The 144179-nt window shown below is 41.0% G+C and overlaps 3 protein-coding genes and 1 pseudogene across 4 annotated transcripts in view; 1 reads left to right on the top strand and 3 right to left on the bottom strand.

Moving 5' to 3' along the window:
- Positions 1–27845, bottom strand: part of CDK14 (cyclin dependent kinase 14) — a 511537-nt gene extending 483692 nt beyond the window's left edge. The window contains exons 1-2 of the mRNA XM_080936223.1: positions 27731–27845; positions 21290–21321 (exon numbers count right to left, since the gene is read on the bottom strand). Of these exons, the coding sequence (XP_080792349.1) occupies positions 21290–21321; positions 27731–27821 (123 nt within the window). The 5' untranslated portion in view covers positions 27822–27845. The remainder of the gene's footprint in view (positions 1–21289; positions 21322–27730) is intronic.
- Positions 27846–48027: 20182 nt separating this feature from the next.
- Positions 48028–111404, bottom strand: PTTG1IP2 (PTTG1IP family member 2; the record flags this gene model as incomplete). Its single annotated transcript, XM_080936503.1, has 5 exons — positions 48028–48144; positions 90178–90311; positions 91621–91714; positions 102279–102325; positions 111257–111404. 5 exons carry the CDS (start codon positions 111402–111404, stop codon positions 48028–48030), a joined length of 540 nt encoding a protein of 179 aa, XP_080792629.1.
- Positions 111405–119829: 8425 nt separating this feature from the next.
- On the top strand, positions 119830–135045 carry LOC308435751 (high mobility group protein B1-like; annotated as a pseudogene). The gene is made up of 2 exons: positions 119830–120333; positions 134743–135045. The product of its transcript is annotated as a high mobility group protein B1-like (transcript).
- Positions 135046–137614: 2569 nt separating this feature from the next.
- The window catches only part of CLDN12 (claudin 12), a 9563-nt gene continuing 2998 nt past the window's right edge, over positions 137615–144179 (bottom strand). The window contains exons 3-4 of the mRNA XM_080936063.1: positions 143340–143392; positions 137615–140955 (exon numbers count right to left, since the gene is read on the bottom strand). Of these exons, the coding sequence (XP_080792189.1) occupies positions 140192–140926 (735 nt within the window). The 5' untranslated portion in view covers positions 140927–140955; positions 143340–143392 and the 3' untranslated portion in view covers positions 137615–140191. The remainder of the gene's footprint in view (positions 140956–143339; positions 143393–144179) is intronic.

Below are 144179 nucleotides of genomic sequence, written 5' to 3'. Positions count from 1 at the left end.
GTTAAGTTTAACTGGCACCAAAACCAAAATTCCCCAGGATTCCTCCTAGGTCAGATGTAACAGTAGTACAGTGACTTTTCTGGGGGACATCAAGAGACCCGATCCCTCACATGTCCTAAACCAATCTCTGACCCCCAAGATACAATGGAGAACTACTTCCCCAAAGAAATGACCACCTCTATAGTTTCTCTTAACCCGATGCTCTCTGCTTTTTTGTCTTCTGGCCTATGACTGCTTTCTGTGATGCTAAGAGAACCCAGCAAGTTTCCTTCCCTAGGATCTTCTGAAGAAGGGCTGACTTCTATCATTTCTAAGGTAAAAAGAGATAAACTTAAACTCCTTATGGTCTCACCTTATACGACATTGAAAACAAAAAAAAAGAGCTATTATGTTAATTTGTATCTTTATAGCTTACACTAAATAGAACTATTTCTGATCTAGGGATGCCCAGAGGGAAAAGTATCCACCTGAAGAGGAGTGCTGAACACATGCTGAGTAAATGGGCTATCTGGAAGAGACCTACTATGCATAAGAGAGAGCCAGCATTGCCAAATCCTGGAAGGGAACAATATTCCAGATTAACAATGAGCCAACAGATGATGCCTGATCCAAATATTCTAGACTTTTTTCTTTCTTTGCATATTCTTTTAGATACAAAAGCAAGCGTGAGAAATATAACTTAGTCTCATTATAAATGAAAAATGGTTTTTAAAAAGAACACTTTGGCCTAAGGTAAAATTGAGAAGAACATTTACTCATCAAAGGTATAATCTGTTCAGATATTTAGCTCTTTAAACGAGACAAGGAGTTACGTGAACTCTACGTGACAAACTTCACTATTTGGTCTTTTATGCTTCCAGGTTTTGTTGTTGTTTTGTTGGTTACGGTTTGGATTTTTGTTTGTTTATTCTGTTTTGTCATACCCCCATGGCTCCCTATGAAAAGAAAAAAAATGGTTTTGCAACAATGTTGTATGGTAAGATGATTGTTACAAAATAAAAATGGCTGAGAATAATGTTATAAGAATGAAGTACATTAACTGCAGAAAAATTGTGAAAATAGAAGTTAAGGAAAGTAAATATAGCTAGAGCTTAGTTGATTTTAATATAAGAATTACTAAATTTTTACTTTCAAAATTCAGTAATAAATGTAAATATTCTGGCATAAGTGTAAACGTTTTCTGTTCACAATAGTAAGATTTTAAGCATTGCTCTCTTGTTCTGTGGTATTTACAAAAACTGACTTAGACAAACAAAAGCTTAGATGTGATCATAAAAAGTTAGAATTAATTATAGGGTCTTTCTCAAGAGATGAAGAAATCTAAATGATTTCACCAACTGAAAAATATAGGAAAGAATATCATATCCAAGATTCCATTCTGACTAGAGGAAAAGGGCTATCTTTGGGTAGCTCCAACCTCTGCTATACCTCAGAACTCAAAGATGAATGTTTAATTTCAAATTTCTCACATCAAACATGTGCTGACTTCATCAGAGATCATATCCACTCGAACTTCAAAAATACTGGAAACTCATCTCTAACTACACTGAAATCAAGTGCCCCAAGTCGCTGAATATCTCTACCATTTTTTATTTCTTAAATCCTCTTACAATTAATTTTTAAATTGCCTATGGTATTGAATGACTATTTCAGTTAGTGTACTCCTAATTAATAAACTAATGCTAATCTTAGTTTCAGTGAAGTTTAAAGTGAAGATTTTATCTCGTTTCCTTCATTAGGCCATTGTAGCTATTCATATAATTTGGATAAAGAAAATCTATTTTTTTAACTAGCAAAAACCGACCTTAAGTATTTCCGAAGGAAACTCATTTTGGGGGTACCTACGTTTTAAATCCAAGTCCAAAGCTTTTTTAAAGATTTATGCCTGCTAATTTTATGTGTGAATGTTTTGCATGCATGCATCTCCATAGGCCACTTGCATGCCTGATACCTGCAGAGGACAGAAGAGGGGGTGGAATCCCCCTGGAACTGGAGTTGTGAGGCACCATGTTGGTTCTGGGAACTAAACCATGGCCCATAGCAAGTGCTCTAAATCACTGGGCCATCTCTCCAGTCCTAAAATTCAATTCTTCAAAAACAAAAAACAAACAAACAAACAAAAAAACCCCAAAGTTTTCCTATTAAGAAAATAAATGGGATCTCCTTCCTGCACTGCCTAGTTAAGGAGAGGATGTGCCTAGACCAGCTGGGACTAGATGCCCCACCAGTAGGGTGGTACCCAAGGGGAGCTTCCCTTCTCTGAGGAGGAGAGGAAGTAATGGGAGGAGAGAAGGGAGGGAGAGGGGGCTGCAATTGGGATGTAAAGGGAATAAAAAATAAATTATGGGAAGAGAAAAGAAGAAAATAAATTGTGTGTGTGTGTGTGTGTGTGTGTGTGTGTGTGTAACCAATTATATTACTGTTTCTACTCATGCTGAAATGTTAAGATATTATGACAAATTAAATACGAGAAGCCCCATAACATATTCAGATATTTAACTAAATGAGCAAAAAAAAAAAACCTTAGCTCTATTTGCTCAAGCTATAGACATAAAGATTTAAGTTAACTCTTCTTATCCAATTTATACAAGGACATCTATATCACAGTATTCATGATGGCTTATTCCTTAAATGCTCTTGTTTCCTAATTAGATGAGCATTTAAGGTATTCTACATTACAACTAGCTATTAGTAAAAAAAAAAAAAAAAAAAAAAAAAAAAAAAAGATGAATTTAAGTTATTTGTATTCTGCTAATAAAAATAAAATGGATCACACTATACCTAACTGCTCTAGAGACTCATTTCCATTTCTGACCATGAAAATGGTCAGTCAAAAACCCACAAAGAGGACAAAAACCTGGTGCGTATGCACAGTGCTCACCACCTTCGGAGTGCAGTGTCTTCTAGAAAATGCAGGGGACCATGAGTCAAACACATTACAGGGTTGTTTCGAGAATTCATTGGAAACAAACAACATGAAATGACTTTGTGAATTCTGAGGGCCTATAAAATCTGTTGTGAATACACAGTGACAATTTGCCTGTGATTAGACAGCTGTCTGCCACTCTAGTCCTGAACACTCAGCAACTCCACTTCCCAGATAAAACCTCCACTGGATTTGATGGTGTGGGAGCTGTTTCTAAAGGACCCCAGAGATAAAAAGCCCTGATTTAAGTAAAAGGACTGAAGGCTCCAGGAGGCATTACCACCAACTGGCAACTGCCTTCCTAATCTAGTCTTCCCAGGAGGCTGAAGGAAGCGCTAATTGCTAGACTCTGATCAAGTGTAAAAAGAAAACAGTACCAGAAAGGACTTCAAGAAAATGGCAGGCCCAAGGATAGAGTCTTCTACTTCTTCAAAGCTGACGGGGACATCATTATCCTAAAAATTCTACACTGAATTGGATGTTCAGATCATTGCCATTCCAATATCTCACTCTGTGGTCCACCCTGCTTGAGCCATGCATATGTGGAGAAAAATCATCAAAGGCCGCCAACTTTGGCCACAGAAAGCGCTGTGGGGTTCTACTTATTGAAATTTGTGCAGTTGAGTTATAGATGCCTTTAGTAGGGTTAGGACCACTCTGAATTCACAGCAGAAATCTCTGAAAAACCACTTGATATACCGTCCTGAGTCTTAAGACTACACAAATAATTGTTAGAAAAAATGCAACTCGGGAAAGAAAAAAAAAACATTGACAATATTTTTAAAACATCAACATTAATTTAAAAATTAAGATGTAGAAACACAAATTGAGCTTATTTGCGGCATATGATTACATCAAGAATGGAAATTATGACCACTCCTTACTCTGAGCCATAAAGAAGATAAACACCAGAGAGCTTAGTCAGGTCAAAAACTCAGAAAGGTTTTCAAAACAAAAGAAAGGAGGGCATCGTTCACTGGTAAACAGCTTGCTTGACATGCCCAAACCCTAAACTCAACCCCTACAACTACAAAATAACCATCACCACTAAAACAAATTAGAAAGAACTTTGTAGAAAAAAAATAGAACATGCAGCCTCGGATAATACTGTTTAAATAAGGGCCCTGGGTAGAAACTTTGATCAAAGATAAGATGGAGTGGTAAAGAAGGAATTTCCTTACACCCTGTAAATAAACAAACAGCATTAACTACTCGGTTTCAGTCAAAGCGGCCAGAGCAATGTTAGAAATAGTGACTTCTCAAGTCACTAATAAGGTCCCTAGGTATTCTTCCCCACCCCCACCCCTTCCCACTCCCCACCTAAGACAAGTGACAAGTCTGGACAAAAATCCAATACACTAGAAAACTATGTCTGGGGCCCAGATTTTACACATCTTGGGACCAAAAGTAGAAAACCAAGTAGAATTAGTCATAATACGTGTGTTTAGAGAGCATGAGTATTTAATCCAGTTACAAGCAGGGGGGTGGGGGGGAGCTTTGGGGAAAGGTAATCAGATTGTAATATCAAATTCTCTACAAGTTTCAAGATTGGTAAAAAAAAACTCAAAATAATCTCTCCCTCCTCCCCCATCCACACACACACTCTCTCCCTCCTTCTCCCTCTACACACACACACACACACACACACACACACACACACACACACACACACACCTTTAAAAAGAACTAGTTCACTGTGCACAGTCTCCTTCTCCTGTTTGTTTCCAAACAAACAGGAACAAAGAAGCCACAGGTACTGGATTCCTGGCATGAATATCCAACCTGTTCTTTTTTACTTAGATAAGAGGGTCTCCTTAAGGCAAAAGCCACAGAATGTAGTAAGTACTCCAAGTGGGAAAATCAATTTAAATGCAACACTTTTGTTTTGTACTTTCTTTCTCAATCAGTCCTACCGCCAAGCCACTCTCAGCATTAATTATCAACTTGAAAGTTACAACCGGAGAGAAAATGTAACCTCTATCAACACTCAGAGCGAGGAACTGCCAATGCAGTTTTAAAGGCCAACCTAGAAAGCCTCCCAGACACTACAGAGTCTACAGCCAAGGCCTGCCTAGACTGTGTTTCTTCTTCCATTCATGATCACGTTGCCTGGGACAATTTTTCTATGTGACCCTGTGTATGTGCATATATACAATAGGTATACAAGTCAGACATGTGCTGCTAACAAATCATGATGAGTTTCCTTCTGAAACACTTCTGGGGCTAGAGAAACAGCTCACCTGAGAGATGTTGCAAGAACATGGGCGGTGCCCTCTTCTGGCCTCTGCAGGCACCGGCACACGTGGTATGTGATATAATACAAGCAGGCATGGGCATATGCACATCAAATAAATCTTTTGTAAAAATAATAATCAATAAAATCTTAGCAAATTTTCATATATATAAAGTATGTAGGATTTGAGCATTCATTAAGGAGGAAAGCAAATGTGCATTCTAGAGAGATATGTGCACTTATAAAACTGGACTAAATATGTCACACCACAAGACACACAGCATCTTCCACATTTTTGTGATGTATATTTCTATTTTTTAACTGTCAGTGCTGAGTACGCCAGGTCATGTACATATGGATTGGCAGACTGGCAGAATTCTGTGGAGAGCCATCTCAACAGTGTTGGAAAATCCATCTTAATCCCAAGCCAAAGTTCCTCCAATGGCTTTTTTCATGAAACCCGCCTCAGAGATCTCTTAAATCAAAAGTCCTAATGTCATACAATCCATTGTGATACATATCTGATACGTAGATGAGCAACGATGACCTGAAAAATGGTAAGCCCTGGTTTTCTGTAACCAATCCATTGTGTTTATGTGAGAGGAAAAAAGTACGTGTGTGCAGTAAAAGCATTCTTGTTAAAGCGTGCAACAGCCTGGGTTCTGACACAAGGCATCAGCATCATATAGTAGTACAGTAATGCGTGGTACATATGTTATGTGTTCAAAACCAAGGTATAGTAAAGTCTCACTGTGCAACAAGCACGTGCATAGCCAAAAAAATAAAAATAAAAAAATAAAGCTTCATCATGCATTTGATGTAGAATTAAGTTTTGATCATTGCATGTACCAAAACCATTTACTATCATCAAATTGTCCACAGGATCCACACTCAATAACACAGCCTGACAAAGAGCCCCAAAATAACGTTCAAGAAACTGAGGTCTACTTCACCCCTAGTTCAGAAATGTCACTGGCTCTGTGAGAACTGTTTTGTTCTACGACTCAGTTTCTTCCATGTCTATAAAACTTAATTAGTGCAAATGCTGACAGGAAGAAAAACATTTTTTAAGATAAAACTTATTCAACCTCCATAGGCTTACTCCCTTCCCCTGGCGTTCAAAAAGAAGGGGGTGGGGGTAGGGTGAGGTGGGGAGAAGAAAGTACAAACAATACAAACACCCTCCAAAAGATCTCAAAAGTGTTGGCTTTTGAGTCTTTCAGTTTTTGTTTGCTAGTGAAAAGAACTGGGTTGAACAGAGTCTGAAGACAGGAATATCCTGGTCATTCGTTTCAGGGATGCAGGAGCCAAGGAACTTGGGAAAAACAGTTCTCCAGAGGATGGATGTGTTCCGGCGAAAATGTCAACAAACAACACAGAGAACCAAACAGATTCTGGAAGACGCAGGGGAAGCTCCAAACCGGAAGAAGAAACAGAAAAAAATAGGAACGATCTTCCTCCCACTCCATCAAGGATGATCAACGCTATCTCTGTGTAATTCCTGTCACCAGCTGTATACCACAGCCACAGACCAGGTTCTTGTTTCTTTGTAAATATCGGTTAGTAGGGCTCACAAAGGCTCCAGTCTGTTTGGACATAAGCCTTATCCACCAACATCCCCTTGGTACACATCCCCCACTAGATCCAGTTAACTTGACCAACACAAGGCTGTGTGATGTCAGAAGCTGAGGTAGTAGCAAGAGGAAGCCTCAATCTGGATTTTTGCAGTGCGGGTATTCTTGTCTTTCAAATGAGATCACTGGAGCCTGTGAGGAAGCTAGGCAGGCACCGTGTGGCCCTGAGCCTGAACCCCTGGATACGAGGATTCATAAAATCAAACACAGGCCACACCACAAGCAGGAAGTGGCTGCGAAGGCTCTATGCCAAGACCTCTGAAAGGATTTACAAGCTTTAGGTTACTGCTCTTCACAACAACTTCTGGCAGAGATTAGTATCCTTTTAGGACAGATAAGGAAAGGTAGGCTCCCAGAAGGCCTTGTAGAATCTGGAAGAAGATAAAAGGAAGTTTCCCTATCTCCTGCTCTCTACTCTGGCCTCAGCATTGCTCCCAGACACCCGACAGCACCAGAGTTAAAGCTGAGATGTAGGTGCCAAGCCACGCACGGATCGGAGCTGAATCTCCCAGGAAAGTGCCTCTCCCTACTGACTGCTAAATCTGTAATTCCTATAGCTACTTGCTGCCTTGCAGGGTCCCCAAATCATACGTTATGTCCTAATAAAAGTTCATAAAACTTTCTCACACATCCAGCTATACATAAATACCATTCTGGGATTACAAAAAGCTTACAGGGCATGCTGGTGACTTGGAAAACAGATGTATCTGCTGATATACATGTATCAAAGGACAAAGGGTACCATAGAGCATAGAGAGTTTCCTCCTTTGACATAAGTTTTTAAAAAAATCCTCAAAACAGCCTCTAATAATGAGACATAATTGGCAGTTCTCTAACATAGCATGCTTAAAAAAAAAAAAAAAAAACCAAAATGCTACAAATTATATCTGAAGAATTTTTATTATTAAGAATCCAGTGAGGCTAAAATAATCAATGTTTTATGCTCTTTAATAATGTTATATTATATGATACGCATCAGAGACATTAGGAAATTCACAACTTCCAATGAAAAAAACTACATTGAAAATTTCAAAAAATAATTTCATGGGACACTAAAAACAGAAAACATAAAAAAAAAAAAAAACTGGAATCAACAGAGTTAAGAAAATATGCCAAAGTACAAAAAAATTAATAAAAAATTATTTTAACTCTTAATTAACAATAGCATATTAAACCATGTCTTCAAAATAGCACCAAAGACAGACTGAATTGTCACAAGACATTAAGAGAGAGTAACAATCATTTATGATAAGATAGCTTTATTTTTTAAAAGCCTATAAACTAAAAAACAATATTCTGATGAAGTACTGAAGATAAGGAGCTGGAGAGATGGTTTAGCAGAACAGAGCAGGTACCACTCTTGTAGAGGACCTGAGTTTGCCTTCTGAGACCCACATTCCAAAGCTTACAACTGCCTGTAACTGCAGTTCCATGGAGTCTGATGCCCTCTTCTGGCCTCCAAGGGTATCTGCACACACATGCACAGACACATACACATAATTCAAAGGGAGAGAAAAAAACTCAACCTTAAAATACAAAGTAATAAAGTACTGGAGAAATGAGATGTTGCTACACAGAAAACATTCTTCCTAAACTTTTCAGTGCCCCCACGTTGCTGTCTGTGCTGTACATGGTTTTTTATGAATAATCCACTGTGCTTTTATAACGCAAAGATGCCACACTACTAGAATTAGTAACAAAAATATACACAAGTTTCAGATGCGATTGCTAGTTTTTCAAGGTTGGTCTTTAACCAGATGCCTAATCTCTTCCTGCCTCTAAGAAGCATCATGGTCTCACTTCACCATTTGACCAAGAAGGGACTGAACACCAGAGGCAGAGAAATGGGAAAAATGTGACTCAGTTTCATTCCTTCCCCCAAGCCCAAGATACACATCCCTTCAAGAAAAAGGACTCACAACTGGGGTCAAGACTGGTACACAGGTCGCCAGCCCCGGAGGGAAGTGCCCATTGGAAGTGGAACGTAATTTGAGCTTTCAAGTGGATGTTCGATTCTTGCCAAACAAACAGCAGGAAGGGCCGGCAAACACATTCATTTTCAAAGTAAATATTAACCTAATGAGCCTGGTGACCGGAAAACTGGTTTTGCTCTCTTGAGATTTTATTTTTCACTTCCTTACTCCTTCTCATCAAAAAGAGAGGAAATAAATCTATGAATAAGGAATGGATTCTCCTATGTCTGAGCTCCAAAGGGTCAGAAGAAGAATCTAAAAGGGCTCCTCGTGTGGGTACCCTCACCCCACATCTTCTCAACACAACTAAAGTTCTGTCAAAAGCAATAGACAGCTTGGCAGGGGGCAGTACAGCAGGGGGCAGCACTGCGGGGGCAGCACAAGGCCCTGGCCTTGTATTAGAAGCTGAGCATCAGAAAACATCTCCATCGGACAGACACCTCCCTTCTTCTTTCCAGCCAGTACCCATGATGCACTACCCCCCCCCATAAAGAAAACAAACAAATATATCAGCACCCACAGGAAGATGGCGCTAAAAATGCCTACCCCATCACCACCCCAGTGCCCAGCCAATGAGGGCTCAGGACACAGGACACAGCAGCAACCAACTCTACCACCGCCGGCTGTAGAGGAGACAGAGATGTGTGTTCCACCAAAGCCAGGCAGCATTCAGAACGAAAGAGAAGGCCATCCAAGGAAACTGGGGTCAGGGAGGAGAGGAGAAAGAGACAGAGGGGAAAAGATTTTTTAAAAATATTTCTTAATGTCTATTTCTTTCTTCCAATACCCACAGCTACCTAAATAAATAAATAAATAAATAACAGGGAAAAAAACCAATTTGTTGTCTTTTTTTGCCGAGTCAAATCCTTCATTCTTTCTAAATGTAAATGTTACAAATATCTGCTTATTTTCTCTATAGTTATCCTTCCACAAAGATTCCAGCTGCCACAATATGAAATAAATATGAAGGCAAAGTTGTTTCATATGCATGAGCTCAGAATCCATGTATATAGTCAGGACTCAAAGAAAAAAAAAAATATTCAGTACTAACCACTCTGCCTTGTCCACTGAAGTCAATTTACACCCACAGTCAAATGTTCTAAAACTTTCGGAGCCTGCCAGTTAGCACACACGCCGACATCACCCGTCAAGGTCCCAGTGTGATTCGGCCTCTAGACCATGCAGCTGCCAGCCAACGGTGAACTGTCCATAGCCTCCAATGTCTTCAGAGCACTACAGCCCAGAAATGTCATCAAATAAAAATATTACTCAAAGGATCAAGCACGACTCAACATTCTATACAACCCTCATTTAAACCTTGGGGGGGGCATTATGAACATAGTTTGAAATATGTTTACAATCGGAATCTGAAATATAAAGTGTCAATTTCATAATAATTAATCAGTCAGGTTTTTTTCTTCCCGTTATTATTTTTCATTGATGTAATTTCATGTCCTTGGGCCTTGGTTTACTCTCAGTAAGTTGGGTGTAGCTTGACTCAAACGCTGTCCTATGAAGCTAGAGAGATAGCTCAGTTTTTAAGAGCACTGATGCTCTTGTAGAGGACCTGGATTCAGTTCCCAGCACCCACATGTCAGCTCACAACCGCATGTTACTGCAGATCCAGAGGAACAACGCCCTCTTCTGGCCTCCTCGGGCTCCTGCATGCAGGTGGAGCCCCCTATGTTCTTGTAAGCAAGCACACACACATACACAAAGTAGATAACTGAGTGAACCTTTGCTAATGTCCTATTTACTGCACAAATCCACTCTTTTTTAAACTTTTTTACTAATTTTTTTCCTACACCATGGTTTGCTCATGTTCTTCCCTCCAATTCCTACCAGACACTGGCCACACTCCTCTATTTATACTTTATGTTCTTTATTTTTAATCTTTCGCCTTAAAACAAACAACCAAAAAAGGAACCATTTAGACACACACAAACACACAACACACACACACACACACACACACACTTAAGAATCAAAATAATACTTAGCATCATGCCTTGTTAGAAAAAGCTGTTCAGATTCTAAAATTACTACCAAACACATGTAGCTTCTCTAGGAGAACTCTGGGTCCTGTATGGTCTGTATGTCCTAAGTCACATGGTACCCATGCAGCATTTTTCCTGCAGGGCATCCAGGTAAAATGTCCCTCCAGAGGCTGACGCCAGACAATGTCGTCAGAGAAATAGAGAACATTCAGCTGTACACATATTCAAAACGGCTCAGCCAAAAGTGAGATCACACAACGAATGTCAGTCATACAGGTTCTCACATGTTCATCTTCCAGTAACCATCCGGAAGCCCCGCTGGTCCACACTGAGCGATCTGCAGTGTGCTTTACAAAGTGCATGTTTGCTTCTTTCTCCCCATGAGTAAAGCACCTTCAGTGGCACGTATAACACATCATTTAGACAGGGTTATGCAAACCCCCTAGGGAAGCTCCAAACTCAATTAGGGCATCTGGCACAGGCCATATGTTATCAAGCCTTTTGCACACCTGAACCCCAATATCTAATGACCCAAGGATCCTCATTTGTAAGACTTAATGGTCTGCCTGTTAGGGGGGACATGAGCGCTGTGGACATTTTTCATCACATTCACTAGAAGGCCATCTAAGGAGAGCAGGGGAGCCGAAGACTGAAAATAAATGAGCACCTAGGACACAAAGGAACGCGTAATCCATGCCGTGAATGACAATTCAAACAAACAAGTTAACCTCATCAATCTTTTTTTTTTTTCTTCTTCTTCTTTAGCTACAACTCGTTGAGTTTAATAGGGAAAAAAAAGTTTTCAAGAAAACGGACAGAAATCCATTTTTGTCTGCCATGGAATAATTTCCCTTTGTTAAAAAAAAAAAAAATGCATCTTTTCTCTTTTGGTTGAGGTTATCTGGAATAGCAATTTGGTATCAAAACGTAGATACTATAGAACTAAGAAAACCCCGTTTTCTGAGTCAGATTCAGAAATCACATTCCAAAATGGAGCCATTCTAAAGCTTCCAGACGGCACACAATGCAGCCATCCGCGCCTTCAGCCCTGCCACTGTGTCCACGGTGTTCACGTTCATCGTCAGCACGTACTCAAAGGCTAGGAAAAGCCCCACACTGACTCTGGCCTCCCCCAGCAGCAATGCATGCATTGATCAGAGGACGCGGAGAGGCCTACACCCCAATCCTCAGGGAATGTGTTGAAAACTCTCCCCTCTCCTGCCCAGGGCCCACTGATGCTCTACAGCACCGGGGTCTTCGGCTTGCTTGAAAGCAGAATCAGTCCACATACGAGTAAGTTAAGAGTTTGGCCTCAAAGCAAGGAATAAATCCTCATGGCATACTTCAGTGTGTTCCCACCAACACATACACTATGGATGTTAAGATCATAACTGACAGATTATGATTGACATATTCTCATTGGCAAGCCCCAGAATGCCTCAAGTTTGTGGTGTCCCATTTACAACTCTGTCCCTTTCTTTCCCTTCCCAGAGAACCATTAAAATAAAAGATTGGCATCAGTCTGCCGTATTTTTGGAAGGAAATGAGTTCAGCATTTCAAGTGATCAAGACGCAGAACTGCATGGCACATTCGAGGCGCATAGCAGGCAGGGATATTAATTCTTAAACTCTGACTTTGAAGAGACCTTTCAGACATTTCACAGTACAGTCAGCTCACACGGGATATCCTGGGATTAAAAGGGAACAAGAAAGGGTTTAACTAAACATTCCAGTGCTCCCTGAGTTCTCTGCCTCCTTCAGCACCGACATGTCATGTTTATATGTTGTTAAGCTGGACGTGATGTGGGTGCCATGTGGGTGCCAACAAACCTGGTACTCAGAAGGTCAAGGCAGGAAGAATGCTATGAACTCAAGGCCATCGTGAGCTGCACAGGACTATACATCAAGACCTTATCTCAAAACAAAACCAAAGAAAAAGCATTTTTATCACTGAGAAGACAAATATAAATTCTCCTGGAAATATAACAACATGTTGTTAAAATATTTTTCTGTCTTCTATCTGCTCATAAAAACCAGAAAAAGGTTTTTTGGGTACATTCTCTCCTTTTCCCTCTTTCTCCCTGTTCCCCGTGTGTGTGTGTGTGTGTGTGTGTGTGTGTGTGTGTGTGTGTACATATATACATGCATTGATTTAACACTATACAATTTGGAATAAATATTTTAAATTATACAAAGGGCTGGAGAGATGGCTCAGCAGCTAGGAGCACCAGATGTTCTTCCAGTGGGTTTGGGTTTGATTCCCAGCACCCATATGGCTTCTCACAACTGTCTGTAACTCCAGTCCAAGAGGAGCCAACTTCCTTTTCTGACCTCTCTGGGAACCACGCTCACAGGTGATGCTCATGTATAAAGTATAGGCAAACATTTATGCTCACAAAATAAAAAAACAAATTTTAAGCAATTAAAAACATACCAAGAAAACCATCTTTCTATTTTTAAAATACCATGCAATAAATATTACTGTCATGGTTTCACATCATAAAGGAAAAAGTTTTAAGAAGAGTTCCAGGCATATGTGTTTTTAAAAAAGTAGTTAATAAAATAGTCAACTAAACTAAATATTAAGAAAAAACACAATGCTGAATTGAAATAATAAATTGAAATAATAATGATACAGTAAACGTAGAACAAAATAAAGCAGACTTACAAGGGGAGTGAATGTATCACTCTGACTACTGTCATAAATGCTGGAAATGCTCTTTTAAGAAATGTAAAAATATTGCCATAGTCTTAAGAACTTAAGTTTATAAAACAGAGCGACTAAAGGTTCAGATCATTTGTAATTATACCTTTATGAACTGGCACCATAAAAATAAGGAAAGACACATTTGCTTTAGAAATGAATAGTAGACCACAGATTCAAGGCCTCAGCAAACAGACACATCTCAGCCTTGAATGGTAAGTTCCAATCACCATGGCTCCTGGTAAGAAAGGACCTTAGCCAAGGCCAAGCAACCTCAGTACCTCAAACTCTCATGTGTCGAGGAAAAATGTAAGTCCTTGTGCAATACCGAAACTCTTTAAATGTCAAAGGTCATATGCTGGTAGAATAATGCTGCTCTAGGCAGAAACAGGACGGTCCTTGGGCTTCGACTTCTATTAGCTCTCTCGTCTAGTCAAAATGAAGGTGACTAATTCCCCCAAATGTCACACATTCTGCATTTTGTGACATGTACTCTCTGACTCTTACAGCACTGCCCGGATGTACCAGCCACCGGCCTGGGCTAGACATAATTATGGTAATTATGTCCACCATGATTAGGGAGATGGCAAATCTGATCAAACATTTTTAGACTAGAAATCGCAGAAACATGGAAAGTTTTAGACGTGCAAAACTCAAACTAAATTTCCTGCAAGAAAGTTAAGGAGAGGCTTGAGGCTCATTTTCGACTTGTGCAAGACCATGAGCTTGAAACAACAACCACAATGGGCTGGGCCCTCCCACGATAATCACTAATGGAAGAAAATCCCCTACAGGTTTGCCTGCAGTCCAATTTTATAGAGGCATTTTCTCAATAGGGGTTCCCTCCTCTCCCATGAACCTAGTGTGTGTCAGGGGGACATAAAACCAGCCAGCACAGGGCGATCTGCAGCATCTAAGGCAGGCAGAATGACCACGGTGAAAAACAAACAAGAATCAGCAGAATATTTCTGTAAGACAGAATGAGACCAAAAGATGCCCCGGGAGGTCGCCCGGTAAACAAGTCAATATTTATCTCTCTGAGTCCGACTAGATGGAGCATCAAGCTCAGCTCATGACCAGAGACTGACACAAGACAGGCATTCATAAGCTCTTGATTCGTGAGTCTTTAAGTGGGACAGGATCGTGGCTTGAAAGACATTTGGAAAAGGCTGGAGTGATGGAACAATGAAGTCATGAGACCAAAGAGGGGCTGAGGCAAAGCAGGTGACAGTGACAGCACCGAACTGACAGACAGCAGAGGCAACGATAATGAGGCCATGGACAGCGAATGAATGTCCACCAGGCACAGCAAAGTGAAAATGGAATAGACAGAAAGGCCATGGAGGTCAAACCAGGAAGGCAAACTTACACCCCTTGGGGGGAACCAAGGGGACATAAGGAGAAGAGCCAAGCCAGCACTTGCATGGGGGAGTGGGGAGGGGATGGAGAATTTAGGAAGACAGTAGGTTCGTACCCTAGAAACATCACACAGCTAGAAAAGCCAGTTTCTAAGTTAAAGGCAAGGGAAAGTGTAGGTTTGGGCAACACGGGAAGTATTGCTATTCTGTGTGCACCGAAACCAGGACGACGGCAGAGACAAGGGCAAAAGAACACCTAAGTGAGCACGTGGGTACCTCAGTGCAGAGTGTGGGACAGAAAGCTGAGTCGAAGACTCTGCTATGACTATAATAAGAGGGTAGCCCAAAGCAAGGGACAGACGAGACACTCAATGGGAACATGAGACATGATCTCAGAGGGCAGAGGGCTGCTGGGCCCATAGAAAACTCGAGGACAAGCACAGCATGCTCAGAGCCTGTAGCACGCATGCTAGGAAAAGGGATCGCCGGAAATATACAAAGGGGCTCCTTATGGAACCTTCTAGAAGAGGAGAGTGAGAGACGGGGGGTCGGGAAAAGGGAAGAGCAAGTGGCCGGAACAGGAGGAAAGGAACAACTTCCTGAAGTCATGGAGAAGTGGGGAGGGCTAGTGTGCAGTGTGCATGTGTAGGAAGGGAGTAAAAGCTACTATGACTGAGCACTTGAGGAATAAGAAAGGACCTGGTGGTTGATCTGAGTCTACGAAAACTTGCATGTGTACGTTTTAACTCTGATGCTTCCAGGAGTGATCTTATTTAGGGAGGAGGGAAAGGGATTGTTGCAAACATAACTGAATTAACAAGAGGTTTTACAGGAGTGTGGGGAGCTCTTGATTCTATCTGAAAGAAGCCCTGATTAAAAAAGGGGAGGAGAATAGTCCTAGTACTTGCTATGAGGAGGTTGGGGGCTAGTGAATCCAAGGATAGTCTTGGGAAGAAACCAGCAACTACGAGCTAAGGAGAGGTCCTGGGAAGAGGCCCTTCCCTCTCAGCTTGTAGGCCAAACTATGTCAGCATTCTGATTTCCGACTTCTTATCTCCAGAAGTGGGTATCGGTGAAGCCCGTCACTCACACAGTCCTAGGAAAGGAATATGGAGTGAGAGAGCCTTCCACTAGAGACAAGGAGCAGACAGCAGCACGCTGGCCAGTGACAGCCACAGGGAAGAAGGGCTCTTCAGTTGCTTGAGGTAGCAGCAACTTCGGCAGCTGATACATTTATTTGCAGAGGGATTTCCTCAAACAGCTCCTGGCAGCGACTAGGTGACAACATAAGGTGACAGGTCAAAATCCAGGCTGGCAGAGATTACATAAGATGTGCCAAGGAGCACACCACTGAGGGCACCGGCGGGAGAGAGCGATGCCCAGCCTTAGAAGAAAGAAGGGCAACGTACAGGGCCAGGGCAGTGGGACAGGATGACGGGTGGGCAAAGACAGGGGGCCCAGCAGAAACCAGGGAGTGGAAAGGGAAGACTGGTCCACTTCCCTCTAGAAACAGGGAGAGGGGGGAGGGGGGCTGAGGCTCCAAAAGTAAGAAAACCCTGAGGGCAGACTGACTCCAGGGGATCACACACACACACACACACACACACACACACACACACACACAAATACACACATGGATGAAAGTCACAGCGCAGTCACGGTGACTAGAAAACAGGGTCCAGGAACATTGCTGCCCCTAGCCAGGTGTCACTGATGCACTTCCTGCCTCAAGTGTCACATCATCATATGAGTAGCAGGGTCCGAACTCTAGACTGGAAGCTAAAACAGGGGTACACTGTCCCATCTATCTGCAAGTAAATAGACAATGTAAGGTGGCCTCTAAAATAAACTTCTGAGTGCTCCCAGGTAAGATTTATTTTAATGAAGACACATACACATACACACACACACACTTTTTGTTTACATAGTCCTGGGAGCTCCTTGGGACTTACCACTATGACAACAGCAAACATGCCAAGGAAGCTCTTATATTAGAAGGCTTTTGTTTGAAACCATAAAAGTAAGGGCTAAGTCACCTAGATTTGCATACCACACTCAACTGAAACCCTTGACACTTCGAAGATTTACTTCAAACACTACAGGTTTTGTACTTCTCGCCAAAAAGCCAAGAACAGAAAGTGTTTTTGGGGCAAAAAAAAAAAAACAAAAGCTCAAAAACTATACCATTTAAGATCTCGTTTAATCAACAGCATCTCGTGGGTTGCTGAGACATCAGAGGTCTCCAATCTTTTCTAGGAGGTTCCACTCACATTTACTTGGCCTCCCAACATTCACAAGCCCTTGTTTGTGGTAGTTTTACAATGGAGGATTAACTGTTTTCCCATCGTTTGTATATCAGACATCATAGTTACTCAAGAGAAACCAACAGAAAAACTGATATTCATCATAAAGGCATGGTGTAGATCTACTGCTTCAGGAAGAATGTGGCCATAGAGACTTTCAGGAAGTTCTGTGGACTCTTAAACACTAAGTGGAGAGGTCATCACAGTGTTACCTCCCTGCCCAGTAAGAACACTTTTGAAAGAAACCGGTTTCTTTTACCTTCTATCTAGTAGGCTTGCTTTCCCAGAATTTACCTATTTAGTCTCTTCATTTTAGCCAAATATTACACAAGATCCAAGATCCAAACTTCAGTTAGTTGTGGAACTAAGTTTGAAACTGTTGAGAACATTTTTTGGAAATCCTGAAACTGAGTGGTCCACCCAAAACTTAGACTCAATCCACAGATTATAGAGTGGCTATCATTTAAGTCGGGGGTCCTAATAAACACACAATGAATGAAGGGGCTACTGACGGTCCTTAAAATTTCCTGTCTCCAACTATAAGGGGCTTCCGCAACATTTCCTACACATCACTGTAAATATCTGAAGGCGTCAATACTTCCGACTGGTCACATGTCAACACACACACACACACACACACACACACACACACACACACACACACACACACACGAGCTACTTGACATAGTTCCTGAATACGATTTCACTCTGTTTTTAAAATCAGCAGAGCATTATAGTCACAGAGTAAATAACTAATACACCTTTTTTCCCTCTTCTGTTCAAGGTCAAACATTAACACACACCCGAAAGAAACCCTCAAACAAATCACCACGGCGTTGCACCCACGCTCCAGTGCAGCCAGGCTCCAGTGCAGGCATCTCCTGGCAGGTCCCTGTGACAAGAAGCCTGAGGCTCATAAACTAGAGTAAGGAGAGGCTCTCACACTTTGCTGCATAGCTAAGAAGCTGACCCAGCCCTCCAAGCTGCAAGACTGCAGTCTCAAGTGAATTCCAAAAGACTATAGAAACCAGATTCCAACACTAAGAGAGGAAAAGTCAAAAAGAAAGAAGAAAAAACTACACACACACATTCAAGAAAACTTCTAAGACAATCTGAAAATGATCCTCAAAAAGCCGTTACTTCCCATTTATACCGGCACACACCCAGTGCTCCGCTGAGACGCTGGGAAGGTTTTACTCTTACGTGAGTGACCATACTACTCAGAATCCTATGCTAGAGCCCAAAGCATCCGGAAAAACAGTCTAACTGGTTGACTTATAAATGCGAAAACCAAGACTGAATACATTAATAACTTGTCCAAATAGCTAAGACGTGGCAAATGAGGAGCCATGCTGCCTTCTCTCAGCCCCCCACTGCTCCCCACACAGACAGTTGCAAATATTTTACAGACACTAATGGAATGTCAAGCACAGGCACTGTGGCCGAGGGTAACAAGAGCAAATGTGGCCGAGGGTAACAAGAGCAAATGTGGCATCCCCTAGTGGGGGATTTAAAAAAATGTTGGTTTTTTTTTTTTTAGACGATATTTTCACCATCTCAATACAGAAATTATTACAAGAAGCCTTGCGTGAAATGCTAGAGGCATATTTGAAATGGAATCTCCCTATAGATTTATCTTCTGATTGAATCCTTCCATCATCCTTGTAGAGAAGACGGAGCAATGAAGGCAGCGTTGGTGACAGCCATGGAGGGTGATCTGCCACTTCCAGTGTGTGAGATCATATTTTAAAGGCTCTACATAGACTGCAGGTAGATAGATGCCTTAGCATTTAGCCCCAGGCAGGCTGGCTGGGCTCTACTCCCCCAGATTGTAACCTGATGCTTTCCTTAACCAGCTGAAAATTACTCCGGCCCTCTGTATCTTAATGCGCTCAGGTCTGTGAGATGCTGGGATGAAGAAATAATGGCTTCTGCCATCTTTCTAGCTCTGGCATTGTCCGACTTTCCGATCTAAAATATTTACAGAAAAGAAAATCTCTGTGCCATGGAAGAAAGAAAATGCTGTGTTGAGCTGGTGATGGTTCTGTTTCAAATGGCGAACCCCAGATGATTCCACAGAGGCTTTAGAAGGAAGATTAGGAGTAGTCACCAGCTTGTGACATCCTTATATACTCTTTAGCCACTGCTCTGCACCAGCCCTCAGTCATATGGGTTGTTTGCACAAATGTACCTACAGCTCTGAGACAGACCAACACACACACACACACACACACACACACACCCCAATGGTGCACATGTTAGAAAAGAGGTAGGTCTATTGCTTGTTTGGTTGTTTTGCTTTGCTTTATTTTTTTAACTTACAATGACTAGAAGCTCCTGAAGATGTGGAGAAACACACCACACCTTCCAGAAGGAAAGTGGTATAATAATGGGCTATACCTTTAAAACTTGGAGAAAGACGCAAGAATATTGAACAGTACAAATATCTGGATAACACAGTTGAAGAGTTTTATCTTCCTCCCTTTCTTTAAGTCTCTCTTTACGTAGGGTTAAATTACTTCCATAATTATAGGGGAGATTTTTCTTTAAAAGAAAAGCTGCCCGATATTCTCACTCTGATTTCTTCTGGAAAAAAAAATACTCTCTTGAAAACAGATATCTCAGTAATGAAACAGTAGAAATTCCAGAAATGCAGCTTTGGAGGAAATCCCAGTATTACCTACTAAGGATGCGAAAGGACTGGAAGAATTAACCTTAGGAGGATGTTACCAGAATGCTGTCTGAGAAAGTTGCTTCCGAGTCCCAGAGACACAGCTTTACAGAGCTTGGACCAGAAAGTCGGAACAGGTGCTTTGATGAAGCACCAGACCACGAGAGCCAACGGGCACTAGCCCCATCTGAAATCCAGCCTGCAGGCTTGCCCTGAATCCCCCTCCCCTTTAAGACAGGGCAAGCACATTCCATGAGCACATGTGCTCTTTTCCAGGCTGCAGTGGAGGGAGGGGTGGTAGCATCTTTCATGGTCTCTAAGAGCATTAAACAAAACCAACTGCTCTTTGCATTCATTAGGCTATAGTGTAAACACAAGGTACAGAAACATCTCTGTTTACATATAACTTAAGACTCTGTGCACACTGGGCAGGTTCACAGCATACACCCATGACTGACTTTAGATGGTCACAATGAAACACGTCTGTCTGTAACACCCTGAAAACAGTAACAAAATCCCAGGGTAGTACAATGTTTTTTTGTTTTGTTTTGTTTTGTTTTTAACAACTTTATTTTACAAAACAAAGATAAATGTACAGATTTTAAGCATTTTTTGCATAAAATTATACATTTTTGTCAGTACTTTTTTTCAGATTTTAAAATAATTTTTACATAAAACTGTATGAATATTTTTTTTAGTCAGTACTTGATTTTTTTAAAGGTTTGATAGTATGCATTGAAAACTTAATAGTTACAATGAGCATAAAGTACATGTAAAACAAAATGTAACATGGAAATAGTCAAAGTTTTCTTGTTGTATAAAGAATTTTTTGTTTTGTTTTGTTTTGTTTTCTTTATTTCTTGGACTTCATACAGTCTGTGAGTTGTTCCTGGGGCAGTTCGAGCCTCTGGGGTTAGCATCCCATTATCATTTGTTTTGTTTTGTTTTGTTTTACTACTTTGTAGCAGCAAGTAAACAGAGACTTATCTGATCCACAAAGAATAGGGAAACTAGAACAGAAAAAGTCACCTTCTCCTTTGGGAGCCTTGCAGACAACCTGTGACGTCAACACATCACACCTGATTCATCAAGATCTGGAAAGGAGCCTTACAGTCCAACTTATCAACAGCTCTGGACTTGCCCTATACATGCACATCACAGTGGGCTTCTCACATACAGCTGTCAGCAAGAAGACAGCAACACAAAGGGGGGCCTGCGGCTTTTGTTTATTGATTTAAAGACACATTTCAGATGATTGCTACAAAACTCAGTTAAACAACTATTAAGATTGGAGGCTAGCAGGGCATAACTAAGTAAATAAATGTTATTACTTGTTTCTTGGAGTGGGGTGGTTCTTACTTGTTTCTTAAGCTTTGGGGATTTTGTTTTGGTTTTATTGTGTCTGTTTCTAAGCACAAAGTCAGCACCTATAGACTCTACCTAACAGTAAATAAATACGCCTCTGTGTTGGAAGAAGTAACTTAGCCTACCTCATCAAAGGTGGTGTCGTCTTTCTTCAGAGCTAGAAAAGAAAAAGAGAAAGGAAACGGTTACTGTAAAGCATCCCAAAGGGGTGGCATATTTAAGTTCTAGAAAACAGAAAGAGGGAGCACAACAGTGTGTTCATCTCAGAAAGCAAAACTGTACCCCAACCTGAACCATGATGTCATGATACAAAATACAGAAACTGCAAATGAAAGAAGAGCACCGCATGTTTCTCTGTGAGATGCTTTTCATAAATATGTAAATGAAGCATTCTGGAAAACAGAGAAGGAAAGCATACAGGGCTTTCCCATCTCCTTCAGCAGAACATGTTTTAATGGAAGTAGTAAAAGAACCCAAAGTAATGGCAAACGAAATTTCCTTTCAAACACCTGGTGTGTCCTGTGTGGTTTGGGGACCTCCCAAGCCACTTGTTAGGATGGCAAACATTCTGCATAGTGTCTGAGTGATATTTTAGTTCTAACTAATGTTTAACTGTGGTAATAAAGGGCCAAGCATTGTCAAATAACCATTGTGTAGAATAAGAGACTTAACGCAAGCACTTAATGGATTTTATAGTCAAGTGTTTCCAAAGGAAAAAAGAGCACATTCAAAATGTTTCATAGGAACTACTAAATACTTCAGATTTATCTTAAATCCAGCTAACCTTAGAAACTGAATTTTATCTCACTCTAAAGAAAAAGAAAAGAATGTTAACTTATAGTTGTTAAATATCAGCTCATTAAATCCCAGTTACTTACAATGTTTCATACTAAAGAAGAGGCACAAAATGTTCACTAATCTGAAACTACCAGTCATAGAAATATTTCAAATGTACAGAATTGTGCACAGGTGTTTACAGGTCTACTCTAGGTAGACCTAGCCTGGATGAAGGTGTGAATATCTCTCACTTGAAAGGTTTTGCTCTGGCAAAAGCAATGAAAAGCAAATTATTCTGGAAACTGAGTTCCGAGTAACTAATGAGTCTAAGCAGAAACTCCTAAGTAAAAATTTATATACTCTAGCCGTGTGGTGTGGTGTGGTGTGGTAAGGTGTGGTGTGGTAAGGTGTGGTGTGGTAAGGTATGGTGTGGTAAGATGTGGTGTGTTGTGCTGTAGTGAGGTATGGTGTCATATTGAGTGGTGCTGTTTTTGAGATAAGGTCGTACCCTTTAACCCAGTTTGGTCTAGAACTAGCAGTAATCCTCCTGTTTCAGCTTCTCAAATGGTGGGTTTACAGGCTTGAGCCACCATGCCTGGCTTTCTAGCAATCTTGAAAAGGTTTTTCTCTCTTCTTCATATCATAAAGTTGTCATTTTAAAATTACGTAGCTGTGGCGGTGAGCTAACAGAGTGCAGGCTGCCTGAGAAGCTGAAACACTTACCAGTCAGTTACTGTCCTTCCCCTTTCCCCTAAGACACTGATCCAAAAAGGACAGCCCTTGTCCCAGTGTCACCAGCTCCTCAAACCAATCACATGCACCTTCTCACTACACTTCCACTGTTAACTGATGCTAAACCTGAAAGAAGAAGATCCTAGCTGATTCCTACTGAATAACTGTTACTAGAATTTTAACTTCTAATCTAGAAACTCTCAAATCAACAATGGTGTGTCTTTTAGTTAATATGCTTGCCTGGCATGGCCATTATGAAACATTATATATATATATATATATATATATATATATATATATATATAATAGCATTGACTTCAAATACAAAGTAGCATATATATGAGCACATAATTGCAGCTTTATCTGTCAATCACCAAGTATGAATGAAGAGCAGCCATGGCAACCTTGCAAAGCTTGTGCCTCAGAAGAGAAACTTTTAAATCTCTTTTATCTAACGTGGTCATTTACAAAAGTGCTGGAACTTTTAGAGGTGTGCTTTCTTTGGCCAAGTTGTACTACAGCTTAGGCTGACCCTCTGGGGGCTGGAATCATGGAATGACATTGAGAAATGAATGGAGGGGGGTTCGAATATTCACCCTGGCCCACTCTTTCTTGCCTTCTCAGTCCTGACAATCACGTCATCCTAACTCTAAAGGGCGTATCTGAGATTAGTCAGAAAGGGGGTGGAGGGATAAAGAAAAAGAAAGTCTAGTGCATTTGCTAAGCAATACAGGAAGGCAGACGATCTCCACTGCATGGGGGTCACACTCAGACCCAGTATATCACAGGAAGAAAAGATTTGGACCAAAATGCTTATTACTCAATAGATACCTTTCATTGTTAGATTGACGTCTTCTAAATAGTGCACACCTTGCTCTAAAAAGCAGTTGACAGCACAACAAAGACCAATTAAAGGTGTCCTTGCCAGATAGCTATCAGGTCACCAATGAATAAACTCTGACCTACACATACACACAACATCTTGTTATTGATTACGTTCCCTGATTGTCATTAATCATTTATATAAATGTAAAACCACAATTGTCCTCAAGGATGTCGTGGGACAACAACCAGATTGTGCTACTCTGACCTAACAAAGGGATAGATGTTAAGTCGTTGAATATGATCAGATAGTCTATCGGGTCCTCCGCTCAGACACACAGTTCCCAAAAGGAGATCCTGCTGTGTCCTCCAATGGCAGGTTCACTACTAATCTTTATTATGGAGTTTGCCACCTTATGCTGGCATTGCCCACTCACCAGCCTGTGTTCCGGACATATCGCACACTAACTCTTGGTGCCAGGACAACATCTATCACCAGAAGGTGTATGGCAACAAATGCCATTAATGAGCCCTTACTTCAGTGGCAAAGAGAGAGAACCGCATATCTTAATGTACACTAAGGTTTTGGCAAATGAAAACCATACATATATTTTAACGTAAAAACCATAAACACAAGTCCCATTTCCATAGTACATACTCCCTCTTCTTTATCCTCCCCCAGCCCCTCCCTCTTGTTAGGCCTAGAGCTCAGGGCCTCATGCATACTGGGCAAGCTCGCCTCACTGAACTATACCCACAGCTCAAATTAAAAATGCTTGTGGTTGCTTTGGGAAAGAATGTGGCACATCGGTTAGACTGTATACCTGAACGGTTCGCTTTCCAGTTATCGTTCTTCACAGAATGGTTCATCAACAACATTCTAGAAATACACGCCTACAGGCAGAGGGCAAGAAACCCACGAGAATTCACCTTAATCACGGCTTCCTCTTCTCACCAACCACATCCTTTAAAGAAATGGCATACATGGGCTCATCTCAAATATCAAGCAAAACCTTCCTTTCTCTAGGAAGGACTCCCATATGGATGTGAAGGAATGTCAGTCGGGCCTCAGTCACACACCCTTGAGGGTCTCCGTCTGCATAAGCCTGCCTGTAAAGTCAAAAGAGGCATGGGGCGAGGGGGGGTGGGGCAAAAAATGGGCGAACTTATTTATGCTACCTGCCAATTAAGTTCCTGTTTACCTTAGTTAGCCTAGAAGTTTTAAGTTGGGAAGGGAAGGGAACCAGCTATAAAACAAGACCAGAGTCCTAAAGAGGTGACCACACTGAGCTATTGAGCAGGAACCCAGAAATAGTCACTATGTAAATGGATGCCTGACTATAGAATTCAATTAAGCTCATCTTGTAAAACAGCCACAGCTCTATTGTACTCTGTCCCTAGCAGATGGCATAAACCAGAGCCCTGTGGCTTGAAACGAAACGTGTTTCATTTGACCTTCCCTGGCGATCTCAGATCAGTGATGTTTGGGGTTGATGGCAACGAAGTCAGCATGGTCTACGACGTATGACAAAATAAATAGTCCTACTCTTTTACACTCAGAATCACTGTTAAGTACAACCACGGAATGCAGGTCACAATCACGAATGAACTGTCATCTTTATCTAGGTCAATGATCAGTGATTTCTTACAGCTGGACAATGATACCGGGCGTCTCACCATATAACAAAGCCACACCTGAGTAGCGCTAAGAAAAGGGAAAAATAAGAAAAGAAAAAAAGGAGGCCAGTGCGCATATTTCAAAGTCCCTCTTCAGCTAGGCAACTGAATACATGACAATGTTGGATTGTTTGATGGGAATATACCATGTATTCTTTGACCTCTCAGGGAAGAAAAGTGGGTAAGAAGGAACAAACAAGTCAGAAGGACTAACAGGAGCTGGTACTGAACTTCACCATGCGATACAGGTATCGGGTAGTGTTTTTCTGGCTCACTTCATCTCCACAATTATACAGCTGTATGCAGGTGAGGATGCCCAAGACACGCAGGAAAACAGAGGGCCAAGCCCAGAACCGTCCAACTCCAAATCCTACCGTGTTTTCAGGATGCTAAACTGCAGATCTGTAGCCACTTCTTTTCTTGCTTTCTACCTTTAATATGATGCCAATATGATCTAATCCCTAATAATGACAACACCTTAAAAACACGTATGGAGTCTTTATTGCATGCCACACAAGACACTGCATCATCGCTGCACCAAGTGCCAAACATAAAACCGCACAGCACACATTCCTTGCTTATGAACTATATGAACCCATAGAAAATTCTCATTGCATTGTCTCTCGACCCTCAAAAAAAAAAAAAAAAAAAAATCAGTCAACAAAATGAGTTCACTGCCTCTGAGTGTGAAGAAGGAAAGCAGAGAAGATATGTTTTCCACTAGTGCCCTTTCTAATAAATATCCTGGGTTTGGCGCATACACAACAAAAGTCACTTTAAAATGTCAATATTTTCTTTCACAATATACCACAGTAAGAGCCACTCTTCGGAGTCCTCTTTCAATAAGGAAGTGATCATCGGCTTTCATTGCTGAGCTGTACTGTTTCGTAAAGAATGGGTATAAAAGCCACATAATCACACAAGGCATTTGTGAGAAGACATAGGCTCATAAAGGAGCCTTCACCTCACTAAATCTCAATAATCTAGGGAGCCCAATTATCTACAATATCTATCTGCCAATGTTGCAGTTAACCCAAGTATTACTGATTGGCCATCAAACCCTAAAATTATTTAAGCATACAGGATTTTTATATTAATGCTCTTGGTTTCTTAGTGAGACTCAGATGCAATGAATTATTTAACACAAAACTGGAGGGGCTCCAACGAAATCATTAGCATTAGTAAATATCTATCTAATGTGCTTTAGAACAGGCCCTAATGGACTCCAAAACCGCCTGGGCGGTGTTTTGAGTCCAGCCCTGAAACATCCTTGTTAATAATGTACAGACTCCACACCTCACTCTCAACTCCTCTTGGCTTCAAACTTCACTTGAATGTAGGACTCCACACTCACATGCCTAACACAGAAATATGGCTCTGCACATAACTTATTTACAGTGTTCTCGGGAACAGCAGAATTGGTAGCAGTAATAATAATAATTATGATAATCTTGGCTAAACGTTTATCCATGTTTTCCCTTAGACAGTTTGCATGTATGGACAATGAATTGTGCAACAGACTGCTGACACTCACTGGCACGTCAGGCTTTTATTTTAAGGAATTGGCTTATGATTAATTAATTAGCTTTCATTAGCATAACAGGTGAGCCAAAGGCCAGAAGGTATGCTGGGACATTCTGATAGGTTGGTTTGGGGCTCATAGGAATCGTTTGCTTTGCTCAGTTACCTGTATCAAAGAAAGTTAAGGACCAAACTTTAGGTATCAGGTCTGCCTCCAGGTTAACAGGCACTCTCTGCCACCCATTCCCCATGACACAACTGTCATCTTGCTGTAGCCTATAACGTGAATTTATTCTTTAAGTATACTAAACATTCCTTGACCTTTTGTTATTGTCCTTGTTGTTGTTGCTGCTACTGTTTGTTTATTCTCTGTTAAGTTGATTGATTTCTTTTTAAAGAAGACAATAGCCTCTGGGCTACCCTAATGGAGCAAGTTCAGGAGGAGACTTATTCGTAAATGTCCCCAAAACTTCACATCTCACATTTCTCCACAGCAGCTGGAAGGTTTAGAGACCTACAAACTGAACACCCAAATCTCCATTTATAGGACCCGAAGTACGGAACAAAAGGTCCCAAGGTATCTGTCCCACTTCCTTTAGGTTGAGTACGTTAAACATCAGGCGCACGTCAACGTTTCAACAATTCCCGAAGCTACATTATTGGCTAAACACTTAATAACAACGCGCTTTAAAACATAAGTAACCTGGGTGGCCACAGAGCCCCGATGACAGTGGAGACCCGGTGTCCCCTCTCCAGTCCACTGCAGGCGCCAAAGATACTATTGGCGGGGAGAAGGAACTCAAATTGGAGGCTTGAGACAGTCCAGGAATGAAGCCCAGATCCTGGGGTTGAGGAGTGTCCCTCCAGCAGATCCCTGTCCTGCCCGGAGTCCCCAGCGACGTCTTCAGCCCTGTCCGCAGCTCACCCCGAGGTGGCAGCTGCCTGACTGGTGCCCTGAGCACGGAGGGGGCGAGGGGACCGAGGGAGCGAGCCCGGGGATCGCCTGCTGGACACGGGGGCCAGAGGACCACACTCACCGATTCGGCTGAAACTCTCGGACAAAGTTCTCCTCAACTTCTTCATCTTGCCGATCTTCTCGGCCGGTTGCGGTTCAATGAGGTCGCACATCTGGGCGGCGCGGGGCCCGGGCAACTTCACGAAACTGGTCCAGCGCAGCGCAGCGCAGACAACGGCAGGCGAGGGCGCGCGGCGCGGGGAAGGCGGCGCCTCGTCCTGCTCCTCCGCCTCCTCGCGGGCCGCGGGCGACGCGCAGCGCTCACCCGCCTGCGGGGCTCGGGCCTGGGCCGAGGCTGGGCGCGCGGGGGCGTCTTACGTGGTGCCGGGGGCGGCCGCGATCCCCGCCGCCCGGGGGCCCTCGCGCTGCGCCGCCGCCCTCCGCATTTTTCCCTCCTTTGTAAGCGAGAGCCGCGCGGCCGCGGCCGGAGAGCGGGATGGCGCGGCCGAGGAGGCGCTGGCGGCTGCGGGTGAGGCGCGCGGGACAAGTTCCCCGGCCCGAGGGGCGGCGCTGCACGGAGACCCGCGAGTGCCCTCGCCCGAGGCCTGGAGCCCGGGACCCCGGCGCGACCCCGCGCCTCGCTCTGACTCCGACTCCGAGGCCTCCGCCGCCCTCCCGGACCCGCCGCGCCCGGGCGGCGCCCCCTCCCGGCCGCCCGCGCTCTGCCCGCCGTGGCCGCGCTCCTCCCGCGCGCTCCGGGATTGCAGCCCGCGGGCCGACGGACAGACAGACAGACAGACAGACGGATGGCCGCGCTGGGCTCCGGACGGACCCAGTCCACTCTGTGCTGTGCCGTGCGGTCCGTGTTGGCCCCGGCCCGGAAAGGTCGGGGAGTGTCCCGCGCTCAGCGCCAGTGCCTCGGGGGCTCATTCGGGTTTAGTGGGTTTAGTAGTGACTTTCTGGGGTGTGGTGGTCGGTTTTAATTGACAGCGAAAGTGGGTGCTCCAAAGGCCTAGAAAGGCCCCATTTTTATTGGGGTACAGTGCAAAAAGCTGAACCCCCACCCCACTCCCAGAACTTCCAGAAGGCAGGGCTCCTGCGTTGGCCTCAGTCCTGTCGCTGGGTCACTTTAAGTGATTCCTCAGAAGGATACTCTGGTCATCAGTAAACGTACAACCTATTGTCACCTCCTTTCCCCACTTCAGTGAATGAACTTGAAACGGGACTTAAGGGTGGCCTTTTTTTAAAGCCCCGGGACAAACAGTTCCGGCAGAAAACACAGACTTTTTTTTTCTAATAAATGAGGTACTCCAAATGTCAGTCTCCCAGGGGAGGGTGGAGGAAGATGGGGGAAGGCTTGGTGTACTGATTCTGGGCCAGCAAAGTCCTTATGAATAGAAACGTTAGTGATCTTGAGTCATCTGGCTGTGTAAGTAATAGAAGCTTTTGTGGGTGTGACAATGCTGTTTGGTTTAAAGGAAGTTTTGGGGAGTTTGTGTTTTGTCAAAAGATTTTTATCTTAAAACAAAAACTAGCCCCCTGCCTTCCTTAAATTGTGAGGTAGAGCACTGATTTGTTCCGCCCTGTGCTGAGCACATTACAGGTTTTTGGTAGATCGCCACTGATAAAAAGGCAGCTAGCTAGTCAAGCCAGGCCCCCAACAAGGAGAGATCCAGGAATTCAGGAGCAAAGTCATGAGTAAAAGTCAAAGATTGTTTAAACGCGGGATGTTGGGTCCTGACAGCCATATCTCAATAGTTACAGAAAGCACCAAAGTGTGGCCTCATGCAGGAAAAAGGTTTTGGCATTTATCACTTGGTCAGATCGATTAGAAAATTAGCAGTTACAACTGAACAAAGAGAGAGAGAGAGACAGACAGACAGACAGAGAGAGACAGAGACAGAGAGAGACAGAGAGAGAGACAGAGATTCAAACACTGATAGGTTCTTCCAGTTAACAAAGAAGAAAAAAATAGTTAATGATAAGAACTTGGAGCACTATGTAGTGTGGTCAAACTGCTGTCCATTTGGAAATGACCGGTTTATGTAAGGACACAGGCCCAGTGTCATGGATCAATACTGTTTGTCCTCACATGCTTTGTGTATGTGTACATGTACCTGCATGTGTGTGATATCTTTCCTACCTCCCCAATATTTCTAATTTTCTAATATTTAAAAAGCCAATTTATCATCTATGCATGCAAAGCTATTGTTTGTGACCATTTTTTTAAAACTAACATAAACTTTCTGGAAACAAAAGGAGAAATGTAGGAGAATATACTAGATGGGGCACAACTTTGTCCTCACCCTTTATACTTGAAAGTAGAACCTGAGTATTTTACCCCCAAATGCATTAACTTTATATCACAAAAATACTAACTTAAAACAATGGATATCAGCGTCCCTTTCCTGGCCCGACTGCACTCTGTTGGCCTCTCCACCAAAGAACAGACTTGTGTCCCGAGACAGACCAAACGAAGCTTGCCAATTGTGAATATGTGAATAACCAGCTTTCCCCTCCAAGTTTGTCTTTGTCCTTTCTCAGATATATATTACACTGGCAACTTGTGCGATAAGCCTACAAAATAGAGAAGGAAATTAGCTTCATGCTTTTGAGATATGTGTACTTCCACTTAAAGATTCAACAACATCTCTCTCTCTCTCTCTCTCTCTCTCTCTCTCTGTGTGTGTGTGTGTGTGTGTGTGTGTGTGTGTGTGTGCGTGCGCGCGCGCGTACACACATGCATATGAAGGTCATAGAACAACTCTCAAGACTTGGTTCTAGAATGCTATCTTGTGGGATCCAGGGATTGAACTCAGGTTGTCAGGACGGCCTGCAGGTGGTTCTTTCTACTCACTGAGCTATTTCAAGGATCCAACTCTTTGAAATTAATTTCTCACATTCACCTCTATTTTATGAATTCCACAAGGCCTAAGACCCTAACCTGGGGAAAAAAAAAAAAAAAAAAAAACTACGGCACACATTTCACATATTAATTACTTATCAAAGAGAGTAGAATGAGCTGCTGTCACTAAGAAATGACCCCTTGTTTGTTTACAGACACAGAGACGATGCCAGCGTCTACACTGATGTATCTTTGGTGAGAGGATGGATCTGTGCCACCCACCCCTCGGCCTGCATCTCTGCTTCACAAGCTTATCCTTTGGGGTGGCCGAAATAAAAAGTGCAAATACTGGGCCTGGAGAGGGGGCTCAGCAGTTAGGAGCACTGTCTGCTCTTCCAAAGAACCAGGGTTCAATGCCCAGTACCCACCTGGGTAAACTCAGGTGACGTTCTTAGATACAAAAATGTGAAAGTAACATTACTCTCAGTTTACATACTAGAGGACAATTAAATCTTTGATACATGAAGGTTGATATACAAGTACAAAGAATACATGTGGTTTAATGTCCATAATTTCTAGTCACATCAGATATAACTTGTGCATTTGTTAGAAAATATTGTGAGTCTTCCAATCAGGTGGGGTGGGGACTTCCTCTTGGAGACGAGGGGGAGTGGAGAAAGTATGGGATCAGGAACAGAGGGTAGACCGACGGGGAGGGGAGGATAAAGACTAGACTGTAATAAAGGATTAAAGAGTAAAAGGAAGAAAAAAGATAGCATTGTGGTCTTGTTATAGTGTGCTGCCATTTGATGTGAAGGGAAGCAATCCTAATCCGAATAGGCTGGGAATTCAGGGTTTCATTAGGATCCAAGGACCATCAGAAAGAAGCAGTCTCACTGCTGCATAACAGTACACAAAGATGGAGTCTGAGGGAAAGAAACCCATGAAACAAGGAAGCCAAGGACAAAAGTGACGACAACAGAAAAATAGATATATTCACTGACATGAACTTTCAGAAAACAGTCCAAGTTTAGAGTGACATCCAATCAGCCTAATTACCGAAGCGGTGGAAACTGGAATTAAGTATGCTCCAAGCACTCTGAAATATCGACCTTGTTCATGATTCTTGGGTTCAAGCAGCCTTCATTTCTGGACACAGACAGGAAATGAAGGAACACATGCTTGGGTAGCTTGTATAGCTTTTGTATGTGTCATCCCTGAGACTGGTTGACGTAATTCAAAAGGCTTAATGTGGCTGTAGCAGCTGTGTCTTTCGTGTTCCTGCTGATAGAACAGGATCGTCGAAGTTCCTTTCCTTTCTTCTTTTCTTCATTTTGTCTTTCCTTCTTTATCTTTGTCTTTTGTTGTTGCTTGTTTGTCTTACTGTAAAGAGAACCTTGGAAGCCGAGAGGGGAGGACATTGGAGGTTTGCAGAAGCTAGTGTAGCTCCAATCCTATGGAAGGAGGCTTCTCCTCTTTCTCCTTCCTGCCAGCCCCTTTTCAGTGGCCCATTTCTTATCTGGATTCTTTCTGTTTTCAGAAATCCACTCTTTGCTGACACAAACTTCCAAATGCATCCAGAAATAAGAATTGCCTTTGACTAGTTACTTTATAGACAGTCCTGAGGTTTTGTTTTGTTTTGTTTTTTTTTTTTTCATCCTGTATTTGAAGAATCCCAGTGACCAAAGTAAAATGATTGTCTTAGTCAGGGTTTCTATTCCTGCACAAACATCAAGCAAGTTGGGGAGGAAAGGGTTTATTCAGCATATACTTCCATATCGCTGTTCATCACCAGAGGAAGTCAGGACTGGAACTCAAGCAGGTTAGGAATCAGGAGCTGATGCAGAGGCCATAGAGAGATGTTGCTTACTGGCTTGCTTCCCTGGCTTGCTCAGCCTGCTTTCTTATAGAACCCAGGTCTACCAGCCCAGGGATGGTACCACCCACAATGGGCTGCCCACCCCACCCCCTTGATCACTAGTTGAGAAAATGTCTTACAGCTGGATCTCATGGAGGCATTTTCTCAACTGAAGCTCCTTTCTCTGTGATAACTCCAGCTTGTGTCAAGTTGACACAAAACCAGCCAGTACAATGATACTTGCAGATAGCTAGCAGGAGAACAAAGAAGTGGTAGAATTATCTAAGTGACATTATGTATAAATTAGCTCAGAATAGGTTTGAAAGTAATAAATGGCCCAAGTCAAAGCATACATTAACGACTAGGACTATCCCTCTATCCTATTAAAATGTATTTAAAGATTAAAATCTCCCATATTAGTCCCAATTTTTCTTGTTAAAATAATTTATCTTAAAGAAATTTATATGAGAAAATAGCTACCATTATTTCTAACAAAGATACATTGTGTTTAATCATATCCTTTGGTGTTCTGTTTGTGTGGTGTGTGTGTGTGTGTGTGTGTGTGATACAGATTCACCATTAGCTAAGAGTCCTCATTTATGAATGTCACCAGGTTCGGTGTTTCATGTGACATCCATCCAAACGAAGCTTCAGTAGCCAATCTTATAACTGAACTCTGGACATGGAAGTGTTAAGCCTTTAAGCGGTCAAACAAGTCCTCTTAGAAGCAATTAACAGAAACACTGGAGTTCCCCTACCAACTTCATCCTCGGTCGCCTTTCAGGATGCATGGCAGTTTGACCTCACTCATATACCTGTTCCAATCCAGCACTTGCAAGCCAAAGGAGGTATCTACAAAATAATCAGTGATGATGTCATCACCCATGCCACGCCCCCTAACTGTAGTGACTTACTGCTGGTAACTTTAAAGTGTAACTAAATTACTGTATACAGCAATGGTTTGGATGGATGGACTCGTTTTAATCGTAATCTTTCTTTATCCCACTCTAAGAGACTTGATCATCCTTATGTCACACATGGACACGGAACGAAAGATGGCACGAGAAAGTGGCCGAGGTCATCAAATGTGCTCCAGTCTTAGGCTGAGACACTTCTAGTTTCCAGAACGGTCAGCATCTTTGTAGCATGATGCACGCCATTCCCATACCTGATGCAGTTGTACTTTAATAAAGAATGACAGGAGAATTCAAGGAACTAGTCACAGGTTAAAGAATTTAATGAGTAGATCAGAAGCCCTGAGTTCTAACATGGTATGTTGCTCTCCCCACACCTGGGAAATGGAAGAGGCTTCTCCCTACTCAGTCCGTGTTTATAAATGAAATTAATGTTTTTAAGTTGCCATCACTGCATGTTAGATACTCGAAGGCACTGCCTCTATCCCAAGCACTCTGTCAGGTATATTTCATTACTCAGTTCTGCAAGGAAGGAAATGCAGACCCACAGAGATCAAAGTGATCACTTAAAACCTAGTCAGATATTGATAACAGAAGAGTTATAGAAGCATCACGAAAATCTTCATGACGCAGATCTAGAGGTAACAGGTGTCTCAATGGAGACAAAAAAAATCACTAGAAAGGGAGAGATTAGGTAAAACATGCATTGAGTTTCAATCTCTTTGAGCTACATTAAAACTATGACAGAGTATGTCACTTATATAAAATATGAATCTGTTCCTTGCAGTCCTGAAGAACAGGAAATTCAAGCCAACATCAGTGTGCAAACGTATTTAGGGCCTGGTGCAGAATGGCTTTCTCAGAACCCTTCTTCTGCAGGGTTCTCCTGTAGTTGAAAGCACTTGCTAATCATGGAGGATGCATATTCTTTAGTTCTTACTATAACTATCAGACTGTGTCTTAGGGTTTTAATTCCTGCATAAACATCTTGACCAAGAAGCAAGTTGGGGAGGAAAGGGTTTATTCAGCTTACACTTCCATATCGCTGTTCATCACCAGAGGAAGTCAGGACTGGAACTCAAGCAGGTCAGGGATCAGGAGCTGATGCAGAGGCCATGGAGGGATGTCACCTTACTGGCTTGCTTCCCCTGGCTTGCTCAGCTTGCTTTCTTATAGAACCCAAGTCTACCAGCCCAGGGATGGCACCACCCACAATGGGCTGGGCCAGGGATGGCTCCACCCACAATGGGCTGGGCCCTCCCCCCTTGATCACTAGTTGAGAAAATGCCTCACAGCTGGATCTCATTGGGGCATTTCCTCTACTGAGGCACCTTTCTTTGTGATAATTCCAGCTTGTGTTAACTTGACATAAAACCAGCCAGTACATACAGACTGCATGTAAGCTATCATACATTCCTCTTGAAAATTCATTAAAGCTATATAGTGACTAGATTTATTTCATTGTACTTTAAAAGACAAGACATTGTTGTCCAGCCTCCATGGCTTAGAAGGAGCTTGCTATGTAGACCGGGCCAGCCTTGAACTTACAGTGAATCCCTATGACTATGCCTCCCCAGGGCTAAATCACATGCACAAAAGGTAAATCAACAATGATTTTGGAAGCTAAAAGACACAATGACAGCTGCATAGTAACTGAATTCCCAGTTTTAGGGGAATAGAGACTGTGGAAGCCACTGAGAAGGCTGAGGAAGATCCTGTGAGACTTGTAAATGATGACTGAGGACCCTGCCTGTCTTTCTTGCTCATCTCCCATGGTCCTGGTCAATAAGCGGCTCCATCCCGTATTCCGTGGCAGAACCATCTATATCAGTCAGGCATCCTTGCGCCATTTTGTTTCCTCCCTTCTGGATATCGTCAGGCATTTGTGGCTCTTAAGACTTTGGGTGAAGTATCCTAGTAAAGAAGACAGAGGTCAAAGCAAAAAAACTATAGAAAATCAACCAGGAAACAGTAAAGATTATACAGGAGGAAGAAAACAATACTATTATTGCTATCTTCAAAGCTTTAAAGCTTCTGAAAGTATATTATATCAACTAAACAAGACATGGGTACTGTATCTTTTTAAGTTTTGCTATAGATTTTGATGACCAAAAGGTAAAAGCAAACTCTTGAATATTAAACTTATCAGTTTTTTTTTTAAAAAAAAGCAATTCAATTGAAAATTCAAAATATAAGTAGTGTGAAAAAGCCTTCCACAAATGAAAACAAGACTGAGGCGGTAGACCACTGAAGAGAATAAACCGCAATAGGGTTCCATCTAGTCCAGGAAGTTCAGATTCTGAATAATGGGAGTCCCAGAAAGAAAACAAATGGAAAACAGAAGGAGGAAATTATCAAAGAAACAACTCAAGAAAATTTCCTGGAATGGCAGGACATAACTTCACGAAGTGAAAGGGCCTATTGAGTTCTAAGACAATGCGTGAAACTCATCCTACACTGAGACACATCATTATGAAACCACAGAACCACACAGACAAAAGAGATCCCAAAGCTTTCAAAACACAAACAAGATTCTTAGTAGAAGTGGGTACAGTGTGGCCTTAGAGTTCTCAGCTGCAACAGCACAAAATCCAGAAAGGAATACATGGGAATGGTTGTTTATCTCGATGCCCATCTAGACAAACTACTCATCAGAAACAAAGAATAAAACTGTTTCATACACTAAAGGTAACCAAAGTCACCTCTCAGGTCCATTTCTGATGAAGCTGTTAGCAGATTTGTTCAGCCAAGACAAAATAGAATCCTGAAATGGGGTTCTGATAAACCAGAGACGGAAACTAGAGAACCCAGGTCCTTAGCACTGAAGGACACTGGGCAAGGACCACAGCAGTGTAGATGACCTTAGGAGAAAGCTTATCAAGAAAATTTAGTATCGATAGAGTGACTATCGATAGGTTAAAACATGTCTAGGAAGATTTACAAAGTTGGAGGTGAGGACAGTCAGGAGGCATATTAATAAGTACCAGAAAGCTGTTTTGATCCATTCACCCAGAGGTGAGCATAATTACGCACTCAGGACTTTACTTAGCTAACCCAATGGGTTCAGCAGTCAATATAAATGGAGAGTATTTAGGTGTCATACAGGTTCCCAACAGTGAATGCTCTCCAGTTCTAGCATGAAGGTAACTCTTGCGCTGAGGTTTTTACTATGGTCAAGAGGTCAAGGTAGTAGGGATTTCTCTCACCATGGGCTAGAATCCAATTTTATATTCACACTAGTTCTTAGGAGAAAGGCCTGCAGAGCTCTTTTATCTTACTTGCCCAGATGTGTGGGGGTGGGAGGGACAGAGAGTGAAAGCTATCCATATTCAAACAAATCTGGAGCCAGCCTCTACCTCATAAAAGAGAAATTACAAGGAGGGGGGAAGACAGCTACAGAAAAAGAAAATATAAAAGGCAAAAGAGAAGTCATTTTAGGATAGTGAATGCTGTGGCTCAAACAGAAATAAAATGTACAGAGACATAGAATGTGAACAATGATTGCAATATAATTGAGAAACAGTCATTAGGAGGTGGACAAATCAGAGATTATGTAGGTACATAGGTACCAACCACATGATGTAACAAAAATAAGCTAAATCTTAAACTCTAGAATTGACTCCCTGATTTTAAAAAAGTAGCAAAATGAACGTTAGTCATAAAATGAAAATAAACTAAATCTTAAATTCTAGAATTGAGTCTCTGATTTAAAAAAAATGGCAAAATGAACGTTAGTTATGAGTGTGGATAATTGGATAGTTGGAAATTATTGTCTCTAGGGAGTTGAATAAAAAATGGTAGACAGTTGGTATAAGAGGTACATGTCGGAGAACTTCTATTTGTGTGTTTGTATTGTATGTTTACTGCACCCACAACCAATGGGGTGCTGATGGGACTAGGAAGCTACTTGATGTCTCAGAAGCCCAAACACTGATATCATCTGATAGCACAATCTGACTTGCATTTTCTTAAAATGACTTCAGTATATTGTAAAGAGAGGAAAAACTAGATGCTCAAGTGGGAATATAGAAGCACTCAGTTGCCAGGAGCCTGAAGTAGGGGCATGAAGTGATAACTGGCTTGAACTCAGGTGTGGTAGCAGAGTCCCATAAAGGAGACTTGTGAGTATTTAGAGTCTGGGATGGAAGAGTGGGACTCAAGATTTATTCTGTGTGCTCTGCATTGGACAATGAGTAGGTAGGCAATGCCTTTTGTTTAGACCAGAAACTATACTGAAGGGGTATCCTCTGGAGGAAATGATTTCAGTTTAGGTGTCCAAGGCCATCATGAACATGAATCTGGAGTTCCAAAGAGAAAGCAGGGCAAAAGATGTACATTTGGAATTAGCATGAGAAACAGTCACCATAGATTGTCTAACAAAACTCCCAATACCAGGCTCGAGAAACCACCTTTCCAGTTGTTGGTCTTGAAAATGAGTATAACACTCCTAAAACAATATAGGCTGTTGCTGCTGTCCTTGGTTCCCTCCCATTGCTGAAAACGTCTTGCACTTGGACATAGGACCCAGAAACACCGAGCTGGATCCAACTTGAAAGGCTTCTCCTTGAGGACTAGCTTTCAGAGTACTTGAAGGAGCTTTGCAAGCTTCAAAGGGAGGAAAACATCCAATAGTCCTATGCAGCTATAATGCCTATGAGCTACAGTGATGACCAGCATATAACAGTAACTCTGAAGGTGCAATAGTGACATTTATATCTTGGCAGTGACCAGTGGCTCTCTAATTGGACTTAAGACCCCATAACAAGAGGGAAGTTATACCCGGCACTGGAAACCTGGCCAACCACTTAGGACTAGTGAAGTCATGGTTTTCACAAGAAAACCCACTACCACCACTTCACTAAACTAGCACAATGTCTAACTGCCTTCCCAATATTTATCTGTAAAACCACCAATACTTGTAGCTCTCATCACTCAATATAACTTCTCTCTGCAACATGCAGAAAAACATGACTGGTCAAAATGCAGAAAACAAATGACTGGGTGTTACTTAGTTCCCACAGATACATCTGCCATGTAACTTCCATAACTAAGGCCAGGGAGCCTTCCAAAAGGAAAGGTCAAAAGATGGTAAGAGCCAGAGCACCAGAAAATCTGCTGTGAAATTGTATCTTCTAGAAATGGTAGGGAAGTTTCACCCATGATAGCTTAGCAATATGGCTGCCTAAATTAGACTTGAAGTGCAGTATCAATACAAGTTATGTGGAAAGGAGATGTTCATGGGGTTCCACCATAAACACATAGCAGCAGGCAACTAGGGAATGCTGGGAGTGGAAGAAATAGCTTCTTTCCCAGGGATGAGGCCTGTAATTGGTCTGCCAATGCCAAGTTGTCAGCTCACAAATCATATGCATACAAGTAAAACCAAACTGACTGAATAGGTTGTATTTACATATTCAGGCATGTGTATTCGTGAATGCGTGTGTGACTATAACAACAAAAAAAAGTCATGATCTTAAGAGCGAGCAAAGAAAGATACATGGGAGGGAGCAAAGAGAGGGAAGGGATTGGGGAAATTATATTTTACTTTATTTTAATGTTTAGTAGAGAAAAAAACAGCAACTGAAGTTCTCGAGTTCCCTGGGTGAGATTGACCAGGGAGTCATGTAAATAAAAATTAATGTCTGCATATCTATTATCTAGAATTAAAAACAGATGTCCCATGAGATATTCATATACTCAATAATCATAGAAGTACTTTCAACCAAGGGTGGTGGACATACGTAATAAAATATAATCCAGCTAATAAAGGAGGAAAGCAGATATATCCTAAACTGTGCTTCATACTCGATATACTGAATAAAATAAATGTCAGAAAAAGTCAAATCCTGTTTAATTCCACATATGATGTACTTAGAGTAATCAAAATAAAAAGATACAGAACACAATTATGGCCACCAGGGTCTAGGAGGACGAAGCCCTGGAGAAGATGAGTATAGAGTTTAAATTTTACAGAGTAAAGAGTTATGAAAGTAATTAACAATAATGCACATTGTGGTATTTGGTACCATTAAATTCTACACATAAACATGTTAAGTTTGGTTTTATTTACAGAGAGTTAGGCATCCAAGGCCAACCTGGAAGGAACATGAAGGGAAGAGGGAGAGAGCCTGCAAGGGGGACTGAGATGGGGAGAGAAAGACTACCCTGTGGGACACAGGAAAGGAGTCTAGAAGGTACACAGGACTCCCAACAGAGAACCGAGATAGGTATGAGAGGCAAAAAGGAACCTTTAGCTCTGGGGTGACTGAGTACGTTTGCAGTCACTGTAATCGCAGGTAATAACAACACATTTTCTCAAGAACCTCTTGTGAACTAGAGATTATATACTTCATCTCATCTAATCCACTCAGTAACGCCACTTCCATCTGATGGATGATGTTATTAATTGCCACATTTTTAGATAAGCAAACGGAATGTGGAGGGGTTCAGCTCGTAGGAATAAAGCTGGGCACCTGGCATCCGACTCCGGGCGACAAATGCTTGAACCTTGCACCCATCTACCAAATGCTTTGCCCCAAATAACAACTCGCTCACTCATTCAGCAGGGGCCTGATCCAAATGATGGTAACTCAAAGCAAAGCTCTGTACCTCAGGGGTTTCTCACATTGGAATGAGCTCTCCGTGAGCAAATTTTAAAACGCGCATGCGTGCGTGCCATTGTGCGTGACTTGAAAAGATGGAATTCAGGATAAAGGAATAGGAAGCGCTTGACCCATAGGTGAGAATGAACAAGGCTCAGGGGCAAGCCTGGGGCAGGGGCAGGAAGACAGCCCAACTGGTAGGCAGGGAAATCCAGACAGGAAGGCAGGGCTGTGCCACGTTCAGTTTCTGACTTGAGTTGTTTTTCCAGCCATAGTATAGGGCATTTGAAGGACTGGGGGCAGAGTGGTAAACACTGACTCACACTCCACCAGCTACAGTAGACTCCAGACTTTACATTCTGTGACCTTTGCCCTTTGTACAATCATGTGGCTTCTAAGTACTTGAAATTAGAATGATCCAAACTGAAATGTGCTTGAAGTGTATAGAGCACACTAGCTTTCCAAGACAATACAATTAAAAAAAAAAGTGATAGACTTGTAAATAGTTGCTTATATTTCTACTCGCCAGCACTTAGTCTGGACAACTTCCCCTGGGGCTGACGAGCTGTTCTCAACTGTCAAAAGCTATAATGGCAAACAGAATATCATGTGGTGTAAAGTCATACAAGGACATATTGAGCAATAGTGTACATTACTAAGATGATAGTCATCAAAAAATGTACTTGTTCCTTATAAGTCAAAGATCATGTTAAAGTCTGGGCTGTGTTTTGTTGTTGTTGTTTTGCTATAAAGGTGGTGAGGTTGTTGAAAGTCACCCAGTTCCTCTGTGCTCTTTCTTATGTCTCTAGCAGTATAATTTTTAAAACATGGCCCAGGTTAAGAAAATAGATTTCAGGGATGGCTCTGTGTAGGGGCTGGTAATTAAGGCAGATGCTCACAAGGAGCCAAATCAGAAAACTGTTGATGGAGCGCCTAACCAAATGCTTGATCTATAACACGCACACACACACACACACACACACACACACACACAGAGAGAGAGAGAGAGAGAGAGAGAGAGAGAGAGAGAGAGAGAGCTCCCAAGACCTAGCAACCATCGCAGAACTCCAGCAGTTACAGTTTCCTGCACACAATCTGCACAAGAGGAAGCCAGTCAACATTCTAGTGAGGAGGAGAGAGGTACTCACAACACAAGCCCCTAGCTGAGGGCTACAGACACTTGATGGCTTCTGAGGAGGGAGAGTCCCATTTCTCTAAGGCTGCAGACACTGGGTGATCAACTATGTTCCTGGGGATGTCCCTACAACCAGGAAGATGTGGGGGCAGCACAAATTGTATTCTGTGGGTTATAAAAAAAAAAAAAAAACAGGGCACATGGTTGGGTGGCATAAAAGATTTGGAGAGTAGTTAAAGGAGAATATGATCAAATATTGTATCGATGTGCGAGACTCAACTAATGAAAGTGTGAATTTTAAAAGAATGTAAATATCTACCCCTGGAATTTCTTTTATCTCTGCAAATCTCTCTGTATAAGTTTGAATCTCGGATATTTAGTATGATATTACAATTATCTGGTCTACTCAAGCAAGTAGATTGCAGATGTCAGCAATTATATCTGTAATCTTAATTATGTAATCTTAATTTCAGTCAATTAGAATTTAAGACTTGAACACATGTTCTAATAGAATGACATTTGTGAGTGTGGATGTATAGCGTCTCACAATGCTATGACTCAAGAGTATTTTCAATTATTTATAAAAGCTTTTGAAAAGATGTAATTATAGGAGATACCAGGAGTGACCCTGTTTAAGTTCCTAAATTTTTCCTTTCCAGTTTTCCAGTTCTGCTTCACTTTGTTGACTCTATTTCTACTCTCAAGACGTAAACTGTCTTATTCATTGCCTTTTACTGTTCGAGTTTTCATAGATTTCTTGATAGGATTTATTCTTTTCTCTTTAAGGACTTCTATCATACATAAAGGCTATTGTAAGGTCTTCGTCTTGTGCTTCAGCTATTTTGCGATACTCAGGGCCTCCTGTGGTAGGGTTGCTGGGCTCTAGTGGAGACATATTGTGGTGGTTATTGACTGTATTTTTATGCTAGCTAGAGATCAGCACTTTTCAAGCAGGGGAGAGCCAAGAATGAAAACTTACTGAGGCTTAATGGACTGGAATGGCTTCATATAAGCTCCTACAGTCCAGACCATAGTGTCTCCTTTGCTGGGTCTTCTTTACAGCCACCATTTTTATAGCTTAGCAATAGAAAGGCAGCCTACACGTCTTTCTGAGACCTATGAGATGCATGGTCTAAGCTGAGCATGCTCTCATTCTGAGGATGGGACCTGAAAGTAAATTAAAAAAAATAATAGGTGAATTCAACTCTTTCTTTTGTCACAAAAGTAAAGGGCACTTAAGTTCTGAGGGGAGGAGTCACTGAAAACATTCATAATGGGGTTTTAGGCTTGTCTTATATGTGACAAACATTTCCCATTCTGGGTAATATAGTTGAAGAATTCAAAGAACTGAGTTCTGTTTATCCCACACTAAATCAAAAGAAGAGGCACACCCCTTTGATCCCAGTATTTGGGAGGCAGAAGATACACTAAGTTTGAGGCCAGCCTTGTCTACATAAGCCAGTTAAGAACTGGGAAGGACTACACAGACATATCCTGTCTCCAGAAACCAAAACTAAAACCCAAACCAAAAATCGCCATGATTCCCATTAACTTGTTTAATTGAAGGGTTTCAAAGCTGCCATACTCACCTGTCTTAGTCAGGGTTTCTATTCCTGCACAAACATCATGACCAAGAAGCAAGTTGGGGAGGAAAGGGTTTATTCAGCATACACTTCCACATTGCTGTTCATCACCAAAGGAAGTCAGGACTGGAACTCAAGCAGGTCAGGAAGAAGGAGCTGATGCAGAGGCCATGGAGGGATGTCACTTACTGGCTTGCTCCCCTGGCTTGCTCAGCCTGCTTTCTTATATAACCCAGGTCTACCAGCCCAGGGATGGCTCCACCCACAATGGGCTGGGCCCTCCCCCTTGATCACTAGTTGAGAAAATGCCTTCCAGCTGAATCTCATGGAGGCATTTCCTCAACTGGGGTTCCTTTCTCTGTGATAACTCCAGCTTGTGTTAGGTTGACACAAAACCAGCCAGTACACCACCAAATAATAGAATGAATGTGAGTCCTGCTTTTCTCGCCTAGAGTACAGGGGCAGGCAAGACTATACTCATCTCCATAAGAAATTCATTTCAATATAATTTACCATTTATGTTTAGTAATTTATCATCAGCATTTAAGTATATGTTCTAAGTCTTATTTTTAAGCTTGTCATAGGAAGTTTAAAATGATTTCCATTTATCTAGGTCTTGTTGCAGAGAGGCATGGAATACTGTGAAGTATAAAGTACAGAAGGATATAAGATGGGAATATGATACTGAGGGGCAACACAAAATTCCTTCGGATGAAGCAGTAGTTAATCTTTTGTTCTGTCCTGTTTTTTAAAGAAGAAGAAAAAAAAGGGTCTCACAATGAAACTCCAGCTGGCCTTGAACTTACATTGTAGAGCAAGCTGACCTTGAACTCAGAGTAGACAAAGCCTCTCTTGAACTCACTCAGATCTACCTGTTTCTGCCTCCCAAGCGCTGGCATCAAAGGTGCGCATTGCCAGCCCTGGAACTGGCCTACATTCTTAAAATGTGTGATGCACAGCATGAGGAACTATAACTAATAATGCTTAATCACATGTGTGATGGTCATTCATATGATGATAATATGTGTGACATACAGTATGAGGACTATAATTGATAAAGCTAGATAATATGCAGAAAATTTGCGAACAAAGTACATTTTAGGTGATCTTATCACAGTCAATAAAAAGAAATTATAGAAAGTGATATACATGTCACTCTGTTTTCCTGTGGTAATCATTTCACTATATAATATATAATATCATATATAATATTAATAAATGTAATAAAAATAAATGATGAAACACCCAAACTGTTTTACTGTCTAGTTTATATTGTGCAAACACCGACTAAAGCTATGATAATTTAAAGTATTCTTTATAAGTATTAGAGTTTATTTTTTTATAAATGTAGATCATTTTTTACCACATAATAAAATATTGAGGTATATTAAAATACAAGGAGGAATATGTTGCTGTTTGAAACATCCTAGGAACACATATGTAAACACTGTTGGAGACAACAAAGAGAATATTGTGTCAGAAAGGGGAGAGAGCAGGTCCCCTGCTGGGGCTGGCCGTGAGATTCACTATGATGATTGAGAGCATGTCTGCTCACATTTGGGTTTGTATCCTTTAGCAAGACCATCTTCTGACTAAGGATGATTGAATGAATGAAGACAAAGAGTAGCTCAAGACAGAAGAAGAAATTGTAGCGGCCATTTCTCTTGGGAGCCTGAGAGCAGCAGGATTCAGTCAGGGCTGACCCCGAATTGAGCTGTTATCATTGTGTTCAGAGACGAGATGCTAAACTCGGCTCATCTGTATTATGGACATAATGTGATTTGCCTCTCAGAGTTAAATTTAATACTGGAAATCAAGCGCTTACATAGAGTCAGGAACAGCAAAGCATAAATGGTTAGGTACTGCCATTAATGTTACGGTGGGCCCCAGGTCAATTTGTCGTCCACGAGATGCACTTTTCTCCCCTCTAACACTCATGGATTAAGAACAGCTACATCCCAGGATTCTGTGAGCATGAAATTGCTAAAAATATAGTACTTGTGACACAAAGAGTATCTCCAATTGGTATTAGTTCTTTTGCCAATCTCTGTCATATTGATTTTGGGTACTGCTTTGGTACCACGATAGGCCACAGTAAAAAAGAATCCTCTCTGAGAATACATTCTTATAGGATATTACCATTATTGGGTCTAGGATCCACTAGCTAAAATTAAACAGGAAAGATAGTTTTGTCTTGCTGGAATAAAAGAAGTCAGACCAGGGTCTTACATCATAAATGACTCCACCCTTGTGGATTAGACCTTTTGGCTTTGCTGTAAGGTTTCATTAATGACAATGATTTTTATGAAACTGTGGAAGGTAAATACAAGTACAGGTTGTGATATAACCTCATATCAATATTCTCATGGAGCAGATAGCCTGGGAGCCCCTATATGCCCAGGTTACTTGATTCTGTAGGTTTTCTTAGGTCCTTGACCTTTATGGCTCTTTTGATCCTTCCTCCCCATTCTCTGTAAGATCACCAGAGGTTATCCTAATGCTTGGCTGTCTCTGCATCTGCTTTCATACGCTGCTGAGTGAAGCCACTCCACTAATTGTTATGCTAGGATCCTGTTTGCAAATACAGTGCCAGGAGTGAGCTCTTTCTTGTGGCATGGGACTCATGTTGGGCCAGTCATTGGTTGGTCATTTCCTCACTCTCCTCTTCCTCTTGATCCCTGCCCCTTTAAAGGCAGAAAAACTGTGGGGCCAAGTTTGTGGCTGAGTTGGTGTCCTCATCCCTCCATTGGAAGACTTTCCTGGTCACAGGAGGTGACTGTTTCCTGTTACATATCCCCTATTGCTACAAGCCACTTTCATAGCTTCTTGGAAGTTCCCAGTATCTTAAGTCCACGTCACTGCCTATCTGTGGGTTAATTTCATGTTTAGCAGTAGGCTTCCAAGTCCCTGTTGCCTGCTAGAGACAGGAGTGAAGTGATCTTCAATAATTCATCAGTAGGATTAGTCTTGATCTCGGCCATGATCCCAGCAAGAAAGAAACATCATACTCTGAAGGATGACTATTTATTTGTAAAGCTTTGCAATGAGTGCATGGGAATCTGTTAGAAGGTTCTCACCTTCCCTCTGATTTGGACAGTCTATAATAAAACATGAACAGAGAAGAGACAGCTAGGAAGCACATATGCAGGAGACGGGGGGGGGGGAATATAACATGGAAAGAAAGTCTCCTTCTGTTCTCTGCTAACATGCATTCTCCCACCCACTGTTGGCATAGTGTTATTGTGCACTGTGTAAAGATTAGCCTTGTATTATTCAAATGAGGATTTTTTTTTCTACTCCCATATCTGGTTGCAATCCAGACGAGGCATTGTAACACTTATTCTGAGTCTCTCCTGTTTTCATGTTGTATAAACACCTCTCCCTGTTTATTCTGTGCTTTGTCAATAAAAGCACAGTGTCTGAGTGAAGGACAGAATAGGGGTAGAGGGGTGCACTTCCATCAAGGAGAGAGGGGGGGACAGGGGGGGGGGGACAGAGAGAGCGGGGAGCACCATGAGGAAAGGGTCCCAGAGACACTATGGTAAAACATCTGGAGCGGAGAGAGCCAAATCAATACTAAAATGCAGGTATCTCAGGGCTTTGGCTATGAGGTAGCCAGATTCGTTTGGAGGCTTAGAATAGATCAGTGATTGCTCAGGTATTTACGGTGCTCTAAAGCCAATCACATGTGTCTGAAGTCTCTGTCTCATTGATTTGGAAGTTGGCTGGGATATGCAAAAAGCAAGCAGCTTTCTGAATTAAAACTTTCACAACCCACCCCAGCGCTGGTGACAGAAGCAAGTGCTCTCAGGGGGAAGGGGACAGCTGTAGAACACTGGGAGTCCAGAGGGTCTGCACTCAAGGTCTTTGACCTTTGAGGGAGGAATGTAGCCACCATCAACCAAAGCTCACTTCCTACCTTGAGGCTCGGAGAAAAGTAAAAAAAAAAAAAAAAAAAAAAAGAGTGTGGAAAGTGGAGTTAGAGGCCTCGAAAGAGAAAGTATATGCTTTCCTCCTATTCACCCCACCCCCATGTGTGTGTGTGTGTGTGTGTGTGTATCCTGCTGAGATTATTTAGCATTGCTCATATGTATGTATTTAGTGATGGCCACTTGAGATAGGATAACACATCAGTGGGCTTATTCCTAGAGAAGACTGGTTTACTATCTCTTAGCAACCATTCATTGCTATAGCTCTTCTTCTGATGTCTGGCCTAGGGGAATTTCCCCCTTCCATAATGGGCTGTCAACTGGTACTGCCATTGTGTAGATCTTGTTTAGGAGACCACACCTTTGAGATTCCATGCATGCAACTCCATGTCATATATAGATACCTTCTCTCAGGACACTTCCTGGTCCTCTCTTACGAACTCTCAGTCCCTTTTCCAGAATCCCTCTTGAGCTTTGTGTGTAAGGCTGTGTTGTATGGCGTGACCATCCAGAATTGCTTTGAGTATTTTCTTTTTATTTAACTCCAATGCATTATGTATGGGTGCTCAAGAATCCTATTGTTCTAAGAATCTATTCGACTATCCTATTGTCATGGGAATCTATTCAAGTGGACTAAGCTGGATAAAAGGGCGGATAACCTTTTATTCCACTCTAGTGTTGGCTCCCATAGGGCCACCTGGCACTATGGGGTATCGGTATCTTAGTGGCTTCACGCTTCTAAGTACTCACAGACACCAGCTTCTTTTGACCTACTCCACCCGCCCTTGCTGCTTCTGTCCCGTGGCATGTTGGTTTCACACACTGTCCTCCACAGCCCGGTAAAACCATGACTCACAATAACTTACCAAACAGATTTATATGTTAAATTCTCAATCCACAATACATCTAAACAATAAACTCACTGCCAGTTAGTAAAGATATAAACCGCCCGTCTAAACAAGATAAAACCAATCTGAACCATCTTCCTCCATCTTGAATCTCCTATCTCTCTCCTCTTTATCCTTACCAACTTTGTCCCCGCCCCACTCTCTTCTGTCCAATCACGTATCACCTTGACATCAACCTAGATATGTGCTCCATTCTCTCACCGACTTTTAGGAAATAAACCAGGAAGAAGCAGGATCTTTCTTCTGGCCTCCATCTCCTGCGGACAATCACACTAACTAATGCTCCCCACGCTGACTGCAAGGGAGCCAGGAACGTATTCACAGAGAGTAGTCCCCTGAGTTATCAGCAACAGGCAAACTAAAGATCCATCAAAACCTTAAATCTTCTTTCAACCGACTTCATTCCTTTGTAATTCCTTAGCATAAGAAAAGCCAGAGCGGTTACAGAAATGGCTCTTGATTTTTTTTTGTAGGGCCAAGACTTTTAAGCAAGCTGAACTTTCTTAAAAATAAAATGTAGTCAACAAAGCAAATGACAAATACAAAGTAAGTAGATGCAAAGCCAGCCATGATTTAAGAATGACCAAATAACGACAGCACAAAATTCAGTCAGTTTCTGTCTCTTCTGAAAAGGCCACAATCACATACTGGCTTCTCTTCCCGGTACAGTACTCCAGGTTCCAATAATGTCCGCCATTCACAGCGGCTAAAATGAAAGAGCCCTGGAGGTAAAAGCATGTTCATTTCACAGTGCATCCATATATAGACTCCCAAACTAAGAATATAGAATTAAGCAGCCACAGGATTGCTGGCATTTCTTTACAGGCTAAGAGGGTGTGTCCTTGAGCTGCGCTCTGCCAGTGCCCATCACACACGGAGCTGCAATGCTTCCTCCGCGGTTAGAAAAATCCCACTGACCTCCCGGCACACTCTTCGGGGAATCAGGGGAGCCGTGGAGAGTCAGACTGGCTCCTCTGTGCTCTTGAGTTCCGCTCCGTGATTTGCATCGCCTTTTTGCTAGAGTTGCAGAGGTTAGGGAATTTGAGATAAAGGGAGATCTGAGGTGTGGTGTGAGGAGCATCTTCTCTTAGTTTATAGACAACTGTCCTTCACCCGTGTTCTCACTCTGTGGAACCGCGTTACAGAAACACCAATCCCCTCTGCTTATGGGCTCCATTCTGACGACCTAATCACCTCACGCTGTCACTCCCAATCACCTTTGGGGGTTCAGTTTAACCTTATGCACTTGGGAAGAGGAACACAAACAAAGGTATCCTTAACACAAGAGTTTTATCCTAAATAGGATTGCTGACAGCTGTCCTTTGTCACCAGAACACTTACAATATGCACATACATGTACTAACACAAATACACACAAATACATGAATAAAGAGGTAAATAAAATGTAACAGATTTTCTAACACTAGTGCTAAAGCATGTGGTTCCCAATAAGATTATCTGAGCCTTTATAAGAGAATTTTGGTCAAGTAACTCATTCTCTCTACGCTGTTCCCTCATCTACACAACAGAGGTGGTTCCTATATAATTTCATGTTACCCCGTGTCCTGTCACAGAATTTCATGTCGCACTGAGCTCTGTGCATTATTTGTGGAGCTTACCTCATATTGTGGAACTAGTAAGCAAGTCACTACGTATGAACCTTTTAGCATAATTCTTGGGATGCAATTAGTGATCGAAGTGAGAAATTATTGCGAACCAGGCTCGATAGTTCAGCAATCCAATTAAAGCGGCCGCAGTGGATGAAGATGCTAAGCTCGTCCATTTGTTCTTATTATATTTAATTGTACAAAACTCATCATTCTGAATCGATGAATATAAAATTGATGAATATCGTGCTTAATCTCTAGCTAACAATCTGTATTTTCTCACCAGAAAGCAGACGCACTTTAGCTTCTTAGCTCTTACCGAGGAGCTGACCACGAGCAGGCAAGAAAAGATATTTTCCTGTAACCTGCCAGTATTATGAAAGCTCTGTGAATCCTTGTACCGGAGTAAGGGAATCAGACTCCATCAACCACACAGCCAGGGGACTAACAAATAGGAACTTCAGGTTAGATTCAAGTCTGATTAAAGTGTGGGTTAGAAAAGGTGGCACACTTGGTTGTTGCTCGGTTTGGGTTTTAAAAAATAAATTGAAACTCCGCTGGGGCTTTCTCTTTCTCTGCTGGTCTGATTAAGTACATGGCACAAACTCCCTGAGTTCACTGTTCTCGTCTGTAGAAGAAGCCTGAGGGATGCTGAGCCTAACTCCTAGAGAGTAAAGTGTGTGTGTGTGTGTGTGTGTGTGTGTGTGTGTGTTCAGGTATGTACAGCTGAAGTTCCAGAGCTGGGAAGGAATGTGGCTACAAAACCAAAAAGCATTTATTCAAATACTATTTTTCTTAATTTATGCTCTGCCTACTATTCAGCAGCAGGTAGACTGATTCATCTGCCAGAGCAAATGCCCAGAATTAATCCCCTTCACCTACCTGAAGTGCTCTTCCCCATGTCGGTAAGAGAAAGCACACACTTAATTAATCAGCTGGAGCTCTGCGATGCTAGTCATAAACAGAAGGTAATCTGGCACTAGTACACACTCAATAAATGATTGTTGAATGAACTAGGAAGTGCTATAATTTAAAGTGCCTGACAAGATTCCACTTCTGAGGCCGTTAAAAGTCAAAACAATGGACAAACAAGCTCGTTACTAGGGAGGCACAATTTCCATGGAGAGACTTGGATAATAACAAGAGCCAGAGACTAGTGACACATGCTCTTCTGGTAGACCCACTGCAATTTCAGTGCCTGTTCTGCGTAGAACCCACGATAGTTGCAGTGACCATCCTGCGTGGATGCTTGGCTTAATATTCCTATATATTAAAAACTCGAAAAGGCATGAAGATGACATTAATGAACATATTAAGGTGAAACAAAGCTGGGGGGGCATGGACTTCATGAGCTCTGTATGGGCGGAATCTTTGCACCGTATACAAGCACGGAACAGTGGGTCCCTAAGGAGCAGGTGGAGATTGTATAAACCTTAATTAATATGCTAGAGACCTAGAAATGAGCAAGGGAGCTGTCCTCGAGTTAAGACGTTTGGGGGATGCTGGCTACAGCTTTCGAAGACGGTTGGAGAGGAGACTTTTCCCCTTGTGTCTACCAGCAGAGGCTCCTGCCATCTGTCTCTCTTCAACCTTTGTCCCAATATTTTGCAATTATTTGCCAACATTTTTTTTTCAGTGTCTTCCCATATTGTGTAACTTACCCGGACAGGATGTGATGCATTTTCATCACTATGTAGTTTGAGCGTTTTTCTATCACCTATGGCAGGAGCCCATGTCAATAGTCACTTCCGGTCTCCCTTTTTCCCTAGGGATAACCATGTCTGATGCAGACATTTTGCTTAAAGGCAATGACATGATGAGTGCTGCTCTTTCTTGTAGCACATATGTATGTTAATTCTTTTAACGTCTGAGAAATGTTCCACCACAAGTAACACTTCACCATTTCACACTTCGTAAGCATTTGGGCTGTTTTCATTTTGGAGTTATTACAGATAAGGACATATAGGATTTTGTGTGGGTGTATTTTTTCTTTGCTTAAAAAGGTGCGATATAAACACTATACAATATATACATTATACAATATATATATATATATATATATATATATATATATATATATATATATATATATATATATATATATATACTGTAAATTTCACTATTTCAAATTGCACATTTCACCAAGTTCTGATATATCCACAAGGCAGGGCAATTATCACCATCCTTTAACTCCAAGAACTTTTACCACTTTCACTGAGACCCTATGCAGTAGCTTAGAATGAGTCAGCATTTGACCAGGAAGTCTACAGCCCTCCACTGTTCCGCTGTGCTTTGGGAAGTGATTTAAATACCCGTTGTTTTTATTCCAGTTTAAGCATCATGTGTGTGCTTGAAAAGGAAACATATTGACTTCTTAAAAATAATTGGCCTACCAACATATAGTCCACATACCATAACATTTGCACTTTGTAGTGTTTGGTTTGTGGTTTTCAGAGATTGCCAAAGGTATGTGACCATTATCATCCTCTAATCACAGAACTGGTTTGCTGAGCCCAGAACAAAGTCTTTCTGCCTTAGCACTAGCTCCCATTCCTTCCCTGAACCCCCAACCTCGGTGGAGGACTGGTCTACTTCCTGACTCAGTGCATTTGCCTACTCTGAATGATATTCCACTATTTAGGAGTAAAAGGGGATTGAGTTTCAAAGTCATCTGTTTCTCATTTTCTCAAGGATGTATAGTGCTGCAGTTCAACACAGTTAAAATGAATCTGCAAGTACTTCTACAAAGTTAGGATCTGTTACAACTGTTTTACCTAATTAGAAAACAAACAAAAAGTAGCTAGCTGTTCTCTGCGGCCACTGAGGCTTTACTCCTTTACTTGGTGTAAGGGCCAGTGGATCAAAATGGTAACAAAACTCAACTGGCACATTTCAAGATATTCATTAGAAAAAAAGAAAGAAAGAAATGCAGGAATGAGTGAATGGACAGATCACATAGTGAGAAATGCACAGATTTTTAAGGAAACAACTTTGTCATTTTTGAAAAACAAAAAACATGGCATATGCTGTGTGATCTAGTCCCCTATGTGAGATGACAAACAGCCTGTCACAGCAGGGAGGCTCCTTGGGTGCTGGAGCTGGAGTTACAGGTGGTTGAGTCATCTGCCATGGGTGCTAAGAAATGAATTCAGGTCCTTTCCAAGAGCAGTTTGTACTTAATGGTTGAGCCATTTCTCAAGCCCCTGTAGGCATGTTCTAGTAACTCTTGGCTCGCCCCTTTCCCTTTAGTGGCTAGTGTTTTCTGTGTTTTCCTTTGAAAATCCTGACCAACAAAGCTACAGAAAGAGGAAGGTTTCAACTTTCTTCTCCAGATCTATCGCAGATCCTTCGCAAATCACTGCTGTCAACAGTATGAGGTCTGGGCAGAGGTCCATTGTTTTCCTCTGTTTAAATGGGGAATTGTTTCAGCTCTGTCTGATGAAAAGATTTTGTTCTAGTTTCGTTTCAGTAAATTATGTCAAGGGACAGGAAACGTTTGAAACATTACACAGGGAAGCTGGAGGAAAATGAGGACTTGACTCATGCTTGAGTCATTCTTGGTAGTAAGACAAAAAAATGACCAGCGAAACTTCTTCAAAAGCAGTCATCACACATAGGAATTGCTGACAGGAAGATTTACTTTCTGAATGAACAAAGCTATTTGATATGAAAAGGGTGTTCTGTCTACTGTATAATTTGTTTTAGCTTGCAGTATTTTTCTGTTTGACTAAATGCCTTTAAAAATCAAGTAAAATATATTTAAAGGAACATGGCTGTGTGGAAACCTTTTGATTATACAAAGATCATGCACAACTCTCTTGTAGACTGCAGTTTTAAGCACCTAGGGGAATGATGGTGCACACTGGGCCAGCAGAGACTCTACTCAAGACTTTCACGGAGAGAACTCAATGTTTTTCTCTGAAGAGATAGAGTTTGTGTTCTCACTAGGCAGGAGTGGAGAGGGAGATGTGAGCAGGGGAAGGAATGGGGTCAAAGGTGAACAGGTAGGTTGTGTTTTTTTCAACCTATCAAGAAATAAAGACAAAGTTCAGAACACTCTTGGAAAGCATTGGCTTTCAACTCTTTTTTGACTATGTTTCTATTCAATAGAACCCAAGACTTGAGTAAAGGTAGAGTTAGGACATTGTTAATCAAGAGGGCACTGATTGATCGATGCTTCCATTTGTAGTGAAATGGAAGGAATGAAGGAACAACCTTTAAAATGGAACCTTCAACAGCATAAATAATAAAATGGAAAGCTGCAAGCAGATACACGACGGAGAATAGTTATGTGTTTCTAGTACACATCACTATCTGATTCATGGGAAGCATTACATGTTTGTTAGCATTTCTGTTTGCAAGAAGGTTAGGATCAAAGCCATGATTTGAATTAGTTTGAAACACAAAAGCTAAAAAAATATGCAACAGCAGTATTACAGCAAAAAAGTGTATGAGTGAGGTGAAAGTAGGGTTGTCAGACTTCTAAATAATCCCAGTGTTTCTCAGTGTCCACTCAAGTACACTGACAAGTTTGTTGAAATGCTAATTCTCATCTGTTAAAAGGAGGTAGGTCCAAGTGTCTCTGTCTCTTTCTCTCTGTGTCTGTCTGCCTGTCTGCCTGCCCCTGCCCCCCTCTCCTCTCTCTCTCTCTCTCTCTCTCTCTCTCTCTCTCACACACACACACACACACACACGTGGTGTAGTGTGTGAATAACGAATTAACTTGCAGATTCATATGTCTATGGTAGCCACAGCTCTCTACTGTTCATTTGCTTGTTGGCTTGCTTGCTTGTGTTTGATGGAAGGTCCACCATGCAGCCCTGGCCTCTTTGGAACTCAGTATATAGACCAAACTAGGCTTGAACTCAGAGACCACTTGCCTCTGCCTTGAAAGTCTTTGGATTACAGGTGTGTGTCAGCATGCCTGGAACTCGCCTTTCACTTTCGATATTTATTTTAAAAATTCACTGAGTCTGAAGTTCATCCATTTGTCTAGGCTGGCTGTCTGAAGCACTTTAAGGATTCGCTGTCCTTGTCCCCCAGTACTGAGGTCTCAGGCACACTTCACCCATTCCAGCTTTTCACCTGGGTTCTGAAGATCAAACCCAGCCTTCTTGCTAGGGCACTAAGTACTTTCCCAATAGAGCTGTCTCCCTAGTGTATGCTATTAACCAGACCAGAGCAGCTGTTCTAAAAGCGTGTTCTCGAAACAAGCTTCATTACCCCTACTTGGAACATGTTAGAGACAAAATCCTGACTCGAAAAGAACTATATTGAAGAGCTCTTAGGACCTGTCTGGTCATTCTGATCTACTAGGAGAGGCTTTGCTGAAGATCTGCAACAGCCAAGGCCATAACCACAAGCGCCTTTTATTTTTCAACTGTGTGAGATACTAAACTTACAAATCCATTTACTTGATCACCCTAGTCACATTGCTTTCTTTTTAGAAGAATTATTTTATCTATGAGTATACTGTGGCTGTCTTCAGACACACCAGAAGAGAGCATCAGATTCCATTATAGATGGTTGTGAGCCACCATGTGATTGCTGGGGACTGAACTCAGAACCTCTGAAAGAGCAGTCAGTGCTCTTAACCACTGAGCCATCTTTCCAGCTCCACTAGTCATAGTACTCTAATCCTCTCTCTCTCTCTCTCTCTCTCTCTCTCTCTCTCTCTCTCTCTCACACACACACACACACACACACACACACATACACACTGAATGACAGGGAGCGTATTAAAGATTATTTTTCTCTCTTTTTTTAAAGGATTTTGATTTTTAATCGAATAATGTTTTGATGATATAATACGCAGGTAGAGGCTATTGGGGAGGGGCTGGAGAGTTGGCTCAGTGGTTAAGGGCACTGGTTGCTTTTGCATAGGCCCTGAGTCTGATTATCATCACCTGTACATGTAGAAGGAACGGAAAGGTTCCTGCTGCCAGGGCAGTGGCTGCTTCCACATAAACTTTGGTAAACATCAAGTGAGATATGCAGACATGGAGGCAACTTCCACGTGAGGGCCAAACTGAAGCCTGCCTGAGAGCCTAGAGATTGGTGATGCAGACAGTGACAGCCAATCAGAAACTGCCACTTGGAGGACATGCTTGCTTGGGACCAAGGAGTCATGGGTGGAGGGTATAAAGGATGCTCCCTGAGAATTAATAATGAGCTTGCTGCTACATTCTTACTTGCTCCCAGAGTCTGAGCCGTTGATTCTGAGCCATCTTAGCCACTGCCCCTGAAAGGGACTCGAGGCAGGACGGAGGACTCAGACAACACACACGGTGTCTAACAATTATAACTGTATATAGTGCAAGTGGATCTAATGCCCTCTTCTAACACCTCTGGGTACCAGGCATACACATGCTCTATATACGTGTATATACATATATCAGCCAACAAACTCATACACATAAACAAAGGTTATGGCAGGTTAAATGATAATGCCTCCTATAAACTCTTCTATTTGAATACTTGGCCCCAGTTGGTGGAACTGCTTTAGAAGGATTAGGAGGTGTAGCCTTGTTGGGAGAGGTGTGTCATTCTCACCATTCCTTTGTCATAATGTTTTATCACAGCAACACAAAAGTAACTAAGGTAGAAGTCTAAAGCATTTTGGAAAAGAAAAGAAAATTTCTTTTTAAGGAAAATATTTATACTAGGAAGCATTTTCATAAGAGTCCATTGAAATAAAAGTAGAATGTTATATATGCTGATGACTTCTATCAACGTGGACTTGAATAACTGGTCACAAATTTAATTTTGCTAAGAAACACAGGAGGGAGAACTCGGAAGCCTTATGATCATTACAAACTACATCATTCATGTTACCTGCAGTCAAAATAAATATAACTATTTTTAAAAAAATAAATAAAACCTTAAGTTGCATAGGAGCAAATTCTTGTTTCACTGACAGAAATGACAGACCTCTGGGCTTGCTCAGACCCAAAAATACTTTTCAGTTTAATGAGCTAAAGTTTATGAACACATTAGAACAAAAAAAATTTAAAATGTGTGCTTCTGTTCATTTCCACTGAAGACAGCAGAAATCAGATTGAGCCTGACAAAAGGGGACATGCATCATGTGTCATAACGTGTTGAGAAGCTACATGGAATCTGTCTCAGAATCTATGAGTGAGAAGTTGAGAAGTTTGAAAGCATGAGTCAGCAAGCTGTGAGGTGCCTCTTTGCCCCTCAGCTTGTGTACAAGCTTCTTGGAAGCATCTCGGTCTGCCGTCTAGGTGCCCTCTTTGTCCCTCAGCTTGTGTACAAGCTTCTTGGAAGCATCTTGGTCTGCTGTCTAGGTGCCCTCTTTGCCCCTCAGTTTGTGTACTTAGAAGCATCTTGGTCTGCCATCTTTTCCTTTGCTCAACTACATTCCTGCTCCACCCACCTTCCCTCTCAGTTTCTCTTCACAGCCAAAGGGGAGAGGAGTGAAGACCAGCTGTGTTGCAAACACAGAGCAGATGCTCCATCCACGGCACAGGGAACCAGAAAGGAGCAGTGGTTCAGCTAAAATGGTTGTTACATTTACAAAATCCACATATGTTGTACCACTTTGTGTCCTCAAAAAAAAAAAAAAAATCTGGTTGATATGAAAAACCACACCTGTAATTAGGTCATAATTTTGCCACTAACAAATGTATAACATGACCTCAAAAAGGCAGTTTCTGAGTGTGAGGTCCAGGCTAAAGAGCCAGAATTTTGCACTGAATCTTTATTAGTTGTCAGGTCGTTGAGTTTTGGAGCAAGGAACTTTGAACATATAGACACCTCTTCAAGTTTAATGTGCACTCTGTCAATTAACAGAAGCATCAATTTTTGAAATAAAATATTCCCTTCTCGTACAGTTGAACTGGTATTGCTGTAAGAAAATATGACCATGAGGTTTTGTTTCCAAGACGGTAGAATTCACTACGTTTATAAAGTCTTTTTCCCGTGGTTTGTGATATGTTCTCAGCTGGCTCAGTTGTTGGTTGTTATAAATTTAGCAACATTTTCTAGAATGGATTGTTGTCTAGGTGTTGACAGATCCTTTCCTTTGTAAACAAAGGACTGTAACTGTGAGACAAGCTGGTACCTGAGGCTGAGAATAGTTCTGAACATGAAGCATGGGAAGAGAGAGATAGAAAACCACTTGCAGATATTGGTTAAATAAGATGCAATCCCATTGTTAGGAATCAATACATTGAGACTTGAGCCAACTTACCAACGGACTTACCAATCAACCCATTGGCTATGCTTCCTGAAACCTGCAAATGACAGTAACCTTTCCTGAAACTGACTGAGGCCAAAAAGTAAAGCAGCCCATGGAACTGCCAAGTTGAGGAGTAGGGCTGATATTAAATGGGCTTATGTAGAGACCCATGTGATTTAATCACATCTGGTTTCTATCCTCTTCCTGAATGTTGGGTTTGACACAGGACCTATATTCATGATAGTGTGATTAATGCTAAATGTTAGTTTTATTGCTGTGGGGAAAAATGCTTGACCAAAGCAACCTAAAGAAGGGTTTGGCTTTCATTTTGAGAGGCAAGGAATGTAGAACATTGGAATAATATGGCTAATGTCACAGTTGTTTCTGAAGTGAGGAAGCAGAAAGCTCTGAATGGCAGTATTCATCTTGCTCCCTTCTTTTTGTGCAGTTAGAGACCTCAGCCCATGGAACGGTACTACCCACATTCAGGATACAGCATCTCTCTGTATGATTGAAGTTCACACTTGACTATGCAGTGAGCTCCAGCCAATTGTACTACATGAGACCCAGTCCTAAAAAACAAAGAAAAGCCTCAAAAGGACAACCACTTTTTAGAAAAAAAAATATTCTGCTGGGAAAATATTTACTTCTCAGAGACACTCAGGAGTGAAATAAGGGCTTTTGTAAGTATGTGATTTTATGTAGTATAGTGATTTCCTACGGCTTTGGAAATGAATGTCAGCAAACTATTAGGAGAACAAAATACACACACACACACACACACACAGAGAGAGAGAGAGAGAGAGAGAGAGAGAGAGAGAGACACACAACCAACTCCATTCAATTTCCTTTAATCAAAAATTTCAAAATTTTATTAAGAGTACTGTGAGTTACCCCAATTTACAAAATATGTCCATATAAAGATAAAAAGGCTCAAAGAAAATTGGGTGAGGTGAGACTATCTGAACCAACCTTTATATTGTGATCAATATAAGAATAGGAACCTGGTGTCTGGCCTAAACATCATCTTTTACAATTCACTGTGGCTTTTTACCCTGCGTTTCTCACTGTATATTAATACTAGATAGATATGGGCTTGTGGTATTGGAAATATTTCAGACTTTTTAAACTATTTGGTTCTAGGCGATTTTAAAAACACATGTCGTTGGCAGACACACTGAACTGTGTTGTGTGTGACAAGCAGAGCCTACAGATTCTGGTTAGAGAAAGTGACCTTCATTTTAGAGCTGAGAAAACTGAGGCCTGAACTAAGCCTTCAAAGTCGTACGGCTCAGTCAGGAACAGCTTTGATGTTGGGTAATTAATTTATGGGTTCACTAAGGGTCATTTTCTGATTTTCATTCTATTCTTTTTATACACCAACTTTGCCCATAAACACAAGAAAGTACCAAAATCTGCATTAGGAATCACAGCTAAGTAATTTATGGATGAGAAGGGCATCTTCTGTGTAACTCATTTAAGAGAGAAGAATGTTTCTTGAAGGTTCCTAGGAGATAGCTCGTTCCTGACTAGCCAGAAGAAGATTATGTGGGCTTTCTAAAACAATTACTGGCAGGTAGAGAGAGATAAACCAATTACAATTGACTGGGAGTCAGGCCTCTCTCCCTCCTATGCAAGAAGGATGCTTTGAGAACAGAATAGAATCTTTGGCCCTCTGCAAAGGACAAAAGCTCTGGGCAACAGTTAAAGATCACAGGGGCTGACATTTGAGAAACCCACTGGGAATTACCAGTTGTCTACTGCCCTACAATAGATGCAGCCTTCGTTTTCCCAGCATGCCTCACTACATCTCCCTTCTTCACTCTAAGCTGGTCATGAAAGTCTGTAGTGCTTTAAGTGTCTCCTGAATTCAAAGCATCACACGAATGATTCTCTACTTTTGAAGTGTGTCTATCTTAATTATGTAGAATTATTACTTATGTCAGTTTTATTTTATAAATCAGTTTCCAAACAGAACTATATAGTTCCGTATCATGCACTTCTTTTTTTTTTTTTTGCCCTGATAATCAATAATATTGTAAAGAAAAATAAAGGTTCTTCCACTGGGTTGTTAGCAATGAAAATTATTAAATATCTGTGATACATGAGTTTTTCTTAATTTTTTTTGCTTGCTCAAAGTGTTGTTTTTTGTCCTAAAGACCATACCAGTTTTATTGTAGTAACTGAAAAACTCAGTTGTACTGTAGCTCGCAAACTATTGATGTGAGCATTGAGCATCGCTTTGAACGACCCTGATGTTAATCATTGTGGCTTATGCTATGCGTGAGGAAGGAATGTCCCTAGGGAGTCAGGACGATTGTTTTTTTTAATATAGCCTTTATGGGTCAGTCCTTTCACTGACTAGAAAAGTCACAAGAAACTAAAACCCAGCTGTGGCCTGGACTAAAATAGCCACTGCTTTGGCACATTGTTCACAACTCTCATTTTCATGTCTCCAATGTAAAGAGAAAGAGGAAGAAAGAAAACAATGTCTCCCTCTCTTAGCCATGTGGCGGTCTTCGTCTCCGGGAAAGGGAGCTTTTCAGAGTCCGTTTGCTTTTTTATTTGTGGTGGAAATGGGGCTGTTGAGCTGTTCCATATTTATAGAAAAGTTCTTATGTGTGAGTGGACTTTCTCACATTGAGTAGAACTGTGGTGTCCACACCCAGACTAAAAATCTAATCTATGAAAACAGGTTTCAAAGTGAGACAGAGTAGAGCACTGACATTAAGATGGGGGTTGGGGGTTGATGGAGAGTTATTCTCAATAGTCTAATTGGGACACAGTTCACAGACCACGGACTCTCTGCATGGTTGAGTCTACTGATGATGGATTTTAACAAATGCCTATACAACCACTGCCTCATCAGGACGGCAGACATATCAACCATCTTACCAAGGGTCTTCATGTGCAGTTGTAGGCCCTCCTGTGCCCCTTCCTGTTCCCAGAAATCAACCACCTGGCTTTCTTTTTCTTTAGACTTTTACATAGAGTGATATACAATGTTCCTTTTTTATTTAGTTTCACTCACATAATTAAAGGTTCTTGAATGTTTTGTACAAGAATAATTTTTTTATTTCTGAGTGGTATTTCATTGTATGATCATACCATAATGTGTCGGTACCTTTAATGTTATATATATATATATATATATATATATATATATATATATATATATATATATATATATGAATTTCTATTTCAGAGTTTTGTAGGCCTACCTGGTCTTGAACTTGCAGATTCACCTGCGTCTGCACCCCCCCCCCCAAGTACGGGATTAAAGGCATGTGCCACCATATTTGATCATTTCTTATTCTTAGTGGGAGTGTGAAAAGTTATAATTTATCCACATCTTTACCTATAGTTGATATGGTCAGTGTTTTTAATGTTTGTGTTTCTAATGAATATAACAATTTAACTATGAATTTCATTAATGTAACTTTTTTCTCCTGCAGTAATTATTGTCTCTGAGCTTTTTGCTTCTTTGCTAACCTAGGTCTGGTACAGAGACACTTCTAGCCTCCTTCCAATCTTATCTAGGCCTAAAATGTTTCATCCTCTGAGACTCACTGCTGAACAATCTCACCCTTTCTAGTCCCTTATAAACTCAGGCTGACTGGCTTGACTCAGCTCCTCTGGCTCAATTTCCTTCCTTAGCTGACCAATTCAAACTGGCTTCTGCTTGGCTTCTGACTGAATTGTTCTGCTTAGCCTCAGACTCTAACAATCCATTCTAATCTTCTGCCTCCTTCTTATTCTCTGACCCATTCTGTCTTCTCCTGTGTCTAGCTTGTTCTCTTTCCACTCCATCTCTGTAAAACTCTCCTCAGAAAACCTCCTCCTCCTCACTGAACTGCCATCCCTGAAGTAGCTTCCTTTCCCCCTCTCTTCTCTGACTCGTTTTATCCTGAGAAGAAAAATATAGCAAAGGGATCTGAGGGTTGACATTGTTACGAAGGGTACCCGAATACATTAAAAATCAATATATTCAAAATACATTTATCTTTAAAATGCTTTATACCATAAAGCTTCAAAAGTTACAAACTTTTTGTTTATATTAGGTAGTACATATGTGAAATAGCACAACCTAGTTACTATTTAATAGCATTCAATATGACTCAGTTTTTTTAAAAAATTGAAAATGGTTCCACGATCTAAGCAATTCCAGCCTTTATTTTTCTCACACTCCAACGAATGAGAATGTGTAAGGTCATTGACTGCTACGGGCTCTTTTGGAGATGCTCTGCCAGGCAGGAGAAGAATGATGGAGAATGAAACACCCCGTTGAGCGTGATGAACCACAGATGTTTTGTTTTTCTGCTCTATTTTTTTTTAAATTAGATACTCTCTGTATTTACATTTGAAATGTTATCCCCTTTGCCCACCCCACTCCCCCTACCCCCTTCTGCTCTATTTTCATAAAAAGAAAAATTGGCAGTTGGAGATATTTATAAAGAATCCATCAATTCTTTTCTATTATAAATGCCTTTACTTATTTTTAAAATCTTAAGTAAAATAGCATCTGTGTCTCTGCTAGCGTGACCAGTGTCAGAGGATATGGAAATATGCCTTCTGTGAGCTAGTCTCTGTATCCATAGAACATGATGCTGACATCATATTTCATGTGAAATACAGTTGTCGAAATTAAGCTCAACAACACAGCATTTTATACACAGTGTAGCCATTTTGGGGATTAAGCATCAGACACAAAACCTCTTACAAGTGGACCTGGAGTCTCTAGGGCTTTAGTGTCTCAGTGCTGATGGCTGGAAGATAACCTTGAATGTAATCAATTATGCTCACTGGGATTTTCTATGAACAATGAAAACATGTGACCTGGAAACCACTGGAAGGATTCGGAGCCCAAGAAAAGACTAATAAGAAGTACAAGTTGCCTTATTAACTTTGAAACCACGCATGGATTTTTCTGGTTGCCCAGACACGGCCGTGAAATCTTTGCCTCTAGAATTGTTCTGTCTCACTGACATGTGAATCTTTTCTCTCAGGAAAACTTTTAAAGAATGTTTTTCTTTTTGCTTTTTTCAAAACTGCTAGAAAAATGTCAACAGTTATCTCACAAAGCAACAGGAAAATGAACCCTATGTGCTGCACATCCTAGATACTTGTCTTAGCTATATGACCTTGGGCAATTAATTTTGTCTTCACTGGTTTGTGTCTCTAAATTTCTGCATACAACAGAGGCTCTGGCAGTCTCTAACGCACATGATTTATTTATAAAACGAGAAAGCCATCATTCCCTCCCAGTCATTTGTCAGGACCACATGAGCGTCATTGCTGAACCAGAGCAACGTCTAATACGTCAGCCACTTGATTTTCTATTCCAAGAACAGCACGCAGACACTTGAGTTGAGCCACAAAGAAACTTGAACAATTAGTATGCACCTTCGGGTAGCATCTAGAATGAAGTGGTTGGTTTTGATTCCTCGTCAGATTGTATCTTCCTAACATGAAAACTGCTGAGAGTTGTCGTCTGTCTGAAGCTGACCACCATCTTGGTTGAGCTGACCACCATCTTGGTTGAGTGTTACCTACATAGCACAGAAATGATCAGCGGGTCAACAAAGCTTTGCTGCCTGTCTCCCCACCCTTTAGGAAAAAAGGAGGCTAAGTGGGTGGCAGGGTCTTAAGAAGAAGTAATCAGATTCAGTTTTAATTTACTTGTTTACTTACTGGCCTTGAGAATACAAAGGAAAGTCTACAAAAATCTCAGTGTTTCATCGGCTGCCAAGGAGTTACCAAGAACTGCATGGTTTTTGTCAGTGTGGAAATCCTCTACACTTTCTTCTAACAATCTCTGAGGTCGTGTAACTCTCTCCCGTTTCTGCCTTACTTTTTCCATTTTCCTCTCACAAACATGACTCCGATGAAAAATAGATGATTGGAAATAGCCAATTTACCTGTTCATCTTCTATGGTTCTGAATGCCTTTTTACATACTTCAGAAATAAATACTTTGCCCTTGTTCCTCAATCATCCCTGAAGATTGATGGCCACACTGCTGAATATTTATAGACTTTAAATGTTCTTCAGGTTGCTAAGGGCATTTCAAAAGGAGAGATCCAAAGACATTTTAACGATCAGTCACAATGAAATAAGTGGATAATTCCCAATGGCGAATGCTCTCAGGGAAGAAAATTACTTTGGTGTTTCCCCTTAAAACGTTTGTTAACTGTTGAATCAAGTGAGGCTGTAAGTGTACTTCATACTTGCAGATGCCCAATATATGCATTTGGGTGTTTACAATCTCGAGGTCTCTTGGACATATTAAAAGGAAAATAAAAATGAAAGGATAGAAGCAGAGGAAACCAGCATGAAAAGCTATGGAAAGAGAGACTTGCTGGGAAAACACAGGGAACTTTGACAGACTTCCAAACTCAGAAAAACATCAATAAGCAGTTTCAAAAAAAAAAAAAAAAAAAAAAAATGCTGGGTAGAAGCAGTTGTATTTAAATGTTCCTGACACACTTAAATTCGGAACCAGAAGCCAACACACCAGGGACCTGAATACTGTCAAAAGCCTTTTATCTTCTAATTGTAAAATACATTTTTACTCTATTATTTCAGCTTACAGAAAATGTTAGGATTCAGTTTCAACTTTATCAGCTTTAGCTGTTACATCTAAGAGAAATCCTCCTAGAACTGCATTGATATCTCATCTGGATGTCATTTTTCTCTAAGCCACTGGAAAGCCAGAGGGGATCACAAGTGCCCCCAACCTTTTGCTCATTCCGTGTGCGTGCCGGCGCTCTTTAATAATTCAGTAGCTTTCTGTAACAATGACATCATACTGATGAGCTCGTCAGAAAACATTCATAATGCCGAGCAAAACTTAAAGAGACCAGTAGGGTATAATAGAGAAATAAAAATAAACTCTTCACTGCTCAAAATGTTGTACTTTTTCATATGCTCGTGCATATTTCTTAAATTATAGTGACAGCTTCTCCTTTCTTTTGTTGGAATACATGACAGCTAGTCATATTCCGGAGCAGGTGCAAGACAGAAATGCTCTCCTATTCAAATCAAGAGTGTCAGCATTCCATGTGCAGTGACGGGCAGGCCTCCATCACTTAGCACAAGCTATCTCCCGGGACACCTGTCACTATGTTCCTGTTACTACACTATCAATTTATTCTCACCTCAAACAGTTACTCTTCAAAGGCTGTCTGTCAGCTGAAAGGCATGTTCCTCTTCTAGGCTCTCTGATAAGGAATAACAGAAAGCGAAATGTAACCGGAGCAAAGTTATCAATAATTTTAACCTCAAAATAAAACCTAGTGCTTTCCATATGGTATTATGCACTTTTGAACAATGGCGTAGTAGTACTGAATCTGATGATGTAAAATAACTCACTGAAAAGCGAGAAGGTAAAAGGTGATTTTTCATAAATGTGTATGGATGGCAGATTATAAAAGGAATCAAGGCCAGACACAAAAAAAGTTAATTTAAAAATGTTTACTATCATCAAAGTAAAATAAAAGTTCCCACTGGGGTTCACATACTTGATTTCCTTTGGTGTTTTGTTTCTGAGATTGTAATGAGTCAAAGGTCATGTTCAGGGTCTGGAGAGATGGCTCAGTGGTTAAGAGCCCTGGCTGCTCTTCCAGAGGTCCTGAGTTCAATTCCCAGCACCCACGTGGTGCTCTCTGCCGGTATGCAGCAGAGCACTCATACATAAAACAAACATTAGAGAAAAGTCATGTTTAAGTTGCAAAGTTAAAGATTGATTTTGACAGTTTATTGAAGAGGACATGACTTACACCAGAGAGCATAGTTTATTTGAACTAAGATAATTACTTGGAATTCTTTTTATAATGAACAGAAAGAAAATTTTGAATTCCCCAGAAGACATATATTAGTGAGATTTTGAAAGGTATTTGAAAATGACCATATGAAGAGAAATAATTTCAAAAGAATATGCTTTTAACATCCTAAAAAGTTAACATATTTTTTGTGATATGAATTCTTAAAAATATACTTAAGCTTTGCAAGAATAATTTTACAAATGGTCAAAACTGGATATCTTTTTAGTTAGTCTTCATTTTCTACATATCAAAAACCTCACCTTTGCCTAAGATTTTGAAAATCAAGTACTCATTTGTGGCAATCTGAATGAAGCCTTACTTACCTGGCTCTACATCTCCAAGTGAGGACTATGGTGCTTGGCTTATACTGGCACAAACTCCAAGAAACCTATTGGGCCCCTGCACATATGTAGTAGATATTCAGCTTGGTCTTCATGTGGGTCTCCCAACAACTGGAGCACGGCCTGTCTCTGACTCTGTTGCCTGCCTGTGGCTCCTGTTTTCCTAACTGGGCTGCCTTGCCTGGCCTCAGTGAAAGAGGATGCTCCTAGTCCTGCAGTGACTTGATGTACCAGGATGGGTTGGTACCCAGGCAGGGACCTCCTCCTACTCAAAGGAGAAGGAAATGGACAGGAGGAAGGGCTGTGTGAGAGGGGACCGGGGGTAGGGGTGGAGGTGGGCTGTGACCAGAATGAATGAATGAATGAATGAATGAATGAATGAATGAATAGGAAAAACTTGCCCCCCAAAAGCTATAAAGATTAATTGAGAGACAGTGAAGGTTGGGGATTCATTCTGTGACATCAGACACCAGAGTATAATTCTGTAGAGGAACAAGACAACAGAGAGGCTACCTCTACTGACTAGATGGCTTCTTACTCAGTAGGATAGAGCAAGTCCCAGGATTCTGGCTGAACAATTTACTTATTTTCATGTTACTGTTTCAGTCCATCAACCAATATCAAAGTTTCTGCCTGCGTCTGCTGTGATTTGGATCTTTTTTTTTAAGATTTTAATTTATTTTATGTATGTGAGTACACTGTTGCTAGCTATCCTCAGACACACCAGAAGAGGACATCAGACCCCTGCTGATGGTTGTGAGCCACTATGTGGTTGCTGGGAATTGAACTCAGGACCTCTGGAAGAGCAGCCAGTGCTCTTAACTGCTGATCCATCTCTCCAGTCCTATGATTTGGATCTTGAGTATGTAATATGGGATCACCAGACTGTACAACAACTGGAAGTAGACTATGTAGGAGATGGAGTTTCATGTACTGTCCTTGGAGAATGTCTTCTAAGGAAAATGGCACCTCATCCAGGAGTGAACATCTTTCCTCTAGCATATACTTCCCACCATGATGTTCCCAAGGCAACGCAGTCATATAACCATTGGCTAATGACTCTACAACTGTGAGCTAAAATAATCCTTTTCTCCATTTAAGTAGAAATAATAATATGTTTAGGTAATTTGTAACAGCAACAGAAAATCGATGCATAAAAGAGCTGGTAAAAGTACTGTGGAGGCGTTGGGGACAGGACTGAAAAAACTGGAGGAATCAAGGACTCCACAAGATGAACTATAGATCAACTAACCTGGGCCCATGGGGCTCACAGAATCTGAACCACCAACCAAAGAACATGCAGTTGCTGGACCTTTGCTCCCTACACATGTGTAACAGACGTGCAGCTTGGGTTTCATGTGGGTCCAGGGGCTGTCTCTGACTCTGTTGCCTGCCATTGAACCCCCTTCCTTACCTGGACTGTTTAGTTGGACCTTAGTGGGGGAGGATTTGCTTCATCCTGCTGCAACTAAATGTCCCAGGGCAGGCAGGTACTCAAGGGTATCTCCCCATTCTCTGAGGAGAAGAGGAGGACATGCGAGGGTAGGACAGAGAGGAGAGGAGCAAAGGGGCTGAGAGCAGGATGTAAAGTGAATGAATGAATGAATGAATGAATGAATGAATGAATGAATAAACAAATAAATAAGTGAAAAAAGTAGTAGATCCAGGCTGGTGGTACACACCTTTAATCCCAGCCCTCGGAAGGCAGAAGCAAGTGAGATCTCTGTGAGTTCTAGACCAGCCTGGTGTATGCTGTGAGTTACAGAACAGGCAGAGCAATTTAGAGGAACTCTATCTCAAAACAAAAACAAACCATCGAAAACCCAATCAACCAACCAACCAAAAAACAAGACAAATAGAAATTGCTAAAAAATGATGCATAATAAAAAAAAATTAGTCTTTGACCCAGTGCAAGACACATTTTGCTTCACATGCACATAATTAGGTTTTGTTTTTCTGTCTTAAAGAACCTAGCTTCATCATGCTGGCCCAAAACTTTAAACATATTCAGAATCAAGCTTCATTCATCCCTTCATTACAGTGTTTTTTTTTTTTTTTCAGTTTTTAATGTTCTATTCTCTCTACCCTGAAGCTCAGCTGAAGCCTGTCAGTTTAATATTAAAGTACTAACTGTAGAAAGAATTTCAAATTTTGCACAGCTTGCCTAACAAGTGGAAATTAAAAAAAAAGAAAAACAAAACAAACAAACAAACAAAAAAAAAAAAAAACAGTTGTTGCTTTCAGTCACAGATTTGCTCTGATCATAAGCATCCAGTGCCCAAAGGATAACATACCATGAGGGACGTGGGGATTTTGGCAGCAGAACACTGAGTACCAGGGCGTGAGTATATGGGGTGCTGTCAGGACTGGCAGGCACACTCCTCCCAATTATGTCCATGGCATGACTACCTTGGTCAATATGGCCTCTGTCAAGCATCTATCAGCCAAGAGGAAAACCATGGAGAAAAAAGAGAGAGCCTCCCGGAGAAGTTTGTCTAGGCACGAGAGCTCTGTGTGAGCTTCACGTAGATAACAGGGCGGGTGGCTGAGCAGAGGAAGATGATGTGCAGTGTGTTCAGCTACATCTCAGGTTCTCTGTCCAGTGAGGCTTAGGGAAGGAGGAGGAGCAGGAGAAAGAGCTGTTGCCCATTCAACTGCTACTTCACAAAACTCAGTGCATTTACTGGAAGCTGTCATGTCAAATACTCTCAGAGCTGATAAGTGACCAGCTAATATGGTAAAAGTTCATGAAGCAATTGTCAATGGATAAACGGGGCATTATCAAATGTTAAGGAAAAACCTATTTAGTATTGACACTAACCTGCTATGGCATTAGTCCATTAAAAATACTCTAGTATACTAAACTGTGATGAGCTCTCATACCTTATTTATAGAAAAAAGAAATACGTATGTGTTTTAAAGGTTATTATATAATTTAATAAAAATTTCATCAAATTCTAATTATATGAATTATTTAAAAATTACTATTGGAGGGAAACTTTGAATAACAGAGCCCTTTTATAAAAATGAATGCGAACAAAATTAGAAACAGAGTATTTATTGTCACCGTAATGATGGGGAAACAGTATCTAACATGATCATGAGGGACGCCAACAAAGCTGAAGCCATATGGAAATTGATTTGTCAAATAAATGAATAACTAATATCTATAACACTTTCTATCCAAAATCAAGAGTGCAAAGCTTAGCAAACTACTCAAAATTTAAAAACAGAAAAGAAAACCCAAATCTTTTAAATAGAGATAAAATCTTGCTCAACTCAATCTCAAATGAGTAGACAAGTAATAAAATACTCTACAAAAAAGTTCAGTACAATTAAGTTTTTAACGTAAAGGAATTTAGATGTTCAATTATTCTCAAGGGGTTTGTAGACATCATTAAAATCCCAATGGGAGCCTGAAAGAAAAAAGACACAGCAATTACTGGACACATATAATACAATGTTAACTCAAGTTTCATGTTCTGACCAGAAGGCTTAAAAGTTCAAGGAAACACATAAGTTTTCGTAGAACTGTAATATTTTTCAAGTCAGAGTTTATCACTTAAAAAGCTTGCACATGGTCACAACGGTTATGAACTCAAATTAGTCACGCACACTGGAGTAAATTGAGAATGTAAAGGTTCTTCAACTACCCAAGCGAACATGAATGATTTCTTTTCCTTCTGCCAACATGAAAGGGACCAAGTTAAGTGACTGTGAAGGATTTCCCCAGCCCACCCTGAAGTCCGAGTGCACACTCATTGTAAAGACTCCCAGAAAGAAAAAAAAATCAACATGACAAGAGAGAAGCCATCCATTTGAAATGGATGCAATGGGAAAATTCAGGAATGGGCACACAGTAGCAAACATGGTGGCCCCTGAGCAAAATGTCTTCCTTTTCCAAGGCCACTGCCCAGCCTCATTCCCTGATTTCCCGTCTCTCTGAAACAGTTGTAAACCACAACCCCATGGCTTTGCTTTTCCACCTGAAATAGCTGTTTCCAAATAGTAGTAGCTGCAGGTCCAGCTGAAACATCATTCCCCCTATTATCTCTAGGGCAACCTTTACTTCTGAACCACACCGCCTGCTGTGCCCTCCCCCCCACTCTTCTGGTTGCCCCCCATATCATGGTTTGTAGTGTTTTCATTATTGTACACCATTTATGTATAACAATAGTTTTAATTATGAGATTTTTTTCACACACATATACAACAATTTTTGCTCACGTTTACCCCCTTTATTGTAGCCTCTTCTCACCCACAGTTCCCCAAGCAGTCTCATTTCTACTTTGATATCTTTTTGAACATCTAGACTTTTGCCGATGCGAGACAGTACAAGGTGTACAGTATTCTGGGCGTTGATTAAGCCTCGCTCCTTTATAGGGACACCTTCCTGCTGATCTCAAGTATTACCACCTTATCCGGGCCCCTGATTTCTGTCCCTTCTTATCCTCCAGTGCTGCCAGAGCTTTCAGGCATTTTTCTCTGCACCTTACCTTTTTTTAATCTACACTATATGAGATCTGCTCCCTGAGCATAGAGATTTTCTTGTCTTGTCTACGTTCTATTCTTAATGCTTGACATACAGAAACAAAAGAAGTCAATAGCTGTTCAATCAATTCTAGCCTGCTCTGATCTAACCCAGTGCCAGCGTCCTTTATTCTGATCAAATCCACAGCAAAGCAAACTCATTATCTACTCAGTTTTATCACTGATAAATATGCAGAGATCTAGGCCAGGGTCTGGGAGGTGCAGCTGTCAAAGTTATTGTACACACAGAGCCTCTGGGGTAGGACATATTTATTACGCTTTATGTTACCAGACTAGCACCTCAAACATGTGGACATGCAACTGTCTTAATCCCAATTTCATAGGCAAGGAAATGGAGATCTAGAAAGGTTAACAATGTGCCCAAGATATCAGGAACAGTGAAAATTCTATGTTCTACAAGGAAAAATGTAGTATCTATCCTACCATGAGTACCAAGAGAGAGAGGGGGGAGAAACATGAGCTGGTCGTTCAAGAGGAACTATGTAGGAGTCAGGGAGGCCAGGGTCATTTGAATAAAGATGAAAGTTGAGTTGGGCTTCTTGAGAGAGAGAGAAAAAAAAGACTAGGGTTTTAATGAGTGAACACCAGGGAACTGCTTTAAGGGCCCTGATAAGAAAGCAAACAGTGAGAATAAACCTATACAGGAAAAGACACTAAAAGAACATGAAAAATGTAAAACAAGAAAACAGACCAAAAATGAGTTAAGGTTTGAAAATGACTGTGATAACTACAATTGGCCTGTTTCCTAGTAACACCCCTTGCTTCCCATCTCTTTCTGGTCACTACTGCCAGCTATTGTAAACGTTTTTGATGACAGGCACTATCAAATCTCACACTGTCCTAAGCAGGGCAATGAAGGAAAACTCTGACACTGTCGCAGGTGAGAAAAAGGTAAGCCAGGGGGATTCAAGAGAGGCCAGGCTCGGGTCCAATCAATGCCAATGGTACAGAGAGAGCACAACTCTGCCTTTACGGTCCTTATATTCTGATACTGCAGCAGAGTAAATCAAAAGGCAATGGCTCTCAAAGTCTGTAAGACAAAATTATTTAAAACTTCATACTGGGGCTAGGAAGACAGTTTGGCTGGGTATACCGCTTAGCCTGCAAGCATGCTGACCAGTTTAGAATTCCCAGCATCCACAAAAACAGTGGCACACACCTAAGCCCAGGGCTGGTGGGTGGAAGGGGCCAGGAAACAGGAAAATCCTTGAGACTCTAGAGGCCAGTTAGTCTAGCTGAAACAGTGAAGCCCCAGGTTCAGGAGGAGATGCTGTCTCAAAAACCAGTGTGACAAACAAGAGATGAAGACACCTAGCATTGACCTCTGTCCTCTACATACGCACACTCAGGCATGCACACCTGAGCACGCATGCTCTTCCACCATGCACACACACACACACACACACACACACACACACACACACACACACACACACGCATGCAAATAAAAACTAATTCCACAGCTAGAAAGATGGCTAGGCTCACAACCCAAAATGCAAAGACTTAGTTTCAATAGTTATCTAAGTCATATTTTCAAAGGTATTTATGCAAAAATTTTTCTATACTAAAACAAACATTTGCTATGATAAATGAAAATAAAATAGAAAATAAAAGCTGCACATATTTATATAGAGCAGGGAGAAGGGCATTTGAACTTATTAATGTGTCTGGGAGAATCCCCATGGTGAATAATTCAACTCTGTGTTCATTTTTCCTGGTCCCTGCCTGCGGCTTTCTGTAATGAAATTTCTTGAGCTGAAGAAACTTAGCTTTTCCCCTCTTTCAGTAAGTAGAAACCAGTTACCTTAATTCTCCTTACACACCCTACCACCTCTCCTTAAATTATCTCCCTAATTTCCTAAATAAGTAAACACACACCCACAGAGTGGGGGGAGAGAGGGAGAGAGGGAGAGAGAACTCAGTGTGCATAATTCTGTTATGTTTATCCAACCAAAGACAATGATTTTTCACTCCTGTGCTTTAGAAAGCTTGACCTGCTTATGGGAAGGAAACACTGGAGGACTTTGCAGTTGCAAAGTTATAAAGTTATAGAGACTTGGTGCTTTCCCTTTGTCTCCTCTGCCTCTCTCTCTCTCCCTCCTCCTCTCCTTCTCTCTCTTAAACACACACAAGTCAAAAACCTATGAGGGTACTACTAATAATCACACAACTGTGGTACGAAAACAGTACCTCTAGAAGCATCAAAGAGAGGAGGTGTGACTTGGTGGCGTGGTCCCTATTCTACCACCTCTAGGCACATATCTTCCAGAACACACAGACCCTAGGCATGGCTCAGATTCCTTCACTGCCTGATGCTTCAGGCAGCCACAGTGCTTTAAGATAAAACATTCATTGTGTAGGATTGCTGTTCTCTTAGTGCACAGGATGCACCCTGAAACTTGAGGCCCTCTAGGAATCTCTAGTCTATTTTCAGCTGCCATAGAACCTATTGTTTAGCTTGAAACACTGATAGTTTAAAAGCATTACTGCAGTTCATAGAACAGACCATAAAAACAGCTCTTGCCTGTGCTGCGTGCTCTTCAGCCCCATGCTCCGGCGCACACACTCTAGGAGTCCCCTCTCCCAGTTCCCACCTCCTAAGCAGACTCTATCACCTCTTTCTGCACTTAGAGATTAGAGGCCCCAAAGGACACAGTTCCCTCCTTTATTTCTCTGCACAGTCCACAAGCATTCTCACACACATCAGGGACAGCATGCACTATTTTTTTCATGTAGCTCTACAGCCTAAGTGTCTCTAGTTCCAAACCAGTCACCTCAAGTCCTGATTAGAGCTTCAATCTGTACATCTTCCTGTTACCACAAATTCAATGTAAGAATTTCATTCTTTTGTCTTTTTTTACCGGGACCTTCAGCATGGGCCTTGGGAGTGTGTTGGGCCTGTGTCACCATCTAGAAATACAACATGTGGCCAGGAAACGGCTCCACATGCACAAGTGTGAAGAGACAGCGTTATCCCTAGCAAGAAGCTGTCCAAGTTGAACCAGATGCTGGGAAGTCCTATGAATTCCAGTAACTCTATTAACTTACAGAAAACAGAAAGAGGAGAAGTAAGTATGTTCCTGAAGTCTCAGCCCTAGATGAGATTGCCTAGGTAGCTACTGAAACCATGGAAACACTGAAGTTTCTGGACTTTGGCAGTGTCTCTGAGCTGCCTGCTGCTCAGCTTATAGCTGGGATGAATTTCAGAACATCGCATAGAGCCATTTTAATCCATTCTGTAGTATTTTTAAGAACAACTTGGAGACAACTTAAAAAAAAAAATCCATTCTTGAAGTGGAAGTTTCTGGTTGTGTCGTATAATGAAGACTCATGTGATGTTATGTTGAAGCGAGACCCGTGGGGGGGGGGGGTTGTGATGTTTAGAGAGAGTGTAAATAGGACTCAACGGACAGAGACAATGCCCTTGCATAGCCAGCTCTGCAGCTTCTTGTTGGTCACTGATCTTTTTTGAGAAAGAGGCGCAGCAGAGAAATCCTGGCATTCCAGCTGGTCCTGGCCACTCCCACTGACTCATGCGGATTCCGTGGGGGCCTGGTGGCTTCTGCTGGATATGCACTGTTGCTGGTTCATGTTTGGTGACACTTTAGAACTGGACTGTTTGTAATCTGACACTAATGAACTGGGTTGCTGGCATCCTGACAGAGATTAAAATCGCCCCCCTAAGAACGACTTCTAAACAAGTCCATACCTCCTTGTCCTAGTTACCATGTTTTCTCCCCCACTTGGACAGTGGGCTAGAAGGGGGTCAAAGCATTTAAACACTTTTATTACAATAGGCTTTGAAAAATCTAAGCCTACGCATTCTTTTCGTGAAAACTTCTTTATCTTCCCCATCTTTTCTTCATATTAACAGCGTTACCGTCTTCAGTCAGGCAAGCCAGACACTGGGCTTTTCTCTACCGCTCTCTTCTGTCCTTGCTTCTATATGATTGATCACTGGGGCCTTGCCTATTCTAACCCCAAACAGTATTCACATCCTTCCTCATCTCTAAATTTCTAACACCCTTATTTGGGCTTTCTCCTGTGCTCATTTTAATGTCTGGAAGGCTCCTTTTAATTATTCTTCCTTTGCAAATCTCTCCTCTTTACACACAATCTAAAGCTTCTCTGCCTCCCCATACCCTTCCTTCAGTAACAGCATTAAAGTACGTTTTCTTACAAATATGATTATTTTATCCTTTATCCTTTATGTTTCAGATTAAAGATTGGATACCACCATTGCCTTTATAACAATGCCTATGCCCAGGGGTGTAGATTTTGAGATTTACTGCAGATAAAGGACCAAGTGCCTTTCTCAAAGCACAGGGCCATGAATGACAGCACAGGTCGCGGAAGCAGAGTGGCCATCTGTGTGACAATGAGCAGGCCTCTGTGCCATGGATGTTGGCTGAGGTGTCCTATCTGAGACATCAGACATATGAAAGCAGGTCCCTGAGCCATGACTATGCTGTGTTCCTCAGGAGAGCACTGCAGACCCAGAACAAAGTGGCACCATTTTGTCTTTCCTAGAAAGACAACATAGATAAGGGCTTAGTTTCCCTATATGCACAGTAGGGTTAATACTGGGTTTACCTAATGAGACTCTTGTGAGAACTCAATAAATTAATATGCACGTAGCTCTTCGAATAGTGCCCGAAACATGAATCACAAATGGGTGCCAGCCTGTATGTGCCTATAATTTAACTGAGTTGTTGAACTGACTTAGAATTGCTCATGTAATCTGTATCTTTCCACATTTTTTCCAGAGCACATTCTGCTGCTTCTTACAAACTCCCACTCCCATCACAGATGAAATTTCTTCCTGTTAATATGCTGTGCCCTTTCTTGCTTAGCTGGGATACCATGGTTGCCCACCCTAAGCCCTAACTAGTCCCAGGTGTGCACATTCCCTACCCTTTACCTTTTTCTTGGACACCTACAAATCTCAGTAATGGAACCTACCAGAATACAACTGGCACTCTATAAACCTGTCCTTAAGTTTTATTTTCCTTGAAGGATTTTTAAATGCCTTTTGATGTTTGAAAGTTTTCAGAGAATTACAGTGGCATAACAGGCTCAGAGAGCTGAAATGGGGTCATCTGTAAAGTTCCTGCTATAAAACTCAGTTACTAAGACAGACAACTTTTTCAACATTTTCTCCTTTCATTCAGGGAGAATTCAGTGGCTTAAGTAATTCTATTAAATAGCAAACAAAACAGACAAAAAAAAAAAAAAACAAAAAACAACAACAAAAAAACCAAAACACACACACACACACACACACACAAAAAAAAAAAAAAAACAATGGATGAAAAGCCATCTGAGATCTTCCTGGCTCAGACAGAGTTCTTCCTATTTCATGGTAGTTAGTACCATGCCTGGTTCTCCCCCTGCCCTTGTACCATGCTTGGCTCTTCCCCAGTCTAGAGCTGCCCTTTACTAATCATGTGTTATATTCCAGGGGATTTTCTTACATTACTCCTCACTTTGCTAGCTAGTTCTTATTGGGCCTCCATTGAGGATAAGAAATCACAGCCTGGAGATGTTGAACTTCAGATGTCTCAGAATTCATAACTTCCACGTGTAACTTTTAAACCTACAGTTCTCCTTTATTAATAGGATTAAAACTGATTATATAAATATTTTAATACATAAACAATTGATCAAGAATATGAGAGATAGGGCTGGAGAGATGGCTCAGCCATTAAAGGCTAGGCTCACAACCAAAAATATAAGAATATGAGAGATTTATAATTATTTATTGTTATCAACTTCACTGAACCGTTGTTTTATTTTATACTTAATTGTATTCAAGTGACTTGGAGAAGTCAGGATAAAATGCAACTCACAGGAATAAGTAGGTGACAGTTTGCACCCCCAAAGGAATAATAAACTAAACATATTCACAGAGAGCAAAGGGGAAAGATGTAGAATCAGAAGTAACCACCAGGTTTTAATTTAGTATAAGAATATAATTTCAGAAAAACATTGGGGAGAGGCTTAATGGAAATTAGTATGGCTGACTGCTGAGAAAGACCGTGTTCTGACATATAAGAAACTAAGAAGGCGATGAAAATGTCCTTGTAATAGACGCATCATGTAGCCTGACATGATTTCAACATTACTGTTCAATTTTGTCAATGACCATTAACTTCATTAGAAAATCCCTATTGATTTTAAAGATTACATATATAATATATATAATATGTAATATATATTATATACATAAATATACAGTATACATACATACATGTATACAAATAAAAAATGAATGAATTATTTCCAAATAAATGACTCTAAAACTGTACTGCTGGTTATGACAGGGTTAGCTTCTAGAGCTCCCGGAGTAAGTAGAGCTAGCCTGCAATGCATTATAAATGGGTAATTAACATTCACATGGAGGAAGGATGCTGGTGAGTGAAGTAAGGGAAAATCATTTTATTACAGCTAACCATAAAGCTAGCATTTCAGACAATAACAATCTAATTTACAGAGCCCCATTAACAAGGCTATTGTTATTCTGCTGCGCACCCCATGTCTTTAACTGGCACCATCTACCAGAGAAAACAATAGGTTAGGTCCTTCTTCATGACTGTCAATCACAATCTGCTCATTAGGCTCTGGCATGCTTAGCATATAATTTTATAGGATTTGTTTATCAAAAGACAGCCAAGGAATGGAAAGGTTTCTCTATAATTCTACTTCGAAGTAAAAATACTAAGTTTTAGGATCACATTTAAATGATCATCTAAACATTTTTGATCATCTAAACAAGGTGTCCACAGATTATGGCTCATACACCAAAAACATGTACCTTGCATGTATTTGTTAAAAAAAAAAACCCAAAAACAAACAAACAAACAGAAAGCAAGCGAGCAAACAAAACTCTTGATTGGCACACAGACACAAATCCATTTGTTGAACTGTGTATGGGTGTCTTCTCACTACATCAGCAATGTGGTTTTATCAGGGATTAGAAATCTCCCCAAACCTACTTATTGGCCCTTTTATATAAACAGTCAGCCTGATTCACCCTTGTTTTTCTAGGTGGAACACCATGCCTTCTGGAGATGCTCTTCTGTTCCCCATTCTCATTCATTAGTCTTTTTTAATCTACTTTACCCAAAGCATTCCATTTACATGTTTTGATTTCCTGGTAAACCTCCCATCTCAAACAGTAACTAGCACAATTAGCTCTACTCTAAAACGTATTAAACTTGAATACTATCAAGGTTGAATGTGGAAGACATTTAAAGTTTTACTTAGTGCCCTATCTAAGGTTTCTGTGCTCTGAAGAAATGCTATGGGCAAAGCAACTTAGGAGGAAAGGGCTTACTTGGCTTACATTTCCATGGCATTGTTCATCATCAAAGAAAGTGTGGACAGGAACTCAAGCAGGGCAGAAACCTGGAGGCAGGAGCTGAAGTAGACGTCATGGAGGAGGAAAGTTTACTCTCTCGCTCCCTCTGACTTCCTCAGTCTACATACTAGTAGAACCCAGAACCACATAGGGTTGGCCCACACACAATGGGCTGGGTCCTTCCCTATCAACCACTAATTAAGATAATACTCTAGAGCTGGAGAGATGACTCTGCAGTTAAGAGCACCAACTGCTCTTCCAGAGCTCATGAGTTCAATTCCCAGCACCTACATGGTGGCTCACAACCATCTGTAATTGGATCTGATGCCTTCTTCTGGTGGCTCATATACATAAAATAGGTAAATAGATCTTTTAAAAGAAAGAAAGGAAAGAAGGAAGTAAAGAAGAAAAAGGAAGGAAGGAAGGAAGAAAGGAAGGAAGGAAGGAAGAAAAGAATCTACAAGTTTGCCTCTAGTTAAGTTTTATGGAGGCATTTTCCCAGTTGAGGCTTCCTCCTCTCCAGTGCCTCTAGCTTATACCAAAATGGCATAAAACTAGGCAGCACACTTTGACTTTAAGGAAAATACTAAAGAGGGTAAGGAAACACTACCATCACATTCCTCAAGAGAATGGTTTTCAACCTAATGCAGCTACCCTTCAATAAAATTTTCATGTTGTGGTGATCTCCAACCATAAAGTTATTTTCATTGCTACTTCAGAACTGTAATTGTGCTCTTGAGTCATTATGTAAAGATCTGTGTTTTCCAATGGTCTTATGTAATTTCTGTGGCTCTCCCAAGGGGTCCAGACCCACAGGTTGAGAACTGTTGCCTGTTGTGGGGACTATGTCAAATTGTTCTTATCTATCCTTTAAGGACAAGACGTTCATTCCTCTAGATGCCAGGACCTTTTTGGAAACTGACCTCACATATAATGTACCCCACATCTAATGATTTACATTGCTGCCTCTGTGTGGTTCAGCCCCAAGGCCTTACTGACTCCAGAACTACTCCTATGATTTGCTGTTCTTTCTCTCTCTCTCTCTCTCTCTCTCTCTCTCTCTCTCTCTCTCTCTCTCTCTCTCTCTCTCTCTCGCTCTCTCGCTCTCTCGCTCTCTCCTTTCTTGCTGTCTATATGGCAGTTCAACTTTTCCCTCTGCCCAAGTCTGTTTCTGTCTGTGTTCCTCCTGACGGCACCTTTACTAGAATCTTGCAGGCCTCTGACCTCCTTGAGGAGGGCAGCACTTAACATGGCCATCTTCCTCCAGCTCTGTTCCTCTCTTCCTGTTCTCTCCACCCCAACACTTTGTCTTTCTACCTCTTTACCCCCCACCCTCCTTCTAGCCCTGCTCCCTACATGACTAGATCAATACAGTTTTTCCTCAACAGAGTTTATTATCTTGCCTTTAAATTTACCAAAAAATATAAAAGACAATACATGGTTAGCTCTGAATTTGTACTAGTACATCTCAATGGCCTAGTCTAAGTTTTGAAAATATTCCTTTTAAGTATTTCCAGAGTTTGTAAATACCGGGTATAATTTTTACAAACTTTTTATTGACTGTTTGTGAGTTTCACAGCATACACCCCAATCCCACTCATCCCTTAATATCTGCCCTCTGCCCTTGCAACCTCCCCTACCCTGCAAAAGAAAAAAACAGAAAAAAAGAAATCTGGCCATGGAAGCTGTATACCCTTTTGTTCACACATCTTTACTTGCAAACGAGTCCAGTTCAAGGCTGCTGGCTTCTGCTACACTATCAATACTGGATCCTCACCAGGACTCCTCTTGGATATCCTTGTTGTTCTTCGTCATGGGCATCCTGCAGCTTTGGTTCTGTAGGACCGGCCCTTTTACATGCTCCAGCAGTTCACAGATGGAGTAGATTTGGGGGAGGGCCAACTCACAGCCCTGGATCTGGGCCTGGGTGGTACCTGAGTTGGCCAGCCCACCAGCTCTCTTGCATCGACACCACCAGGGCGAGCTCTCTAGCATTGTCCCAGCTAGCTTACTAGTTCTGCAACCAGCAAGAGGCAAGACCAGCTTTCTCGCTCTCATGAGCTCTGAGCCAGTGCCTCAGTGGGGAAAGGGAAAAGGCATCTCCCCTGTGCCCAATGCCACCCCATGCAGGCAAGTGATCCAATAGCCAACTCACCTGCACCCTCGCCACCATGGCCAGCTCCAAACACGGTGTGAAGCCTGTTCTCTGGAGTGCTGCAGATGGTGACAGGAGGGGCCAGCTCTTCAGAATGTCCAGCCAATGACTACGGGACCAGCTCGGCACCCTTGGCTATGTATGTGGTCCCAGGCGGCAGCCCAGACCAGGGATGTCCCCATGTTCTTTGGTGGTAACAGACAACGCAGAGCCATGGCTACAGACAGAGACATGGTCCTCGGTGGAGCGCAGGCCTCTACAGTTCCTTCTCTCTCCGTAATGCTCAAACTGTTCGGCTTCTCTTTCCCATCCATCCACGCTTACCCATTATAGTGACTTCCGCTGTGGGCGGGCCACACTGCTGACAGGCCGCTGGGTGTCTTCCTTTGCTCACAACGTGTGGTGTAGCCCCGGGTGTAATTTTTAACAGCGATTTAATATTTCAACAAAATATCTATCAAAAGTACTTAAATTATGCCTTTTATAGTATACATTTAAGAGTCTTTCCGGGGTGGTTTAGTGGAACTGTAGAGTGAGAACTTCTCTGCCTCAGCTTTGTTCTCCTGCAATGGCATTTTAAGTTTATTTCTTTTTATTGGTAATATGCTTCGTGAGGATAACTTGAAGGATATCCTGTAATTTCACATATTCATCTTTCTCCACATTTTTCCCCCTTCCTTTCCTCCTTTATGGTCCCTTCCCCCCAACCTCCTACCTTTATCCTACCTTGATTGTGTATGAATAGATTTAATGTGTATGTATACAATCCAGGATCCACAAATATGAGAAAACATGTAGTAATGGTTGTCTTGTTGAATCTTCCTTATTTTTATTAACAGGAAAAGTTTTCAGTTCCACCCACTTTCCATTAAAATCATCTAATTTTGTTGCATATGGCTGAATACAACTCCATTTTACCTGTATTCCACAGTTTCACTTTTGAAATATTTCATACATATACAGAACACACTTTGATGATATCCACCCCTCCCCCAGACTTCCCCGGACCTCCACAATATACTTCCCTCCAACCTTCATCTATAAATATGATCCAAGTCGTGCTGTGCATATGCACACAGATGCATCCACTAGTGTATGAGCAACCTACCAGTGGCCGGCCCCTCAAAGGAAAAGCATTCCCCCTTCCTGGAGAGTCATTAATTGCTCATAGACTCTTAGATAGGAATGGGATGCTGGGTACCCTTTCATGCTGAAATTTTAAACTGGCTTGATCTTGTTCGGGTCTTGTATAGGTAACCACAGCTACTTTAGGCTCTTGTCTGCAAGAGTTATGTCATGTCCAGAAGATAGTGCTTCACAGCACTCATTCCTGTCCTAGCACACACACACACACACACACACACACACACACACAAACACACACACACACACACACACACAAAGCAGATTGATAGGCTTCCTAGTTCATGATGTTCCCCAAGCCAGGGTTTGGTATAGGTGCCTCATCTACAGCTGCGCATTTGAAGTCACTTATACTCAGGAGTTTGAAGTTTTGTCTCTGCCATAACTGCTGCCTTCTGCACTAAGAAGTTTTTGTCTGACCTAGGTTGGGAGGCGCACATGTCTACTGGTAACAGGAGATAAGGGGACCGATTCCACATTTTCTTCATGCATTTGTTGAGGGAGGGAGTAGAAAGTGCAGATGACCAAGATACATTTGGATATATTTTCAGAAAGGGACAGCTGGGTCTTAGAGTAATCCTATTTTTAGTTTCTTAGAGAGCACCATCCTGGTTTCCATAATGGTTGGATCAGTTTATAATCCCACAGTGACCCTCTGAGCATCTACTGTTGTTGGTTTTTTAATCATTTCCAGCCTCTCTGATTCAGTCTTGTTCATTTTAATTTGTATTTTCTTGATGGCTATTAGGATGACCACTTTTTCCATTAGTTTGCTGGACATTTGTAGTTCATTGTCTGAGAAATGCCTATTTTATAAGTGCATGCATTAGAGTGGGTGGGTGTTTGGATTATTTAGTTAGTTATATTTTAGTTATACATATATAACTATATATATATATAAATAAATATAGTTAGTATAATTACCAGTCTTCTGTCATCTAATACCATTTGACTCAAAACAAAATGCTTCGTACGAACAGAAAAGATGAGAGATGCATATTAAACTCTTAAAACTAAGTTTGTAAAACTAAGATAAAATAAAGTTTGTTAAGCAAATTTTTGGGGAGTATATGGTGGAAAGGCAAGGGGGCTGAAAGAAAATGGGCATGCAAAAAGAAAATGGGAAACTGAAAAGAATGAAAGTGAAAAAGAAACCAAAGTGAAACAAATCTAAAAAAAAATACCGTTAATTCATGATTTGCTTTGCATATAGTATCTCTGAGTGTAAGATGATGTCTTCAGCACGACAGTAGGGACAAGATAAAACGAGGCCTGTCATTGGGCTAGAAGGAAGGATGGGCGGGAACAAAGTTTTAGAAAGGGAGGGAGGAGCCAGAGCAAAGAGAACTGGGAGCAACATGGCGGCAGATGTGAAGCTTCTTTTCTGTGCATAGATACGGGTTGTTACGACTATTTTATAAGGGAGGGGTGTGTACAGGATTTCATGCTGTCTAGATGGGAAAATTAAATCATACCAATTGAATTAGAGGTTATTGTGTGGTGTTTTCCTTCATGTGGCGACTTAATTGAGTTCAAGAGAAGGTGCAGTGGCAGGACGCACCAAGCCCGCCTGTGTGGGATGTGAGGGCCTGGCGTGGTAACAACCCGGCAAGGGGATTGTGAGTGAAAGCGTCGTGGCAAGGTGTCCTGCTGGAACAGCTCACAGACCGCCTGAATCAGAGAGGGCCCGGAGGTTAGCATGGAGCCGCTGAGATAAATTAATGCGAGTTCCATATGACCCAACGGAGCTGAAACTACTCATGCTTTAATATATATATATTTACCTCAACATCTGAGAGCTACTGAATGGTGATTTCCGGAAACTATATATTTCATTTTGTGAAATAACATTGGAAGAATGTAAATCTTTATTATACTTAGAATTAAAGTTAATAAAAAATAGAAACAAGGAGAATAATGTAACGTATGGGAGAGTTTAATTCCATCAATTAAATTATTCATGGGACTTCGCAGTGTGATTATCATGGACCTAGGAAATGATCAAACAGATAAATGAATGGCAGTGAATAGGAGTGCAAAGACATGCTAAAGGATGTGGAGATGGCTCAGTAGGAACATGCTGGCTGCACGAGCACCCGCTGTCTTCATGTGGGTCTCCAGCATCACATAAGAGCCAGGTGAGCCAATGCTCAGCTGTAACTCCCAGAGTGAGAAGGACACAGGGCTGGCAGAGACAGGTTGATCCTCGGGACCACGGGTTCCTTATTAAGTGAGAGACCTTGCATTGAATGATAAAATGGAAATTATGGTGGAAAACACTATTGTTCACCTCTGGCTTTTTCAGGGAGTGCACAGGAACACACACACACACACACACACACACTATACATAAACACTACATAGGTTTGTGTATGTGTGATTTTAGTAAAATGTGAATAGAAATTATACTATGAAAAAGACTCCATCTCATATTACTGATGTAAACATAGACTTTTGAAATAAAGCATGTTAACATCTTTATCATTACACAAAGAGAATCTTTGTCTCTTCTTGCAGTGCTTTATTTTGATGGGTTTGGGGGTCTCTGCATTCTCTATTGGTCTTAAACTCACTATACAGCTAGGGATAAACTTCTGATGCTACCTCTATTTTCCAAAAACTGGAATTCAGACATATGTCCTGCATCCAGTTTGTTCAATGCTAGAACTAACTTCAGGGGTTTGTGCATGCTAATCAAGAATGTGGCCAAAGGAGCGTCAATACCAATTTTAGAGTTTTTTTTTTTAAAGTAAATTCTATTTTGTATGGTTTAAGTATAATTAGCCTTGTTGTCTTTTCATTTGCATAGAATGACTTTCACCACATGTTCTTATATCTCTTAAAGAGGAAATGGGTTTCTTGTGGACAGCATATAGCTGGGGTTGTTTTTAAATTTATTTAATGCCTTTTGATTGTAGAATCTGTTATATTCACTTTGTGATAGTTGATGTTATCTTTATTAGTGTTATTTTATGGCAACTATCTAGTAACAAAAGAGTTGATTCACCAGGAAAACATAAGAACTATAAATACATGCACATTCATCATTGGCACATCTGAAAACACAAACAAATATTAACTAAATATGAACTGAATGAAAATAAGAGGGAATTTTAATATTCCAGTTTCAACAGTATACAGATCATGTATACAGAAAATCAATAAGAAAATGTGGAGTTTGAATAACATTTGAGACTATGCAGACATACAGAGAACAGTAGCAACAGAACAGACATGGCCAAGAACCCATGAAACATTTGTCAGGATAATTATGTTTGGGAACTTAAAAAAATTTAGCAAATTAAAAAAAAGGTCATGTCAATTATCTTTTCTGATGACAATACTATGAAACTAAAAATCAGGGGGGAAAAACCCTCAAAAGTATGAGAAAATTAAGCAACGTGTTTCTGAACAATAGCAGATCGATGAAATCAAAGGGAATCAAAAAAATGTATTGAGAGAGAAAACTGCAGAAATGTGCAGGTTCAGCAAAGAGAAAAGTTAATAGCTACAAGTGAGCACTGCTATAAACAGGAGGCATCCTCAGAGGCTCTGCCAGAGTCACAGACACAGATCCGGACGCTTGCAGCTAACCACTGGACTGAGCACAGGGACCCCAATGAAAAAGCTAGAGAGAGGACTGAAGGAGCTGAAAGGGTTTTCAATCCCATGGGAAGAACAACACTATCAACCAGCCAAACCCTCCAGAGCTCCCAGGGACTAAAACACCAACCACTGAGCACACATGGAGAGACCCATGGCTCCAGTTGCATATGTAGCAGAGGATGGCATTGTCTGTCATCACTGAGAGAAGAGGCCTTTGGTTCAGTGAAGGCTCATTTTCCCAGTATAGGGGAATGCCAAGGTGCTGAGGTGGGAGAGGGTGGTTGGGAGTGAGAGCATCTTCATGGAAACAAGGTGGGGGGAGGAAGGGAGTGAGGGAAAAGGTAAATACAGAGAATTTCTAGTAAAAAATGGTAAGAAAAGAGGAGGCATCAAGAATAAGCCACTGAGGTCACATACAGGGAACTTGAAAAGAATGAACTAATGGAGTTGGTGGGACAAAATAAAGACAGAGGCAGAAGTTAGTAAAGGTCTCGTGAATAAAACCACCTTTACCAGCAGCCCTTTAGCTAGTCTGGGTTCAGATTAAAACAGAAGCCTGACTCAGAAACGTCTACATCTCCATCTTTTGAGGCAGTCTGTGTTCAGAGATTGAGATTTGTCCTTTGAATATACAGATTCTGTTTCTTTCTCAATAATTCTAATTGTATATCCCTGAAAAGCCATCTTATACAAACTTCAAGTACAGAAATTTCCTGCAGTGCTACTGAGAACCTTACCATGGAAAAACATTCTCCTTCTCCCTCTGGAAGATCTGTCTTGTCAACTATTTATCAGTAGTATGCTATGGAAAAAGAAAACAAGATCACCTTTTAAAAAACTTTTTTCACAAAATTCAATAAAGGCATTAAAGTTTTAATCTTTAAAACATTAACCATAAAATGTACACAAATGTCATAAATATACTAAAGATTTGTGTGCTGTGATTTTACTACTGAGGAAAAGCTTGAAGAACCCAGAGATTTGGGCACTGGGTCATCTAGACTTGTCAGTGAGATGAAGAGAAATGACTACAAGAATTCCTTAAGACAAACGTCTCCAAAGAAAAGAAGAGAGAAAAAAAAAAAAAAAACTGAACCTCAGAACCAGTAAGCCAGCCAGTTAAATTTTGTTCTTAATAAAAAAAAAAAAAAAAAAAAAAAAAAGAAAGAAAGAAAAAAAGAAAAGTGAAATACTAAAAACTTTATATAGAAGTAATTGATCAAATGCATAGTCTAGTCTTGAATCCTTTATATGTACATTTGTGGCTGATGCAAGATACAAAACAAACTGTCTTAAGTTACAACCTGTTTTCAAATGTACTCTATGCCCATTGTAACTGGTAAGATCTTAATGCACATTATCAAACATTTAAAAAAAAACCACAAGCACTGACAAAAATGTATTCATATACTTTTATGAAAAAATGCTTAAAATTTGTACATTTATCTTTGTTTTTTAAAATAAAGTTGTTAAAAAAAAAAAAAAAAATGTCTCCTTGAGTTCCCTCAGTTAAGTGGGAAGGAAGGAAAAGAGGAAGTAATTAATTCCCCAAGTGGATCAAAAAAATTTTAATAACTCACTCCAATATTCTAGATTGAAGTTCCTTGAATCACAATTACTATTTTGCAAACTCCAGTCTAACAATTGAGGATAGAGAAGTGTATTTCAAAATGAGGATAAAATCTGCTGTCATGCTTCCCACATGAACTTTAACTCTGGTCTAGAGGAAGACCATGACTTCTGGCTGTCAGTCACTGGAAAAGCCTAGGGGAGCCTATGGAAAGGATGAAAGCACTTGCCAGTAGCATACGAGTTGAAACCAGGAACTTGTCCATTTCTTACATGATAAAAGACCAACCGCCTGTTCAAAAGATGGTGAATACACAGTAAGTATAAGAATGGTTATGGTTGAAGTTATCTTAACTCATTATAAAGAGTATATAGCTATATGTTAGCATCTTTGCTTTACTAATTGAATTCTTTCATCAAGTACATTTTATTAAGAAAAATATAACTGAATTGAATGGAATTCCACCTAAAATTCAATTAACAATAAAACCAATGTTTGCTTCTTTGCTCATCTCCATCCCACATAAAGACAAGGTATTGGTCTTTTCATAACTATATCTCTGGTGACAGAGACATATAGTGCATAACAAATAATAATTATTTTGACAAAGAATAGTTATATTCAAGAAAACATCAAGTCTATCAAATATCTATAGTTTATTTATGTTTAAAATGTTTAAAGTCCTTTAATTTTTACATGCTAACAAAATTATATCTAATGAAATAATAAACATTTTAAAAATAAAGACTGCTGTTTCTATAAGAATTCCTTTTCAGTGCTGTGACTTGAACTCAGGGCCCTATGCATGTTAGACAGGTGCTTTTCCACTGCACCACACATCCAGTGATGCACTAGAACCTAGAAAAGACAATTGGACAATCAAGGACGTCTCCTTGATAGAATAAAATCCTCATAAGTCATGTGTCCACTCACTTAGCAAAGGTAGAAAACGTCCATACAAGAAATGTAAAACGAAGATGGGAAGCTAGGTTAATTCAGAACTAAACACAATTATACAAGCATATTTACAATTTTTTTAAACAGTCAATAAAAGAAGCTTCAGTGATGGTTTGGGCTAAGGCCTCTACTGTTTCAAATGTCATTTGCTATTTTGTTTATAGTTACACAAAAAATAATGACATAATATACCATAATTTCTAAAAATTATAAAAAATACTCTCTTGCCATGCAAGTATTGTGCCTCATGAGTTCTCCTCCCTTAGCTGTTTTGTTGTGTGAGGGGAAAGGAATATGAATATCTTACTCTGTCTTGTACTGGTATGTTAATAAGCAAAGAACATAAACCTCTAATACCAGAAAAAATATAATTTTCTACATGAAATAGAGGTGCTAAGCAAGTGAACTGTAACACATATATGTTACATATAATTTAAATATATATATGTACATTTATTACACATATAAAATATATAATATATATTTAAAAATATTTGTAAGCATGCCTTGACAATTGTATGTGTGTGTGTGTGTGTGTGTGTGTGTGTGTGCAGATAAGCCTAACTATTTGCATCTATTTATATTTAATTCTACCTATCTTATCTAAGGGTTCTTCTTACAAAAGGCACACAATCTGACAAAAATACCAGGCTATAAAAGAGAGGAAAATGACAAAGTGGCAAGTGTCTATGAACAATATGATTACTTTTCAAGCTCTGCAAAGCCCCTTTAGAAAAAGACACTCTATTCTCCAAGAAAGGGGAGGGAGACTCTAGAAAGAAGACAGGAAATCAAGATACCCTTCTCCGTAAATTATGGAAAGAAACATTCTGTGAATTGCAGTAGGGTGTTGATGAAAACACAGGTCAGGCCTGCTGGACATGTGGAAGAGTAGGGTTGGGGAGCAGGGTAAGGGGGATCGAGGAGAGGGGGCGGGAGAGAAACAACAGAGAATAACACACTTATGAAAATGGCATTGTGGGTCATCATGTGTACGCCAAGCTAATTAAAAATTCAGAAGAGGGTGCCAGGCGAGTTACAGACACGTGACTGTAGGAAAAATATTTTATGAAATATAAAGTTAGATGTTTAGTATAAAAATGCTTTTTTGGTTTCTTAACACAGGGTCTCTCTCTTTAGTCTTGGCTGTCCTGGAGCTTGCTCTGTAGATAAGGTTGGGCCCAAATACACACAGATCTCCCTGCACCTCCCAAGTACTGGGATCAGAAGCATATGTCACTGTGCTTTGGTACATGTTTTAGTAACAAGAAATAATGAAGCTATTTTGAAAATCTAGGGGGAGGAGGGAGTAAACTCCTGGAAATACAAGGGTAGAGTCAGAAAAACATAGTGTATATGGGAAGCAAGCCACTAATGGTGTGAATGTAAGAAGTGGGAGTTAAGAAAATTCTATTCTCTTGGCCACTGATAATTCTCCTTCAAGAAACGTGGATAGAAGCTGGAAGGAACCCAGATGTCCTTCAGAAGATGAATGGATACAAAAATTGTGGTACATATACACAATGGAATACTACTCAGCCACCAGAAACAATGACTTAACCAAATTCTTAAGAAAATGGCTGCATCTAGAGAATATCATCCTGAGTGAGATAACCCAGTCACAAAAGAACAGACATAATATGCAGTCACTGATAGTGGGATGCTAACCCCAGAGGCTTGCACTCCCCCAGAAACAACTCACAGACTGTATGAAGTCCAAGAAATAAAGAAAACAAAAAATATACATATATTTACAAAACAAGAACACTTTGACTATTTCCATGTTGCGTTTTGTTTTGCATGTACTTTACGCTTATTGTAACTATTAGGTTTTCAATGCATACTGTCAAGCCCTTGAAAAAAATTAAGTACTGACTAAAAAAAATATATTCACATGGTTTTATGTAAAAATTATTTTAATGTCTGAAAAAACAGTACTGACAAAAATGTATAATTTTAAGCAAAAAATGTTTAAAATCTGTACATTTATCTTTGTTTTGTAAAATAAAGTCGTTTAAAAAAAAAGAAACGTGGATTGGGGGGGTGGAACTATATTTTCTACTTCCACTTTGAGTTTTTCTAGAATATTTATTCAGTTGTGTTCTAGTCTCTTGAATAGTTGGAAGTTTTAGACTTAGAAAGTGAACATTCTGGGATGTAATTAAAGACTCAAAATGGAAAGTGACAGCTACACAGAGTCAAGTGAGTGAGAGAGCGTATGGAACTGGGGGTCTCCAGGAAAAAGGGGAGAAATGGCAGTATGTATAGGGAATCAAAAAAAATCTTTGAGGCATGGTCTCAATATTTAGACCAGACAGGACTCCAATTCAGAGATGCTCCTGCCTCTGTCCCTGAATGCTAAGGGTAAAGAATACTACCACTCCTGGCAATCAAATTTTGTATCTTAAATAAGAAGAGAGTCAGATAGAAAAACAGAGGATCCAAAGGACTAAGTAAATCCCCAAAGATAGACAAGATACAAATATCAATAACCTTATGGTTACCGATGTCACAGATGAAAGATAATTGAACATCATAAAATAATATGTACAATAGCAGAACAGCAAAAGCAATAAAAGATTATTAGAACATCACAAGGCAAAACTTCCAGTCTTCCTGATGGGGAGCTAAGGGTAACGTGTGGCGTCAGCATGGCAGGAAGCGTGCAGTCATCTAGGTGAGCTTTATGGAGATCCGTAGCAGAGCCACAAAAGATCCCTTGGAGGATGGTTTCTGCAAAGGACAAGCTAGAGGTGGTGGTGGGACAGGAAAGTAAGTTACTCTCTCTTTTCATCTCAGGATGTGTGGCACTTTGTAATGTCTCCTTACTGTGCAGATAAAGTATTTTCTCTTTATTCCAACATAATGTTTTTATCGAATATTTGGGAATTTCGCATTGTACACCCCCATCCCACTGACTTTCTAGTCTTCGCAGGTTCAACTGCCCAGCCTTGTGGCCTCCCATCCCCCACCCCTGAAAAGCAGAAGGAGAAGGGGAAGAGATAGAGGGGTAAAATGGGAAGAGGAGGAAGGGTAGAAGGGAATGGGTAGGAGAGAGGAGAACAGGGAGGAGGAGGAAGAGGGAGAGGAGGGAAGGAGGAGGGGGAGAGTGAGTAGAAGAGTGGGGAAAGGAGGAAGAGGAAAACAAATCCAATTTGTGTTGCCCATATACACACTGGAGCCAGGTCAAACTCCCAGGGGCCAGCCCTTTAAAGAAAACTGAGTCCTTCCCCACCTGCATCCCCAGTGAAAGGCATCAGTAGTGGAGAGCTACACTTCAGCATCCTTACCACAGTTTTAGAGTCCTCTTTGTTGGATTCCTGTCTAGGCTGTTACTTTTGGGGGATAGAATAGGGTGAGGGGTGGTAGGGGTTATCACAGACACCTTCTATGTCCCTTTTAGATACTTCTTGTTAACAATCTTGGTATTTCCTTAATGTTACCATCCCGCAGTGACTTCTTAGGAAGAATAAAATGACATACTCGTTCATATAAAAGTAATACGCCATGCAATACCAGAAGAATGCTATTAATATTATTATAACCAGTATCAGCATCACAAGTCCAAACATGTCAACTGAAATCAAAGAAAAAAAAGACATATTTTAGTGGCAGATCAAAATTTTTTCTTATGTTTTTTTTTTAAACTTTTCTAGTTTCATGAAGTCTTGATTCTTGGCTATACATTCTCAGATCATTGTTGAACATGAGACTACAATAACACATACAGGATGTTCTAATAAGACGGCCATTATTAATACAGTGATGGCTGCTGCGAAATTCATCCAGATTTTAGAAGAGGTAAACACTTTTTGCATCATTTCTTCTTTCTTCATTTTGCTGTCTATTTAATTTTTGGTACTTTCTCAACAGGTGAGGCAGCAGGTACTCCAGATGGCTGTGGAGATGTGTAGACAACACGGACTGTCTTATTGTATGAATGGCCAGCCTTTCCATTACCAGAAATGGACCACACTTGTTAGGAAAGCAGATTCCTAAGTCTGGTGAGCCCCGCCCCCTTCAGATGATTAATTAGCTTGGTATACAGTGAAACAAACCAGAAGAAAAAACATCAATAGAAGATCAGAGTTTCTGTTCAGACAAGGTGCAAAAACACAGATGCTTTAAGTAGATCTATAGAACCTGAAGCAAACAGGGATTTTCGGGAAAATTATATATTCTTACTTCAATTGAGAAAATATACTAGACAACTGGTTAATAGATGAAATTTCCTCACAAACGTAATGCTTTTCTTGGAAAACCATCTGTTTTAGGTTCTCTGGAAATTTCTTTAAAAAATATTAGAACTTTCTTTTCTTTGTTAACTACCTTATTTGACAATACAAATGTAAAGATTCATAAGGAGTCACTATTCTTAGTGATAATTCTCAGTAGAGACTACACTAGCTGAGGAAATATGTTACACTGGGCTCACTACATCTGCATTTCAGAACTAGCGTTACATACACACACACCCACACACACACACACACACATACACACACACACACATACACACACACACACGTGCACACACACACACTTGTACGTGCACACACAAACATACACAGTCAGAGTTCAACATCAGAACACAAACATCCCCTAACGAGGTCATGAGTATCATACAACAGAGAGATTCCTTAAATGAATCTAAACTATGAAGTTATATGGCAGGAGGTCTACCTGACTCTCCTTACTTTAGCACCACCTTAGATCATGAGCTTAGCACAGATCAGAAGCTTAGATCAGAAGGCAGCACTGAAGAGTGACCCTGGAATAGAGAACTTTACCAAAGCAAAGCTAGTCGTTTAGAATCCTTCAAGTGTAACAAAGTTCATTTGCAAGTCAATTGAAAGGAAGTCACAAAAATGTAAAAGAGAACTCACCATTACAGTTTGCCCAGAATATAGAATTGAATTTACAGCCAGAATATGGAAAACAGTACTTTTTGCAAACCTTTTCTTCTCGGCACCAAATACACTGTATGTGAAAAATAAAAATAAAAGCAGTGTCAAAGTGGAATCCCACCTACAACAGCTATTTTTTGAACTAGTGTGATACATACAACAAATACCAGCCATTCTAACACGGTGTGGGTGATAGTAGAAGTCACTGGTGGTCTGCAGATAGCCTTTCAGAGTGGTGTCCTCAAACCATCGCAGCAGTGAATGCCAGCTGCCGAAGGCTTACATAGTCCCCTTGGGAATGTTTACCCTGGGATGACCAGCTTACTCTGGGGGTTGTTATCCTAACCTAACGGGCCAGTGACTAGTACAGAGTTCTAGTCAGTGACCCAGTGAACATCTTTGCTTTTAGTTAAAGGACAATGCTGGTATGTGATTCCCCCCCCACCCCCAACAAGTGACTGGTCAGGGAAATGTAGATTCGGAGACTCTTTTCTTGGCTCTTGTCCCTTGTCTTCTTGGAATCCATTTTTTCATGGGATTTTTGCTGTACCTCTGTCACACCAATGTCCCCCACACTGAAATTCCTTTCGATGATGCTTCATTTAGGGGATTCAACCCAAAACCTGTGTCAGGAAGTCGTGTTGAGAACTACTTGAGGTAGGATTTAAAATGTCACTAATGGTTTTTCTGAAGTCCCTTTTTCTGAAGCATCTACCCTGTTTTCTGAGGGAGCCTTCCTATGAGACATATGGGTCTGGTGGAGCTGTCAGTCAGTCTAATGTCAGATCCTGACACCTGTTCACTGATGATCAAGAAGACTGAGCTCAAACCCCTGGTCAGCGTGAGGCACAATGAGGACAACCGCTCTGTGAGAAGAGACTACAGCCTGGAAGAGGTGGACAAAAATGCAAGAGTGGAGCTGGGGAGACTGTTCACCCATCAAGAGGAACTGCTATTCCTTCAATTCCCAGTGCCAAATCAGGTAGCTTACAACCAACCACCCACAACTCCAGTTCTAGGGGCTCTAACACCCTCTTCTGGGCTACGAGGGACCCAGGCAAAGCATGTGATACACATACATATTTGCAATCAAACACTCAAACACATAAAATTTTAAAAAAAATCTTTTTTTTTAATGTCAAGACTGACAAACTGGCTGTCACACAGGGCCTAGAACACACAATGTTCTAAGTCTCTCAGATGCACTATTTCATTTTCTTCTCATAGAAATCCTGTAAGCTGGCCACTATTTAGGTGAGGACAATGGGGCACAGAACAGACCACTGATTTGCACAAAATGTCACACCGTTAGTTGAGATGGCAGCCAGAGACTGAACTAGTAAACCGTTATAGGGGCTGGTCCTAGATACATGTCTTCCCCTGCTGCAGAATTCCCAAACTCGCAAAGGTAATGATTCACCCAAGGTAAAGAGTCACCTTAGGCACTGCCTGAGGACAGGAGGTGAGTCACAGACCAGCTTTTGTTCCACATTTGCCTAGATCACAGGTCAAGTTCACGCTGTTAAAGCATAGCTAAGACTGTTGTTGCCACTTAGGACACTGAACCTGTTACCTTAGGCTATGGTTTAAAGACGGGAACAAAGGCAAGGTCCAGGCTCAATGCAAAGGGCCTATAGCCAGCCTTAGCTGTTAGTTCTCAGAGATCCTAAGAGTCAAGCTTGTGGCAGAGTTTTTAGAGAGAAACTGACAAGATAAATGTGAACTAACTTGTTATTCAAGTGCTAAACTGATTGACAGGACCCAGTAGCCATGGCTGTCTACAGGTGAACTCCTAAAGTAGCTCACTCCTCAAATGAGACATTCCCTATTATGCCCCCCATTTCTCTCTCTCTCCCCCACCCCTCTATCTTTAGGAAGCCTAGCCCGGGTATCTACATATTTGGTGAAACTACATACTTGAGAAATGAAAGCATACTACATACTCAAGATGAAAGCATAGCATACACTCGGTTTGTTGCAACACCACTAACTACTACCTTCTTCTCTGGACAGGAGTTCCGGCTATTGCTATCTTGATTTTGCTTCTGTGTTGATTAGTGGGTTCTGGAGAGCTGGTTTGATTGACTGTGTAGCTGACTGGATGGAGTACGGGACATGAGGAGCCAACATCCAAACCGGGGATTTGTTCGTGTCTCTATGAGGGTCTAGACTTGGGGCTGGGAGCAGAGCTCACAGTGACTGTAAACTGTAATTTTTAGTGAGAACTGGTAGCATTATTTTGCCAGGGATGTTTTTCTTAGTGTGGGAGGGGGCATGAAATGAAATGTGTGTCTCAAGCGGGCAGAGCCTAAAATTCCACAGAGGGGATTAGGTTGGTGCTGTCATTGTATTACGTTGTTTTATTTTTTATTTACTGTCTCATGTTCCCACTTCTGACACTCTGTCCTTGTGGGCGTGTTCAATCGGCTGTAGAGTTGCCAACCAGCTCATCTTTGCTCCTTTCTTACAACTAGAGTGACACTCCAGGCAGTCCATGCCTGGCCAGTCTGCAGTGCTGGTTTGAATATAAGACTGAAATAGGGGCAATTAGAACTCCCTTTGGGGTTACAGACATTGTGAGTGATCGGCCAGCAGGGAGCCTCTCCCTCGCTTGTTTAGAGAATACTCATGACTCTGGAAGAAAATGAGGTCAATATACTGGCTCTTGTGTCTGGGAGCTGAAGGGAAGGAGAGAGACTGGAGTGTGACCTCCTTTGAGATTCAGCTGAGCGTGAAACCATGCACACCCAATTTCATGAAGGAGTGACTTCTCCATTCCATTAAATTAGCTTGCATTGGGTTTCTACCACTTAACCACAAAAAAAAAAAAAAAAAAAAAAAAAAAAAAAAAAAAGATATGATACCTTAACTCCTGTAACTATGTCTAAAATGTCTTCAAAGCACAGACTTTCATATTCATTGCCCAGAGGAACAGTATGATATACCGAGCATCCCTAAATTGGTAATTTTTAAAGTAAGACAAATTACATGGGGTTTTCCTTGTACTAAGGAGAGTGGACCATGTAACTCTGAGAGCTTTTCACCCTCAGACTCTCAAGTATGTGACAACTGAGAATCTGGCTGAGGCTTTAGGGTGATACATATTGCTCCACAAGAAAACTGAAATCTTCATTTGGAAGTGGAAACCTATTTCAATAACTTCCTGTAGATATATAAATTACTATTTTATATGAAATGTCATTAGAATGAAAAATACAGGAGGGAGAGGCATATAATGATGATCAGCGAGTCATTAATATTGTATTTAAAAGGGCCTCATATAGAAGACATAGAAAATGAGCGTTAGGAGGCAAAGGATAAAAGAAGGTTTCCAACACAGATCCGCATGTAGCAGAGATTACAGATCAACAAAGCATTGTTTCTCCTTCCTTGAACACAGTGCGCACAAATTTACCACTTGTTTATCTGCAACTCTATTAGCCATTTATCTCTGAATTGATGAATCATTTCAGAAGGATGAATATTTAAAATGTGATAGTTAACAACAAGAGAAAGTACTCACTTCGATTCAGAATGACTAGGTAAGATTTTCTTCCCCTCCAAACAATATGGGAAAGAGGCCTTGAGGCACAAATGTGTAGAGAGGAGGGAGAAATGCAGAGGACACAGCAGAACAGGAAGACAGAGACTCTGATGGGAAGGTAAAAGTCTATCTTGGTAGGTTTTCATAATGCCATTCAGAAAGGTGATGTCTTCTGATGGGCCGTGATGGGTTGTGATTGTCAGGCTAAAAAGTTTATATACTTTGTTTTATTTAACAACTGGAGGCTGGGATTGGATTACTTGGAATTCAAAGGTGACTTTATTTAAAAACATAATTATAATGATAAGGCAATGCAAAAGGTTGAAGGGGCTGGGGTGGGGCGGGAGATAGAGCAATAGGAGAGCTCTAGGATTCCTTCATTTGAAAGAAAAGAATGGACCGATGTTTTGGGGAAGGCACAGGAGCTGAAAATTTTAAAAGTAGACTTCTTGAGGAAGGCTGCCAGGAATAAATAAGAAAGATTTTTTTTTTTTAAATTAGCTAGTTTCTTTGGGAAGACAAAATGATACATTTAGTTAGAGATACCTTAAAGTTAGAGGTGGTTAAAACAAATGTCAGTCAAACAACAGAGAGAATGAGTTGTCAAGTTCTGGGAGGTGTGACTGTTTCTAGTAGAAGTCATGACTGCAGATAAGAGAGCGCAAGATGGTCATGCAGGATAAGAAATGTTCTTCTTGCAGTAGATGGTAATAAACACAGAGACCCACAGCTGGGCAGTGTGCCGTTGCTGAGAGCCTTTGGAGCGCTCTGTCCTAAATGGATGTGTTATTTCCATCCTCTGAAGGCTTAGCGGTCTAAGCAGAAGAACAAAGAGAAGGATTGTATGGCCTGGAGGTGGTGAATGACTCCAGGGAAACCGTGTTTTCCAGATGCAGCAAGGATGATGTCCATATGAACTCAGATATTGTGATAGCTTGCATAAGACCTGCACAAGTTCAAACTAGACAGAAATTCTAGCGAAAAGATGAAGTAGCCAGAAAGTCTGACCCCCTTACCAAGAAGCTATTTACAACTGACATGCTGAGATGGGGACAAATTGGGTTCCTTTAATAGAGTATATTCTTCAGTGAATACATCAACCATAGTCAAAGACAGGCCTCATGGGCTCAGAAATAGTTGGCCAACAGACAGCAGCCTTCATGTTTTATTTTTCTTCTTTTAGGGTTTTTTTGTTTTGTTTTGTTCCAGACAGAGTTTCTGTGTAGCCCTGGTCGCTCTCTAGAGCAGGCTAGACTTGAATTCAGAGAGATCCAACTGCCTCTGCCTCCTTAGTGCTGGGATTAAAGGTTTGTGCCAATACTGCCTGGCAGGGTTGGTTTTGTTTTACTTTGTTTTGAATAACTGCTTTTTGTTTTGTTTTGGCAGGTTTCTTTTGTTGTTGCTTGATATTTTAAGAGAGAAAGAGCACTAGGTTGGGTGGGAAAGAAAAAGGATCTTTGAGGAGTTGATAGAGGGCAAAGTACATGATCAAAATATGTTGTATGAAAATTTTTTAATGAAAAAAATTTAAATATTTCATGTTATGAAAAAAAGGCAAGTCTATTAATTTTTTAGAATGCTCCCATTTAAGAACATAAAGAGAAGAATCAGTAAAGGAAGCAGAGATGTGTGAAGGAAGAAGTTTTGGAGAAGGTCAAGATCACCAAAGAGTCCTGGGAAATGCACTGGTTTGAAAGGTCACAGACAGGCTTTTGTAACCTTCAAGTCAGATTGCTAAAGATGACATGACAGCATTCACAAGCAGTAATTAAATACATACACTGCTAGGAAGAAAAAAAAAAAAGCATGTCTTAGATTTTTCTGCATTGCATCTGAACTACAAAGGCAGAAAGCAATGCAGAGAAACACATTGCAGCTCTAAGAGATCAGAGAAATGACATCTCTGAGTCTTTAAACGTTTGAAGATGTTCATTTATTTTATTATCAGGTATAGATGCACATGAGTACACATGCTATAGTGTGCCTGTGGAGGACAGAGAAACAGTTTGCAGGAATCAGATGTGAGTCCTGGGATTCTACCTCACTCAGGTCATCAGGCCATGTGGTAAGCACTGTTACCCACCGAGCCAGCTCACCAGCCCTGTTTCAGAGTTTGACCCATGGATGGAGGCAGAGACTAAGAGATGCACCTTGAAATCAAGATAGGTTTCTAAAAGAAGGTTTATGAGAAAAGACATCAATATGGCTCAGAAGAAAAGAGAACGTAAGTTGGATGGATGGCCTTAACCATCTCAAGGAAAATCATCATCCACAAGAAGGGCCCTGCCAAGAGCATGGTGTAGGGAATACTTGCCATAGAAAACAATCCGTAATACTGGTTCTTGTTTGTTTACAACTGGAGGACTTTTTATAGGTGACACATATATGTTCAATGCCATATTTAGATTTGAACCCATAATCATGTTTACCTTTCCCTTTACATATGTTCTACATGTATTTCTATGTGTTCACTATCAGAAAAAAAATCAGTATTAAAATGGATCTCTTGGTGCAGTGTGAGTTACAGCATTTATAAGTGTGTTTGACAGTCATATGATAATGAATTTTTCATGTGAACTACTCAACAAATAAGGTAGGCTGTGAGAGATTTACAGTTCCCTTTAGCTGTCTGTAAGTTCATTTCTTTCTGTCCTGAATGATAATCCAAATCAGGATGCAATGAATGAGAAAGATTTGATTTTAGAGAGACTCTATGATGTACTCTGAGTCCTTTGCTTTCTAATGCATTGCAAAGTTCTGCCTTATAGCTCTCAATAGTCAAGAACAAATCTTACTTTTAACAATCTCTGACATCATTGTTGAGAACTATCATTTCAAAGACTCTAAAATTATTTTCAAATGCTAAATGGCAACAAAAGACCAACAAAGAATCCTTAACCTATTTTAGTTGGCATGGCTTTTGAAGTTTTAAAAAGTATTTATTTATCTATTTATTTATTTATTTATTTATTTATTTATTTATTTATTTATTTATTTATTATACATAAGTACACTGTAGCTGTCTTCAGACAGACCAGAAGAGAGCATCAGATCTCATTACAGATGGTTGTGAGCCACCATGTGGTTGCTGGGATTTGAGTTCAGGATCTCTGAAAGAGCAGTCAGTGCTTTTAACCACTGAGCCATCTCTCCAACCCCAGCATTTTTGAAGTCTCGCTTTTAATGAAACAAATATATCAACTTTTGGTGCATGAGTGTTCAAGTACATGTATGTTCAAATATGAGTGTTCATATGAATGCTGTATGCATATAAAGGCCAAGTTCAACTTAGGTGTTGTTCTTTAGGAGGCAACCACCTTAGTTTTGACACAGGATTTCACATGGGCCCCAGGTTAGCCAATTAGTTAAGGCTAGCTGGCCAGAGAGCCCTAGGGATTTGCCTGTCTCAGCTTCCGGAGCCTTGGGATTATAAATAAGGGCGCCATGTTTTTTAAGGATCCTAAGGATCACAATCCAGTTCCTTGTGCTTCATAGTAAGCACTTCTGTCACTGAAACAGCAGCCCAGCCCCAACATCTTTTTTACTATATGCTGTGTTCATGAGTAGTGGGCTAGTGGTAAGGTTTTTATGGATTTGATTTTGGTTACACTATTTTCTAATTCTAGGAAGGCTGGTCCTTTGCTATTAGACTACAAGGAGAAAAAAAAATCAGCCAGAATGTAAAAATTCCCCTTTACCTAAGAAGAACAACATTGACTTGACCAACCCCAACTCTAACGTTCAGGGAAAACTGGGCGCTGTGTGAAGATTTCCTTGAGGTAAGCGAAAGAATGAATATAATAAAGCAGAACATTCCAAGTCATGACAAACACCTTTTGTCCCGTGTGAGTCCTTGGAGAACTCAGATATTCTGGGTTGCTTTAGGCGTTGCCACTTACATACCTGGACTGTTGTGTGGTCAGTGATAAAAACTATGAGGAAGAGCCACTGTGCATCCAGTTTCTGAGAGGACAGAGACCCCCTTTCCAGATGACAGCACACTAAATCTGCGTTGTTCATGCACAGTTATCTTTTCATTACTTCCTATGAGTTGCTGGGCATTGTTTTCACATTATTCTCCAGTGTGCATCTGGACGTAGTGGTTTATATGTGGAAATGTTTTGAGATGAAATTCTTGTTACATTAGAGAGTGGATTGGACATAATTTAATCTTCTTCTAATAGCTCAAGAGTTAATTCAATAGTTATTGAGTGCCCTCTATTCACTAACTGGAAATGTGTGAGGGGTATTGATATAAATGTGAATGAAACACCCACTTTGTCCATGGAAAACAGAGAACAGAGGAAATACAACACTAAACAAAACAATTACTGTATATTGTATGAGATAAAATTAAAAATACATAGATTTAAGTCCACAAGCAGAACTGCAGGAAGTATTAACCCCCCAAGGAAAAATGATAAAGATATGTAATTCTAAATAAAACTGACAGCCACTCTTTAATTTGGTGAGCAAAGTCAATACTGGAAGTCTTTTTTGTTTAATCTATAAAAATCAAAGACAAAGTCACCTATTAAGATTGAAGGGGTGTGGGATAATATTGGTACTTTAAGGGTGATTACAAAGTTCTGGAATTACTCCCATAGCCATTCTTAGAAAATGCTGCCAACCAAAAGAGAAAATAATAGGATGTGTGTGGCATCAGGTGCACCTTGGAAAATTTAAGTCCGGAGCTGTACTGATGAGAGCTTTGGTGTAGGGTGCTTGTGGCATCATCTGTCAATAATGAATAGCACTGAAGCACAGAAAGCTCAGAGGACCAGAGGTGGGCAGTATAAGCAGCATCAAACACAAGGCAAGTATATCAATGCAGTTAAGAGTTTTTGAGGCCCCAACAATACAGTGGATATAGGTAAAGAGAGTATCATTTACTGGTGATATCGCCAAAGACTAGATCATACTCTCAGCCCTCTGATAATTCTTCATCATGAAATATTGCTACCAAAAATCCCTGAAAAATCTGATCAGCCCATTATGTCTTATAAGAACAGAAGGGGGGGGGAAACAACATGATAAAGCCATCTTAGTTATGGGGATATGACCAGAAAAATCCAGCCTATAGGAAGCTGGACAGGGCAACAATTTATTCTGCAACAAACACATTTCAATAGAAAGAGAGACAGAGAGAGACAGAGAGAGAGAGACAGACAGACAGAGAGAGCGAGAGCAAGAGAGAGAGAGAGAGAGAGAGAGAGAGAGAGAGAGAGAGAGAGAGAGGAGAAAGAATATATACTCAAGAGTCTTAGGGTATGTATCAAGAAATTGCAACATGATTTAAACAAACACAAGTATGAAACAAATTAACTGGGTAATTAGTTAATTTTTAGATGTGATTATAAATGTGATACTCTAAAGTATCTATTGAAGACATATATAGAGGGTCAAATATTTGCAAATAAAATATGATATCCATATAAATACTAACTTCACAATAGTCTACGTAGAAGGAGAGGGCATTCATGAGACAAAATTATCCAAGGTGATCTTTAGTGGTATAGAATTTTATTATACTATCTCACGGATTATTTATTAAAGAAAGGGCTTGTTTTAGTTGTCCAGGATGGCCTTCGAATTCTGGACTCAAGGGATTCTCCCACCTCACCTTTCTAAAGAGGTCAGACAAGGAACTCATGCCTTAGTCCCCAGATATGTTTCCTCTACTTTTTATATGTTTGAAATTTTACACTTCAGAGCAATTAGCAACAAAAAGTGGGGGAATGAATTCAGGTGAATAGCCATTAGAATTCACAAGAAAAAAGAGAAACTATTAGGGCCAAGTGAAGGATTGGGTATGGGGGCAGGTAGAAAGTCTTATATTGTTGAGACATTAGAATAGGTATTGTGTCAAGAGAAGAGGAAACAGCAGACATCATAGGTGGTTCAGAGCTCAGAATGAGCTGCGTTATCCTGATGTCATAATTAAAGAACTGAGGACAGCAAGCTAGTGCTCTGTGAAAAGCCGGAAATGTGGAAGAAACTATGTAGAGCATTCCATGACCCAGAAGCCCAGGTCTTCATTCAAACAGAAAAGTGATGTGGGAAAGATGAGGAGGTAGATGACATGTCCAGACCACTAGGACAGGTACCATCTCAGGTTGTGTCTCTTTGTTATCAGTCATTCCCGTGTGTCTTTGGTGTGGTCAGGTCTCTAAGAGATGTTAGAGAAGCCATTCTGCAGGAATGATTTTGCAAGTGTTGCCATAAATTTGTCTATAAACTGACACAATTTACCTCATCACTGTTGGTTTGGGGGTTTTTGTTTGTTTGTTTGTTTTGTTTTATATGTTTGTTGTTTTCTTCAAAGTTGTAAGTGAAAAACAGTAATAAGAGACATTTAATCATCAGAGAGGAAGGCCTTAGTTACACAGAGGTTAAGGACCAGTGTGTCATCCCTTCAAGTCTTTAGAGATTAGAAATAGCAAAGAAAAAATGTTGCCATATTTCAAAAGCTATATCTTTTCTTTGCTTACAAAAATTCTCCCAACATTTTGGTGTGATTTCCCTTTTTTAATTAATTATTTTCTTTTTTAAATTATTTTCTTTATTCTTACCCCAAATGTTGCTTCCTCCCAGTCTCACCTTAAAGTGTTCTTCCCTCCATTCCCCCCAAATTTATTTTTTCACGATATGTGTGTGAGTTGGCCTGTACGTGCACTGTGTATGTGCAGTGCCTGAGGAAACCAAAAGAGGTATCAGATGACATTGAACTGGAGTTACAGATGGTTGTGAGCCATGAGACAGCGTGTGGATGCTGGGAACTGAACTCAGGTTGGCTGCAAGAACAGTATGTGCTCTTAACCACTGAGCTGTCTCTCTAGCTGGTGATTTCCCCTTTCAAGAAAAAGCCTGTTTTCCTTTTGGATGTATAATTTTCCAGATGGAAGTACATGTTTGTACTAAATGATTTCTATTATTTATTCTAGACCTACAACGAACAGTTCACAATAAAGGAACTCATTCTTGTTATAGAAAGTATGGGAAACAAAACTTAGCATATCTTTTGGACAACAGCTGTAAATGGGAGAGTTTATAATAGTCCCAGGAAATTTTCTTCATAAGAAAATTAACTTACCCGTTTATCTCGAGTACACTGTGGACATGTTCGCTTTAGAGCACATTCTACAAGGGAAAAAAAACATAAAAATTAAAACAAAAGTCAATTTATCACTCAGTTTTATGTAAGAATACATTTCATTTAGTCTTTCTTTTTCCAAGTGATATTCATCTGTATGCAAACATTAGCTGTTTTTACTTTCATACACCTAGATATGTTATAGTTTAAATAAAGAACAGCCTTCGTACACTCATGTATGTGTCTTTAGTTGGTGGAACTATTTGGGAAAGGATTAAAAGGGGGAGGCATTGCTAGAGTGGGTGTGGTCTTGTGTGTGTGGGCTTTGAGGTTTAAAAGCCCACACCAGACCCAGTGTCCCTCTCTGGCTCCTGCTTGAGATCAGATCTAAGCGCTTACCTGCTGCTCTAGTGTCATGACTGCCTGCCTTTTGCCATGATTTCCACCATGATGGCCATAGACTTACTGTCTGAAACTCTAAGCGCATCCCCCAACTAAGTACTTGCTTTTATGAGTTGTTTTGGTCATGCTGCCCCCTCACAGCAACAGGTACGTAAGTATAACACCCACCAGTCCGGTTTAATCCTTGTCTTATTTCCTCTAGTTTCTTGAAAAAAGAAGTATGAAGTGGCATCATCCAACACTTATTCATTAGTTTGCCACCTACTAAAAAAAACCTCCCCAAAACAATAAAAATAAGCACACTGCCAGCATATGTATGGTAACAATTTAATATACCATACTTTAAAAGCAATTTAGTAACACCTTTGTTGCCAAAACAGCTTTGCAAACACATTCCAGGCTACTGAAGTAAGCCTTTAACTATTAAAAAAAATCCAATGCTCCATTTTGTTTTGTCCTAAAACTTAAATTCTTGTCTCAGATGAAAATTTTTTCTTTTTATTTTGTAGAAAAGAAGAAATAACAATATCACTGCTACTTGAAAGTCCAAGAATAAAATCTGAGTTCAAATTTCAGAGCTCATTTAGATGGCGTATTTTATTAAGCCATCAAATGTCTTCTGAAAGAAAGTTTCTATCTATCTGATACACTTGTTTTATGATACAGGAAGAATAATGTCATTCTACCTATTGTTTTGTGCCAGTATTCATAGGCTTTGTAAGAAAAGACTATTTAACTTGAGTTGCTTAAATGGCTGCAGATCTCACCTAGCTAGAGGGAAAATAAAAAAAACCTTACAGATTAGTTTTCAAATTAAATCCTGTTAACCATCAGTTCCTTTCTGCCCTTAGAGAATGTTAAAATTCCTGGAGGAACATTAAGACAAGAAAAGGCAAAGCAAATAGAAAAGATTATATGGCTTCAAGTATATCCAAGATGCTGCTCCAGGCTTGTTTCAGGGGAAATAACTGTTATCCAGACTCCTATCACTTTTTAAGCTTGTTTTGATAACCAAAGTCATACTGTGGAATAATTCCAGATTTTGAAGACAATATAGTATTTTTTTTAGCTAATTAACTAGTTAACTATGTACCAACTCAAAACTTCCTTTTTTATTGGCATTGTGATAAATAAATTATTCAGTGAAGTTGCTTAGGAAAGAAATTTTTTTTCAAGAACAGCTCAGAGGAAAAAAAATAGACAATACACTATTTACTAAATTCCTAGATACTGAAAATCTGAAACTCTGGTATTGCCCCATAAAAGTTAAGGGACATTCCTAGATATATAGCTTACTTCTGCAGCTACTCTGGGACACATGGGCACCTAGTATGCTTATGAGCTACAACAGCTGTCACAATACTCATAGACTTGTCTAGGATATAAATGTCTTCTATTGTTTGTTCGTACTTTCTCAGAATAAAGACCTTTCCCACCCAGACTGACAAAACTCAAGGAGTTAGTCATTACGATAATTTTCCCTGCCCTTTTTCCTTAGATCATGAAGATCAGGTTACACAGACTTACGAACTACTATAACTTAAAATTGTCTTCAAAGAAAAAGAAAGATTATAATTTACAACCTCATGTTTTTCATTTAGTGTATTCCAAGACTGAATTCCTTCACAGAAATCTTTTATATTTTCCTCACTAGTTTTTTATTTTTTTATAAAACTATGAGACAATTTTACATTTAAACTCAGAGCTAAAATAAAAACAACTTTTCTAGAATACCCAATGGCTCCAGACATGTTAATAGCAGCCCAAAGAATCTGCCAAATGCTCACAGAAAATGTTTCTGTGTTTTCTAGGACAAATCAGTTCCAGACTAAGATTTTTGGTATACTGGGAATTGAGATGAATCCTACCCTAAGATATACAGAGCTATGCTGAGAAGGTGTTATTGATTAACTTGCCCTACCTCCATCTTAAGCTTAGAAGCCATCTTATAGTAGAGACAAACTGTGTTTATCCATGTTTATGATTAAATTTCTGGTTTTCAAAGATTGGGCTATACCCAATCTGTAATCTTAACTATAAATGGTTCTGGCTTCTGGTTTCTGTCTGTGCCTAGAACTGACCCTGTGCCAGAGTTCTCTGTACCCAGACACCACTGGGAGAAAGCTGGTCTCCCATGAGTGCAGAAATATCTGAGAGCACAGGTGTGACCACCACTTCTGCTCAAATTTCTGGCCCAAGAGCCTTCAGGACATAGGAACCAAGAGTAGTCTGGGAAAAGATCCTTCCAGTTTCCGCTTGCTCCTGGAGCTGACCCTGGGCCACAGCTCTCTGTATCCAGATTCTACTAGGAGAAAGGTCTCCCAGTAATGCTGACACACACAGGCTTACAGAAGGGTCAGGCCACTGTCAATCAGTAAGACCAGCTAACACCAGAGATAAGCAGATGGCAGGAGGCAAGTCCAAGAACCTAAGCAACAAAAACCAAGGCCACTTGGCATCATCAGAACCCAGTTCCCCCACTACAGCAAATCCTGGATACCACAACACACTGGAAAAGTAAGATACTGATTAAAAACCACAACTCATGATAATGTTAGAGGACTTTAGGAAAGTCATAAATAACTCTATTAAAGAAATATGGAACAAAACAAGTAAACGGGTAGAAGCCCTTAAAGAGAAAACACAAATATCAACCAAACAGGTGAAGAAATTGATCAAAAGTATGCAGGATCTAAAAATAAAATTAAAAACAAAAAAGAAATCACAAGGGGAGACAACCCTGGAGATAGAAAAACTAGGAAAGGGATCAGGAGACATAGACACAAGCATCACCCACAGAATACAAGAGATAGAAGAGAGAATCTCAGGGGCAGAAGACACCATAAAAAAACATTGATACAACAGTCAAAGAAAATGTAAAACACAAAAAGCTCCTAACCCAAAACATCAAGGAAATCCAGGACACAATGGATCAAACATAAGGATAAAAGATATAGAAGAGAGCAAAGATTCCCAAATAAAAGGGCCAGTATTTACCTTTAACAGAATTATAGGAAAAAAAATTTCCTAACCCAAAGAAAGAGATGCCCAAAAACATACAAAAAGCCTATAGAACTCCAAATAGACTGGATCAGAAAAGAAATTCCTCCTGTAACATAAAAGTCAAAACACCAAATGTACAAAAGAAAGAAAGAATATTAAAAGCAGTAATGGAAAAAGGTCAAGTAACATATAAAGACAGACCTATGAGAATCACACCAGACTTATCAACAGAGACTAGAACAGCTAGAAAATTCTGGGCAGATATCATACAGATCCTAAGAGAACACAAATGCCAGCCCAAGATCCTATATCCATCAAAACTCTCAATTAGCATAAATGGAGAAATCAAGATATTCCATGACAAAACCAAATATACACAATATCTTTCCACAAAACCAGGTAATAGATAAAAAACTTCAATACAAGGAGGAAAACTACACACTAGAAAAAGCAAGAAAGTAATTTCCTTTTAATGAACCCAAAAGAAGATAGCCACACAAACATAATTTGACCTCTAAAAACAAAATAACTGGAAACATTAATCATTGGTCCCTAATATCTCTCAACATAAATGAACTCAATTGCCCAATAAAAAGTCATAGACTAACAGACTAGATTCTTAAAGAGAACCCAGCATTTTGCTATATATGGTAAACACACCCCAGTAACAAAGAAAGACACTACCTCAGAGTAAAAGATTGGAAAACAAATTTTCAAGCAAATGGTCCCAAGAAACAAGTTGAAGTAGCCATCCTAATATTGAATAAAATCATCTTTCAACCAAAAGTCATCAGAAAAGATAAGAAAGGACACTTCATAATCATAAAAGAAAAAAATCCACCAAGAAGAAATCTCAATTCTGAAAATCTATGTTCCAAATGCAAGGGCACCTACATTCATAAAAGAAACTTTAATAAACTTCAAAGCACACATTGCACCTCACACAATAATAGTGGGAGATTTCAACACCTCACTATCATCAATGGACAGATCATGGAAACAGAAACTGAACAGAGACACAAAGAAACTAACAGAAGTTATGAACCAAATGGATTTAACAGACATCTATAGAATATTTCATCCTAAAACAAAAGAATATAATTTCTTTTCAGCACCTTATGGTACCTTCTCTAAAACTGACCATATAATCGGTCACAAAGCAAGCCTCAAAATATACAAGATTGAAATAATCCCATGCATCCTATCAGATCACCATGGACTAAGACTGGTCTTCAATAACAACAAAAACAACAAAAAGCTCATATACACATGGAAGCTGAACAATGCTCAACTCAATGATAACTTGGTCAAAAAGAAAGAAAGAAAGAAAGAAAGAAAGAAAGAAAGAAAGAAAGAAAGAAAGAAAGAAATTAAAGACTTTTTAGAATTTAATGAAAATGAAGGCATATCATACCCAAACTTATGAGACGACACAATGAAAGCAGTGCTCAGAGGAAAACTCATAAACCTACCTACCACCAAAAAGAAACTAGAGAAAGCATACAGTAGCAGCTTGACAGCACACCTAAAAGCTCCACAACAACAACAAAAAGAGCAAATGCATCCAAGAGAAGTAAATGGCAGAAAATAAATAAATTCAGGGCTGAAATAACCAAGTAGAAACAGAAAGAACTATAGAAAGAATCAACAAAACCACAAGCTGTTTGTTTGAGAAAATCAAGAAGATAGATAAACCCTTAGCTAGACTAACCAGAGGGCACAGAAAAAGTTTTAAATTAAAAAATAAGAAATGAAAAGGGAGACATAACAACAGAAACTGAAGAAATAAAAACTATCATCAGATCCTACTACAAAACCTTATACTCAATGAAACTGGAAAACCTGGATGAAATGGACAGTTTTATATACAGATACCAGGTACCAAAGTTAAATCAGGGTCAGATAAACCATCTAAACAGTCCCATAAACTAAAGAAATAGAGACAGTCATCAAAAGTCTTCCAACCATAAAAAGCCCAGGACAAGATGGATTTAGTGCAGAATTCTATCAGACTTTCATAGAAGACCTAATACTGTTCAAACTACTCCATAAAATAGATACAGAAGGTTCAGTACCCAACGTAGTCTATGAAGCCACAATTACTTTTATACCTAAACCACAAAAAGTCCCAACAAAGAAACAAAACATCAGACCAATTTTCCTTATGAATATTGATGCAAAAACACTCAATAAAATTCTTGCAAACTGAACCCAAGAACACAGCAAAGTGATCATCTATCATGATCAAGTAGTCTTTATCCCAGAGATATAGGGATGGTTCAATATATGGAAATCCATCAACTTAATCCAGTACATAAACAAACTCAAAGAAATAAAACCACATGATCATCTCATTAGATGCTGAGAAAGCATTTGAAAGAAATTCAACAAATTGGTTTTACGTTAAAAGTCTTGGAAAGATCAGGAATTTAAGGTCCACACCTAAACATAGTAAAAGCAACATACAGCAAACCAGTAGCCAACATCAAACTAAATGGAGAGAAACTTGAAGCAATCCCATTAAAATCATAGACAAGACAAGACAAGACTGCTCACTCTCCCCCTGTCTATTCAATATAGTACTCAAAATCCTAGCCAGAGCAATTAGACAACAAAAGAAAGTCAAAAGGTTATAAATCAGAAAGAAAGAAGTCAAAATATCAGTATTTGCCGATAACAAGATAGTATACTTAACTGAACCCAAAAATTCCACCAGAGAACTTCTACAGCTAAACAACTTCAACAAAGTAGCTGCATATAAAATTAACTCAAACAAATCAGTATCCTTCCTCTACTCAAAGGATGAACAGGCTGAGAAAGAAATGAGTGAAACAACACCCTTCACAATAGTGACAAATAATATAAAATACCTTGGTGTGACTCTAACCAAGCAAGTGAAAGATCTGTATGACAAATTCTGGAGAGAATGTGGTGAATGAGGAACACTTCTCCATTGTTGGTGGGGTTGTAAGCTGTTACAACTCTCTGGAAATCAGTCTGGTGGCTCCTCAGAAATTTGGACCTGAGGACCCAGCGAAACCACTCCTTGACATATACCCAATAGATGCTCCAACAAATAACAAGGACACATGCTCCACTATGTTTATAGCAGCCTTATTTATAATAGCCAGAAGCTGGAAAGGACCCAGATGTCCTTCAACAGAGGAATGGATATAGAAAATATGGTACATTTTTACAAGGGAGTACTACTCAGCTATTAAAAACAATGACTTCATGAAATTTTTAAGTAAATGAATAGAACTAGAAAATATTATCCAAAGTGAGGTAGCCCAATCACAAAACAAACAAACAAACAAACAAAATCCCCACACATGGTATGCCTTCACTTATTAGTGGATATTAGCCCAAAAGCTCAGATTACCTAATATACAACTCACAGACTACATGAAGCTCAAGACAGAGGAAGTGCAGATGTTTCAGTTTTTCTTAGAAGGGGGAACAGAAATATTTACAGGAGGAAATACAAAGACAAAGTTTGAAGCAGAGACTGAAGCAAAGGGCATCCAGAGACCTTCCCACCTGGAGATCCAGCACATATACAGCCACCAAACCCAGACAATATTGCTGATGTCTAGTAGTGCATGCTGACAGGAGCCTGGTAAAGCTGTCTCCTAGAGGTTCTACCATTTCATGATAAATACAGAGGCACATGCTCACAGCCCCCCGCCCCCCAATGAACTGAGAACCGGGTCTCCTGTTCTCGATGTTCTCAGTGAAGAAGATAGAAGGAGGACTGAAGGAATTGAAGGGGTCTGCAACCCCATAATATCAATAAAACCAACCAACTAACCAGATCTCTCAAGCACTCAACCACTATCCAAAGAATACACATGGATGTGCCCACGGTTCCCGCTGCTATGTAGCAGAAGATGGCCTTGTTGAGCATCAATGGAAGGAGAAGCTTTTTGTCCGGTCAAGGCTCAATGCTCCAATGTAGGAGAATATCAGGATGTAGAGGTGGGAAGGGGTGTGTGTGGGGGGTACCCTCACAGAAGCAGGGGAAGGAAGATCGGATGGGGGTTTATGGAGGGGAAACTGGGAAGGGGATAACATTTGAAATGTAAATAAAATATATCCAATTTTTTTAAAAAAAAGCTGTCCCAGCTGAAGCTTACCCTAGACCTGTAGATATTAAAGACCACTTACCTAGTATTTTGTCTTTCACTCAGAGCCAGGAAATGGCCCATTTATCATGATACACCGAGCTCTATCTATTCTCCTTGATATAATAACAATATAATAATAATAAATAAAAAATGGTTCTGAATACCTTTTCAGGAAATGACAACTATGCCTTTTTAAGAAGATTATTATGAGCACCCACTGCTATGACCACCTTATGACCACCTTGCAACCATGTCTGTTTCAGATCATTATGACTAAGTTTTTAGGCTTATGTTCTGCGTCTATAACCCTGCCTGTTTCCCTACTGAATCCCCCTTTTAGAACCTCCCGGCTCTGAGGTATAAAAACTTTCTTGTCCTCATGTCCAGTGCTGACCTCTTGAACCCCACCTCAGGGGGAGGTGCCCATGTATATGAATAAGAAAGCGTGGTTGACTGAGTTGCTTGCTTTAGTTATATGGATCATGATGAGTTGTGTCCTCTCATCTTTGGGACTCACAATGATGGGTCTCATAGGCAGGAATCATGTATAGTGTATAGAAGTCGTTATACAAGGCAAGTCATCATTTTTCACTCCCTAAAAAGATTTTTTGAGACCACAGTTCTCAGGGTGATTTGAGGCAGGGGAATGGGGCAGACAGTGAAATTCAGAAGGCCCTTGCAAAGGCTACAAACTTAGCATATAAAAAGAACAAGCTGGCATAAATGAAGGCCAGAACAGCATCCCTTAATTCCTCCTTTACCATAACTGGAGACCAGGAGACTAAGTCCAGGCACTCTAGAGGACCCAGGTCATTACAATACCAGCACAGTCCCTAGATGGGATTGAGAAGCTAATGAAACACGAAGTTGCATAGAAGCGCAACAGAAGAGCATTTGTAGAAAAATCCACACTCTGCAGATGACACCCCAGGCATGTGCTAGTTGATATAAATACCCCAACTCTTTTCAGCTTTAAGTACATCTTTTCTTAACGAACTGACTGTCCCTGCTTGTGTTTTTATCTCAACCTGTCTCTCCCACAACTCCAACGTGTCTCCCTATAAAGAGGCAACCCTAAAATCATTTAGGAACCAGATCAGGTATGAGAGGTCACCCAAACACTTATGACATCTCTGGCCTCTGGCAATGGGGGGATTGTAAAGATACAGAAACTGGTTACTTTTCGTTGGAGGTCTTTTTATATTAAACTGGGTAGCCAGTCTATACCTCCAGCTTCATCAATACTGTTTAGGTAGTAGAAAGAAAGAAAAAGAGGTCAGTGTTAACTAGATTCCCCCCAAACATCAAGAGCCTTTAAAAGTGTCTTATCACCACCACCAAAAGGCAAGTTTTGAAACGAACAATTGTGCCTGCCAGGGTGCCCCAACCAAAAAGCTTAGTGGGGGTACAGCCATAGCTCTCTGACTGGTTTTACAAGTCACTCACCCCTTTCAATATATTTTGCTTCGATTTTCCGCTTCCAGTGATGGTGGGTTCTGGTCTTATGGTCAGAGAAGCTGATAATCAGCTGGATGAGAGCTAGGGAGAGGAACACCGGCAGGAGGATCTGGCTCCACGCCCTCAGCCAGCACATGGCTCCTCTGTCCCTATGGGTACTGGACCAGACAAGATGATCCCGCTCAAGGACCCTGCCCAGCCCTGGGCGATAGGCCCTCCTGTTCTGACCCTTTCATGCCAGCATAATTAACGGAATCTTTAGAACGTTCTGGCTAGAATGAGAACTTTGAGACCGCACTCCCGGTGCGCACTAGGCTCAAGCCCTGAATGACACGTGCAGTTTGTCCACTGGATTTGATCACGGTCTCTTTCTCTGCCCTCGAAACCAACTTTGTTTGTTTTGCTTTTCTGATATGTTGGTGAATTTTGATGAAAGGACTTAAGTCCTCATTTCCAGAGTCCGTAGTATATAAACTAACTGGCCATTTGGGATAGCATGCCTCAGATGTAAATGAATCTCCATGGTCTCACCCTACTCAGGCTGGTACACAGGATGCAGCGAAACTCACTGTCTGAAAACTCCCTCGACACGGCTCCGGAGTTGGTGTGTTCTAGCGCAGTAGCTCAACATACGCTGTGTTTTAGATGAACTTCTGGTTTTCATAATCTTTTAGGAGTTAAAAAAATACATAATAGCAATGATATAAACTTCCCTTTTAAAGTAAACCTATGTTTTAAAAAAATGAGCTTTCAGATATGTTACACACAGTTGAAGGACACGGCAGGAATCGGGGAAGGTTGGTCCAGATTGACTGAATTAGAGTTCTGCTGACTTCGTGTGAGCACCGAGAATGAACGGGAAGGGCTGGGGGACTGATGGAAAAGTGCCCTTAGGCACTTTTGAAATGGACGATGGAGTGATTTCCTGTATTTCTGGCACAATTCATACTATGACTTACTAATGAAGTTTCTACCGCTGACCATAAGTAAGGAGGAAAGACATGACCAAGAATTCAGTTATTTCCATGTCTATTTGTTAGCCACACACCAAAGTCCTGGGGGAAGGGGGAGGGGATCATTGCTAGTAACAAAAACCTGTGCATCACAATGGTAATGAGATGTGACGCCGCCACGGTAATAGGGGAGGCAGCCATTTACAAAGGAGAAACACTGCTGTTGGAGAGGTGCGGAAAGTGACCTTTGGTACAGTTGTAAATTTCTAGTGCCTGAGATTAATTACAAAAATTTACATATATATCTATAAATCTATACATCTAAATGTGTGTGTGTGTGTGTGTGTGTGTGTATCTCCATCATTTTAGTAAATGTGCTTCTTTCTGCTCATTGGCTCTTATGGCACAGCTCTAGACATGGAAGTGGAACCTGAGAGACTCAAGGCCTGGAGTTCTTCCTAGCTCGGGGCTGGGCAAATGATCTAAGTTTATCCAATCCAAGACACTCTCAGAGCTTTTACAGAAGGTGGGAGCCAGGATGCATGTCTCTGGTTTCGGACTTGGAAGGCTTTGGTCTCCGTGGCCACTAAAAGCCACCGTGACGTAGAATACGGCCATGAGATAAGCTCAGCTGTTGTGGCTCCGACTACTGCACCATATTCGTCCTGATGCTTCGTTCAAATGGCTCAGTCAGGAGTAAGCATGGTAGGGATGCTAATATGGACTGCCTTCAGTGGGAGATTCTGGCTTACAGAGTACCCACAAATCTATCTGAAACTTTCTTGGAAGTGTGAGATGTTCCGAACTCCTGCCAACCAACACTTCTGTCTCCTCCACTTCGCAGGTGTTAGCGCTGTGTGAGCGTGTAAAGGTTCTCTGTGCCTTCTGTACAGCTCTTCCCCTTTCCGCCTTTCCAACAGTGCCCTGATGGATGTCTTACATGGAGCCTATTTTGGCAGAAGATTCTTCAAGGACCTGAACTAACACACACACACACTGATGGAAGAGTTCTGGAAAACGATGCGGTATTAGCCAACCTTGTTTAGCCTCACTCTGAACTGTGGTTAACTGGTAACCATAGTCTGCAAGGGGTACTAGAAGGAGAACACCACAGACCGATTGACTCGGACACAGAGCTTGTTAGGGTTCTGGAGGTTATGTGTCTAAGATCAAGACACTGGCAAGGTTGGCCTCTGCTGGGCTTTCTCTTAAGTTTTTTGAGCAGCACCTGCTGGCACACTGTTCTCACACCTCATGCGGGCTTTTCTCTGTGCATGCAAACCCCTGGCAGCTTTGCTTCCCATAAGGACAGGAGTATTCATAGCTTTGGACCCCACTTTGATGACCTCATTTAACCATAATTAGTTCTAAACTATAATACTGTAATACTGTATAGGACTTGCGTATTGAGGGAACCCAGTCACGCCATCATAGTTTGCCATGGTTTGAAGGATTTCTCTGCTGTTAGTCAGCTTACTGGGGTTTTGTTTCCCAGTGCATTCCTTGTCTTTGAAAAATTATTCCTGGTACCCACCCCACAAAAATCATTCCGCATGCTGTACAAATGCTACTTCCTCCTTCTCTGCTTCTGAAGTAATCCTGGCTCTTGCTGTAGTCAGAAACAAGAATCTACCACTAAAGTAGATTCCAAGCATTTCTTTCTTTCTTTCTTTCTTCCTTCCTTCCTTCCTTCCTTTCTTTCTTTCTTTCTTTCTTTCTTTCTTTCTTTCTTTCTTTCTTTCTTTCTTTCTTTTCTTTTTTTCTTTTTTCTTTTTTTTTAGGTTTTTGCTCTGATCAGGTACAGAGTATTTCCAAAAGGTGGAAGAAATAGCCAATAAAGTAATCCTGTCCAAACATATTGAAGTGTGATGACTACCGCCACCTGTTGGCAGCAACAATAATGGCGTGGTTCTGCTTAAGTTTGTCCTACTCCATGGAGAGGGTAAGGGTGATGTAAAATCTGTTACTCTTTGCTGTTCCTTACCCCTCAACCTCAGCGCATAGCCAAGTTGAAGAATCCATTAGAATCTTTAAGTGAAGGGACAAAATACAGAGGGTGGCTGGAGTTACAAGAACAAAAGACCGTTAAGGGTTAAGAGTGAAGGCAAGATGCTACCAAGTATCATTATCAGGGACTAGCAGAAAACTGGATCAGGAACAGCTGCTGCCCTGCTGAATGAGAGCTGTGGTTTCAAAGCTGCAGAAATTAGTTTGTCTGATAGAGTCTGGGGGATCTATATCCCAATTTCTCTGTCTTTGTCCTCCAGTCTCTAACCTATGCCAGAGGGGCAAAGAAACTCGGGCAACACCACTTGAAAGGGTAAGGCAGGGCAGAGAGAGGTGGAGGACGGATTTGGAGATTTAACCAGTGATTTACCTGCATAACCTTACCCATCCCTCTCCTACATACACATAGAAAGATCACCTTGTATTATGCATATTTATTTCATATGCCTGATACCTATATTAACCTAAGATTAAGTTATCAAATGTCTCATCTGAGCTGGTAACACCCCTGTACCCCATTACAAAGCAACTCATAAGCATTTTTATATAAACAAAAGAATGAATGCCTTCAGTTTAACATCTTACTGGAGGGAAAGGCTTAATGTAGCCTGTTTTATGTTATGTTTTAATGCTCAGTGAATTTCTATCTTGAGTTCAACATGTCAACATTCCAATTCTGAGTGATACATGTATCAGCAAAAGAAATGAGATATGTTCTCTTGGATCCTGGTTGTTGGTTTATGTGAGGAGCAAATCTGAATACCATTTTCTGACACTCTTCCCCCACAGTGTGGCTTCTGAACATAAAATATATAGCATATTTTAAAAATAGCCTACTATATCTCTAATCTGGCTAAACATCCACACAAAGGCTTTAAGTGGGAGTGAAAGTCACATTTATCTCTAAAGGGGGCACTGAGATCAACCCCAACCGCATTCAAACGTAGCCCTGACAGCTGAATAAATAGCCCGTTGATGGACGGTAGATAAACAGCATCCCATCTGCTACAGGTTAGTCAGTGTTGCTATAACCAGTGCCTACCTCTCTGCTCCTAAAGACACAGAAAAACCACTTGTGGTGTCTGACACACTGTAAAGGTGCTCAGGCCTGTGGAAGGCGCCTGATCAGACATTGAGACAGTCAGATGAGTGTCTTCGTCATGGCTAATTACCATGTTGACAGAATGATAGGGTCACATCAATATTTTAGTAGTACTATCAATCTAGAAACCTTGGGGCAGTTAGTTCTCCAAATGTCACACTCCTCGGGCATTCCTGATAAGGGTGGGGGGTAGGACAGACATTGTTGGTGTTCTGTTGTTATGGGAAGAGGAATGCTTGTGATCTACAAGGCATTTCTGGGGGCACATATATAGCATGAAATGGCATTTCAGTGGGAAACACATACGTTCTGGCTTGTGAGTGTTGCTAAGTGCACTTTTCAGCAAATGTTCCACTATATTGAGTTTCAGGCGTCGGCTGAATTATATTGTGGTGAGATTTGTGATTAAGGTATGCTAACTCAAAACGACAAGCAAGGGCATTTAAAGCCCAAATTTCAGTGAAACCTGGCAGCACAAAAAACAGCTGCCTTAAGTCTGCTCCTCTAGTATTTCAAAGGAAGACTATCAACGGATTTCTGATACCATATGTGCCAACTGCAGAAATTCAAGAACAGTGTGGGAGACTGCAGGTGAAAGGTCACACTGCCTGTACAGATGGCACGTTTAATTATTAAAGAACAATTTTCATCATTTAATCATCTCAGGCCTTGAAATAAAAGGTCTTCTTGGGTATCCTGAAGTTTGTTGCAACCTAAACTCCACTTTCCGACTTGTATGAAGTCAGTCAGCAGCATATGTTATTTCAGACCCTAACTTGATTTACATTCTCATGGGAGTTGAATTTGTTTTGCAGGCAGGCTTTAAAAGACATCTCATGGGGGGATAAAAATGAAGGTCATGTCTTTGGCAGAGAATTTTTAAATTAAACCCAAGCCTTTGCTTCAGTCTTAAATCTGGCTCAGATTCCGAGGGAGAACGGCATCTTCTTTCATCTAAATTACTTGGACTTCTGTTACACAACTCCTTCTCTAACTTCAAAATGTTTTGAAAAACCGTCACTTTAAATTCCATCTACATACACACATACAAAATTCACATAATACCACTGAACGGCCCAGTGTGTGATGGCCTTACTGTACCTGCTGCTGACAAGATGCCCTGCCTGACAAAAGCACCCTCAGCAGAAAAAGTGAATTTGGCTCACAGTTTGAGACTACAGTCTATCATGCTGGGGAAGGCACAGCGGCAGGGGTACAGCCAGTGCTGGTCAGCTCTCCTGGAGAAACAGCCAATGATCAAAGCTTGTCCTACCTCATTGTGACCTACTTATCTAGTCAAGGTCCCTGGGAAGGGTACCACCCACAGTGGGTGGGTCTTTCCACCACAATTAATGCAGTAAAGATAATCTACCACTTGCATGTCCAGAGGTCTATCTCCCACATGACTCTGGATCTCATCTCCTTGACAACTGAAATCAACTCTCACACATTTAGTAAATGCTAGGCTCTCTCCTCACCTCATTAAATACATACACACATTTGCATGCAGGTGTTGGGTTCCACACAGATGTAGTTTACAAAGGAACATGTAGAATAATATATATGTTCATATTATTCCTTAAAATCAAAATCCAACAGGGAATTTCTACCATGCAAGGTTAGAAAGCATCCCTTAGAGCAAATGGCAGCAACTTCTGGAAGGTGCTGAGCAGGACTGAGCCCACAGTGCTGACCCCCACCTCCATCAAAGGAAGAATTGATCAATCAAAGCACTTTGTGAAAACCTGAATCATGTCCTAGTTTTGGTAAGTGGTGGGAACAGTGACTTTGCAGTCACTCTCATTTAATACCCCAAATCGCTATCAATACTCTTGGGTCAAAGACCACCAGGGTCTTCCCTGTACTTGAACAGTGAGGGTTGTTTGTTGCAACTAGGGGGAAAGAATTTACAGCATGGGAAAATGTGAGTCGTCTTAGTAAAGGTGTTCGGAAACTGTATCCCAGAATTTAGACTTGTGTTAGAAGTTTGAGAAAAATCTAATCTTAAGGACTTTCTCCTGAATTGATTTGTAATACAGTATGGGGTTAATCTTTCCTAGAAGAAAGGCTGAGAGCCTCTGACAATGTAAGGGGTAATCAGCAGTAACTCTTACTAGCTGGAATAGAACAGGTAATGACAACCAGAAAAGAGTTCGTAGAATCAGGATTTGAACTTGGCACCGAGCTATAGCTTGCATATTTGTCTTGTTTCCAGACACTGTTAGCAGAAGCAGCCAAGAAGAAGCAAAACAGAGTACAAAAGATGTTCTAAGACGTCTTCATTTCACAGTCAAAGGAAGGAAAGAAGGAGCTCAGTGAGTAGATTCTGGTCAAATCTGCAAAGTCCTGGCTCTACGTGAAACATGCATGAGAGGGAGCTTTAGCAGAACTGACATCCAGGATGCTAGCCCGATGCCTCCATGGAATTCGTTTTTTACCTTGGTCTCTTTCAGGGCTCCTAGATGTTTTTAGTACTCTGTGGGGAGGTTCTGTCTGGAGATGACTGGATTAACCCTTGATGAAAAAGCACACAAGGAGAAATGAGCACAGGCTGTGTCCTCAATGGCAGGTCTTTCTGATCTTGAACAAGAAAGCCCTGGCTTCTCCTAGGCTAGCTAGCCTTTCCTCACTACACACCGCCCCAGAAGGAAGTGACAGTGATGCTTTCTTCCTTAAGCCAAGTCATCAACATACACATCAAGCAGGGACCTCTTGGCACAAATCAGTCAGTCCAGTGGGATGTGGTGTCACAAGCCTACTATACCAGCACTAGAGAGATGCAGACAAGAGCATCAGGAGTTCAACCTCTTTGTAGCTTCAGAGTAAGTTCAAGCCCTGCCCCCCATGCTACATAAGACTTTGTCTCACTCCCTTTGGAAACAATGTCTCTCTGCCCAGATTCTGGTATAAAGCAATGGTAAGGTGTTAGAGTTGACAGAAGGCTGTTCTCTGAGCCAACTGTCCATTCCTTTTACCACAATCCACAGAGCTTTGCTTTAAAAAATATGACTACAAAGTCTTTTTAAAAAAGAGTTATTTATGTGAGTACTCTGCATGTACTCCTGCATGCCAGAAAAGGGCATCAGATCCCATTACAGATGGTTGTGCGCTACCATATGGTTGCTGGGGATTGAACTCAAGACCTCTGGAAGAGCAGATTAAGCTGTCTTTTCAGTCCTAAGCTTTCTTTCTTGAGGTCGGTGTTTTGATTTTTGTTTGTTTGTTTTTTGTTTTGTTTTGTTTTTTCTGAGTCCTTTGATCATCTCAGGATATTTCCAGCAAATTACTCAGGTTTCATTCTTTGCATCCAAAGAATCCTATGTGACCCAGATTTATTTGGGAATGTTTTCTAGTTCTTGGAGTTTGGGGGCAATGTCCTTCAATAATGTCAGCTCAGCATAAAGAGAAAGGACACACTGGAAGCTGTGGCTTTCTAGTTCTTAGGGAAGTGAGATGACACTCCCCCAGGGTCTCCTGCTTCATGGTGATTATGAGATTCTCCTGTAGCACTGAGAGGTGGTCAGAGCAAATGCTACAGAGAGGCTTTGGCCTTCATCTTTATTTTGTTACTCTTTTCAATGGGAGCAAATGCAGTTGAACAAATTGTGCTGATCCAGCTTATGCTATCAATGAGCAAAAGGGGACACTTCAATTTTTGTCTGTTTATGCAAAGAGCTGAACAACAGCCTGCTTCATCTGAAAAGCATTTCTCCAGAAGGTCACGGATATGTGAAACTACAGCTATTCTCATGTGAGGTAATATGTGTTTCTTAAAACAATGTCAAGCCCATGTTTCTGGCTACATGGCTTTATAGTGTGCCATTTGAAGATGCACCAAGCAATTCTTGAGGAATGGTATCTTTAGATGACAGACAGGTGGGGAGATGCAAAATTACAATTGTATCCCTTGAGAAAAAAAGTTCAGGATGGAGAAGAAAATGAATCTGCATCGGAAGGTAGAAACCCGAGAGTAGTTACAGCTTAAAACTCAGACATCCTGTGAGCTTTTTGTCCTGTAAAGTACAAGTTGTGATGAGAAAGGTGGCCATTCTAAAAACACTAGTCTTGCATTTCCAGATAATTACCCACATAGCAAAAAAAAAAAAAAAAAAAAAAAAAAAAAAAAAAAAAAAAAAAACCAACAAACAAGACACAAGGACACATAACAACAACAATAAACAACAAAATCCTGCAAACAGCTCAGAATGATAAATGAGTTCAGAAAGCTTCCTTGAGTACCAGACATCAGGGAATCTGGTGTACTAGCCATGGTGATGAGAAAACGTCCTTGGGACAAAATCCTATTTGCAGTACCACAGAAGCTAATGGTATGGAGCTATCTGCTCAAAAGAAATCTCCAAACAACATTGGATGGAAAATATATGCTGTGGAACAAAACAAGCAAAATATACAAATGATAGGTCCATTGAGCTCTGTAGACACAGCGCCAGGGCAAGCGAGAGCTGACTCCGTGTCTTGCGGAGGAAAATCAACTAAACATGGGCAAAGGAGATCCTAAGAAGCCGAGAGGCAAAATGTCCTCGTATGCATTCTTTGAGCAAACTTGCCGGGAGGAGCACAAGAAGAAGCACCCGGATGCTTCTTCAACTTCTCAGAGTTCTCCAAGAAGTGCTCAGAGGTGGAAGACCATGTCTGCTAAAGAAAAGGGGAAATTTGAAGATATGGTAAAGGGTGACAAGGCTCGTTATGAAAGAGAAATGAAAACCTACATCCCTCCCAAAGGAGAGACAAAAAAGAAGTCCAAGGATCCCAAGGCCCCAAGAGGCCTCCTTCGGCTTTCTTCTTGTTCTGTTCTGAGTACTGCCCAAAAATCAAAGGCAAGCATTGGAGATGTCGCAAAGAAACTAGGGGAGATGTGGAACAACACTGCCGCGGATGACAAGCAGCCCTATGAGAAGAAGGCCCCCAAGCTGAAGTAGACGCACGAGAAGGACATTGCTGCCTACAGAGCTGAAGGAAAACCTGACGCAGCAAAAAAGGGGGTGGTCAAGGCTGAAAAGAGCAATAAAAAGAAGGAAGAGGAGGATGAGGAGGATGAGGAAGAGGAGGAAGAAGAGGAAGATGAAGATGATGAATAAGCTGGTTCTACCGCAGTTTTTTTTTTTTCCTTATCTAGAAAGCATTTAACCCCCTGTATGCAAGTCACTCCTTTTTTAAAAAATTGAAATGTAAGGCTGTGTAAGATTTATTTTTCAACTGTACCGTGTCTTTTTTTGTATAGTTAACACACTGCCGAATGTGTCTTTAGACAGTCCTGGTGGTATTTTCAATAGCCACTAACCTTGCCTGGTACAGTTAGGGGGTTTAAATTGGCATGGAAATTTAAGGCAGGTCCTTGTTGGTACACAGCACAAATTAGTTAGATATGGGGACAGTCGTTTGTTTTTTTTTTTTTTTTTTTGTTTTGTTTTTGTTTGTTTGTTTTCATATTCAGTTGTCTCTGAGGCAGCTTAAATAAAAATAATTGTTGTTGTTAGCTGAATACCACTTTGTAACTGCAAGAAAAATATGTGGTTGTTTTGTTGACATTCTGAATGCTTCTAAGTAAACACATTTTTTATTAAAAAAATAAAATAAGGCAAAGTCTTTATGAGCATGTGAGGGAGGTGGTGGTGGTGGTTGTGGGGTGTGTGTGTGTGTGTGTGTGTGTGTGTGTGTGTGTGTAGCATGTGCATGGGGATCAGAAGGCAAATTGCTGGACTTAGCTCTCTCATGCCAAGTCAAAGGTACTATGTAAATATTTATGGGTTAATATACAGAATGCAGATTACTGGTTATCCTTGGTGAATGCAACAGAGAATTGGATTTGAAAGACAAATGTAGTAATGTTATTGCTTAAAAAACATTTAAATAAAATTTCTTAGAAAATATTAGGGTATATTGTATAACAGCAAGGTGGAATTATTACTGTCTTTTCCCTTATTCCCTATAGTTTTGTTTTTATTTCACAACAGAATGTCTTTTAAGCCTTATTGTATATACAAGGAGCAGGAAGAAAATGTCCTCATTCTTTTATTTAGTCAGAGAATCAGGACATGAAATAAGATTGGTAAGAACAAGCGCCCACTTTTGTTGTGGGGAAACGTCATCAATGCTTTGGCCATCATGTAAGTCATGCTTGGGACCAGCCATAGCTGTGCATGAAGACTCAGTACCCTTTGTGTGTGTGCTTCCTCTGTCGGAGAAACTTGTTTAGGTTTCTGCTCAGCGGAGACTTGTGGTGACTGTGGGCTCAGGAGAAAAATGTCTCAAGTCCAGGTTCCAAGCTTGCTGGCTACTTACCACTCTGCTGAAGTGACTGCTGTCCTAGCACCTTTGTTACATATGCTACTGTAGCAATGTCGCAGGGTTCTTCTACACAGTTTTCAGTTTTCGTTGAATTTCAGGAAAAGGCAAACATGATTTAGATGTTAGAGGATGAAAATTTTAAAAGGCACATTTGGGGGGGGGGGGGAGAAGTCTCTGTGTAATAGTGAAGGTTCCAAAACAGTTCATATGAATGGTATTTAACCCCCAGGAGCCTCTTTTAAAAGAATAGACATTTTTTTTTCTTCAGTTACCACGGGATTTTATTTGAAAGGTGAACCAAAAGATTTGATAGAAATTGCAGTTCCTTGGGAAATTTCACTAGGCCAAAGCATATCCTCCAGATTTTCTTCACGTTGAGAGTATCAGCTGTTTTCTTAATTTGATTGCAGATGTAGAAAGGCAGAGGCTCTAAGCTCAAACACAGTCACACTGGCCCTGAGCCACTTTTCATAGTGGCCTGGTGATGATGCTGCCACTCACCTAGTGACTGTCAACGTTTCTGAGAAGGTGACCATACCTCTCTGTAAGGGTGGATCTTAAACTCAGCCTGAATTTAAGCTGACAGAGAGATCAGGCACAGAAACAGCCACCTAGGCTCCTGGAGAGTCCAGGCAGGAGAATTGTGAGTTTGAAGCAGGCTTGAGTTATATAGGAAGCTCTTGTCATAAATTAAACTAAACAAAACTAAACAAACAAAACAAAAAGATAGCCAAACATTCCTTATGTGAAATTTAAGGAGAAACAAGAGGGAAAAATGTTCATTGAAACTCACTGTGTAGTCCAGGGATAGTGATATACTTTTTATTCCAGCACTTGGGAGGCAGAACCAAGAGGATGTCTGTGAGTTCTTGGTTCCAGACCAGCCTGGTCTACATAATGAGTTCTAGGACACACACGGACACACACACACACACACACACACACACACACACATATGTGAGAGACCCTGTCTAGAAACAAACAAAACAAAGAAGAAAAACAACCAAACCCAAAAACAGAGCAGCTACAACAAAAACTTGCAATGCATTAAGAAATATCTTAAATTAACTATTTTGTGTTTTCGTTGTTCATCTTTTTAAAATGGCTTTGCTGTCTATAAAGCTCAAATGGGTCTAAAATGTGTGCCCTCCCTTTCAACTCCAGAGGCTGGGATTATAGGTGAGGAGCACCACATCCATAGGAGTCTGTTTTTTAATGAATAAAATAGTTAAAGAGGGAAGAGAGAGAATAGCAGTATGCTTGTGCAATATTTGGGGATGTACTTGAAATGAAAGCATTCTGTAGAGATCTATGCATACAGATTAGTAAATAGTGATTCTTCACCCTTTTCTAGTCCCAGGTATCAGACACATTCACTGTAAAGAACTTAAGAAATGGAGAATAGTATGATGAAAAACAGAAATCACTCAAGCCTTCCTCTCCAAAGTCACCGAGGACATTTCTGGCACACATCCACTTTACATAGGTGTTTGTTCTCTGGGGCAGAGTACTATATTCATAGCTTTTTGGCTTGTTTTGCAGTTAAGATCCTAAATACTTCCTGTGTTAAGTTTTTCTTGTTATCATAGCAACATATCTGAGATAACAAAACATCAAAGACAAAAGGCTTGGCTCACAGTCTTGGACCACGCTGCAGTTCCGGGGCAGGTGGCCCATAGATCTGCAGTCAACTGAAAGGAGGAGCATCACAGCAGAGCACATGCTTGGGGGAACCTTCCTCACAGCCAGAAGGAAATCAAGAGAAGAGACAGGGTGGGGTTAGGGTCCTACTCTAACCTTACAAGGTATGCCTACAGTTCCCCAAGACCTTCTCCTGCACCCCACTTCTTAAATATCCCATCTCTTCCTTATAGAGCCCAGTAGGAGACTGAGCCTTCCTTTAACATCTGGGCCTTTGGGGGACATAAAAGTGCAAACATCACATCTTCCCGTGTTTCAAAATACTCTTTAGAAAACGCCTTTGGTAAGATAAGTAATGCACTTTGTCTTAGTCAGGGTTTCTATTCCTGCACAAACATCGTGACCAAGAAGCAAGTTGGGGAGGAAAGGGTTTATTCAGCTTACACTTCCACATTGCTGTTCATCACCAATGGAAGTCAGGACTGGAACTCAAACAGGAGCTGATGCAGAGGCCATGGAGAAATGTTGCTTACTGGCTTGCTCAACTTGCTTTCTTATAGAACCCAGGTCTACCAATCCAGGGATGGCACCACCCACAATGGGCTGGGCCCTCCCCCCTTGATCACTAGTTGAGAAAATGCCTTCCAGCTGGATCTCATGGAGGCATTTCCTGAACTGAGGCTTCTTTCTCTGGGAAAACTCCAGCTTGTGTCAAGTTAACATAAAACCAGCCAATACATTTGACCTCTTGTCAATTTGACACACAAACATATTTGCATTAAGCCTCAACCTTTACTTTCTTATTCATCCCCAAGATCTAAATAACCAAGATCTAAAGTGTCCCACAGTCTTTACAAAATCTTATGTATTAAATTTTCAGTCCCTTTAAAATATCCAATCTCTTTTAAAATTCAAAGTTTTCTTTTAATTCAAAGTCTCTTAACTGTAGGCTACACTTCTTCCTTCAAGAGGGAAAAATACCAGGGCACAGTCACAATCAAAGCAAAATCCAACTCTAACCATCCAATGTCTGGGATCCACTCAGGAACTTCTGGGCTCCTCTAAGGGCTTGGGTCACTTCTCTAGTTCTGCCCTTTGTAGCACACACCTTGTCTTCTAGGCTCCAGCTGCCTGTTCTCCACTGCTACTGTTCTTGGTGGTCATCTCATGGCACTGGCATCTCCAAAACACTACTGTCTGTCCTGGGGCACTAACTGCAACTGAGGCTGCACCTTCACCAGTGGCCTTCCATGGCCTCTTACAGTACTAAGCCTCAGCTGCTCTTCATGACCCCTTCATCCCTTCAAAACCAGTATCACCTGGGTGACTTTTACACATTACCAAGTCCAACCACAGCACGAGGTACAACCTTGGCTATCTCTGGAACACAGATTCTTTGTGCTCTAAGGAAACACTTCCCAGGAGAGCTCACCTCAGTGATGTTGGTCTCACCTTAATCACTACTAACTTCTTAGCTCCAGCTGACCAGCATCAATAGTCCTAGTAATGCAAAGGTTTTGCTTTAATGGTTCTGGTATTTTGTTAATCATAGCTGATTCTTCAGCCCAGCTAACCAAAGCCACAGATTCTTCTTTATCAAAACAGCAACAGACCCGACAAAAGTCTTTAATTTTCCTCTCCTCTGAAATTTCACAAGCCATCTTCTGCACCGTTCTCAACATTATCTTCCAAGCTCCTACAGAACATCCCACAGAGCTCTTAACATCCCAATGGATTTTCTAGCTCAAAGTTCTAAAGTCCTTCCACACTCCTCCCCAAAACACAGTCAGGTTGTCACAGGAATACCCCAGTATGCTGGTACCAATTTGTCTTAGTCAGGGTTTCTATTCCTGCACAAAACATTATGACCAAGAAGCACGTTTAGGAGGAAAGGGTTTATTCAGCTTACACTTCCACATTGCTGTTCATCACCAAAGGAAGTCAGGACTGGAACTCAAGCAGGTTAGGAAGGAGGAGCTGATGCAGAGGCCATGGAGGAATGTTGCTTACTGGCTTGCTCAGCTTGCTTTCTTATAGAACCCAGGTCTACCAGCCCAGGGATGACTCCACCCACAATGGGCTAGGCCCTCCTCCATTGATCACTAGTTGAGATCACTAGTTGAGAAAGTGCCTTCCAGCTGGATCTCATGGAGGCATTTCCTGAACTGAGGCTCCTTTCTTTGTGATAACTCCAGCTTGTGTCAGGTTAACACACACCAGCCAGCACACACTTTCATGACAATATGTTCAATGGTAGAGAACTACATAGGTTCTAAGGTAAACACTGTTCATCTTGACTTTCATGACAATATGTTCAATGGTACAGAACTACATAGGTTCTAAGGTAAACACTGTTCATCTTGACTTTCATGACAATATGTTCAATGGTACAGAACTACATAGGTTCTAATGTAAACACTGTTCATCTTGACTTTCATGACAATATGTTCAATGGTACAGAACTACATAGGTTCTAAGGTAAACACTGTTCATCTTGCCAGTGTCCAGTATGTAGTCCTCATAAGAATCCACTAATAGCTTTTAAAAATTAACTTGTAATGTGGTTTGCCTTCATGAAGGTCTGTGCACCGCCTGTGTATGGTACCCATAGAAGCCAGAAGAAGGTGGCAGATCCCCTGGAAGAAGAGCTCTAAATGGCTGTGAGGGGCTATGCAGATGCTGGAGGAGCAGCTAGTGCTCTTAACCTCTAAGCCATTTTTCAGTCCCACACTAATAATAGTTTTATGTGTGCATAACCTTGACTGGCCTGTGTGTGTGCCCTTTCGGATGTTTTCTGTGTCTTTGCAGGTAAATATTTTTTTTCTGCACAAATGAAACTATATTGCTAATATTGCTTTCATCTATATTGGCATCTTTTCTCATCAGAATATATGGGTCCATATTACAATCTTTCTTCACAGCTATATTTAGATTTGTCAATCATTCTTACATTGATAAGGAAAAATAATGTTCTATCTCTATATTCCTCTATTATTAAAATTTCAGATGATGAAAGGCTTAAATGAAATAAATATACTGTAGTATATATAGCATGTGGTTTACATAAACACATATATTTTATTCTTATCCCCTGAAAGAAGAGGCACCCGTATAGTGTATAAGTTCAAAGTACAATTATAAAGGAAATGGTTTCTATGCCTCATTACATGAAAAATTACAACTACGCAAAGCAAAATGTTTGCATAAAGCTCCAGATTCAGCCTTCCACACGGCATGAACTGGGTATAAGGCACACTTGTAGTTCTGGAACTCACATGAAAGTTTTTTTTGTAATTACATGACTTTTCCACTAGATGTCAGGGTTGTTCCACACAAAGAAAGTAGCAGGCTTCATCAGAACCACTCAAGGGACCTGAAAAGTGGGTGTGCCTATATCACACAGCACCTTGAAAAGCTACATTTCATAAGCTGATCTTCAGAGCAGTCTTTTAAAGTGTCTCCATGATAAGAGAAGTATTAATTTGGTGAATGTTTAAGATTCATTGGAGTGTAAACAAGAAAAGTCCCCACCTCTGTAAATGAAATGCAGGACAGCTGAAGCGAGGTCACTGGAGGAAGGCATGGCTCTTAGCCTGGGATTCCTATGCCTGGGCCACTGCTAAACTCAATGCTTCATACGTGCTCTCGTTCATTGTGGTCTCACCACAGTGGAAACACAGTGGGTGGTACCGACCTTATTAAGATCCATACTGTCAGGCATATCTAATGATCCCTTATGAGTAGATATGCACACTTTATGCTGATTTAAAATGGACAAGCACAAGTATGCTAATGATTAGACGACTCCTGTTTCAGTGCTAATGAACCAATCACTAAAGCAAGTGTTGAAACCAAACCCACACTTGGCTTTTCTGATCAAGGCGTTCCAAATGTAAGAGTTCCAAAGTAAGTGTACAACTGGAAAATAAAGACTTCTCTAAGGACAGAAACAGGGGGGTAAACAGGGTTATGTAAGTGGTGTTTACTCCAAATACAGATCCATGGTTCTGGAATATGTCTGGCTCATGGGAAGTGGCACTATTAGCAGGTGTGGCCCTATTAGAGGAGATGGAGCCTCATTAGAGGAAGTATGTCACTGTGCAGGCAGGGCTTTGAGGTCTCATATACATATGCTCAAGCCTGGCCAATGTGATCCAGACTCTCCTCCTGGCTGCCTGGGGAAGATACTCCTAGTTGCCTTCAGATCATGATAAAGTACTCTCAGCTCCTCCAGCACCAATGCCTGCCTGGATTCAGCCATACTTCCTACCATGATGATAGTGGACTAAACCTCTGAAACTGTGAGCACCAATTAAATGTTTGCCTTTATGAGAGTTGCTTTGGTCATGGTGTCTCTTCATAGCAACAAAACCCTAATTAAGACAATGGTCATGCCATAAAGATCCTTTGTGAAACAGAGCATTTCATGAGCTGAGCTTCAAGGTATGTTTTATTTTTATAAGATAAGAATTCACTGCTTAGCTCTGGCTGGCTTGGAACTCTGTAGGCCAGGCTGCCCTAGAACTCACAGAGACTTTTCTGCCTCTGTCTTCTGAAAGCTGAGAATAAAGGCCTATGACACCAAGTCAGTTTCTAACATGACTAAGGGATGCTAGTTTTGCTTGAGTGTGTCTTCCTTGGCTGCAGTAACACAGGAACATGCATCTTCATGTTAGAAAACACGTTTTGCAGACAGCCGCTCGATTTAGTTTTAAGCCAAGGACAACATCAGATCATAATAATGACCAGGACTTAGACAATCTGGTTTCAGAAAAATCAAGTAGAATGACAGGTCTGGAGCACAGCTGCTTTTCAAACATCTTAGGTAGTGTTTAGCTATAAAAACCAGTCAATTCTCAATGCCTTTTAAATACATACTTTTTGTTGGTTCTTTGTGAAGTTCAGATCATGAACCTCAATCCCACGCATCCCCACCCCCTTTCATAGCTGCCCTCCACCCTTTGACACACCTCCTCAACACAGAGAAAAAGAAATCTCCTTATGGAAGCTACAGTGTGTGTCACTGTGTGGCCCACAGTGCATACTTGTCCTTATTTCTTTTCTTGCAAATGTTCATTGCTAGTTACTCTGGTACGAGGCCTCTGGCTTCTGCTACACTATCAACACCGGAACCTCACTGGTCATCCTCTGGAATATCCTGTTGTTGCCCTGTATCATGGAGACGCTGTAGTTTTAGATCTGTAGGACTGGCCCCTCATGCACTTCATACTCTACTTGGGTAGAGGGTGGGTCGATTCAAAGTTCTGAATCAGGGCTTGAGCTTATCCGAGCCTCTTGGCTCTGCGGCTCTCATGTCCTCAGGGCTGACTCACCAGAAACCCCTGCAAACAGGGTGAGCTCTACCTTGCTGTCCAGATGAGGTGCAGGGCCCCCTCTCCTGAGTGTTACAGCTGGTGAGGAGTAAGAAGAGTTTTTCTGCTCACATGCCTCCAGGGCCACCTCCTACACAATGCCCATGTGAGAGGTGTGACCAGTTAGGCACAGCCCTCAGATACTAACATGTTCCCGGGTGGCAGCCCAGACCAGGAGCTTCTGCCTGGCCTTCGGTGGTAAGAGATCCCTGTGGCTGCAAGGCCATGGACCCAGTTGTGGCCCCGGGTGGCAGCACAGGCCAGGACCCCACCATTGTCTCAGGTGGCACCTCCAGGTACTCACATCAGGCTGTCTTCACTACCCTGGAATCTCTAGACCTGCCTCTCCTCATTGTGCCCACATCCTTCTGTTTCTTTCTCTTCATCTCCACCACTCACTTGCTCCTCTTAGTAGCACCCATTGTCTCTGAGTGTGTGGGGTTTTCTCAGAAGTGCTATGCCCTACCCACGCATTACGACATAAGGCAGGGGTTATCTTAGGCATGGTCTGCCTCCTCTGAGGCCTCCTTGGTGCAGGCTGGTCGCAGTATGAGGCTAGATCCCTGTCTGGGCCCCAGTTGGGTGGTCGACTCAGGCTTGCTCCTCTCCTGGGCCTGCCTGAGTAGCCCCGTGTGGGGGTTGTCTGTCTAGGGCTCACGCCCCTGGTTCCAGGCGGTGGCGTTTTGGTCTCAGGCTTGCTTCCTGTCCTGGGAGCCCATCGGGCCTGCCTAGAACTGAACTGATGACCATCTTAGGCTCAGTTTTTTTTCAGGGGATGGTAGGCCACTAATTCATATGTTCATAGGTCAGAACACTGAGTGCAGACACAGCCTCCCTCCTCTCTGTCACCTACATGTGACACAGCAGCCACACCTGCAACACCTCTAGGGCCAGAGCTATTTTTTTTTTTTAATTCAGATTTTTTTTTTTCTAGGTATATGGATGCGTAGAGGTCAAAGGTTGACTCTCGGGGATCCATGTTTTCTTTCCACAGTGAATTCTGGGGACCAAGCTCGTGTTGCCAGGCTTGGCTGCAAACACCTTTACCACTGAGCCATCTCATTGGTCCAGTGCCTCCTGTCAATAGGCCACTATACAACTTTCACATCAAGTTGTCATACACTGTTTTATTTTTGTCCTGGCAAATCAGTTTTCTGTCTTGGTACAAAAAGTAGTTACAGCTTGTTATCAGACTTCTCTATGCAAAGGTTCGCTGAGTTAAATGTGCTTTAATGGTGAAGGTATAATGGAGAGAACTGGAGAAACATAATGACAATGTCTACCTAGAGGGACAGCAACTGGGTCGGTACCCTGTCTTCCCCCACCCCCACTCCTTCTGGCTCCAGAGTAGAACACTTTATGCTGTGCATGTATCCTTAGGGTGTGCATGACCAGCAACTGATGGAATATGGACGTTTCCTCTAGGACCATGGCTAACATGTACAAGGTGGAGACTGCCTGCCCGAGAGCTGGGAAGTCAGGGCTGCATCCTGAATGCACTGGGTGGAAGAATGTTGTAATGGCTGTAGGCTGCCCGAGGGTCTTTCCAAAGAGTCTCTGCTACTTACCGGAACTCCTCCATCACAGAAGCTTAGTCTTCACTGCCCCTCCCCCTAAACTGTGGTAGCAGCCTGCAAAGTGTTAGATCTCACTGCCCGTTTTCCCTTTTAAAATTCTAGCTGCCGACACTGGGTGTGGTGGCACCTACCTGTAATCCCAGAGATAAAGTGGCCGAGGTGGGAAGGACTGAAAGTGGAGTCTATCTTGGCCTACAGAGAAAGACTCTACCTGATTATAAGAATCCTAGTATGAATGGAGTTAGAGCCTAAAACCCACTGACTGAATTACTTTAGGTTCTTTAGGACACCAAATTTGGCTAGAAAATTCTTCGGTTATATGTTGTTCCATTAGATACACAATGCACTTTTGAGTAAACGACACTCATCTTCCAAATACATAGATATTAGCATGGATTTGGTGTGCTCTCTCTGGGAGGAGTGGAACAGAAAAATTGTAATGCTTTACCCTTTAAATCCCAACCCCAATATGAAATAACAAAGAGAATTCCCAAATATCCACCGCCCCCTGGGAACTGCACTGGAATAAGGAAGGTGACTATTGGTTTTACCGAGACACACCAACAGGGAGTTTCAGATGCCAACCCAAAGCCACCCGGCCAGCAGGATGAAGGCTAGCATGAGTGGGTTCCCGGCTCCTTCTTCATGTGCTCCCTGCTGTGTCCTCCTCAAAGTACAAGAGATATGGTCCAGTACTATACAGATGTGTGCATTTGTTTTTGAGATAAAATGTCCCTATATTTCCCAAATTGGGGTCCAACTAGTAATCCCTCTGCCTCAGGCTCTCATTCGGGCTTACAGAAATAAGTTAATGTGTTACCACATCCAATTTATGTGCATCTTAAGTGACACTGGGTTCATTTTCTGTTTGCAGAAGCGCTTGCTCTTTGGTCATGGCACTTCATTGCAGCAGTAAAAACCCAAGACAGTTTCTCTTTGGCAAGTCGGTGCTTCAATATCATTCTCTGAAAGTGATGGGCAATAAGCTATATTTCTTTGGCTGCCAACATCTAAGGCGCAGGTTTAAAATGAGAAGGGACCTCATGAGAAGCTGCAGTTGTGATAATGGAAACAATGGGAAAAATCTTCCATTGTAGACAACCAGAAAAGGCACACACCCATAAATATATACATCGAGTCTCATTTTCTTTCTATTCACTCTCTTATTTACACACTCGTCTAATCAAATCGTTAATGGTATGACTGCATTACAAGAAGCAGCTAACAGTAAAGGAACTGTTAACTTCTTCATCTCCATTACAACTGATAGCATGGTCATTAGAAACTATATTATGCTGACAATATAAGTCCACCGCTCCCCGTAAAACAGAGATCTATTTTTCTAAACGTATGCATTTTTGTGAGTAGTACTAACATCAGTGAGGCTTAAGACACAGACTTGCTTTTATTAGTAATAACCATAATTAATGTTCACTCTCCCACACGTCTTTCCTGAATCCTCATGATGTCTAACCTTTGTAACTACAACGTGGGATTGTGCTGGCCGTAGATGAAAGTCTGGTTTGCGTGGGATAAGTAGCCTTCGCATTGTATGGCATGTATGGGAAGAGGTTGTGACATACTCCCAAGTCTACCCATTCAAAAGCTTATATGTTGCCTTCCCCAGAATCTCTTCACATAAATAGTCCACCATAATGTGTCTGTCCTTGGTCAAAATGAAAACTCATGACCTCTTCAGATATAAAAATTTTAGTAAGGTAATCATAGAAGACTGTTAACAAGGGCCCTTAGGATGTCTGGGGTCTGTGACTGCACAGCACAGTTTTTTTAAACTTTATAAAGTTTTTTGATAACCATACATGTATACTGTATATACACTCCTACAACACCCCCCTCTCCTTCTCTTTTTTCTCTCTGTCTGTCTATCTGCCGCTGCCTCTCTCTCTTTCTGTGTGTGTCATGACCCCTTTCATTTTTATTGGATAATAAAATAAAAGATAAGATAGAACAAAACCAACACATCAGAACTGGATAAGACAAAGAACACTAGAAAAAGGGCCCAAGAGAAGGCATAAGGAAGGTGAACCTCTCACTTGAACACTCAGGAATCCCACAGTATATATTCAAAGGACCTACAGGGTAAACAGAGAGAATATAAATATATATAAATTTTAGGATAAAGGGAAAACCTTCACATGATATTATGAGACAAGGAACCTCCAAAAATTTGATTGAGTTTATTTTCTGTTGGCCATTTATGGCAGAACATGCAGCCTACCCCTTAAGAGCAGTTTGTTTCCCTGGTGAGACTCCCTTGAAAGAATCAAGTTTTCATTTGCAAGTTGTTATCAATTAGACTTCTTCTGGATTGGGGATGGGGGCATGTGTCCACTTCTAGGACCTCATCTGGTGCAACCATGCAAGCCACTGGCATACTATCTCAGTCTCTATGAGTTCAAGTGTCCATTAATCCTGTTGCTTTAGATGGCCTGTTTCCTTGGTGTCCTCCATCCCTTCTGGCTATTACAGTCTTTCTGCCTCTTCCTCCAGGAGGTTTCTTGATTCCTAAGAGTAGGGATTTGAAGAATCTCTAATGATTACTGAGCAAGGTATTAATTTAGTAGGAGTCATTTAATTGTTTTTTTTTTAATTTAAAAACAGTAGTACTGGGTTTACCTTAGGTTCCTGGGTTATTTAGTCTCAGGTTTTTGATCTCCCAAGAAATGTTGGGTTTGAGTTCCACGTCATGGAGTGGACCTTAATTCAAGTCAGATTTTGGGTGATTACTCCTACAAGTTTGTGACACCAGTGTTGTAGGATACCTTGCAGACAAGGCAGCACTGTCGATTAAAGTGTTTGTGGCTGGGCTGTGTTTATGTTTCTTCTTTGGTAGATTACAGAGTCCCTTCTTACAGCACAGATGTGTAGGCATGAAGGTCCTATGTATACAAAAGGTTGACTTCTCCATGATCAATGAGTTGTGTACACGTTGTCATCAGTTTGTGGAGAACAACCCATCATTTTAGCAACAGCCTTGGTTGTTTAGGTGTTTTTATCTGACCCCTTTGACCAACAACTCAATTAGATGTAACCCAATCCTGGAAACTTTACTTGGTGACAAGAGATGGCCGTTGGGGCTCTGTCTCCCATTATTTGATGATTTTGCTTAGATCACCTTCATATATAAGTATATATTCTAGGAAGTGTCTATTCCATTAGGTCTCTATACTACCCCCCAAATGGCCCCGACTTTTAGCTGTCTCTGAGCCCTGAAGCCCTTCCCTCATTCTCTTCTCTTCTGCTCTTCATTTGATCTTCTGTCCCAGTCCACCCTCCTCCCATGTATCCATAACTTTCTGTTCTTTTAACATTTCCTAGGGAAATTTTCTCCCCCCACCCCAAGTCCCTTACTCTATACCTAATTGCTGTGGTTCTACAATCTGTATCTTAACAACTATATCCACATATAAACAAATGTCACATTTGTCTTTCTGGGTCTGAGTTACCTCCTCACTTAAGATGACTTTTTCTTTCTAGTTCTATCTAATTACCTGTGACTTTCTTTTTTTTTTTAAAAGCAGCTGAGCAAAGCGCCATTGTGTAAATGTACACTTTCTTTATTCATTCACCTGTTGAGGTACATCTAGGTTGTTTCCAATGTCTGGCTATTATAAAAAAGAGCAGCAGTGAACATAGTTGAGCAAGTGTCTCTGTGGTAGGATGAAGCATCCTTAGGGTACATGTCTAAGAGCAGTATAGCTGAGTCTTGGAAGATCAATTCTCATCTTCCAGAGGAACTGCCATACTGATTTTCATAGTGGCCATACAGACTTGCACTCCCACCAGCAAAGAAGGAGTGTCTCCCCTTACCCTTTTCCCTGATCCTAGCCATTCTGATGGGTGTTGGGATGCCTACCCCAAGTAGTAGGCATAATGTTTTTGTGCACTGTGTAAAGATTATGCTTGTGTTATTCAAATGCTGATTTCGCTGCCCTCTTACCTTGTTTCAATCCAGACATAGCACTGAAATATTTATGTCAAATAAACCTGTCTCTAGTTTGTGTAAACAATGCTTACCATTTATTCTCTGCCTTGTCAAAAAACCTGATCACCCAATGGCTGGACAGAAGAGAGAACAAGACGGGACATCCCCCAGCCGGGGAAGGGAGAGAGATAAAAGAATAAAGCAGATTGAGTCACAAGGTGGGAGGAAGAGACAGTAGACATCGTGAGAGTTCAGGTAGAGCATGGAAGACCCTAAATGCAAGTGTTATGGGGATTCTGGCTGGAAGGTAGCCAGATTAGCAAGGACTGAGGTGGATCAATGACTGCCCCGGTACTGCAGTAAAGCTTGACTAGATCTTGCTCTTTGTTGTTATTGAGGAAATAGGAAAAGTCAAAACAGCCACTGTATTCATTTACTGGATACATTTACATTAAAAATTTTGGTTCCAATGCTTTGCTTTTCCCTGATGACTAAGGATGCTGAACATTTAAGTGTTTCTCAGAGATAATCGCTTGGCCATGTTCACTGCTGCTCTATTCACAATAGCTAGGAAATACAGACAACCTAAGCGTTCGCAAACCAACTGCACAGTGCTCAGGAAGGTGGTCCTATCCTGGTGTCATAAAGCCAGCAAAAACAGCTCGGGCATTAGGAAAGGATGTAGGAAGCGGTACTTGTGTTTTTGTATTTGGTATTGGCAGGATCCATGCTGTGTCATTCAGTGCTAATTTCTTTGGCAGCATGAGTGCCTTTGCTTCTAAAATCGATTTCAGAGGCATCTGTCAAAGCCAAAACAAATATTTCAATGTAGAAACACAGGCTGCCAGACTCTTGACATGTAACTGGTGAAGTGGAGCTTTTACAAAAACAAACAAACAAACAAACAACAAAAACCCTACAAAACAGAAAACAAGGGCAAGACATCTTTGTCCCTTTACATTTTAATTCCTTGATTCCTTACTTGCTTTTTGTTCTCAGAAGAAATGCAACTTGTGTGCATCGTTCTTGTTTTGGATACAGATTTCCTTTGAGCTGAGCTACAGATAATCTCCCTTCCCACAGAGTGTTAAGAATTCCTTGATTTCTGTTTTGTTCTCTGTCCAAGCTTAATACCATGGGCACTGTGGTTCTTCCACTGTCTTACTCTCCTATCAAGGGGCTCTGTGTCCTCTAGGACACGTAAAACCATCTGATTTGGTGTTAGGAAAACAATCAGATTAAATGTTTCATACTAAATCACAGTGTCTCTGCTTCCTCCTGTAAATCCTTTGCTCACAACTGGCACCACAAGCTCTTCTGGTATTTGTTTTTACCAGAGGAAAGCTTGCTACCTCAGCTGCTAATGAGTTTCAGAAAAAGCCATTTCCCTCTTCTGGATGAGGGAACAGCCATACTACTTTCTTAAATGAGGGACCCCAGATACAGGTGGTTATATTAGAAATAGGTGTTTTAAGGACAGAAATGGCTTACTGCTCCTGTAACTGAATAGCCTAACTGACCGTGAACATAGCTGTTAGGGGATAGCTGCTATAATGCTGAGTAACAGAGGCTGGTTACATTCCATAGATCATTCTGCTGCTTGTGTAAAGGATGAGTCAGTCCCTAGTAGGGAAGGAGCTAAAGCGGTAGTGGAGACAGGGACACCTTTCATCTGTTAACAAAGCTTTTCAACTCCCAACTTTAGCTATGATTCCTATTTCCTTACTAACTCATCTGAAACTCAGCAATTTAATCTCTTCTGGGCAGCAGTACACTGGCAAATGCGCAGTAACCAGCTGTCAGTGGAAAGAAGAGCGTGGACTTGCAGCATTTGGCAATTTTGGAAGCACAAATGCTCCTACCACAGCCAATGTGAGGCTACCAATATGTCATTCCTCAGTGTATTGGGAAGCAATGAATACAGTTTGTTCTCAGGGACCACCACCTGGCCACTGCTACCTTGGAGCTTTTAAAGCAGCAGCCAGAAACCTGGTGTTCTGGTACCCCTTAATCACACCTAGGAGGACAGAGGGAGGCAGGTCTCTGTGAGTTTGGAATTCACAAGGAATAGCCTTGTTTGAATAGTGTTTGCCAACAAAGGACAAAGTGAGCCTTCCAGACACCTGCTTACCAGAGAGGAGGGCTGCCAGGTCTGTGGCAGGCTTCTGGTCTTTCTACTTCACGAGATTATATACTATAAATGTGCAAAAGACAGAGAATAAGGCAGGGGTTGGACTAGTGGTTCAGCAGTTAAGAACACTGGCTATTTTTCCAGAGGACCCTAGCTGGATTCCCAACACCTACGTGCCACTATCAGTAACTTCAGTTCCAAACCAACTATCTGATGCCTTCTTCAGGCTTCTGAAGGCTCTGGGAATGCAAGTGGTAACAGGGAAGACACTCATATACACAAAAATACAAAATAGCAACATATGGGAAGAGAGAGCCCCATTTAAAGATGACAGTGGCCTATCTTGATTTCTCAGTTGTTTTTTCCTTTCCTTTCCATTTTTTTTGGTACTTTTTAAAGTGTAAGTGACTTGCTGTCATGTCTATCAGTATGATCACTTAATTACTTTACTCAATGAGCTGCAAGCCCACTGCTGTTATTCATTGTGCTGCTCAGCGTGTCAGACTCGGCTTGTGGGAGGGCCTTGAGTTGGCTGCTGTGTAATCAATCCACCTCCATGGCTCTCAGAGCATTTTCTTTCCTATGGCAAGTGTGCTATCCGGCCCCAACCCTGAAATAGCCTTATGCACACTTTAGCTAATGAATGCAAATGATCTTCATTTCTGGCTAAAGCCCAGACTTCTGTGATGTGGTCAGCATAAAATATCTCTCTAGCATTTGCAGAGCTGGATGCAGACTCTGAGTTAGTACACTTTAGTGTCACTCGATGCTCAATTTGAAGCTGTTTCTAATTTTGGGTGCAACATATGGTTCTGCCACGTAATAGTCCTTCACAAACCCACGAGTTTCAGTGGGGCAGTTCTTATCTGGAATGGTTGTAGATGGCTGTAATTCCAAAGGAAAGGTTCATCACAGGCTTTAGTGTTGATAGTACTTTCCTGTAAGCCTTTCACTTTGAATAAGGAAAGTTTCAAATTCCCAATCACTAGCCTACCCACAACAGTTCACTGATGGAGGGAAATTTGACCAACTTTATTGAGTGCTCTTTTGTGGACTGGTAAAAAGCCCATTGAAGAGAGGGTGTGATCATGTAGAGGAAGGACGTGTTCTGCAGCGGCCCTAGCTCCGCATCTACCATCTGTATGAGTGCCTTATTCCATTGACATACACAATACAAACTTTTCCAAAATATTTTACCGAAAAGCTGAGAAAAGCACAGAGACAAACTTGTAAAAATACATCTTTTAATAAACACGAGGCAGCAGAGCACACCCACTGAGGTTTGTAACCTTGTGGTTTTACAGCACACACTATCCATCACAGGGCGTATGTACAAGTGGGGTGAACTCGGGACCTTAGATTTATTCTTCTCCCAAAGCTAGGCAACACAAATTCGGTAAGCCATCTCACATTCAAGGCTGTTTGCTAAACTGGCTCTTAAAAGGCCTCTAAAATCAACAGCTTTTTAGCAACAAAGGAAGTTATCCACCCCATCTCAAGAACAGCCCCAGGAGTGCTCAAGTGACTCAAAAAGATTGTAAATATATGCTTTCTTTTGATGGCTTAAAAAAAAAAAAAAAAAAAAAACAGTGATTTATGCCCAATCTGGAACACTAAAAAGATAATACAGAAACAGCTGTTTCTCTTCCTGAGAGAATTTATAACAATTAGTAATTGGAGGCTATAGAAGACAATGCCAAAAGATTCTTATAAGAAAGCTTAATGTCTGCAGTTACAATCCTGTGAGCTGAACACTGTTTCGTATTCTCACTGCTGACTTCACTTTTTTTCCCTAATTTTTTCTTTAAAAGACAGGTTCTCACTGTGTAGCTCTGACTGGCTTGAAACTTGCTCTGAAGACCAGAGTTCCCAGAGAGTACCTTCTACTGCCTCCTGAATGCTGGTATTAAAGTCAAAAGCCACTACACATGGCCCTACTTTTATCCCTTTAGACTAACACCAAAGCATGGTGGAATTCTTAATTCTTCTGAAAACAGTTTAGTGAGAGAAGAACTAAGACTAATTAATTAACAAAGGGGAAAAAACTAACATTAATCTCAAAATTCCAGAAGCCATTGTCTTGGAATGGCCAACACTCAGCTTTATTTATGAATGAGAAGAACCAGAGGTGAAAAAGTTTAGAAGCCATAATTAAAAGAAAAAAACCCAATAGTTGTACATGCTTTGTATTGACAGTATTCAAAAAGTATATAATTGGATTTACAAAGTAGTGTTGGACTTAGGGAAAAGTACTACATATCTCTAGAGAAATACTCAGATTTGCAAAAGAGGCATCATAAACTGTTACCATAAAATCAGCTACTTATAAAAATCTGTAACCATAATATACCACAATCCTTACAAACATAATGCTAGTAAGTGGACATTATGAGAACTAATGAGCAGCTCAAATTCCTAAGAGTTAAGACCCAACATTCCTCAATGTCAAAGTAGGACATTAGTACTAACATAGTTTTATCCATTTGATATCATACCAGAAGAGATGCTTTTAAAGGTTGTCCTCCTTTAATGTACCGTCTTAGTTTCAGAGGTAGAACGGGTATAATTTAATCTCTCTCCTTTCTTGCCCATTCTCATGATCTGAGTCCGTTATTACAGCGTGTGAGCTATGGGAGGAGACCTAACTAAAGTGGACTTCCAGTGCCAGGCTATGGACAGCGATGTGCTATAGGCTGTGTCAGAAAGACATGTTTCAGGTGAAATACATTCCTGGGCCAATGCTTGACAAGTTTACCAGCTACTTACCATACATGTCAGGCTGTCTACTGGTTACCAGGTATATTAGATCAAAAGTCCTACACAGAAATGGCTACTTCTCCTTCTAAAGGACTTACTCAAGTGCTAAGAAGTGTTAGAAACAAATAGTCCTAAAGCAGGAACTCAAAAGAATACAGCTACTACTCAAATAGTAGCCACAAAATGAATTTTGGCGCTGACACTGGAGAACAGACTCCCGTGCCCTACCATTTGTGTCTAAAAGACAACCATTTGGCTTTAACAACCTGTTACTCATTTGTCTTAGGCACTAAGAGCTTGTACAGCACATGAGCTCTACCTGACTGAGGGAAAGGGATTCTTGCTTCAAATGAAGCAACATACTGTCTTCTTGACACATTTTCAACTCTAGCAATATACTTATAGGGCGCTACATGTAGTTGGGCACGCCCGAAGTTAGTGCTCAGGAGGCAATCGGGAGGACGAAAAAAAGCTGGAGTACAGACTGGTCTACAGAGTAATCTCTAGGTCGGCCAGGGCTACACAGCAAGACCTTATGTGAAACCAACAAAGAAGTCAAATGTTAACCATATTTAAAGGTTAGCCTTACTCTGTCATCATTTAAAATGTGTTTTACTTTTCACTGAAATGAGGTAGAAGATAGTAATCTTCAGTATACTGATGCCTATTCAATTAGTTCCAAGAGAGAACGAAATTATACCGTCAAGCTGGTAGAGAGAAGATAAAGTACTAGCCTTATCTCATTGAGATTCCTTAAGTCTGAAACTGCCCCTTTCACTTTTAAGTCATTGGAGACAATGCACAACCTGAAGGTAAGGATCAAACAGCATTGATCAATACGCTGTCTTCATCACCTCAGTCGTTATCACGTAAGTAATTGATCAGACATCAACAAGGAGGCTAAAGACCCTTAGTCTTAGAAGCAAGATAAAAGGAATGTTTCACATTTAGAAGAATGTAATATGTACCTCATGAAATCTAGCAGCATTTCATTCTACCAAGATATACAAATTTGGCTCCACTAACTGGTAAGGAACAAGGGAAAAATATACACTGGTCCTAGAAGGCTCGTTATGCAGGGGGCTGTGAGGCTACAAGACACTCTTTGAACAGTTAATTATATCTCTGTTAAGAGCTATGTGAAACTACTGGAATGTCGATTTCAATGGCAGAGAGGCGGGACCGTGATGAATAGGGCTGTGAGTAAGTGTGCATCCCCGGAGGATGAGAGTACAGTGGTTGCCAGAAAGGAGAGGACAAAGACTTGCATGCACAGTACCAAACAAACAGCAGGAGAGCAGTCATAAACAGACCCCCTGAGCTAGCAATAGTGACAAATACTGCATAGTCAAAGGTAAAGACAGGCTCAAACTTCTTGTTGAGATGGCTGTTGTAAAAGATGGCCCAGATGGATGGAGAGAGGCTCACGGTACCTGCCAGGAAAAACAGGAGTCCAGCCACCAGGTGGCAGCCTGCGCTATTGACCAGACACTTGGCCAGTTTGATGTTAGGCACAGAGGACTTGAAGGCTGTGTTACACATTCCAATCAGGCAGAGCAGCAAGGCACCCATTGCGATCAGGATGCTGAGAGGCAGGGCAAACTGGAGGACACGCAGGTCCAGCTGGTCAACTGACAAGTACCAAGTTCGGTCGTACATAAGGCAGTCACTGCTCCCATCGTACCGGGCACACTTCACCCACAGGCCTGTGTAAATAGTCAGGTTCTTCTCGTTTCTGTTGAACGTGATCAGCCGCAGCTTCCTCCAGTTGGGAAGTAGGGTCCCCGCAAAGAGGCCTGCTACAGAGGCAATGCCGCACAGGAAGGACAGGACTGTGGCTGCGTGGACATCTCGGCAGCCCATGGCAGGAGGGCTTGAGCACTACGCTCAATCTGGGGGATGACACACAGAGGGAAAATCAGGCACAGCAGGAGGGCACAGCCAGAGCTGCCACCAACAGGCAGCACATTCACAGAGGAAATGCCAGTGCAGAGAGGGAGCTGGCTAATGCAATCCTATCACTTCTGAGGCAGGAGGACTGCAGTGTGTTTCGGTCAGCCTGGTCTCTAAATTGAGCTCTAGACCAGACCCTGCACCACCACACATCCCAATAGGAAGAAAGGAAGGAAGGAAGGAAGGAAGGAAGGAAGGAAGGAAGGGAGGAAGGAAGGAGATGGAAACTCCCATTTCCCCCTTGTACAATATGAATATATATTATAATGTATATATTAACATATATGTCCCTGATCAAGTGCACACATGTGCTTTGTCATCAATTTATCACACAGCAACTAAAATTCTTAGCCATCATCACTTTTCTTCAAAATTAAAGAGAGTAACACTGCACCTAAAATTTAAAATCGGTTGTCAATATTCCCTCAGCATACGTATACGGGCCGCTCTGAGTATCAGGCAGCCAGGGAAAAAAGCACAAATTATTCAAATTATGGCAAGGGCTAGGACACTATTGGCTACAGGCTCTACAACCTCAGGCAACTGTGAAGTGAGACCCAAGCTGCAGGTGAGTGTTCTGCCAAAGCAAAGGCATGGAGGAGCATGACAGGGTAGCTGGATATTAAGAGCTGCCTCTCGACCTGGCTGACAGACAGACAGACAGTCCCTGTGCCTTTTCTCCTTGTCTGCAAACTGGCTAAGAAAGTAGTGCCTACCTCACAGGGCTTTTTTTCCCTCATGGATCCAATGAGTTAATGCAATGTCACGTGCTCAGAATACACATGAAACACTGTGGAAAGTGAGTACTGGGTATTTACGAGCAACCGTCTTGTCGGCCTGACTAGCGCTCAGTACTTGGCACACTGGAGTGGTTTGAGCAGCAGTTACTGGGTGGCTGCTACATAAGAAAAAGCAAGCTCATCTCACTGATATAATGCTGGCGCTCTAAGAAATTATTCCAAGTGCAATAGGTTCATTTTGCAGCCAACCAGTCAAACAGGAGAACAAAAGGCCCTGGAATTTCTGCTTACCTACCTTCTGCATGATTTCATGTGACTCAGTTTTTTTTTTAGGGAAGTCTCTAGCACTTGATACATGTAAAGGTATTAATGTTAGTGTAAGATGAATGCAGATTCTGAAGTAGAACACCTTCAGAGCACTTGGCCATTGTTACGGAAAAACAGCACAGCCTTTCTCTCTTCTCGAATTGCACAGATGTATTCTCTTCCCATCTATGGTTAACTTTACAAAGCAGTATCTGACTCAGATTTAATTTTCTCCAGAGTTTACAAAGCACTACTTGAACAGATTTTCCACCATGAGGCAACAGAGCAGACAACTTTTAGGGGTACATTTATTTTGTTGATGTTCAAAGCAAGAAGGGGTGAGGTTGAGTGACTTTTATATCATGATGTTCACAGAATCCCATCATTTTTTTCCAGAATCAAATATTCTCTACTGAGATGGTACAGGAACATTCTCAGGAAGTCAGGATCAGAAAGATAATCATGGTGAAATGCTAAGAAGCTAAGCACAAAGCAAGCAAACACAATGTTCTGTAGAAAACAATATCATGTTGTACAGCCATATAAATTAGGAATAGTTTTGTATTAGAAGTTGTAACTGTTCCAGAAAATTTTCAGAATTGCAAGAATATAGGTTAGTTTTCATGCAAATTGGAAAAAAAATCTACCTTTCTTGCTAAATTTTAGCACCAAAGACTGGTTCAGAGCTAACACCTTGGTGCAGGTTTCAAAACACTTGCCTTAGAAATGCTTGCTGATGCCGAGCTCCACAGTTCAGTCCCAGTTCTTTTTTTGACCTGCTTCCCCCATATACGGCAAGCAATTTGCATAGTGCCTGGCATACAAATCATTTTAGGAGTAAATGAATGAGAAGTGGGCCATGTGCCAAGGCCATCCAATGTATTCACAAATGTAGGCCAGACAAAGAAACAGCTATGACTAAGAAGTCAGTCATGCAACAAGTATTTGTAGCGTGTGATGCATGTGAAACATGCCCTGAAAGAACACTGCTCTAGTGTTAATAAAAATATGCTGTTTCATGCAGATTCAAAATACTGATGGTTAATCAACTGTATAATTACCGTGTATTAAGGGATCACTATTATTATATTAAGCAACACAAGCCAGTAAACCATTTATTAAAAAGTTATTGCCCTGGGTTAGGTAAAGATGGAGCGGTAAGAAAAAAGTTATTCCGGTTTCTTTTAAAGCTTCAAGACTCCTTCAGCAAACACGCTCATACTCCTAACTCCATGACAATTTCACTCTTGTTTTCAGAGATGGGAACAAATACTCACAATTTCAAAGTAGTCAGTGTCTCTCCAAACAGCCTGTCCTATGCCACTGACTCCTGCAACCCAAAGGCAATGAGGGACAGAATCAGCACATACTGCTTTCTTATTAATATTTTCCTGCAATCCATAACCCAGACAATCACACAATATTAATGAGCATGGGTAGACCAGCATTTATTTCAGTGCCTAGTGTATTTATATATTTATAGCTTCCTTCAAAGGTGATGCTGATTTTCACATTACTTCTCTGAACTTTGCGATGGTGACACATGCTCAGTTAAACTCTCAAGAACTTAAAGTTTTATAGTCAGCAAAAATACCATGAACTGTGTTGTAGAAAAAGAATACTAGTGATCTCAAATCTTTAGGTTCAAGCCTAGTGCTGAGATTAATTTTTTAGCACCCTGTAACTTCCGTTGCTCATTTCACCTTTTACCCTGTTATTTACTCTCCATATCTATAATTTGATAGTAAGGCTCATCCCACTAGTGAGATAACGTCTCGCAGGGTGATAAGGGAATGACACGAAATGATATATTTAGTGTTAAAATGACAACCACAAAAATATTGCCAACTTCCAGATTAAGGCTCGTTCAAATTCGAGACTCTTGTGCTATGCTGGTGAATTCTGTATCCGGAATAATTCTTTGAGATGCAGATCTGTCATTTCCCTTCTTTCTACTCAATAGCTTCCCACTTCCTGAATAACGAAGTCTCTAAAATCCCCAAGAGCCCTCCCCACAGTGCACACCCCCTGGCTCTCCCCTCATTCTCAGCCTCTCACATGCCACTCTCTTACCTTATCCAGCTCTAATGTGACCGCACTGTTTAACGTTCCCAAAC

The sequence above is a fragment of the Micromys minutus genome (genome assembly GCF_963924665.1).
Source record: "Micromys minutus genome assembly, chromosome: 23".
In the NCBI taxonomy this organism is placed as follows: Eukaryota; Metazoa; Chordata; class Mammalia; order Rodentia; family Muridae; genus Micromys; species Micromys minutus.
The sequence above is the reverse complement of the archived record's forward strand: the minus strand, read 5'-3'. Positions and strand labels throughout refer to the sequence as shown.